This window comes from Amblyomma americanum, chromosome 4 (genome assembly GCF_052857255.1).
Source record: "Amblyomma americanum isolate KBUSLIRL-KWMA chromosome 4, ASM5285725v1, whole genome shotgun sequence".
Classification (NCBI taxonomy): Eukaryota; Metazoa; Arthropoda; class Arachnida; order Ixodida; family Ixodidae; genus Amblyomma; species Amblyomma americanum.
Window position 1 is genome coordinate 80,760,922 of NC_135500.1, and position 144,179 is coordinate 80,905,100.

Below are 144,179 nucleotides of genomic sequence, written 5' to 3' on the forward strand. Positions count from 1 at the left end.
TTTAAAAAAAAAACGAAGCAAGAAAATATAAATGACCGTTTATGCACTTGCAGTGCATATCGTGAACTCGATTACTCAGGTAAAAGTAAATATTCATATTAAACGCAAAAGGTGTGTGAGCACTGTGGCACGGAAAGAATTCTTTCTGTTCACTAAAACACAATGCCCTAGCTCTGCTGGCCGCCGCGTTCAAAGTAGCTAACATAAACTGCATGACATAGCGATACATGCCCGTGCAATGAATAGACGCCAGGATCGCTTGCATGCATTACGCGTTTTCTTTTACATCTAAGTTAAAGCCAAGTGTGTGCGTATTTCTGTTCACAGCAGCCTTGCTGGGCCCTGTATTATTCTTTCTCCTTCCTAGTATTTTCTTTCTTTTTCTCCAGCCTTTTTTCGCCGGCACTTAAGCGGCACCACGCAGCGTAAACCCATTAACACTTTGTTGTCAGGCAAAGCATCCTCTCCCTCTCCCATGCGGACCACCAAAAGGGTTTCAATGAAGCTCTGCGTTGCTTTCAAAAGTGTTCAGGGCAAACAAAGTTCAACTTGATAGCTTCCTAAGCAAAGAAGCTGGGATCAAAGTTGCAGTAAAGGAAAAACTAACGACGACCCCTCGCCCTTGTTCATGAAGCGTAGCAATAAGATTGCGCTTTGCGGCAGTGTTCTGTTCCAGGAGTGCCATCTCAAAAGAGCTTTGTGCTTCCAGAAACGTAGCTGCCGGTACAAAAAAGATCTTAACGACGAACAAATGGCTAAAAGTAGGAATGACCAAACGCGGAAGAACAGCCGCGTTAATGAAGAAAGCGAACATGAGAATACAATTAAGCGGAACCCAAGGTGCCTAGACGCAGAAGAAGCCAAAAGCTAGCGTTACTGAGCTGAGAGCTCTTCCCGAATGATACAGTGAATATTTTTAGAACGCAGCCTTTTGGTGATACAAGCGGGCGCATTCCCTTCGACCATGACTATATGTGAGTGACACGGGAGGAAACAATTACCAGTACGAGGTTAGCGTGGCCGTGTTATGCAAATACGAGGCTAACTTAAGCACTGTTACGCTGCCTTCCTGCATGCAGAGTACGTTTAGACGTTTTCTACTGGGTACATGCTTTAGAGACCTCGAATTACTGCTTCGCAAGTATACAGAGTATTTCTAACCGTAATGTTACAGGACTCTAAGCACTTGAAACTAAGATACCTTGACGAACTAACCGTAATCGGGCTTCCCTTATGACCACGCTTAAAAAATATTGTTTAATGTTTACGTTACCCTGCGTAAATCTCGCATTTAATGGGAGCTGTGTAGGACCATCAGCGTGTCCCACGCGCTTTCGCTTGCGTGCTTCTCGTTTCTCTGAATCCTAGCGCGCACGTAAAATGTTTGTGAAAAGTTAAGATCCCAGGGAAGTTGCTCCTAGGTCGTTTAGTGGCACTCCCATTTTTGAACTGCTGCCTACCGCAGGCGCAGGATCTGAAATCTTGTTGCAGCGAAAACACGCAAATTGAAAATTTTTACAGTGCACAATGAGGCAACGAATGAAATTTTTATCACATTTCATGGGCCATTGCTGTGGGTTTTTGGTTTACCCTATTCTCAGTTATACAAAAGCTCGCACGGCGAGGACATTATTTTTCCGTGGTTTAAGTTTCGATGGTTGTTAGCGCAACCTGCGTGCTCTTAACGAAGCTACTTTTCAAACCCAGTTCATCTGAATTTTGAAGTAGGTCTAAGGGGCAAAACGTCGTTTCGAACGAAAATGAACGCCGTGCCTAAGGTCTTCACGAACTTGAAAACGGGCGGTGCAAGCGTAACAATTTCAGCATTGTTTTCACGATCCTGACTTCGTTTCCGTCGCCCGCCCGCAACCTATCATGAACCGCGGCGTCTCACAAGCTTTTAACCAACTAGGGCGGCGCTGCTTTAGTATTAGGTAGCATGCATTGCCTATCCTATTATGCGTTTCATATGTGTTCGTAGTGAAAGAAAATTTCTTGAAAAATTCGAACAATCACACGACCATTACCGGGGCTTTGTTCGGCTCTCCCGCTTCACTTATTTTCCTCGAGCACAGGTTCCAACTTTTGCGTCATACTCGGTGCTTTCCTAATGAAGTCATTCCTCTCGATGTCGTCCGAACCAGAAACTGCATTATCGCCACCCAACTTCGAGCAGAGGTCTTTTTTTACCAGAACGTAAGTTTTCGTTCAAAGACAAAAGTTGTGCTGTTCGTTGGTTACTTTTCCTGTTTCCCTGAGCTCGCTGGAAATATTTCCTAATGTCTTTAGTTTCGTTCTTGATGCGATTGTGTTCATATGGTTGCCGAGTTTTTCGAGCCCGAATGCTTTTATAGTCCTGCTGCTCTCTTACCTCCTTATTACGCCATTGTTAAATAGTGTTCCGTTTCCTTTCATTATGCTTGGAAATCATATCGTTCATAGCTTTTTCACGGTCGCCGAAACCCGTGTGGGGAAACACGGTGCTTGCAAGACAGGTTCTGTTTTTTTTTTCGTGGCTTTGGCGCTGCATAATGATCTAGTCGCGGCGTCAGCGTCTCCTTCAAACGTAGCGACAGAAAGCAATGACGTCGCGTTTCCTTGCGGAGCACGCAGAGTGTTTTTTATTATTATTTTCTTCGTAAGGTGCAGAGAGACCTTGAAAATTGTTTTCAAAAGTTGGCAGTTGTAATAAAAGCCTTGCCTATGAAATTTCCTAGTATTACTAAATTTAGAGGTAGTCTATATTAAAGCTAAAAAAAGAGAATAAATTTTGTGAGGTATTTTGTTTTCGCTTTTAATTTTTCTGCAAAATATGTTTTTATTAAAATCTATGATCTGAGGACTGTTGAAATTATGCGTGAGAGTAGCAACCAACCCTTTATACAACTGGTACAAAACTGCATTTATTGTGTTTGTTTTCTTTCTCGATGGAATGAAATTGCCAACCATGATTGCCTTTTTAAGTAAGAAAGATACAAATGAACTTAGGCTATTGATTGTGGTGTCAGTTATGTAAATGTCATTTGTTAACATCTGTGAAAAGTTTGTTATGGCTTATAGTTCCGGAGACAGAGTAACACAAGCTTCCAAAAATGTTGATGGCGAGCGGATATCCGGGCACCTTAGGGAAAAGACCGCCAGGAAGAGCCCTAGTGGCTGAATAATGTACTACGAACAAGGCTAAATTTCAAACCTAAACTAAAAATTGTCTTTTTGATCAAAAACTCCACAGCATTAAATTTTGACATGAATCCGAAACGAACACCCCACGTCGAGGTGCACCCACTTTTCCGGTCGACATGACGATGAAAAAGGACCAAACACTCAAAACTAATTTTGTGAATCGCGTTTGCCTAAGTGTAGTATACTTTCTGGAATAAGGAAATTCTCCATTGGATCATCGTAAAATCTTAATATCAATTTTTTCGACAAAACAAAGTTCCACATAACCTTATTAGCATTTCAGTTCGGTAACAATTAACGTTCGTTGCTGAAGAAATTGCTCTTGTTTGCCTTCATAAACTTTCCACTCCACCCTATATCAATTTTCGCTATACAACACAGGTTAGTTCGCTCTGGCCTTGGTACTACCACTCAGCGGACTGGGCAAATTAAACTAAGGCTGCCACGGGGACGTTATACGGAACTTTCATAGTCAGAGCCAGGTCTTTAATAACTGTGTCACATAATTTAACTCCCTTGTTCAAAGCAATTCACTACGTCTTGATTGGCAAATCTGTTACCGAAATGTTTCTTTCTTTCTTATTTATTTTTTTTTATTTATTTTACTCTCAAGACCTGGGGCATTACAGAGGGAAGTAGGTGCATGAAATAAGCACAATACAGAAAAGATAGCGCGAAGCAATTAAGTTAATGACCGGCATATACAATGCTGCCTAATGCGATTCTAAAATGAGGAATGTCGACAATGCTGGCAATTTGTCCAGGACGGTGGTTCCAGTCTTTGGATGTTCGAGGAATGAAGGAGTTGCTGCATGTTTTCGTCCTGCATGGTGCAATTCCAACCTTGTGGAAGTGGTGACGAGCATGTTCGGGCTAAAAGCTGTTGTGAACAAATCTCTCTGCGCTTGTAGGCTTCATTTCGTATGTACCGCAAATCAGGCCCATGAGTGAAGGTATTATAAAATTTGCGTTCATTGAACAGTGCCTGTAAAGACAATAAATATGCAATGCTACGAAAATGAGAAGATATGTATTCTTTAGGTAAACCCCACCACCGCAATCCTGGCTCGGTCTTCATGTGTTAAAAGTAAGAGTCATTTGTCTGCGCAGCAGAGAAGGAATTTTATGCTAAACGCGCTTAGAAATACTTGTCAGCATTTTTGTTTTTCAAATGTGAGGTCTGAAACTGAATGGAGCAAATTTTTCTTTGCACTATAATTCCTGAACTGAATCGAGAAAATATAAGGATTCTATTCCGGTTCCCTCCTATATTTATACCTTTTCACGATTGATTTAGGCGACGTCACGCACTATCCCACCACGCATTATTCTCTCGTCGTTCTTTCCTAAACCCACCGACAACGAAAAAGTGGGGCTGTTGTCGGAAATAGCGAAGAGCATAAAAATAATCAGTATTGAAGAGGATCAAAATATAATTCATATTTTCTATTACCAAGTTTTCCATAGGATTTTCCCTAACACAAGTTATAAGCATTTCCTGGCTGAAGGCCAGTGCATGTGAGTGTCACCTGTGTACAAAGTCGGCAGCTGAGGCAATGTTGTTATGTCAGTCTACCACCTTCATTGTGATACTGCCTTTCGCATCTTGTACTAGCTTCAAATATCAATCAACAGCTATACCGACGAGGTTCTTCGCCACACGTTCTTTTTTTATTCACCTCCATGGAAAGCAGGTTATGCATCCTCAGGCGCGACATGAAAACCTGTCCTTCTGTCTATTCAAAATACTAGCATAGCACCGAAAAACAACACAGAAGAAAATAAAAACGATACCGTAAGGAACGCAAGTCAACATAGATGAAGCCTTCATTGGTGCAAGCGAGAAAAGTATGTGACCCTCTGTGTCAACGTTTTTTTCAAAAAGCTTCGAACGCGTTTCCGAGCGCATAAAACGTTCCAGGCGAGCAAGCAAAATCATTACAACTATGTGAGCCAGATGCATGCTGAGTCACACGCTCAATTAGTTGCCTCGAGTGAAAGTGAAAGTTTCTGGTGTCGAACGCGGTAAGCCCTTGCTGGCTTCTTAGCTTATAATCACATACTGCAACAAATTGACGCTATATATAAATGGCCACTCACAATGGCTACTCGCCGAGATAGCCCGGGCATCGAGCATGTAGAACGATAGGTTAGGCAAGCACAAATCTTGATGATGCTCCATTTAAACCGTGATAAAACACAGTATTTTATATATATGCCACTTTCCAGAATTAGATTTAAATACATCTAGAGGTGAATACAACGCTCCAATTAGATTCACTTTGAAGAGGTATTAAACGGAAGGAAGAGGTCACTGGAGCTGCTATAACGAGATTTAATGTAAGTGCGCCCGACTGATCTTTTATTGGATTCCTCTTAACAGAAGAAAACGCAGTGACTCTGCAGAAAGAAACAAACACGCGCGCTTTCGTTTCCGTCACCTCAAATTTCTTTCCTAGTTAAGAGCCCATGAAATTTATGTCAAGACTAATCACGGATGAAAAAAAAAACTACACACACTACTACGACCACCGAATATACAGAATATAAGACGCGCCACAAGGGTTCGCGGTAATGAGGAGCCGAGAACTGCGCTTGAATTAATTGATACCACGCACTCAAAGAACTTTAAGTAGGACTTAATTTAGAGATAGAAAAATCTACGATTAGCGGCGGAAGCTCAGGGCAAGCTAGCAGTAGTTTGTAGCGCAGAAGCGCATAAATGACTGGGAGCTAATTGACAGCCGCAACACGCTACCTAGGTGCTTAGCTTACTTCTGTGCAGCCTACCTGCGTAGCGCTGTCTTTTCTCAGCAGTAAAAGAGGGAGGCAAGGTAGGAGGGGAGAGGGTCTCGCTGCTAAATATCGGGCACAGACCTTATTTCTGCACGCGTTTTTCCCGTAAGAAGCTTTCGGCGACGCTCCGAAGGTAGAGATCCGCACCGAAGATACGAAGGCAGGTGGAGCCTCAGAGTAAACGGGGAGCGTTTCTCCTCTCAAGAAAAGTTTGTCCGCTAAACCGGATTGAAAACTGAGTCATATGGTAAAGCATGCCAAAATAATTACCTCCGGATAACACAGTCATAAAACGAAAGTGCAGAGAATTTAGCGAAACTGCTGCCTTTTATTATATAATAATAATAATAATAATAATAATAATAATAATAATAATAATAATAATAATAATAATAATAATAATAATAATAATAATAATAATAATAATAATCATTCGAACTTTAATCCACTACCAATATTGGTGTTTGCGCATTAGTGTGTTTCGTGTGCCCCCCCCCCCCCCCTATGTAATACCCTCTTCCAAGAGAACCTTTAGGGTATTTGAATAAATAAATAAATAAATAATAATAATTGATTTTGGGGGAAAGGGGATGGCGCAGTATCTGTCTCATATATCGTTGGACACCTGAACCACGCCATAAGGGAAGCAATAAAGGAAGGAATGAGAGAAGAAAGGAAAAAAGAGGTGCCGTAGTGGAGGGCTCCGGGATAATTTCGACCACCTGGGGATCTTTAACGTGCACTGACATCGCATAGCACACGGGCGCCTTTATTATAAAAGAACATTTCAGTTTTTTTTTCTTCGCTACTGTCCCAACACAGCTTTCGTGCACTGTTTTCTTGTATCAACAAACATGAACTGATTGATATTTATTAGCGATGTACACAATTAAGTACTGTGAAACAATTCGCAAGCATTAGGACGAAGACTAAGATTTCTGAGTTTCAGCAAGTTTGGACACATGCTAGTGCATTTCTGTAAACGATTCTTTTCACCAAGAAGTAACCACTTAGGGAGGAATGCCAACATTCTTTAGATTTATTCGAAAAAGGTTTCATGTGCGCACAACCCAATAGCTGGACGCCTTACGACGGAAGCGGCGGCTACAGCCAATTGGAAAAAAAAGAAGCGCTGAAAATCCTGGTATTGATCCTTCCAGTAAAATACTAAATGGAGAATTTTCCCGGACGAAATTTCCTCGTATGCAGTGACGGCAGCAGCGTTGCTTCAGTACCTTGAGACCAAAAGCTTCCATTTCGCCTCTTGCTTACTTAGGAGGTTATCCAAGCTGGATAGGCAGTACATGTTCAACGTTATACTGCCGTGTAGTCCATGTGGACTTCATGCAATGTACATAGCCAAGGCCGCTCTCCTTGGGCGAAGAGAAAGCGTGCAGTGTCTCTTTGACAACCTCGTCATGGAAAAAAAAGCAATCACGATAATTTATTGATGACTCTGAGCAGCTTATAACCGGTGCTACAAATTGAAAGCTGTTATTCCAGGGCACTCTAGCAGGTGGAATAAATGATTGGAAGCACCTTTATAAGATAAGTATCATCTTATACATCAACAACGAAAACGCCATCGTCTCTGGCCTTCGTCTTAAGTATATCGCTGAGTACCCTTCCTCGCAATCTGTCCCAGCGTATGCCGAACGCACATCAAGGTGTGCCCTGCCCCTTATCCCCTTTTTTGCTCCCATCCGTGGCAGAGTGTGCTCCACACAAGGAGTGACGGCGGCGTTAGGGCGAGCTGCAGGCCTTGCTTACAAGGCTGTTATCGCACGCCCGCCGAGTCCTACCTTATCACGTTAGGCAGAGAGGCTTGTATGCTCGCACGCCATTCTGGAATCCCATAAGCCCTTCGATGCACGCCCTCTGTCCTTCCCCCTATCCGTAACTCTCAGACCTTCGTACCCAGAGGTCATTCCGGATGCCCAATTTAGATGTAATTATTGGAATCTCTCTGTTCACTAACAAAACTTTGCCCAGCCTTTATACATCTGCGCTTCGGGATTAAAGCTGCGTGTAGGACCTCTTAACGGCACCAATCTCTATTGACGCTTGAATGAACAGATGTCCCGGGCGACTAATCGCATGTTACCTAACCATGGCTCAGGTAACAGGTTAATAAATGCTACAAAGCTTAAAACATGCTCTTCGATGCATACTAGGCAAAGTGCTCTAGCCATTGTGAAAGTACGTCTGTCGCAATTAGTGACGAGCTTTGAAGCGTTCTATGAAATGGAACGTACCGTATTTTCATGGTAGAGAAGCTATTTTGTTTCTTTGTGCTCCGTTTGCTCTCACCTGAAATTTGAACTGCGTATCAAATTTTTGCATAAGCAGACTATCTTTGACCAGGTATTTCCAAATTAACCTGTTGGATTAGTGTACGGTCTTCGAAATTCACTGTGTTCTACAATAGTTTCCTTTTATTCTCAGTTGTCTGCATCTTGTTAGAAGGCGCTTAATTGAGAGTATTCTCGCCCATACAAGGACGCACAAGTCCAAAAGAAGAAAACTGATGGGCGACCAGTCTAAGCACGTTGCGATCAAAAGTAGCAGTTATCGGTTGTTAAGAGATATGGCTAAGGAAGGTTGCTTTCGCAATTCTACACATTTGTGAATGCTTTCAGGATAAGTGTTCAAATTGGGGGAATTTTGCTTTTGGAGTTGGTTGAGGGTATGCTTTTCGACTGTAAAGCATTTACATATAGCAGAGCTTTTGCTTATTGCTTCATATACCGAAATGTGCGACCTTATTTGTTTTATGGTGTGCGCCTTTGTTTAGGAAGGCGTGTGTTTGTACGAATGTTTTTTGGAAACGCGCCACTTCCGCTTTCACCGCCAGAAAAATTATCATGATTCTTGTATATTGGTTGAAATGGGCCGATGTGTCAAGTCTTTTTCAAATCTGAGTCGAATATGAATTGTCCCATTCGCTTGGTTTTGCATACTGCAGCCCCTTAGGCCCTATCGAGCTTTGCGAGCGAATTCTGCGGCTATAAACTTTACAGGACGGTTAAGAGTCTGAAAAGCGAAAGTTTAGCGTTAGCTGCGGTCTTACATATGCTCGCTGCTCGTGCGAATAGTCGATCCCCGCTACAACGAACGTCGCTTCAACGAAATATTTCCAATTCCCCGTCAGCTCGCCATAGAAAGTAATGGAACAAATTTTTCATCACAACGAACCATTGTTGGGGCGTGTTTCCGCTTCAACAATATTTTTGCAAAGCGAAGCTGGGTTTAAAAATCTATCTTACAATAAAACAAGCACATCGCCGCCCATCTGTGTACTTCCGAAGGTCCACGCTGCTTTGTTTCACTAAACTTTCGCTGGAACCAATTGATCCACTCATTCAAACGCACATGAGAACCGCCATTGCTTAGTGGTGATGACAGACGGGCTGGCTGCCTCACGACAAGGAACGGGTGCAAGCTCCCGTTTTCTTTCAAACCAGAGCCGCAACCAATCCGTCGCCAAAGGACGCAGCAGCCTGGCAACAACAGAAGCGCGTTAGCCCTAGTTTTTTTAACTCCTGTTAGTGCGCTGCAATCGACACGAGCATGGCGACTTTGTCTAGGAAGCGGAAGTTCCTTTCGTCGGAGGAGCTGAGTGATGAAACCATAATTGAGAGCGTTCGCCACAGCGACGCATCATCGGATGATGACAGCGATGCAAAACCTTTAGCGCCACCATCTGCATTAAAAGTGATGGAAGTATTTCATGTGCTCCGCAGATTTATTGACGCTCAAGATGACGACGTCGTGATGCAACTGCTCACCGAATGCAAAAGTCGCGCCACGGCGCTCGTGGCAAAAAAAAAAGAAAGAAGAAGCTGACCGGCTATTTTGGAAATAAGTTATGTTTTGGGACTATGTTGTCCAACCTGACAGTGATTTGGGCTGTTTTCGCCTCCACGAAATTTCGCTTAAATTTTTCGCGCGCCCCGTCAGTTTCGTCGTAGCGAGGTTCACCTGCATTAGTGGCCCACTGGAAGGTGGGCCACACACACACACACACACACACACACACACACACACACACACACACACACACACACACACACACACACACACACACACACACACACACACACACACACACACACACACACACACACACACACACACACACACACACACACACACACACACATACACACACACACACACACACACACACGCACACGCACACGCGCACACACACACGCGCACACACACACACACACACACACACACACACACACACACACACACACACAGACGCACACACACACACACACAGACGCGCGCACACACACACACAGACGCACACACACACACACGCACACGCACACACACACACACATACAGACGCGCGCACACACACACACACACACACACACACACACGCACACGCACGCACACAGACGCAAACCACGGCTCTTTTGGCGGAAGAGGACCGCACTCCTAAAGCAGTAAAATTCAAATAAGGATGCGGCAACTTATGACGCCATAGCAGTGTCAGAAAGCTAAGTGAGTCGCGTCATAAGACATCATTCAGTTAGCTAAGGCACGTAGGAAAGGAAATGTCCAGGAAGTGTACTAGCCACCAATAAGGATGCGGCAACTTATGACGCCATAGCAGTGTCAGAAAGCTAAGTGAGTCGCGTCATAAGACATCATTCAGTTAGCTAAGGCACGTAGGAAAGGAAATGTCCAGGAAGTGCACTAGCCACCAACCCATTTAAAAAAACGGAAGAGAGCCAGTCCAAAATGTGTCGTTTCATATCAGAGAGGTAGCTACGTAGTCAGAAGGGTGAACCGAGGTTATCTACAGGGTCAGCCGGAAGGGCGCGGCACTTCTGTCGAGTGTTGGGGAATTTATTTATTTATTTATTCACTTCAGATACACGAAACGCCCTTGCAGGGGCATTGCATCAAGTAGGGCGTCTTTTGCCCTTCAAGCTTCTGAAGCACGCTTCCGTCATTTCTTATGCGCTGCGTCCATGCTGCACTACGAGCTTGGCATACTTGAACACGTAGCGGCGGGTCCTGATGCTGTTATACGAGAGCACAAAGAAGTCCTGAAGGTTGCTTTGCCGCCAAAACAATGTCAATGGGCCGTTAACCCCACCACAAACAACCGCCCAAACACACGCAAAGCAATGCCGTGATACGTGTGCGCAGCAGGCTAAATGCCAGACACACCCACCGGACGTCGGAGCTAGAGGACGCCCTGCTGCCACTTGAGGATGCGTATTTTGTCCGGCCTGGTGTGGCGGGCGCATACGAAGCAGTTCAACGAGTAACTGAGCAAGTATCTTTCACGTGATGATTTTGATCCAGCTTAACCTTAGTAATGTCACATGGCTAGAAGTCATCATCCCAATTTTTAGGGCGCTATCACGAGGGCTTACACTCATCCGCTTAGCCGCTGTTTGTGAGGTCCCTCTGCTACATTAAAGAGCTGGGTGATAGCTGCGCCACCTAGGTCACGTGACCTTGTGACGTCATCAAAACCTGCCCACCAAAGTTTGAGAAAAGTGCGCGACGTGGCAGGTGGCAGCTCAATTAATGATTTGTCATGAGAGAATGCTCGGGAAGGCAAACTTGGGTCACACGAGCCCCAACAGTGGCAGCGCCTGTTATCGCAAACAGCGGCGCATCGCTTAACCGCTATACTACAGCGCCAGGAGTGGAATGATTATTCTCACAGATCTATGAATGCTAATATAAACGTTACCAATTCTGCATACATAAGAACTAACCCATCACAACAAACGCGTCATAACTGTAAGGTGAAGCTTAAGTGTCCCCTCCAGTTTTACATCAAGGAAGCCAACAGTCACCGAGACCAAGTAAGATACCGTAATGTTCCTTTTTTTATAATTTATTTACTTTAAGTTATGTTATGTTACTTGGTTTCATTGACAGTTGCCTTCTTTCAGATATATATGCCCTAACGAGCCTCTCATTATCCTGCCCATGTGTGCTTTCCAGTTATAGAACTCTAGCAATAAGGCCCCCAATCTACGATTCCGCCGATCTTTTTAGGATGCCGGCTTGACCTTTAAACCTAGCTTCGACCTGAAATTGAAACGAAGTGAAAATACAAGTGCTAGCGCACCTAATGCGTATGTTGCCTAACCAACCTAAAACTTCAGTTATTTTTTTAATTTTTCAGCACTATTGAGGTTCTAAGTAAACTCTGCCTATGTTTCCTTCATGCACTCAAGCAAAAAGTTGTGTTGTTCAAAGGATTAAAGTCTCAATGCTTCTGGAATGAGCTCAAAGTGAGGCGGGTGGAGTACCTAACCGATAATGAAAACCGCTTAGGCAGAACAGGCGTAGTGGTTATCTCTTCAATGTCCCTTCTGCGCGTTGATGCGATGCTGCACACAGCGTAAAGCCCTTCTGTCTCGCGGAAGCTCACTGTGTTTGATAAAAAAGGAGGAAAAGAAGGAGAAGCCACTCGTGAATGTGGACTGTCTTGCAACCTTCAGGCGGGTTTCTGTTTACGTAAGTACATAGTCGGCGACGAGTCATGCTCAGAGTAACAAGCCTCGCATCGACTACGCTCGCAAATCATTTGATTACTGAAACTCCTCTCGAGCATCCCTCGGGATATTAATTACGATTGGTTTAGATGAACGTTGCGAACCGAGGGACGCCCGGGCTCCTTACTGTCGTGCTGGGACGTACGAAGTTCCGGGTGCTAATCAAGAGTTCTTGTTTTTCATGGGTGCAGGGCGTGTAACCCGGTGCTGTAAACACATATATATGTTGCCCGGTGATTCTGGGTACCTCCTTCGCAATTATCCAACAGCGCACCCTTATCACCTGGTACAGCCAGTAAGGTCATCACTACCGTATTACGACCCGCTGCGGTGGCTGAGGAGGGACGGCGCTCGGCTGCTGACCAGGAAGACGCGGGTTCGATCCCGGCCGTGGAGGCGGAATTTCAATGGAGGCGAAATTCTGGAGGCCCGTGAACTGTCCGATATCAGTGCACATTAAAGAACCCCAGGTGGTCGAAATTTCCGGAGCCCTTCACTACGGCGTCCCTCATAGCCTGAGTCGCTTTGGGACGTTAGACACCAAAGAACCAAACCAAACCAAAGTACGGTTATTACAGCGTAGAAGTGAGAATTAGTGCTCTCTCACAATTTTGTTGCACTTTCTCGATCATTGAAAAACCTGACAACGAAATTGAAACCGTTGCTACAATTTGTTTTGACTGGCGGTAAATCAGAAGCAGTAATGTAAATCTAAAAAATATGACTGTAGAACTAAAGCGCAAGGAAAGCAGTGATTTACTAGATGTCGCGGCGGAGTATATGTTTATCGAATGATATTTGTGCATCTGGTCGGAACGCTGTGAACGTTGTCATTCTCTGCAGTTGCTTGATTTGGAGTTAAATGGCTTCACCGATTTTGATGCCGTCTCGGCGCCCCGCCCAGCTCCAGCGCTGGCCCAGTTGCCCGTCTCTGGTGCCAGTTTGTTCTCTTTGTCCTGCTCGAAAACTGTTTCGTTGCGCACTCTAAAAGTTGGCTCGTTGTGACGACGAAAGGCGGCTGTAATCAGACTACATAATGCAATTAAGAACCTAACGTTAAATAAAAAGATTACTCCTTTAAAGCACACCGGATTTCGTGCGCTACGCTCACCGTGTCAATGCGCCTAGGAATCTGATTCCTGTGGAAGAGCGGGTAAAAGATTCTGTGCTTCCTGCCCTGAAAACAAACGAAAAAGCGATGAAGGGCACACGAGCGTATCAGGCGTGCTCGTCGCATAAGTTTGTCCCACCGGAAAATTCTAGCGGTGCGTGACCACGAAATGGAGCCATGAATTGGGTTTAGAAACCACTTTTTCGGATTGCGTTGCCTTACTTCCGTATTTTTTTAGGATTCCGCTTTCCTTTATTTTTATTCTAGCGCTCTAAAAAAGCATAAAGGAAAGTTTCTTACAGTCAGAAAGTAAATGTGGAGTGTTCAGATTTCAGACGTGGAGCAGTTTAGGAAACGTCCCGGCTTTGTGAACGGTTCCCGTAAAAGGCAAAAAAAAAAGAGCACAGTGAGTTGGCGACAAACTGTTCGATTCGGTCGACACCGCCTGCTTCTAGTGTAGACTAAAAGAAAAAGGACGCAGGAGCAGAAAGTAGGGGCTCTCTAACCGAGCTGTTTATATTCTTCCAAGTGTATTCCAGCGCAAGCATCTTTCTGGCAGCGAAACATTGGTGCGAGTTTAACCCGAAGTAAAGCCGTGATCCAAAGCAAAGGATGGATAAGGAGGTGGAGCTCGCGGCTACGAACGCTACCACGGCGGCGGAAACATTGCAACATGAGCGAATTTTTTGGACCCTGTAGAAAGCTATTAATGCTTCGGTGCATATTTGAGTCGAAATAACTCTGCACAATTTACAAGGGACACAGAAAAAAAAAACACAGGTTGCAGTGTTGCGTCCTGTGGCGGCCATATTTTTTTTTCCTGTGTCGCTTCTCACTTTGTTTAATTTACCTCCATTTCGGTTGTGACAACTCCACACATTAAAAATTTATCTGAGACAAACACTACGCTGTGCCTAAGGACCGGCAGCATTTATTTGGCATGCAAAATAGACAAAACAATCCCTGAATTTACAAAATGAAATATTCATTTCTGATACAATCACGGTGAATCCACCTTGCATGGAGAAATGGCTAAAAGGTAATAAAACAAAAACATCGGACAAGAACACAGAGCCAGCTTATTAGCTTTGTGAACACATATCGATTGCTGTGCTCCTCGATGTCTACAAGGTCTGTACAATCCGCGAGCGAGCTCTTATGCACGTGTTGTGTGTTTAGTCATCCATCTCTCTCCTCCCCGTATCTCCCTCCCATCAGTAGTTGAGACATTTTGCCTCGCATAAATCCTGCAGGGAAGTAGGCATTAAAGCTTGTTCGCGGTAATCCTGCCTATTTATGCATAAGCACATTCTCGCGTGGGAAATAGCTGATATTAGTCACATTTATGGCTTTGTTACTCAGGTGATTAATTTTTCAACGCGTGTCCAGGAGCCAGTTGTGTGAAACCAAATTGATATGCGAATAAGTATGTGACGTAGACAGCTGAGTGCAGAGATGGGAGTTAAGTAAGTGCGCGACTTAGCACTGATTTAGTGAGCTGGTGTAACCCAGCTGGAACGCCTCGCTCTTGTCTGATAGTGCAAATGCTGTCGTCCCCTGGACCCCAGAAACACGAAATCCCGCATCCTACACTCGCGAAAACACTAGCACTGCTGGGAAACCAAAGCGGTCGTGGTTGTGGACTCACGGCAAATATTGGAGTCCCCCGAGAGTGTCAGTACCCGCGTGCATCGAGTCGGTGAGAGCTAATCGCATTATGGGCGCCAATTTGTTGCGTCGAGTCTAAACATGTCGCTAGCGCCGCGAACATCTTCTCATATGCCTGAAATATCAGAAAGAGAGTAAGGAAGAAAGAAAGAAAAAAATAATGAAAGAAAAAGAGAAAGAAGGAAAGAAATAAAGGCAGGAAGGAATGAATGAAGGAAGGAACGAACGAACGAACGAACGAAGGAAAGAAGGAAGGAAGGAAGGAAGGAAGGAAGGAAGGAAGGAAGGAAGGAAGGAAGGAAGGAAGGAAGGAAGTAAGGAAGGAAGGAAGGAAGGAAGGAAGGAAGGAAGGAAGGAAGGAAGGAAGGAAGTTAACAAATGATGGAAGAAATAGTTGGAATGCCACAGAAAAGAAAGCAAGCAAGGAAGAAGGAAACAAAGGAAGAAGTAAGAGAACAGAGGAAGGAATACAGGAAGAAAAAAAAGAAAGAAAGGGAGAAAGAGAGAGAAAGAAAGAAGGAAAGAAAGGAAGGAAGAAAGAACGAAATTACCTAGTGGCTGGGGGTTGAACAGACAATGCCGGCTTAGATATACTACTAAGGAAGACGAGCTACAAGATAGCGAAAAAGAGAAATGAGAAAAGTTAACTTTTGTTTCTTTCGTGAATGCCATGCCCTCATGTTTTCCTTTAAAAATTAGGAAAAAGAGGCATCCGCATCGTATCTACAGTTTGACGCTCAAGCTTGCCCCTTTTGAAACATTTGAAGAGTGCTTTCAACGCCATGGACAAGAGCGGTTCTGTATAAATAAAACGCAGGCAAGCATAGATGGTAACGTAACGAACTCATCATAAAAAACTGCATTTTTTTTAAATCAAGACGACGACAAGGCAAATATAAAAGTAGTCAAATGTCTGTTATGACATTTCTGTGAACACCTTGCTTTGAGCTGAACACAGAGGATAGATTACGTATGGAAAAGGAATACGAACGAAACGCAAACACTTGAGCATAATTTTGCAGCCGTAATACGGAAACAACCAGGCAAGAAGGTCGCATGCTTTCACAAACCATCCATTCATATGCAAGGGGATTACCCTCCTTGATGAAAATTGTCCTGGCCGCATTACATACCCGGCGACAAAATAAAAATGAGTTAAAGCAGCAACATACATCAAAAATATTTTATTTTTTTCTGACTTTATATTGACTACGTAGAACTGCTGTGTGCATGTGTTGGTGGTTGGAAGTTATTCATTGATGTACTTTATGCGTTTTATGTTTTTAGCACTGCACAATTTGCTCAAGACTTGGACAAGGCTCCTGAAGAACCCTAGATTGTTTGAAGGCGTCAGCTGCAGGCAGTTCGAAAATAGGTTGCAGCTACCACCAAGTATAAGGGTTTTTTACGGCAAAAGCAAGGAAGCTTCTATGTGCGAATCGCATCTGCACTGCAATTGACATCTTAATGTGTCGTAGCTGAAAACTCCTGATGTTACGTTCCGGACGTTTGGATGAATTCTGATGACGCCTGATAACGCCGAACGCGGTGATGCAGCTTTTTTATTATATGTAGTTACTGTTGCGACATTGAAGACGGGCATGGATGTTGACTATGTTACGAAAAAATATGTGCAGATGATGTTTACCGCAACTTAAATAGGAAAAAGCAATTGTTTACGTGGAAGGTAAATGTTCATAAACTGATCAGCTCGTGTTTTGATTTCATGTTTTCCAAAAATTCAGTGACAGCTTGCTCTTATCGCAGGAAAGGCAGGGTGGTTAATAATGAACATTTTTTATTTAGCCAGAATTCTGTGAATATCGTTTGCCTGAAAATAATGTTTACTGGCTCCAAAAATATTACCCCCATTTTATTCTGCAGAACTGTGGAATTTTTCGAACAGATTTTCCTCTCATTGCGCGGTACCATCTAAATAATTCTACGGCAAGGAAAGAAAGAATAGAAACCGAAGACCGAGGAAGACATTCAAAATATCCGAAAATCGAACTGTCAGTGCAGTGCATAACAAAAATATCAGCAGCCGAGCTCAAAATGTATTCAATGTTTTGTGCCGGAAATAATTTTCTCTACTCGCGAAGAGTTCGGTTCGTTTAATATAAATTCATTACACCATAGAGTAAACATTAGTCACGTATGTCTTCTTAAGAACTTCGCGTCGCTTGTATGCTTCTGTTGGTGGTTTATATAATGTATCGAGATACCTCAAACCATTCACCTACTTCATCTTTATAAAGTACAGCAAAACATTACAACTGCTAGCAGGTAGAAAGAGCGCTACACCAGAACAGAGGTCACACACAACCTGAAATCAAGTCTGTTGACACGATTAGAGATACTTTCGATGACCATCCTTAACTTTCTTCGTCTTCCAAACTGTTTTCAATGAATTATCTGCAATATGGACACTGAAAAGTTTCCGCGTAGGTCTAAGATTGTATCGACATAAAGCTATAACATGTACTATATGCTTTTGACTTGAAATGTTATGATTTGGGTATGAAGCGTCCTGGTGAAAGGTTGAGTTTACTCTCTTCACTAAACACAATCACACGTGCAGAAGCACGTGAAAGTTTTCCAGGCACCAACAGCTTTCGCTTTATCATCGATGTTTTACTTGTCACTATTGTTCAAGTGCTTTCCTGATGGTCGAGAAGCTCCCTTTTTTTGCACAAGTTGCTTGCCACACGCTGGAAATTCTTCGATGGAGCAACCAGCTATCATCCTATAGCAGCTCTTGTTCGCTCTGTTGTGGTGCTGAAAAGCGTAAGAGCGAATTCTGGAAATAAGTCACTGCCTTCCAGCTCGAAAAAAATTAAATAAAATCTACAAGCCTCTCCTTCTCACGTGGTCTCCGTCTTTCTCTCTTCTTAGATAATGGTTTCCTTTTGATAAACGGCTACCAAGTATCAGGAATGCAAAACCGACGAAAGTTCATATTACACTTCCTGTCTGTAAAGATAATTGCACCTCTGTTCCTTATAACTTCCACTTATGTTTCTAGAAACACGCCAGACCCTTCAAAGTTGCATTCAGCATTTGTTATTCCTTTTAAGCTGCTTCTTTGTCTCGTTTGCATAGGGCTTCAAAGAACACACTGTGTTTCGAACTCTAAGTAATAGATGCCATAAAGTTCGTGGCTTTTAAGAACTGCCTCCTCAGTTTAAGCGACGGGCCTTTTCCCTTTTCATTTTTTCTATAAGTAGGTCGTGGGAGAAAATTGATATCTTATATCGGTCAAGATAACAACAAGCTAGTTGAAGTCCTATTATCTGTGTCTTCAAGCCCCACAAAGGCCGAAATGTGAGTTCAATGTATTATGTAGAGGCAAAAGACCAAAGACAAAGGGAAGAACTATGATCGCGACCGGAAGCCTAACATTTATGGCCGGAAAACTAGGGCCAGCAGGGCTCAACACCGACTTAGTATGGAGCCACATGTGAGAAGAAATAGTACCTTAGAAAATAAATCAAGAAATTCCCACGAAGAGCTTCTTAGAGATCGCTTTCCTTGATCTCAGCCTTAAATGTATGGCTCGCCCGGGATCATGAGGCAAACTGAATCACAGGATAGATGCATATGCACGTGAGCGACGGGTTATGATGTGCATAAAGCATTTTGGAATGGTGAAAGAAATATAACAGGTTTATTTCCGGACCATCGCGAATTGCTAGTAACATGCAGGGCAGCCATTAAGTGATAACACAACAAAGTCGGCACCATACTTGAAGCAATGAAACTAAAGAAGCCGTGCATGAAAAAAACAATTACCCGTTTCTTGGTTCAAAGTTAGTCGCGAAGAGCAAAAACCGTAGGGAAGTTTTTGAGTTCGCCAGCATGCAGTATTATTCTTTTTTTTTTTTACACACGTTGCGCTGCAGGCGTGATAAGTTTCGGAAGGTGCAAACAAAGCTAGGCTGACTGTAAAGCAAGCCGCGATTTGCAGCATCTCTCTAGTAGAGTCTTTTTAGATTGTGGCTTTGGCCAAAAATTATTAGAGAACTGAAACAAATGAAATTGAAAAATAAATGTTCTTTATGTCATTGCTAAAACGTTCGCTGAATGAACAACTGGACTTTGCGAGAAAAAAAAATAAAGAACGTACCACGCTTCATGTAGACGAACATGAAAAAGATCGTTTCTGCGACGAACAACCAGTACCTGAATGTCCAAGCGCAGTTTCTGAATCAAATGCCCGCCGTGACAGCGCGATTAATGAAGCTAAGGAGGTAGACGCATGTTGGCGTTCAGTAAATATGCCGATAAAGAAAATAGTTAGTACCTATCGAAATTCCTGAACAAGCATTCATAGCATTTAGCCTGCTGCGCTTGATGGGAGGTATAACCCTGTTGTGGTGTCGCGCGAGGTTGGTCGGGAAGAGCAACCTCGATCGTACAGGACCACCGGTGACAGCTCCTGCCATTCCAGAGCACTGGCAGGTGACTGTTAAATTAATGATAAGTCGCGCGGGATTTCTCGGGAAGAGTAACCTGGGTCGCACAAACCCCATCGGTGGCAGCCCCTGCCACCGCAGGGCAGTGGCATCGTTTAACCGCTGCACCACTTCCCCCGGAATGGAATCAAGAGTCCCAGGGAACTATGAATGTAACGTTGAGAATGACCTCATGGAGACGGTCGGCTCATACGAATGTAACCTGATGCGGCAGCTGGTGGGGGAGGGCGACGTGGTATGGCGGCGACTGCCTTCACAAAGTTAGCGTGCAGATCAGGAGGGGTGCGGTTGCGTCGCTGCAGAGGCTACGTAGAGCCATGCAGAGGTAGAATTGCTAGCTGCGTCGCATCGACTTACATCGCTCCGCAGCATGCAGCGACTGCGTTCACGAAGTGAGTGGGTGGGCTTACGCTTTCTCACACCTAAGCAGTCTCAAGTGCCTCTGCCGACTTTTCGCTCCTTCATTCCTTCCTTCATGGAGGATTCGAGGTGTCCAACGAGAGCGACAAATTTACTAAGCTTTTTATAGCTAATTTTATTTTTATTTTTTCGCTCTCACGGTCTCCAACCGTTACTACCTGAAAAAAATCCGTAGGTGCAAGGTTGGTAGAATAGTGCGCTTCAGTGCGTGCATCCTAGGCAATGACGGCGTACAAAACCTCTGTAGCGCGCGTCTCCGCCAGCAGTTCTCTTCCTCTTTGCTTGCGCGGTAATAAGGTTGGCGCTAAAGATTTAACACCCACTGAAAAATAACAAATTTATGATATTGCTCTTTTCAGGTCATATTAGCGTTTTGGCTCACTATGACGTAAGAATACGTTAGCAGTGATCAATCTTTAAGCTTTTCTTCTTTCTTGTTTTGCGAAGTAACGAGCAACAGTATCGTCGAGGTTGCTGGCGCAGTTAGCAAAAATAAAAATAGCCTTTCACTTAATTGAGTGATTCAGAAATGGATGGTGAAGAATAAAATAAGCAAAATTAGTAACAAAGGATGATACGACCTAAATTTTTTGCGGTAACAAAACATTGAAGTAGAAAGTACAGTACAGCCCCTCAGGTGCCTCATTCTGTCTTCCTTCTTTTACATTTTCAAAGTATATTTCTTCACGGATCAACTAATGTTGCGCGCCGAGTAGGACAGTTCTGCGCTGTTGCTTTCCTTAAAAGTAACTTACCTCTTCGGTCCTTGCTTTATTGTCCCTGCCAATTACGAGCCAGGAAAACGCACGCTCACCAAGGCAGATTCTCCTAAATAACTATTATAGCAGCGAGGAGCGCACAGAACCATGTACGCACTAATCCTGTTGCAGGAGGAGAGAAAGGGAGGACAACGAATACGAACCTATAACAACAACAAAAAACTCGCAGTAAAGGAACATTGGTACTTTTTTAATCACCCCATGCTGTAGACAAGACATAGGCTAAGTCTATCTTATAGAAGAAGGCATTATTATGGAATATGTTTATTATAATATCCTGCGTTTGTTGTACATCAAAAGTATCATAGTATGCGTTTTGTTTCGTTTTCCATAGCTGGAATCATATAAACTGGCATTACAGAAACACACTTTCGATATACATTTCAAGCACAGATAAACATTGCAGGCACATGAACGCAACGCACAAGTAAAAAAGCACATTGTCCTCGCTATGAGCAGGTGAGGCACAAGGTAGTACTGTATGAGCAGCGGGACCAGGTGGACACAGTTCACGCAGGAAGAGGCAGGAATACGCTTTATAAGCATCATCTCCACTGAGTGTGCGAAGCGAGGTATGACTTATGTTCTGCGTGCTTGCAGACCGCCGCGGCACTGCGTTGCCGCGATTTTTTACGACGGCGCTTGAACCACAGCGCCCAGCCGACGACCCCTAAGCCTAACGTGGCGACTGATGCAACACAGACGAGAATCACCACCGTGTTCACCGCAGGTAGCTTGGTCCGGTCAGGGGCTCCTTTATCTACAACGAAGAGCGAAGACAAGAGTGAGAAGTGCGATCGGCTGTAATGTGCAATAGAAGACTGAACAACCGAAACCTTTAAAGAAATAAAATGAGCTCTGCTGACCCTTGAAACACGTCTTAAAGTAAGGTTCCAAGCGAGGTCTTTAGAGGCACAGCCATATAAGGGAAAAGCCACAATAAAGAGATATTATGCAGGAATATGACGATAGATTGGATGATGAGCACCGTGTGGCTACTAATGCTGCTCTGAAGGTACGTACATATCTTATAACGACGAAAATTAGTTCTTGAAAATTGTTGATCGAACACCAGAAAGATACATCTTCTAACGAACAAGAAGTAGTTCTTCAAAACTGTTGATTGACTACCGGACTACATGTCACTTGGAAGAGAAAATATGTGCGCACTCAAGAATAATGAAAACAGCCAAATACATATACATTACGGTAGAGGAAACATTAGTTTCGGACAGTGAAAAATATGTGGTGCAGGGTAGAGGCCACAGTTTACTGTGTGTAAGCTATGGAAGATACTCACATGTTCCAGTGGGTAACAAATGTCCTGTGAGAACACATTACAATGATGTACGCACCAAATGCACGTATGATTACTGTATTTACTTGATTATAACACGCAGCTTTTTTCCGAGAAAAATATAAAAATGACATGTCCTTTATAATCGGGTTAGGAAATGAAAGTATCCTGTTATCATAGGCATTAAAAAATGGGGCCTTGGTACTTGTGTGTCGATACAGTACAATCTCGTTAACTTAAACCGCGTTAATTAGTCAATCAGGATAATCCGAAGAGCCGGCACGGTCCCAGCCGGCAGCCATGGAAGTCTACGGTGTCGGACGCTCGCTAAGCTTGTCGCACAGACTTATTCGAATAGCTTCATGAATGCAGGCCCTGTTTAGGTACCGCAGCCAGGGCAAGTAGTCATCAAAATTAACCTATTCAAACCTTAAATGAATGTTGCAGATTTTCCAACGAACCACTTACGTGCGAGCTTCAGTATGCGTGACGGGGAACGCACGGTCCCCTCCTCCGAGAATGTTCCGACGTCTAGTCTGATTTTCGCTTTCCAGAGCTTCGTGCCAGCCCTCGGCAACAGCGGCTCTCGGGAGTGCATGAGGCGAGAAACGGAACGCAAGTGCACGCCGTTAAGAACGCTGATTGTCGCCTCTGCGCGTTACTCTCGCTTCCGTACACGTGATTCTTCCAGGGAGCCGAAATTTCGCGCTCGTCACGTGCCATTCACTCTCGTGGGGGATGCAAGAAAATCTGGTTCGCCTTACAATCGGAGACTTGCTTTTTTCTTTTTTACAGTGAAAAAGAGGTGCGCTTAAAATCGAGTAAATAAAGTAAGTTCACGTATCAAGAACACGAAAATATCCTCTCGAGAACAGCTGCTTACGCTTTATACAGCATACTGCTTGGGCTAAATGCAGACTGGAGGACATCCATATTTCCTTTTGATGCAAAATGTAATATCCGCCGAAAAATGTACCTGTTCGTTCCCGGAGCGTCTGGGCCGGCGCCAACGTCCTGACGTAGGTTGAGAATGCTGCCATCTCCTGTTCGAGCCGAGCAACGACCAGATAGTCGTTGGCCGGTTTAAGGCCAGTGAGGAACACCGGATGTCCGTAGCCGTCGCCACCTTCGCCGGCCCTGAAGCTTCGCACAGAGTGATTGCCAGCGGTAGCGTCGTAGAGTTGCACATGGAGACGAGACAGCGCTGCTCCGAGGACATCCCTTCCGGCGTGTCCTCGACGGCGTGACGTGCACATCAGGGAGAAAGACGTGTCCGTGTAGTTGCCAACAGTGCAGTCTAGGCTGGAGAAGCGCTCATCTGCAATTTCGTAGGGAGAAAGACGAAAGAAGGCATGTTTGGGAGAACACTGATTATTGGTAGTGATAGCTACGTGTGAGTGCGCGCTGTCTACTGAAGCCGTTCCCGGCTCCGACATCGCCACCACATGTACGGAAGCACTCTGTTAAATCAGCTGTCACTTTCGACGTTTGATATCAGCAGGCTGCAATATACAAAAAAGGGGCTGAAATATTCTCACGCTTTCTGGTTTTTTCCCTCACTTAACGCTCGCTGCAGGACAGCTCCTTCGACTTGTGCAGGGTACAACAGATTTCCAGGTACTAATCTGTGGTTAGCAGATACGGAGTTTTAGAAGGGCTACTTTATGTGCAGGCTACGATATGGATGATGGCATCTGGGCCAGACCCGAACCGTGATTCCCTGAGACAGTACGCCTACAATGCGGCTGACGTCTAAGGCGTATAATCGTAATAATCATCACGCCAGATACCTTTGCAAAAAAGGAAAGGACTCTCCTGCTGATCTGTAATTAGCCCTGTTCCAAATTTCTTCCGCCCACCTGATTGTCCGTCGTCTCCTTCTACGTCGACGACCTCTTGAATCAACTAGATTATATTGAAGAACCGCCTGTTATCCGCTTTCCACATTTCATGCTCTGCCCGATTACGATTTCTCCTTAGGCTCCAGCTGAAATATTGACTAGAGTCTGTTCTCTAACCTATTCGGCGCTTTCTGTGTCTTATACAGTTACTCCTATTCGATTTTATTTCAATAGGTCGCTGGCTTGCCCTCAAATGGACTACAATAGGCATTTATTGCTCATTTTCTGCCCATCAAGCAAACGTGTGGAAGCCCTTACGTCTCAGCTGAAAGCTGAAGCGGCAGGGTTCCCGCTGCACGCCCACTGAGTTTCTCGCCCAGCAGGACAGCGTCGCGTGGAACAGGTACGTGTCCACCAGCAATTCCAGCCGGTGCGAATCCGCTTCTGACGGCCGCACATGGTCATCTCCGTCGGCGTGCTCTTCTGGCGCAGCTCCAAGCCGCATGTGGCGCCTCTTGCCAGCGTTGTCTTCGGCGACCCAGAAATAGCGCAGGCCCTCACCAGGATCCGCTGTCACGGGGCAGGTCACGTTCAGAGGCTCACCTGGTGCCGCAGCCAAGGTCGTGTCGCGTGCTTCGACGCATCGAGGGGCGTCTGCGGAGAGCAGACCGCGTGTGCCCAGTACTTCTAACTCCGATTGAACATTTTCTTTTTTCAAAAGGTGGGCGTGTTATTTCTGGTAAATTGTAATTTTGATTTTAATGCCGTGACGGCAGCTTGGCTAAAAGGCTTCAGCACCAACGTGCTCGTTAAGTGCTCTAGGTCGGTCAGACACCCACGTTTCTAAGCGGTGGCACCCAAGACAAGCTGATTTCTACGGCAACAATAAGCTTCTACCCATTGAAAAGCTGCTCGGCACGCAGCGGCCTTCGGAATATAATGCCACACCTATCGTATGCGGGGCGCATGACCAAATTTCTATGCTGCCGATCCAATACAAGAATTAAGGGTATAGACGAAGTTCATACCACGTGAAAATATATATAGTTCCGCAGGATTTACAAGGGTTTCGTGTACGGTTTCAATGTGATTTTCACATGATGTGAATCATATAGTATGGAGTCCGTATGTATTTGGACTTATCAGCATCCGTAAAGCCCATGTAGGCCCTGTGCGTTCGATGTGGTCTCTATATCAGCCTTAAGAGAAGAATACATGTTATGAGAATCGTCAAAGGGAACAGTTCACTAGGGGTTGTATGATGTCAGCATTCAATGAAGCCAAGGAAAGCATACGGAAATCTCGCTTCTTGCAAGAAGGGAATATGTTCTTAGGAATACACGCCGAATAGTAACCCACTTTCTGCGTCCGCACTTCGCGACCACACTTGTGCACTTGCACTGGAGAGTAGATGTGCGGATTGACCAAGGATGAGTGATAAGAACAGCAAGGGAGAGAAGACAGGGTCGGTAGAACACAGGGCTTCTTTGCACAATCTGCGACAATCTATTTCTGGTCCACTTCAAGGCTCAATTGCGCGGATGAGCCTCTAACATTTTCGTAGCGGGCGAGGTTAAAGAAGGAACTAACGGCCTAATGACTTTAGATTGAAGATAAGTTTAGGGAAAATAAGCTAATATATTTGGCTGCCCAAGTGCAAAAAGAGACGACTGAAGCAAGAAGCTCAGTCTGTAGAGCACCACGCATGACATGCCAAGGACATGAGTTAGAAACGCATCTGCGGCCTTTGGTTGTTTCTTTTCCTACTCCGTTGAAAACGGTCTCGAATTTAGTGTGGTTGTACAGGTAATTTCCTCCTTTCAAGACTGAGAGCCACGTGGGGCATCTAGAGTCAGCAAAACTACCGAATAACAAGGTATGCGTGATGAATTCATTCTATTGCGAGGGGCCCCCAGCTCAAGAGCATTGCCCGCTAAGGCATTCGGTCTGGAGTTTGGAATAGTTTTGAAGGTATTGTATTACTATCGGGTGGCCAGTAGACTATTCTATCCGGCAGTCGGGAGTGTAGAAACTCTATAGCGAATATAATGAAAATATAATGAAGGAATAAGGTGTAAAGCACAGTTTCCCTTAAACTTTTGGTATCTCCGTGCCTGTAATGGTATACTGACGAAGTGACAGTAAGGGATGGAGCCTGGTACATTCATTTCGATTATTCTCACCATATTGCGTGTTGCAATCGCGATCTTGGAAACTCTGTTGATTCGAAACTAAGGTAATCTACAGAGATACCCCGAAAAATATAGGTCATGAGCCATTCATCAATCACTTCCCGGCTTTTTCGCAGTCTCTGCTCAGATGCCGCACTCGCTGATAGTCCTCTATCGGAATGGGTGTTAAAGAGAAGGGAATAGATTGACAGATATTTGAAGACTTTTTCAACTTGGCAAGTTTGCGAACTGTATTAGTCCGGATTTAAAAGACTTCAGAACTGCTATCCCAACGAGCAGCTTAAAGTGAATATAAGAAATGCAATTAGCGCATTCAGAATAATCAATCGCATAACCGTCAGTGCTTTTCAGTTACCTGGTGTCCGTCAAGCCTAGCATACACTCAGTCAAGGCAGCATTCAAGTGATGTTAATGTTCAAGTGATGTTAAGTGATGTAAAGAAGAAAAAGAATCTCTTGGTAGATAAGCACTGACGACATATACACTTTTCCTTGGAATTCCTTCGGTACTCACGTCTCACACGGAGCTCGAGTGGCGCGCTCTCCGTCGTCTCTCCGTCGGCGCTCGTCACCCGGCACGTGTAGCGGCCGGAGTGAGTGACGTTCACTCCTCGGATGACTAGGTAGCGCGAGGTGACGAGTGCCTCATCCGTGAGTCCCTTCACCGGGTGTCCATCGCGGCGCCAGGAGACCTCGGTGACCTTGGAGGCGGCGAGTATCGAGCACTCCATGTACACGTCAGCCCCTTCGGTGATGTCGCTGGCGTTGAGACCCGCACCCAGCCGCACGCTCACCTCCGTCTTGTCTGCGCGGCGGTGAAGTGCACCGTTTCGTTGAAAACGCTTGGCCTGATTTTGTAGATTCGATCACGCCGGAGGTACGCCCAAGTTACGGGATTCCGAGTCAATTACGGAACCCAAGCATATGACATATTAACAACCGGCACTAATACATAGCGTAACACGCGATGTAGTGCCGCAGCGGCCAAGACGCGCTCACGTCGTTCTCATAACGTCAGTTGTGACTTCACATGAAGCTAATGAAAAAGAAAAGGTGCATATATTCCTCCGAGAAAGACGGTACGTAGGCAGCTATGCACCATTTCTTAAACTCCTCCTTCACATCACATACAATATGCAGCCCAAAGAGACCAATCCACTAATCGCTCTACGAGCACTTCCCACACTCAGTTCTTTTTAATGTATCCTCGTTTGCAGTGGCGAATTGAACTCTGTTTCTAGCGCATTTTTTTTTCTCGCTAATTAACATCTGGCGTCGAATAACCAGTGTGGCATGCAACAAGAGGAGTACACGAGGCGTTGTTTTTCACAACTACTAGCAGAGTGGAGTGTTTGCAAGTCCAGGTTATTGTCAGACAGGTAGAAACTCAATTAGGAAAGGTCGTCAAAATATCAGCAAGTAGAAACTTTGCGGCAATTTATTCAACATACTCCTTCTTCAACGTTGCAGTTTGCCGAGCGGTGTATAAAACACATCTCTTGAGCGCTATAATAACGTTATAGAATTGCAGACTCATCATTACCAAGAGTTCGTAACAAGCATTTCTAGTGCATTTCGCAGCCACCACGTGACGCATGGCTTTATACTTACAAAAGTAACGCGTTGGCAACATCCATGGCGTAACAAAGATAGGAAAAGGCTGGTAATGAGCGACATTCCTGGTAATGAGCGACATTCCTGGAGTTGTAGCTTACGCTCCACCATCTTTGCCCTTAAGCTCTCACTCACGTGACGTGTCCATCTTGATGAAGTGGCTCATCACCCCAAAGTTCTCGGGCAGGTTGCCGTTGGTAGCACGGCATTCCAGCAGCCTTCCGGACTGCACTGTTTGAGGCACGAAGAGCATGCTGATCGTAACGTTGCCCTGCGCCACGCTGCGGCTTAACGCCGGCTCCACGGGTCTCCCGTCCAAAAACCAGGTTATGTTTGCAGGAGGCCGGCTTCCGCTGGCTTCGCACTCGAAGCTTCTCGATGCGGATGGTAGTCGGGATGCTTCTAGCGAAGCCAAAGCCGCAGTCCTGTTTTGATCCCCTGCGCCTACCGGCACGGGACCCAACTCAAACGGTGTAGTCATTGTTGGTGGTGAGAAAAGCTCGGATGCCTCGGTGAATGCCATCGAATGAGATGCATTCAACTTCTGGAGGGGCCAGCTCCATGTAGTCACGGCCGTGGGTGCCACTGCGGGGGTAAAGCAGGTATCGCCGTCACAACTCTCATTGTTTGTATAAAGATCCGCAATGCGGTAAACAAGAGTGCCCGAAATGCAACTACAGTGCTGCTGTTTCAGCGCGCAGCCATTGCTTTGGCAAGCAGATGAGTGTTCCTCCTGGTTGGTGAAAGCTGCGATACAACGACCCTTTTTTCACATTTAAGGCATGCTTGTATTTGAGAGATCGCGGTTTATTTTCATTCGGAAAAGGCTACCTAGCTTCAAAGGTGCAGAAAGAATCAAACGGAACACATTCCGCACTTCTAATCCAAATCACTTCTTGCCAGCTTAAAATCCCGAATTTTGGCTTGCGCACTTATCACTGGTGTAATTTCTTATGAACACGGAATATATCTTGATTTGTTCAAGTACAGACGTGATTGCATTAAGAAAAAAAAAAACAGCCGGCTACGTATGCTTAGTTGCTCCGCCACATTTGTGATGAGGGCCCTACAAATGTAACAAGCAGAAATAAATGATATTATTTTATATGCACACTCAGGTTGTCTGCGAATTCGAGTTAATTTTCGGCACTTCAAGGCTAATAAGCTGCCATGCTCCCACCAGAAACAGAAATTGTAATTTATGCAAAGCTGTGAGGAGAGATAAAAACAGTTTATTAAAGAGAAACTTAGGGATGGCACGATTAGTGAAAATTTTGCCGGTTCCTATGAATAAAGAGAAAGGAAGGATAGTAAAAGAAACTCAAAGGTGAGTGATACTGGCGGGAAGTTATTTCGGGGAGGGAGTGGAAAATACTATTTTTATAGGATAGGCAGGCAAGTATATGTACTGTCTCTAAACCATAATTCCCCCTAATTTTTCGTAAGTGACGGCAAAAGTGAGGTTTTAAACCAAGAGTACTGATATAAAATTTTTGAAGCGACAAACAACTTGACGAAGAAAATACACGAATTTCAAAAATCTTTATCTGCCGATGACAATGGGACGTTCAGTTTACGCAGACTTCACGTGCAATAGAAAGAGCGATAAAAAATAGTTATCAAATTTCCCGTTCAGCTGCTTCGTACGAAGAGTAAATGTAGAGTCATTGTTTATTCACAAACTGCTTTGTGTCAACAAAAGTGCCGCTTGTACTCGCGGGCAAGCAATATTTATATATTTACATTTCCTCACAAAATGTTGCTTTTCCTTATAAATCTCTTGTGAGTAGGGTTAACCCCCCTGGCTTTTCTGAATTAGTGAAGAGGACACACGTGCTTGATAATGAATTGAAAACCAGCAAGACATCGGAACATTATGTATAAAAATTAAACAGGTGACCAAAGTATTTGGGGATGTACAGTGTGCCACAATCTTTCACGAGTTCGCACGAACTGCTCTAACTGCCATCCAGTAGCTTGTATTTTGGTTTCTTTTTTTCTGCAGTTTCAGGAAACACTCTATTTTCACTGTCAATGGCCTGCACTCTCTAACTTCTTGTAATTGTTTGCATCTTGAACATTTAAGAGTTTTTTGTGCACTGCCTCCCCCGCCCCCCTTTTCGCTACATTTTTCGTGTTCCCAGTGGCGTCGTTTGAAATCTCAATTCTGTCTCCCCTCTTCCTAAAATCTCACTCTCCTCTCTGTTCTCTGCATCTGAAGAAGTTGTGCCTTTCCTCGTGGCGGTTATCTGCCTTTTTCATCCCAGTTTTTATTTTGAGTGTTTGTGTTCACGTTTCGAAACTCCATGTGACCGAACTTCTGTCCGAAAGTTAAAGCTGTAGCACTGAATGCTCGCACGAAGTCAGACCATACTTGGCTACAAAACAGAATAGCCGACGAGAAAAATATTTTGTACGCCAACTGTGTTTGCTGCGCGTGAGATTGGAAGCCGCTTTGTATTAATGGCGTAAATATGGCCAACTGGTCTGGGAGAGCACAGCCGGGGTGCGAGACCATGCTGAAAACGAAACCTGACGCCACATACTCCCGCCATTCAAAATTCAGTTTACTCGTATTCTTTTTCGGTCCGCTTTGTAAATCAATACACAGCTCAATGCAGCTTTCCTGTGCTATTAAGAGCAGTCTCGGCAGTATTGCGGGATCAGTTTGGTATCTTAGCTAATATAACAGGCGCAACTGAAAGTTACACTGGAAGCAGACGTATCCACACTCTGGAAAATTATGCGCGTGCCAGCTGCTGTCGAGCTGCTTGCGGGCAATGGCCTCTATTAACATTTGTTTGCCTGGATACAGAGTGAAAGCAGAGAATAAACGCTCCACATCCATGCATGTTTGGGTCTTCAAGGAGCCTTTTTAAAAACTACATCTTCGACGAGGAAGTGGTTCGCGGTTCTGCGATTTAACATAATTTCTACCAAGTATCACGCAGGCACGAATACTTACTTCCTCTTTGTGCGCACTCGAGATAAACACAGCTCACGTTTTTCGAACTCCTCGCGTGCACGTCAATGTACATCGACCTATGGCAACTGCGATTCATTTGGTATTGGTTACACTTACTATATGTACACTGATTTTACATTACGCATTGCAACCCTCCACTTGTGCTTTCATTTTTGTAATCATGTGTTTTGCTCGTGCGAGAGCGTGTCGATCTCGTAGCGTAACCGCGTAAATGGGCTCGAGCAATCCGCGCTTGAGTGCAAGCTCGGTTTATTACTGCTATGAAAGTGCCACGCCCTATTTTGCACAGTAGCCCGTAATTCCACGCTCCGTGACTCCCACGTGCCTGACGAAGTAAACCCTTCCCACATTTTTATCCCGAACGTTGGCCATTATGATGTCTTTTGCAAGTAGCAATTATTTTCGTTCTGATGAATGGCCTTGAAAGCAAGAATGCTGGAGGTAATGTTTAGAAGAGAGCAGAGTGAGTCAGCGAACAAAACGAGTTAATGACATTCTATTTGAAACCAAAACGAAGGAACGACTTTGGGCCGGCCTTACAATCCGAAGGCAAGATAAGTAAGCTCACGAAGTAGATTCCAAGATAGGGCAAGCGCAGTGGGGGGAGTCAGAGAGTGAGGAGTTCGGATAAGGTTAGAAGTTTGCGGGGGTGAGGTTACCGCAGCTGGCACAGGAGAGGAATAATTGCACGGATTTAGGAAAGGGGTTGATAGTAATGATGATTGTCAGCCTTGATGAATTTTCTTGAGGCCTCTGCGTATCCTTTTAGTCCTTGCGTTTAGGCACTACGCTACATTAGTGAAATTTCGGGGGAGTTTGAGCAACCTCCTTGATTCCGTTGTGACATTCCGTGTGTGATACGAGGATCCACGTTCGACGGCGCGGCGTAGACGGGGAACCGTGACAGCGGCATCATCAATTGCCCAGCCATGCTCTTTGAGTGACGACCGGAAAAACCGGTCCCGCCGCCGCCCCGGGGAAACAGGCTTTGTCCTCCCCAATTTCCGGTTGCATTCCAGGACAGGGGAGCTGTCAGCGGGCCAGAGCGCGCCGTACCACAGCCGACGCTATGCGAAACCGCGAAGACGACATTCTTTCCCTCCCCCCCTTTGTCGTGGGCTATCGCCGGGAAGGCACCCACAGCTTCCCAGAAGGGCCGCGACGGACACCTGTCATGGCGGACAGGCAGTACTCGCCAAGAATGTGGAAAGACAGGCGCTAGTGAATTAGCTCCGAAGAGAGAGCCTGTGTATACTCTCACTTGAGAGAGAGTGGCGGCGTTTTTGTTGTTTATTTAGTCTGTATTGTTAACAGACTCTGGGGTCGAGGCTAAGCCCAGCCCAAGGGGTGGTCCCCATCTCGCATGTTATTTTGGATTGGAGAATTGATGCTTTGGGCGGGCCACTGGAAATGACCGCCCTTAGTCCTTTGTTAATCAAGTGCTTAAAAGCGCATGTAAACGGATGCAGTTCAGTCTGAGCTGGGGCTCCATGCTTAGCATGTAATGTGATGCTACTTAGGCACTAACCTGCCCGGTCGATGAGTAAAGTAGTGCAAAGTTTGTTCTGTTGTAAAATTATGCTCTGCTGTCATCATCTACAAGCTCGCCTCCTGTTCATCTTCCAAGCCGAACGACACTAGAGGAAGGGTTTGTGAACCATCCTCGAAGAAACGGAAGAAGAACGCTCAGGACGACATCGTTCGCCAAGAGGGCCTTCAGCGCCGAAGCCCGACGGCGTGCAGCTTCTGCCAGCAACCGCTCGAGCCCAACTCCGGAGCCACTCCATCGCCCCCATGAAGTCGTCGGCACGTAAGCTCGGACGCCCCAGCCTCTGATGTATAATCTTAATCCTGTGTAATTATTGAATATACCTGTTTGTTTAAACTGAGCCATACGGTGTCTCTTTGCCTCTCCGTCCCGTGTGGACCTGCGCATTATGGGGGTCATCACACTGGTGTCAGAAGTGGGGTTCGCCTCGGTCACCGAGGGCGACGCAGCGCAAGGCTCGCTAGGCAGCGACGCGGCGTTCGTCGTAACATCAACGCCGCTGTCACTGCCGCAGCCGACGCTGTGCGCCTGCCTAGACTCCGACGGCGGAGGCTCGCTCGCCTGGATCGCGACGGAAGACGACATTCGGCTCGAGCTGACCGACAACTTGCTGCGCATACGGCGGGACTGGCTCGCCGCCTCGTGCTGGAAGAAGTCCTCGACGTCCAAGGCAGGCATGACGGGCTCCATCCTCTCGGCCGACTTAAGCAGGCCGGCCAACTGCAACGGCATGGCGTTCCAGCAGTTGAGAACACTGCAGTTGACGGGAAGCCTGAAGGAGAAGCCCGAGAGGCCCTCGAGGAACTGCTTCACGATGTCCGGCTGTTCGCGGTCGGCCATGTACGCAGTCTGGCGGTAGTAACAGCGCAGCGTCTTGCGGTCCTGGAGCATGGCCTCGACGTAGCTGACCAGCAGAGATTCGTTGAGGGCGAGCCGCAGCCAAGCCCTACAGCGACCGATGTCCGTGCTGATCTGGTTGAGGGCGCCGATTTGGGCTAAGACGTCCTTGTGCGAGTAAACCATTGCCACCGGCCAGAAGTCCGGCGTCGGAGACCTGTCGGAACCGCTGTTGCTGAACACGCTCGACATTTTCTTGACGATGTTGTCCTTCAGACCATGGATGAAGATGGCCTCCAGACAGAAGCATACCCGGGAGACCGCTTCGCCGCCCGTGACAACGGGCTCCGCGTTGACGAGTTCCTGCTGCAAGTCGCGCACGCAGCTAGCGAGTTGTTTTGTTAGCGTGCGTTTGATGACTATGTCCCGCGCCGCTTCCTCGATGGTCGGGGACGTCGCCTTTTTCCACAGCGGAACCATTTTGACAGTGAGCACGTCGTGTATAGTTAAACGCGAATACTAATGCGACGGCCCTTCCGCATTTCGCTTAACTGTCCTGCGACAACAACGTAGCCCGCATGTAACGTAAGCGTGGTCTATTTATTTTCGTCCAGTTTGGACTAGAAAGGAGAGGCTTGGGTGCTGAGTTTCATGTTTTTCTGTAAAAGAAGATCAGTGCTGCCCCTGGAGACGCCAGTATTGACAGCGGAGGCATATGGTGTTGTGCAGTGGTGTTGAGTGCAGCGAAAAGTGTTTTGTCGGACGCACTGTGCGAGGCGATTCAGAAAGACAAGGGGAGCTGCGTGGACTCAAATGTTCGGAGAACATTCTTCTGGAGGGTGAGCGAGTGTGACATTCCGTGTGTGATACGAGGATCCACGTTCGACGGCGCGGCGTAGACGGGGAACCGTGACAGCGGCATCATCAATTGCCCAGCCATGCTCTTTGAGTGACGACCGGAAAAACCGGTCCCGCCGCCGCCCCGGGGAAACAGGCTTTGTCCTCCCCAATTTCCGGTTGCATTCCAGGACAGGGGAGCTGTCAGCGGGCCAGAGCGCGCCGTACCACAGCCGACGCTATGCGAAACCGCGAAGACGACATTCTTTCCCTCCCCCCCTTTGTCGTGGGCTATCGCCGGGAAGGCACCCACAGCTTCCCAGAAGGGCCGCGACGGACACCTGTCATGGCGGACAGGCAGTACTCGCCAAGAATGTGGAAAGACAGGCGCTAGTGAATTAGCTCCGAAGAGAGAGCCTGTGTATACTCTCACTTGAGAGAGAGTGGTGGCGTTTTTGTTGTTTATTTAGTCTGTATTGTTAACAGACTCTGGGGTCGAGGCTAAGCCCAGCCCAAGGGGTGGTCCCCATCTCGCATGTTATTTTGGATTGGAGAATTGATGCTTTGGGCGGGCCACTGGAAATGACCGCCCTTAGTCCTTTGTTAATCAAGTGCTTAAAAGCGCATGTAAACGGATGCAGTTCAGTCTGAGCTGGGGCTCCATGCTTAGCATGTAATGTGATGCTACTTAGGCACTAACCTGCCCGGTCGATGAGTAAAGTAGTGCAAAGTTTGTTCTGTTGTAAAATTATGCTCTGCTGTCATCATCTACAAGCTCGCCTCCTGTTCATCTTCCAAGCCGAACGACACTAGAGGAAGGGTTTGTGAACCATCCTCGAAGAAACGGAAGAAGAACGCTCAGGACGACATCGTTCGCCAAGAGGGCCTTCAGCGCCGAAGCCCGACGGCGTGCAGCTTCTGCCAGCAACCGCTCGAGCCCAACTCCGGAGCCACTCCATCGCCCCCATGAAGTCGTCGGCACGTAAGCTCGGACGCCCCAGCCTCTGATGTATAATCTTAATCCTGTGTAATTATTGAATATACTTGTTTGTTTAATAATAATAGCAGTACAGGCACCACAGCTCTTGAAGAGAACACAGGGTTCACACTTAAGAACAAATTTAGATATACTTCTGCTTCTCTCATAAAAATACCTCAAGGAAATTATGTTTTCAGAGAAATACTCCGAAGAAAAAGGAACAAAAAAGATTTACCTAAAAATTTTGCATAATTATGGAGAATGTAGTAAAATGTGGCCTTCCACGAGTCTGGTATTCCTACGCGCATGGTGTCATACATGCATCTAAGGACTCATGCAGGAACGCGCAGATTCTTCGGGCACTTACGAAACATGTCGACGAGCACTGTCACTGACGCTGGGAAAGAGACGTCACTGGCTGCTGCGCAGGTCAGGTTCGAGTGGAGGTGGCCGCGACGCAGTGGTCCCAAAGTGACGAGGCTCTTCCAGCCACCCTTGGATGTCGCCACTGTCCCATGGGCCGTTCTGAGTTTCGCGCCGTCATGATACCATGTCAGCGTCAGGTCGTGGTCGCCTGGACGGACGTTGGGCAGGCATACCCAACATTAAGACTACGGGAGTAGTGCGGCCGAGCTCAGAAGACACGAGAATTATACGAAACTGCTACGTCATTGCCGACATGGACTCACAGGACTCACATGGACTCGCGGATAGTCGGTATGCAGACGTAGAAGGAATGTTTAGTTGGTCAGCTTCAGTAGTGCGGCCGAGCTCAGAAGACACGAGAATTATACGAAACTGCTACGTCATTGCCGACATGGACACACAGGACTCACATGGACTTGCGGAAAGTCGGTATGTAGACATAGAAGGAATGTTTAGTTGGTCAGCTTCTAGTAGAGTTGGAAATAAGCAATATCTTGAATATCGACAAGAGTTTACTCACAGTACATTTTTTAAATCCACGACCTACTCCTCAACTTAATCGTCACGCCGGTTGAGACTCTCACTCCGGCGGTGGACCCCCTTGGCAACGTAGTCTGCAATAAACGCTGCCACTTTATGTAAAGCCATGCCATGATAGTGTCCTGACGTTGCCTGTTTGAGGTTAAGCGCCACCATTCCAACCCTTCCTTCAACGTCAGAAACAAAAGCTCTTGCGAAATTCGCGAGAAAACGCGACCCGGTAACCGAGCATTGCGAAGACAAAGAACCATAGAGTCAACCTAGAAAGAACCACCGCCATCGTAACCGGAACCAATGACCGATAAGGACCCCTGGACTTGTTCCCGATGGATCGTTTAATGCGGTAAACTGTGCCTTGGAAAGAAATTTAGAATATCCTTGACGTATATTGTATGGTAGCAGAGGTGCTGTTGAATCAGCATATTCCGCTTTCTACAGCGTCAGATATTGCGTCCACACGGCCCATAGCAGCTACAGGGTATGCTTAGGGGGATAGGCGCGGTCTTTATGTCGCAGTAAGTCAACAGAGAGATTCGAAGAAACTGAGCCACGATGAAATAACAATATACTTTTATACCAGGTGTCACTAGGATAACTTACATGTCTCCACTTCGCAGGTTAGCCTTGCGGCGTCTCCTTCTGCAAAAGGGCCAGCCGCAGTCAGCAGTGTGGCGCCGTCGACGTCCTTGATGACGGGAGGGCACGCCTGCGCTGTTGACGAACGAAAGGCAGAAGAGCGCAGGCATCTTGCGGCACGAAGTAAAGCACGGTGAAACCAACGCTGCCGTGTGAAAGCCACAGCGGTGCCGTTTCAGTTCCATCCATTTTATTTCTGGTCATCAAGACCTTTTTACGCATGTAAAAATATGTCATGTTCATTGGCATTTGTAACGGTTCAGACACAAGCAGCTCATTTATCCATACTGCGATAGTTACCTTCAGATAGAGTCATGCGTGAATGAAAGACTGTTGGCAAGACGTTCGCCTAGAATTATGAGCTTTTCTTGGTCGTGCCTAAATAGTGATCCCGCCAAAAAAACGACGTGTCAATAATAATAATAATTGGTTTTTGGGGGAAAGTAAATGGCGCAGTATCTGTCTCATATACCGTTGGACACCTGAACCGCGCCGTAAGGGAAGGGATAAAGGAGGGAGTGAAAGAAAGGGGTGCCGTAGTGGAGGGCTCCGGAATAATTTGTACCACCTGGGGATCTTTAACGTGCACTGACATCGCACAGCACACGGGTGCCTGTTGCGTTTTGCCTCCATAAAAACGCAGCCGCCGCGGTTGGGTTCGAACCCGGAACTCCGGATCAGTAGCCGAGCACCCTACTGATCCGGAGTTCCCGGGTTCGAACCCGACCGCGGTACCCGCCTCGGTGGGCCAGTGGTTAGCGCACTTGGCTACCGACGTTTGGCAGGCCACATTTCGGGGTTATTAAGTTATTTAGAATTAATGTACACGTGCTTATCCTTCAAACTGGAAAGAGCCCCATGGGACTTGATGTAAGACGCATCACTTTCCTCTTGCATATCTTTAACCGAATTCGCATGGTATCACCGCGACGGCCTAGTTTTTTTAACGTCCGTATCGTACGTGGGAGGTTCGGTACTCGATACGCATGGGCGCTGGCTACCCACTGGTCTTGAGATAAGTAAAAGCCTTCCACTGGTGTGGCGCTAGGCCAAAATTGGGAGGAACGGTGGGGAAAAATGGGCCTTTCGCACAACTCGTTAAGGCCAAACACACGTAGTCATGGTGTTTTTCGGCCAACCTGTCTTTGTGCCATAAGATTTGGAGCATCATTATCACACTCGAATTAGAGCGGATATGTCATTTTCGAAGTGCTATTTCTTTTTACTCAGCCAGACGTGCACGCTGTAGAGCAACGACCTAAAGCTAATATGGACAGAGGAACGAATTGCTTAGTAGATGGCTACAGTAAGAGCACTACGTAACAAACTTCACCGATATTAAACAAAATCGACGATGTGGTGCAATAAACATGCAGTACATGCGGTGCATGCGCAATAGGACGCTTGGGGGTATAAGGGGTGTAGAAAAACATCAAGCATGCCTCTTTATGGCTGTAATGTATTGCTTCAATTCTGTAAATTTCAGCGCTGCTAACAATTTTTTAAAGAAGCGGGGAGTTTGTAAATAAAACGAACGTTCAATGGTAGCACTTATTTTCATTCGAGGAGTGGGCCGCCGGACCGGTTAAGCGCGCCTAAAGAATGGCTTTGGCGTTTCGAATTCGGCAACAGCTGCTCTCTGTATAACTTTCGACGAGCTGAACGGCTTGCAGAGAGCAGGTTAACAGGTTACGCTCACGTTACGTTAGGTTAGATGCAGAAACCTTCTTCCTAAGTGCTATTCCTTTTAAGGAAGTAAACGAGCAACTGCAATCAGGGAGTCATTGCTGTGCATTATATTTTTAAAAAGAAAACTACCGAAATACGTTCTGTTACAGCAGAAAATATTCCTTTTGCTGCACTGTCCCAGGCGACGCTAGCGCTATTCCAACACTACAGGCCCCGTTCGCGCGGCCAATGTTCCCTGATGCTAATTCTGCTCGGAGCCAAACACAATTATTCCATCAAATACCTTTCGTTCGAGTATCGTTTTCTGCTCCAGGGCGTGGTTACAGTAGGGTAAAACATTTCGTGCTTTTGGGTGGCCGCGGAGCCAGGATATTTCACTGTCTGCCGAACAGATGATTAGATGCTAACTAATGCATACCGCATAGCCCGCAAGTGGTTGGGTCTTGAAGCGCGCCGACCTGCGTCGTACTGACATTTTTGCTCACGCGTCTCATCGCCTCATGGCGTTCGTTGTCCGCAACATGTGCTGTTTCAATTATGCAGACGGGTAGGAGGGCCCGATGGTTAACTCTGATTACAGAAGCCTAAATAAGAAAGAAAAACAGTGCATTCTAAAAATATACAAAGCTTTCAATACTCTCTCTGGGCCAGGAGAGGAACGTTTCTTGAAACACGCTGTCAGCTGTTTTGTGTAAAATGAAAAAAGATGTTTCATTAACTCATGTTCCAAAGCACCAAAGTGGAAGTCTCCTTAACTAAGTTTTTATTGGTCCTCCTTTTCCGCATTAAGCTTTCAAAAACAAGACATTGCATTCTTTTGCTATAGGAAAGAAGTGTTCCAGCTCCTGTTTTTGTTCGCCGGCTTTTAATGTCTGCTCGAATAATATTTATTTTATCGCTCCTGATAGAGAACAGCTCTGCTGCAATAACAAAACCTGCGTCATAGTTTTAAGCCTCTTCTTTGCCTGTCTTGCCTTTCAATTACTCGAAGTTTCACGCCTATTCAACATCATGCCTGCACTTGACAAGCCTGCCTCAGAGCTTTATATCCCCAAGATATTTTTCCCCAAGATCTAATCTCTGTTCCTTCTAATTACTTTCGTCAAGGACAAACGCTTTGGTGCTGTGTGTGTGCGTGCATCTGCATATGCTGCTGCGCTTTCTACAACACCACCTAAATTTAGCACCTCTAAGTTTAAATCTCTAGTTTTACAATTTTTTTTCTAAAATTTATAAATGAACGGTAAGAGGTAAGTCACAGGAAGAGGGCCCTCTCTTTTTATTTACGCTCTTCAAAAACATTGCAGTGCGGAAATCTTTTTTTTTTTCAGCATATTTGGCAACTCTAGTCAAGTGAGTAAACGAGGGAGACAGGAAAAAATGTGGACAGCGAAAGACAATGACATTGATGTTTCCGCACAGCAGACGGTTTTGTGTCGCGCAACAGCACGACGTTGGACAGTTGAGTGAGTGTTTAGTAATGCACACAGCTAATACTCAAGCAGAAATCCGATGCGACATTATCATTTATTTTTTCTCGCTCAGATTTATAATAGAGTACAGGCTTAAGTAGCAAGCATTTTAAAAGATGCAGAATTAACCCCTTTGTGTCTAACGTCCTATATGTAGGACACGGCATTGCTGCGCAGTAACTCAGTGAAATTTCCTCATTTCATGGAACCGCGCCGACTCTAATGGTGCAGCGTGTAAAATCTTGCGCCTGCTAACGTAGGTTCAAGGCGGTCTAAACTTTCCCTTTGCAGGAGTTGTGTGGTGCACCTTCAGTTTTGTACATTGTGTGCGTTCAGCAAGATGCGTCAGTCTTCTCTAAACACCATTTTTGAAATTCGACCGCATCGACTGCATCAATATTTTTGAAGAAAAACATTTTTTGCCTAATTTCATGTGGCAACTGCCGCTGTGGCAATTGCCGCGCGCGATCAGAAATATGACGTTAACGTCGATGTCAAACATTTGGAGCTTTCTCGCGCGTAACAGGCAGCGAATTTTTCTGGTATCCTGTACTGTAGGACGGCTGAAAAATCGGTGTTGAGCAAAGCATTTCAACTAATATAAAGGTAATATTTTGAACTCTGGAGGGAGACAAACATTTTATACAAAAAATATTTGATTTGTTTTCAAACTTCCTAGCTTTCGACGTATATGGGTTAGGAGGTAATGTTCGTATCAGCGAGTATCGATGTACAGGCGAAAACTCCGCACTACACAACTTTTTCTTCTGATATTCCCCGCTTCCGGATAAATAATTGCTGGGGCAAATCAAGTGCGAACATCTCTCGGCCCAACCACAGCGGCGTTTCGCACGCCTTTCCGCAGCCGCAATCCCAGAAGCCATAAATTCTCGTTTGACAGTTCCGATTATAGACCTTGCCGTCACTGATATCTAATGAACGCGCCAGTAAAATCTTGCAGCGCTGGGAAAGTCTGGCTGGATGTTATTAAATTACGCTAGCTTTACCGGTATATATTTTGAAAGGCAGGACCTATGGATAGTAAAACCATCCCACACCTTGTCGTCAACGCTGCCTAGTGCGCCGGCGCCGGCCAGGCATTCGTAAACAGTTCTGAAGTATGATCACCTTCGCAAGAATAAACGCGCACATGCCTTCAGTCTGGCTTCCATGCAGCTGCACGGTTTCACTTAAGTTGACAGGATATACACTGGGCACTTGGAGCCCCAGAAAGTGGGCAAGTAAACTTACGTGGAGCATTATTAAAGCGAAAGCTTTACTGGCCGTTGACGCGATTTCGCCGTGGCGGTGCTCCGAGGAGGCACATGACGTCACAACTCACGCCTCGCCGCGGATGTTTCTCTCTCTCTAGCTTCCTAGTTACTAATTCGCAAGCATTGCTAGTAGCACCGAGCCACAGGTGTTCCGCCGCTGCGCAGTGCCGCGCCTTTTCTCAAAATCCAAATTTCAATTTTCCAGTTTTCTCTTTCCTCTTTCTTCGAACCCGACCACGGCGGCTGCGTTTTTATGAAGTAAAAACGCTAAGGCGTCCGTGTGCTGTGCCATGTCAGTGCACGTTAAAGATCCCCAGGTGGTCGAAATTATTCCGGAGCCCTCCACTACGGCATCTCTTCTTCCTTTCTTCTTTCACTCCCTCCTTAATCCCTTCCCTTACGGCGTGGTTCAGGTGTCCAACGATATATCAGACAGATACTGCGCCATTTCCTTTCCCCAAAAACCAATTATTATTATTATTCCTCTTTCTCTCCCTCCTTTATATTTCCTTTACGGCGCGGTTCTGGTGTCCACCAAGATATGTAAGACGGTTGCTGTGCTATTTCCTTTCCTAAAAAACCATAAAAAACAAGTGACCCACCGGCGTCAATAGAGTTCATTGGCGTTTACAACTTTGCAAAGACCGTTCATTTTCATGAAAGGAACGGGGCACAACCGGCTCCGTCGGTCAGTGGAGACCTCAATCTCGCTTTCATGTACGTGGCGTTGGTGTCCAACTGCAAAAGCCGGCTTTGATTGCGTTCCGCACACGGGATAGGCAGCGCACCCTCCCTGCCACCCTGTGAGGTGGCATGCAGTTAGTGGTTGATCGCGAGAGATTGATCAACAAAGGAACGCTGCGGCCTAGCTATTGCTGCAGTGCCGCATGTAAGCCACAACGCTGTAAGCGGTAATGCATTCAGGTCACATCTCTCTCTCACCACCGCCACATTTATAAAAGCACGAATGAGGCGTCCACGTATCCAGGGTGCCAATTATGCGCCCTTCCTTTGCTCAAAGCCATCGCCATCTAGAATATTGTCAACGCCGACATCTTTCGCTTTGTATATCCTGTATTAGCTGAGCTAATCCATGTTAATTTTTTCTTTAAATGTGCTACACTTCACGACGTTTGCGTGTCATCCTTACACAAGGGCCATGCTATCTTCTCTGTATCGTATATACGCAGATAGCCGCGACATACAGTGAATGGAACCGGTTTCTCTAGAGATGTACCATAACAACCTTCTTTAAGGAGCGCTAAGGTGCGCTAGTTTATCTAAAGACTACATGAAACAAACAAAATTCACTTTGGAGAGCATGTCTTGTGGTATAAATAGAGCGTCCTTCTCGAACTCCGCAGAATATTTATTTCGCATCTGGTGTTCGCTGTGGGCGTTTCACGGATTCCTCTCTGTCTGTTGTTGCCAGGAAGAAAGAAAAGGAAAGTGCACAGGTCTGCCCACTGGCTCAAGCCGAGCCACAATCGTTACCACGTGCCGATAGTAAGAGAGTTTAAAGATGGGATAGAAAGACAGGATAGTAAAGGCGCGCGGTATAAAGACCAAGGCCGATCCCGGAGGCAGTGCAATACTGGGCCAACCGGTGGCGGAAGTGAAGCAACCTTCAAACTCTCCGCCACATTTCCAAAAATAAGCCCAATTGGGACCCGTAACAGATATTCTACGGGGTCCCTATTCATACATACATCCTTCATACATACAAATATTCATACACGGATTCCTTCGCTTCTGCTGAGTCCTGTAGGGCCCGTTTCACATCCACTTTCCTCCGTTTTGCTCGCCGCTTCCTGCCTCGTACTGCATTGTCGTTCTCGCGTCTTGCTTTCGTCCAAGGCTTCAGGATTATTTCCATCACCTGAGGAATTTTAACGTGCACTGACATAGCACACCACACGGGCGCCTTTTGTGTTTCGCCTCCTTGAAAACTCCGCCGCCGAGGTCGGGTTCGAACCCTGGTACTGCGGCTCGGTCGGTCCGAACCCCTGTCACAAGTCAGCGTGCAATTAAAGGCGCATATGTCATTTGTCCGAACCACTGTCGCATACCAGTCTCCAACTTGACTGAAACAGGTAAGCTATATAAAAAGACAAATTCTATGTCACCACACTGATGTAGTACGACGAACGGTTGCTGAAAATTTTGGTAAATATATTCGAGAATACTGCCACCACATTGAAGTCAACCAGTGATTACATCGCTGGGATTTCATCTAAATAATATTACTAATAATTGGTTTTTGGGGAAAGGAAATGGCGCAGTATCTGTCTCATATATCGTTGGACATCTGAACCGCGCCGTAAGGGTAGTGACAAGGGAGGGAGTAAAAGAAGAAGGGATGAAGGAGGTGCCGTAGTGGAGGGCTCCGGAATAATTTCGACCACCTGGGGATCTTAACGTGCACTGACATCGCACAGCACACGGGCGCCTTAGCGTTTTTCCTCCATAAAAACGCAGCCGCCGCGGTCGGGTTCGAACCCGGGAACTCCTGATCAGTAGTCGAGCGCCCTAACCACTGAGCCACCGCGGCGGGTGAATTTCATCTGCACTTGCAATATCTGGGGCTCAAACCAGCGTCGTCGTTTCGGCGTAAGCTGTTGTGCCCGCCGCACCTCCCTTTCCATCATTCTTCTTTACTAATCAACTGATTTTTTCTTTGAGGAAAGGAAGCGTTTTTGACAAAAGCAAAAGGGCGCAGTAGGTGTCATATCTCGACATCTCAGTGGATACCTCAACACCGCTAAAACATTTTTTTTTTTAGGAAACATCTTTAAAGCGGAAGCTTTACTGGCCACGAAGTAGCGATTTCGCCCTGGCGGTACTTCGAGGAGGCACATGACGTCACGGCACGCTTCGCAACAGATTTCGCTCTCTCTCGCTCCCTTGTCACTACTGTACATGCGCCGCTATTAGCACCGAGCCACAGGTGTTCCGCCGCTGCTCAGCGCCACGCCTTTATTCAAACATTAATAATAATAAAAATAATTGGTTTTTTGGGGGGAAAGGAAATGGCGCAGTATCTGTCTCATATATCGTTGGACACCTGAACCGTGCCGTAAGGGAAGGGATGAAGGAGGAAGTGAAAGAAGAAAGAGAAATAGGTGCCGTAGTGGAAGGCTCCGGCATAATTTCGAGCACCTGGGGATCTTTAACGTGCGCTTACATCGCACAGCACACGGGCGCCTTAGCGTTTTGCCTCCATAAAAACGCAGCCGCCGCGGTCGGGTTCGAACCCGGGAACTCCGGATACATTCAATTTTCAGTTCTCTCTTTCTTCTTTCCCTCCCTCCTTTATCCCTTCCTTTACGGCGCGGTTCGGGTGTACACCGAGATATGCGAGACGTTTACTGTGCCATTTCCTTTCCTCAAAAACCAAACAAAACAAGTGAGCCGACGGCGTTCATAAAATTCATTTGCGTTGAGAGCTTTGCGCGGCGGCTGCGTTTTTAAGGAGGAAAAACGCTAAGGCGCCCGTGTGCTGTGCGATGTCAGTTCACGTTAAATATCCCCAGGTGGTCGAAACTATTCCGGAGCCCTCCACAACGGCACCTCTTCTTCCTTTCTTCTTTCACTCCCTCCTTTATCCCTTCCCTTACGGCGCGGTTCAGGTGTCCAACGATATATGAGACAGATACTGCGGCATTTCCTTTCCCCAAAAACCAATTATTATTATTAGTGACAACTTTGCAAACGCTGTTAATTTTCACGAAAGGAAACTCGCACAACCGGCTCCGTGGGTCAGTGTAGACCTGAATCTCGCTTTCGTGTACGTGGCGTTGGTGTCCAGCTGCAAAAGCCTGCTTTGATAGCGTTCCGCACACTGGATAGGCAGCGCGCCCACCCTGACACCCTCCCTGCCACCCTGAGAGGCGGCATGCAGTTAATAGTTGATCGCGAGAGATTGATCACCAAATGAACGCTGCGGCCTAGCTATTGCTGCAGTGCCGCATGTAACCAACAACGCTGTAAGCGGTAATGCATTCAGGTCAAATCTCTCTCTCACCACTGCCACATTTATAAAAGCACGAATGAGGCGTCCGAATATCCAGGGTGCCAATTATGCGCCCTTCCTTTGCTCAAAGCCAACGCCACCTAGAACTTTGTCAGTGCCAACGCCAATGAACACAGTGAACGCTGACATCTTTCGCTTTGTATATCCTGGATTAGCTTAGCTAATCTACATGTTTTTTTATCTTCCGGCTTCAAGGCTTGCGTAGCTAAAGAAACCGACTCTCTTAACGACACTTCGTGCCTATTAGCTGCGTAGGCAGCATTTGTCAAAGAAATTGCCTGAATTTCCCCGACGGCATGGAGGGTGTCTGGTCAGAGTTGCATGTAAAACAAAAGATAGTGTAATCCGGCGGCTGTTCTCGTAGAGGCTCGCCAAGTTTCTCTGATCGCGGCGTCTGCGTGTTCTAGTTTGTTCCTTAATTACAAATGGCAAGAATCAACTTTTCCTTTGAAAGACCTCATTCCTGCTTGCTTCGACTCGCGCTGGGAACGAAGAAAACTGGCAAGCATAACGACTTCGAACAATGTCCTTTAGAAATTACTCCATTTCTTTCACACAGCCTCTGGTGCATAAACCTATTGTGAGAGTATGTGGCGGTAACACCTGGGCGTGCTACCCTTTAAATAACGCTGTTATGAGCTGATAAAAAAGTATGCACTGCGCGTTTTGCTATCACCCTGTCCGCACTTCTTAATCAATTAGAATTGTAGGCGCTCAATTTTCATACATTTTCCTGTGGATGCCTGAACTCTGTTGTTTGCATGCTTTCTAACCGGTCGCTGGTCCTAGCTTTCATGGAGGCGAAACACAAAAGGCGTAATAATAATAACTGGTTTTTTGGGGGGAAAGGAAATCGCGCAGTATCTGTGTCATTTATCGTTGGACACCTGAACCGCGCCGTAAGGAAAGGGATAAAGGAGGGAGTGAAAGAAGAAAGGAAAGTGCGTCCGTGTCCGTGTCCTATCTCCGCTTCTGTGTGCTGTGCGATGTCAGTGCACGTTAAAGAACCCCAGATGGGCGAAATTTCCGGAGCCTTTCACTACGGCACTTCATTCTCTCTCTCTTCTTTCACTCCCATATTTCTCGCTTCCATCACGGTGTTGTTAAGGGGCGCACCTAGAAGTGAGACAGTTGCTGCGCCTTTCCTTTCCAAAAAAACTTTTTGTTTGCACTATTTTATTGTTGGAACTTTATTTTACGCTGTGCAGTTTACATGTTCCGTTAATCACCATCAGAAACAGGACGCGCTGTTTGGTAGTAAACATGCGATATTCTCGAAGACTACCTTATCATGACTATTATTATCACAACAGTCACTAAAACTAGCACCATTAAGTGATATAGTTCCCTTCAGGACAAATGTTACTCTCGATTCTTTCCAGCACTCTCGACAGAGTCTCAGCCGCAGCCTGCGTACTGAACAAACTCCTCAGCTTGTCCTGGTAAGCCCTGCTTAAGTGTCCCATCTCTTTAGAAAACACAGTGTAATTTGGTATCTTTTGTTATAAATCTATCACTGTACCTAGGGCCATTCGTTTTAGGGTTTTACTTTACTGGGGATTTGCTGGGGCAGAAATGTAACGATATTTGTTAAACTAAAATTTTTATACTCATAGGGTTGTCACGCAAAAGTTCCATATTTTTGGTGCTATCTGGTCACATTTTACAGCACATTACAATTAACTATAATTCCTCGTTTTTGTAAGCGACCTAAAATCATCTCTTTTTTTTAGGGGTGTTCAGCCAGCAGTATTGAAATGGCCGGTAGCAGTAAAAAACTATTCCCTAGTCCAATATCTTGTTTTTTCTCCCAATAAATACAATAATTTAAAGGCATTTATTATCATCTGATGCGCAGTACATCTTTTTCTGTGAGGTCCATTACCAGTTTTGCTTGTACAGTGCTAAAATATTATTTAAAAAGCATACAGTTGCTCTCATATGCCGAAGAACCTTGCAGGAGGACGTCGTTCAGGTGGGAAGCGCTTAATACATTGATGCCCGTAAGACGTCTGCTCTATACCCGTGTTTCGCCTCCTGTCTTCAAAACGTAATGCGCGCCAGAAATTATGTGACACAACAAATAAGGCGCCTTAAAGGAAGTTTAAAACTACGACTTTGTTGAAAACGTTTCCTCTTGAAAAAACGCAATACGCATGATGAGTTTTCTGTGGTGTTTTTAGGTTTGGGCACAGAAAAATGAAGTTCTTTAGAAGGCTCCGAATAGAACTCTGGGTCAAAGGGATTGTTGAAAGATCTTTTCGGGGTACAAAAATTGGGTAAAATCTAGGGTTTAGTCGAAAACGGCCGTCTGTGTGGATATTCTGCCTCGCTTTTCTAATATGATTCGCGCTGGTGCTGTTCTCAATCTCCATCCACCTGAGCCTGATTAATATAGCCGGCAGCTCCCGCGGATGACCAGTCGAATAGGAAGCTTCGCGCATCGACTATAATAATACGTGGATTTTAAAGACAGCTCCCAACAGTGATGGCGGCTAGGTCAAAGCCAGTGTGTTGTGGGCTGTCGTGTCATTGACTGAAGTCGGGAGTTTGTCAGCCACGCTCAGGTGCCCTCGACTGCAAATAATCATTCGCTGTGTTTGTCCCGTATACGAACAGCTGCCATTATGGAGACCATAATTATAGCCAGAATAAGTTTATGGCAACAGTACTGTTTCTGTAACCATAACTGTCAATAAAATGATGATTCCACAGAAACATAGACCGCCTTCTATCTCTTTCCCTGGCTCTCATTTACTACCCCTCCATTTTGTAAGCCTCTCAAGCGGTTGCCTCAAAAACTGAGCGACGCATTTCAAGAAATGGTTTAAGCAAATTTTCCTCTCAGATCCTTCACCTTCATAGAAAATGATCAATACAATCGATCTTAGCACGTCTGTGCAACGGCCCCACCGAGGGGTCAAGCCACAAGCCGGGCCAGCTTGTCCTTCAAGATGCCGGCGCAGTGGCTGTTTGAAACAGGGACTGTCCTCTTACTTTAGTTTCCTTTAGAGTGTCTACTGGTCTGTTTTTTCCGCACAACGTCACGTAGTGCTGCATGTTTTCTGTGCCGCGTCTTGTCTAACGGGAATCCGACCGACAACCTGAGAACTGCTGTCAGTTTTCATCTTTGTCTAGTTTCTCAAGTGATGTTTGAGGTCTACGATGAGCGATTTGAGGAAACGAGATGTAAATTTCATCTCTTAAACAGATGATTTGGGGGGGGGGGGGGGGAGGTGGGGGGGGGGAGAGAAAAGCTTTGAGGTCGGCCTTGAGTTTAGCGCGGGTGTCAGTTTGCAGTATTCACTGAACTGCTTATTTTCTTTCGATGTCGGAGGCAGGCATTGATCTCATCAGCCAAAGTGCACATGTTAAGGTGCATGTGCATACGCGTGGGAGCTCCGTATGCCTGCGCCTCTTTTTTCTCCGTGTGCATCGATCTCTGTGTATTTAAGTGTCATGTTTGACCCTTCATGTCCTCCTCATCCTTACTGCCAGCTACACCCTTCATCTGTATGCTTGTCTGCGTGTGCGTGCGTGCGTGTTGCGTGATTTCACAAGCAGCATGCGGCATTGTGCAAAGCACCCTCGGCGTCATGTATTGGCAGGTGCACAGTAGACGGTTATTTTCGAATTTGAGGACAGTTCGACACATTCTGAGTTCGAAAAAGTCGTCCGAAAAGCCTCTTACACTCATAACAGTCATCTGGTTTTGGCACTCATGAGCTACGCTAGTTCTAGTGTAGGTAGCACTGCACTGATTAACCGGTAGCGACAATAATGTGGTCAAGAAATGTGTTATAATTTGATAACCTGTATAAACGTGGAAAACATCACCATTTCCACGTATATGCTATTGCCTGCATACGTCCGACTAAAGGGAAGATGTTTCTTGTATGTAGAGGCACAGATTCGAGAAGAAAAGTTTATATATATGTATATATATATATATATCGACGTGCACCACGTGAACTACAGATTACTTTGGCCCTTTCGGCTATCTCACTGTTGTGTAGTTTTCTCGGCTTTGTTCTTCGCATTCCGTGTAATCACGAAAATGCTAAAAAATTCTGACGAATGCTAAAGAAGCAAAAGAAGTCAAAAGCAAATGAAAAGTCACGAAATACGGCCTCTGATACCTTCAATATCTGAACTAAAAGGCAGGCACTTCGCACGCATTTGCTTCTGGCTAACCAGCATAACCTACCACGTGAGCAGCGTCACTGAGCTCTAATTACACCCAGAGCTCGAAATTACTTCCACACTCGGGTGTAATATACGAGTGACGGCTGCTGTTCCAAGGCCTCGTCTTGCCCACAGCTCTACTCCAGGCTTGCTAAGGACGAGTAGAAGATGCTTGTTAGGAAGAAAATGGCTGACGTAAGCTTTGCGAGCACCCTTGGCTCAGCAGGAGCTGCATGGTCATAACGAGTCGCGATGCCATTCACGGTGGATGACTCATCGTGCAGACAGCGGCGCCCAAAGTTTCGAGTGCCCACTTCGACGCGGTAACTCACTCTGCCCGTTGGCTCATCTGTCCATTCGAACGCGATTGATCCGATAGGCGAAGGAGCGATATTGTTTGGTATCAATAACAGCACCCTTCCCTCAAAATCCGGCTCTCTTCACCACTGCACCTTCTATCATCGCAAGCTTTCATTAGGCGCGCTGTAGCAGACTGGCGTTGAAGGGAGTCGAGAGATTCAAGCAGCAGACACGGAAATTCGCCAAGATGGTAAATGGCCAAAGATATATAAAACTTGACATTTATTAATATAAAAGTAAATAAATTTTTATTCAAACGTACAGCGTTTGTAGTCCGGGGTGCTTAAAACTCAAAGAAATCAGTTTTGCCGGCCATTTCAAAGTGATAAGAAAGAAAAAGTACCCGATGATTATCAGTGCACAAAGGCAAACCTGAGAACAATAAACAAAGGAAAGGGGATATATAACTTTTAGGTGACAAAGAGTTTTCCTTACGCGATTTTTTTTATTCAGGTTTATTTATTGATGCGAGAAACTAAGAATAATGACTGCCATTGTGAACAGGCTCTCTGCTTTGGGCGCTCTACAACTTTAAATTCTTCCGATAACAAGAACCTGATCCGAAATGATTATTATTTTACCTTCGCCTGATTTTGTAATATCCCAGTGCCTCGAAACTTCGAAAAGACTACATTTCAAACACATGTAAGCTGGACTCACGAAGCCGAAAGCCGTGGAAACCAGCGACAGATGTGGTTGCAACTTTTTGTTTTGCAATGAAAGACTTCCCCCTCTCTTCTTCGTAGGAAGAACCATCCTCTGCTGACTCGGGTTATTTGTGCGGCACTACCAAGTCCCCAAAGTTCGCCAACTTCAGGTGGCTACGGCTTCAACTTTCACCATTGTGGTGTCACAGGAAACTACTCGAAGTTGCAGAGATACACATGAAGAGTAAACTACAGCGTGGATATTGCACTCGGTCGCTGTTTACTGAGCGTCCCGGACTGAAGCGCGAGGGGTGGCAAATGAAAAAGACGCAAAGAGTTGTCAAACGAATCTCCTTTATTTTCCTTCAATTCGCCGGGCAGAAGCGATTCACTTCCTGAAAAATTGACCGTCATCTCTGCTCCGAATATAATTCTATCTCTTAGAGGACGCAATAAAAGGGAGAATAAAAATGAAGCTTATATAAAAGCGGAGTGAATATCTATGCTCTGGCATTTTTATTTTCTTGTAGGCGAAACCAGGAACTGCACAATTTCTCATCTTATCTTCTCGCGTGTTTCATCGTTCGCGCTGTGGAGCACTTATAGATCCAGACTTTATAAATTCACATCCAGCTGCGAGTTTTCACGTACTGTTTGAGAACAGATTCCGCTTTGAAATTTCGCTCAAGACAGCAATTCTGCGAACAAGATGACCGAATGGACAAGTGTGTTTTTTATATTAACCGCTCGGTGTTGCATATGCTTACACTTCTGCTGGTTCCCAACCTTATGCTTAATCGTTATGAGCTCAATCACTGAACCTTGCTGCATGTTCAATTCTTAGTTGCCGTTTGGCGGGAACAGAAGTGAAAATAGAGCTGTGAGGTGGCGAGTTAGAAAAGAATTCAGTGAAGTAGAAGTTTCGGCTTTTTGAAGACAATATATATCAGAAGCCAGTGCTTCGCGATTGACTCCTTCCTCCAATCGAACTCTTGGCTGCGGGGACTTAATATAAAAAGTTACCTACCATCTAATGCTACGTAAATCACAAGCCTCGCGAGCTTCTGTAAGAAGTTTGTACAAAGGTTCTGATTATATATTTTATTCGAACAATTTTTTATTGAACAGAACACTGAATGAAATTATGGACAACTACTTTTTTTTCATTTCAACCGTCGGAAACAGACAAGTGTAATTGTGTTTCGGAAATTTGTTACCTGTGCGATTAATAGCAGTGATAAAAAAATTAATTACAAACACGACATGACCATAATACTCAGACTCGGCTTAGTTGCTTTTTTTTTTATTGCAAAATACTGTTTCAATATTTTTTCACTTAGATCGATTTACAGGTCAAACAGTGTGCAAAGATCGTATCTTCCGTCTTGGCATTTTGTGCATACATCAAAACGAACATCCCAATTTCTTCACTGGCCCCGCAGTCCTGAGTTCAGTCCTGAGTCTGAAGCAGCACAAATGTGCTCCTCATATTAATTTTAAGCTACCCACACTCTTTTTTTCTTGTATTTCACTTTTTTAGTGGACGGAAGGAAAGCGGTTGTATTATTTATTTAGCCAAAATATGCTCAGAGTGACTTCAAAAAGGGGCCAGGAGACTAATATTTGTTATTTAAAGGTTCGAAAGGATTTTTATGCGTTATGCAAACATTTTAGGCCGCGATGTGTTGCCATTGCGCGGTTGCTTTTAAGAGCGTCATAGTGAGAAAGCCAGAACACCTCTTCCTACGCTGCAATATATATATATATATATATATATATATGTATATATATATATATATATATATATATATATATATATATATATATATATATATATATATATATATATATATATATATATATATATATATATATATATATATATATATATGCTGCTACTGCAGCAGATACATCAAGGTTTGAACATTGATCATTGATCTTGAACTTTCTCACTCGAACCACGTTGGCCGAATGGGTACCACCTTTAGCAGGCAGCGAGGTTGTCCGAAATTGGGGCTTGGAACGCGAGGGGCGCAGCGGGGTTTACGGAGCTTCTCCGAAGCGAACACCCCTAAAGAAAGTCGGGCGCCAGGCCGGGGGCCGCTTGTACCCATTTTTACCGGTGGGTGTCCGGCGGTGGGTTTCAAGCCAACCACCTCCCGCAGCCGAGGCGGGCACCCAACCCACTAGACCACGGCTGCGGTGGTCTACTCTCTCTCTCTCTCTCCCTATATATATATATATATATATATATATATATATATATATATATATATATATATATATATATATATATATATATATATATATATATATATATTCTTCTGTCGAAGCGATTTTTGAAAACGTTTGATAGAACCATTTGCAGCGCTGCAAGGGCCTCTTGAAAGCTCGAATGGCAGCTATGAAAAAGAAACATGAGTACTGTTTGTGTTTTGTAGAAATATGCTTTTCGTTTCTTTCTGTATGCTCAGTGTTCTAAACTTTTTGTTTGATGTTTTCTCGACAGCTTTTTTTTTCTGGCATTGTCGGTACGGCAATTTTTTCGGGGTCTTGGGGTAGAATGTATTACAGTATTACGTGAGAGACGCACGGCGGGCTGTGTCACTTCGCTTCGCCCATGTCTGCGTCTTCGCTGAGCACATTTTAAAACAACGCATTTGCACTGCTGGCTTTCTTTAGTGAACGATAAAGTTTATTCTTTTTGGCTGCCTAGACAGGCGACAGTGCCTAAGAGGTGAGATTGTGACAAAGCATAGAACAGCGAGATGGCACAAAAGTACACTGTTAAATAGAACACAGAGGGAGCAATCGGATAAACATGACATATCAGAAATGTTCTTTTTTGGAATACGAAACGTTTTTGACTGCAAAAAAAGTTAACGCAGATCACCGCGACATGGCGACATATGCACTTCACTTAAATTTAAAGCAGTACATTTTATCTCGAGTTTAAGATTGATGTGCAGGTTGTCAATCAATTGGGCCCGAAGGTTAACGCATTGACGCGTGTTGAAGAGTGTAATCCAAACATTTCCTAAGGAGTCCTAAGGCCTGTTTTTGGTAGTAACTACGAGGTAGGTTTCAAAGAGAAAGAACGGGTTTACACTTGTGTAATCAGATTGGAATAAAGAGGAACTGCAATGCCCCATTTGTTTATTAGCGCTTTGTGAAATTTGTGCCACTCATGAAATTCGCATTCCTGAAATTTAAAATTTTACAACTTTCTGTAGTTTGCACAGTGCACCTGCTAATAAGTGGTAACAACAGGTAAAAGTTTATGTAAAAATATAATGTGCCGCCAAATCGTAAAATGCCAGGATTTTAGCGATGCTCTAGTATAATATATCGTCAAATTTACTTTATCCGCGACCTGAATTATGACGGAACCGCGCCCACCGCAAGAGGAAAAAAGAAAATCGAACTTTTCAGGAGACCCAATATGTTTTCCCGCCTTCTAAACTAATCCGATCCGTGCTTGGGGAAGACCGTAAACGAGAATTTTGAGAAAGAAGCTAAAGAACTAAAATACAGACTGTTGCAACGCTAAATGTGTACTCTGCGAAAGCTGCTTGTTATCGATTGCCAGTGCTGCAGACGACGCAGATTTGTAATTCCTATCAAATCCGAAAAGCACATCGTATAAATTTAGCATTCAAAAAGCAAGACAGCGATATGGCATCTCTGTGTCAAATTCCGGCTCGAATAAGCGAGCGGTATAGCCGAGAGAAGCATTTTACGCTGCGCGTCTAGCGTTGCAAAATCAATAAAACTCGGCCCATTTGGCCTTCTCATAGAGATTCCCAAGTGCCCTCTAAGCGAGCGCATTGTTTGATCCCCTGCAAGGAACGGTTGGTGCCGCCGATTAGGCGCATTCCTTAGTAAGCGAAGTTGACTGCTTCCCTTGGTGAAGCTGTGAAGAATTTTATACCAGTTTGTTGGAGTTTCTTTAGAGAAACAACTACTCAGAGCTCCTAAGTTGCATGCGTGTTCACATGAGCAACATCTTTTGTGTGTCCTTGTTCACTCGCGAATATCAAAGCTTTATTGGGAACGCTCTTGCCGTGGCTTTCCTTATTGCCTTAATTTCGTTAACTAAGGCCATCCAGTGTGGGGCTGACACCTTTATGGCAGGTCATGTGGAGCCATGACTTTCCAAGCACTTTGCCGGTGATCGTTGTATTTTGAATATAGACGCTTACCTCGCAAGCTTGTATGGAGGGTTCTTTAAACTCGTATCTCTTTTGGATCCTTTTTCGCCCTAAATGTTCTGTTGTATCGGCCACTGTGTCATAGTGCGGGCTACACACTGCGCAAGCGTGAAGTTTTCTTTCTGCCTCCCCAACTCCCCTTCACATTCCCCTCTCTCCTGGATTACTATATAGGAAATCTCTGTTGAAAATAAACGCTGGTTTTTACTTGTCTCGTTCCCAGGCGTGTACGCTCGTTCCGTTCCCGTTACATTATCAATGTCGCCGGGTAATATAACCGCTCCACTTCGCTCGCTAACAGAAATACAGATCCAGTTCGTGCAGACATCGTTCTGTAGTAAGTACAACTCCTGAAATATAGCGCATTTTGCGCAAATGATTTTCACTCGCCCTTGGGAACGATTCTGTGAGCTTGTTATTGTACTTTCTGCAGAATTTTATGCACACAAGCATCTGCGACATGAAAATGTTTTAGCCGCTGCAGGCTCCTTGGTTAAGCTACTGAGCTGCTGGCCCGAAAGACGCGGGTTCGATTCCTGCCCCGGTGTTCACATTTCTATGGAAGCGAAATGATAGATACCCGCATACTGTGCGATGTTGGGGCTAATTAAAAGACCCGATGTGGTCGAAATTATCCGGAGCCCTCCATTACGGCGTTCCTCATAGCCTGAGTCACTTTGGGACGTTAAATGCTTAAATCAAAGCAAACCACGAGAATATTTCTGTGAGGATGATGTTGCTTGATTGCTTGTTTGCTTCCTCGGTCGGTCGGTCGGTCGGTCGGTCGGTCTGTCGGTCGGTCGGTCGGTCGGTCGTTCGGTCGGTCGGTCGGTCGGTCGGTCGGTCGGTCGGTCGGTCGGTCGGTCGGTCGGTCGGTCGGTCGGTCGGTCGGTCGGTCGGTCGGTCGGTCGGTCGGTCGGTCGGTCGGTCGGTCGGTCGGTCGGTCGGTCGGTCGGTCGGTCGGTCGGTCGGTCGGTCGGTCGGTCGGTCGGTCGGTCGGGCAAAGACAGGGATCCTGTTAACTTGGAGATCGAAGACGGGACAACCGCTTTATGTGCACAATCGTATACAAAGCCTCTAATGTTTCAATTCCGTACTGACTGAGAGCGAGATGAAAAGAAATTATAATGGAAGTCGCTGCCTTTCTTGAAGTAAACTTTGCACAGAAGAGCGCACACTCCTGTCCCTTTGTCCAAGCAAAGAAGCGCCAATGGAAAGAACAACTGCAAAGGACACAGGCAGACCCAACTGGTGAAATGGTTGATGTAATGAACAAATTATTGCATGTCGTCGTTTTCATCGCCAGTTCTCACGCAGAAACCGAAAAACAGATACCTTTGGCTGTGTGATTTTCTTTTGTTAATTCTCACCTCACTCAGTGTGAGGTGCTTGTATGTTACCATATGGATAATATCTAACAGTTCACATTGTTTATCGAGCTCACATCGTGAACAAACACATCCTATTTACTGGCATATTACGCGCGTCCTTATGTAAAACGATGAGCTACTACTATAGGAGGTGCATTTATTACACGTGCTAAAATTTGCTCTATGGTCTATAACATTTTATTTTTTCACTACGATAGACTAAACGAGTGCAAGCATGCGGCTGAGTCATAACTGGATGGAGTATTATGGCGCATGCCCGTGGCCCATGAACAATATCGCGATGAACTGTCGCACCAGATTGTCAGAGGAGCCCAGTGGTAGGCGATACTTTGGCCTTCACTCGCCTTCTGGACCAGTAGTAGAGGTTTGATACTTTGTTAAGCGTATGTGACACATGCTGAACTTCAATGTAAGGCTCACGCGAGTGCCCCTTAGATCCACCACCACAATTTGTCATCTTAGTAAGTTTATGTTGCACAAGCATGCGTTCTAGAATGTGCTTATCTGATTGCTCGTGCTCTTCTTAAAAACTGCGCTAGAAGCCCTTCCTATTTTCTATGCTTGAGAGCAAGCACTAGTTTGGACACGCTGTAAGCAAAGCAGACGCCAGGAACGGCACTGAAACCTTCCATTGGGAGATATTTGGTAGAATGCGTGTACGCCTATCCGTTTTATTACAAGTCACTTTCTCGCTGTGAGAAAATAGAACGTTCAAAGTGAGTGCGCTTTCCGCGTTTAGGTAAGTAGATGTTTGGAATCTTTTGCCCTAGCCTCAGTGTGATTCTTTATGAATTATTCCGATTTTTTCTATTGACAACTCGTAGGTCGGTTGGAATTTCTTTAACTTTAATGTTATACCCAGAGAGCAATGCGCTTAGGGGTCGAGAACACTTCGCGATACCAGCACACAAAAAAGTGAATAGTGACGCACCTTCAGAGCGGTAATTGACTCCTAGGAAACATATGCTTGTGGTTACATCTAAAGCAATCTGCCAATTCAGTCGAAAGATGTTCCCAAAATTATCGCACAATGGAAATCACGGTTGGCTGTGAGGAATTGGTGGTGTGTGTGGTGACATAGAACATTACCTCTTTTGCGGTACTTTGTACAACGCGGAACGGGCTGTGTTATTCGGATCCCTCAAGAAGGCAGGAGTTCCTCACAGTTCTCTTCAGGACATTATTTTCCCGCGCGGGAGCCAGTCGAGTAGAAGGGATGCTTCTCGCCTTCTTCTACTTTACCTGCAGGACACGGATTTGGCCTCCACATGGTGACCTCAGGAGTGTCTATTTGGGTTTTTGCGGACAGTGTTTCTGTGATTTCTATTTAAGTGTCGCTACGGTGGAGCAATTGCCGGCAGCAACTGCAAGGCTAATCCCACCGGTAGTTTACAACCACTCAACTCAACTCAACTCTTGATTTAACAATCACTCTGTGCTCTGCTCTCCAGGCAATGCCGAAATACGATCACTGGTATGCACTGGCCCACTTTGATTCCCGGCCGCTGAAGGGGAGGAGGGTTATTGGAAGGTGGCAGGAGCGATCGTCAGATTTGAAGGCATGTCTAGCGCTCTTACGTGTATAGTGGGCGATGAGTCTCCGGGATAGTCAGCCACTTTCTCAAGCACGAAAGCTCTACTTTTTTCGTGAATCTATTCATTCCTAAGTCTACATTATTTCTCCTTTCCCGTTTATCTCCCTCTCCTTCGCCCCATGTCAGCAAACCAGCCGCTAATTTCTTGTGGTAATCCTCCTCATCTTTGGTTTTCACATCATCTCCCTATTTCACGAATCGTGCGCTATCTTTCTTCTTCGACTTGATGCGAATAAGGGACGTGCTCCGGGAAGCAGTTGGCAGGCGTCGAAAAGATCACACTTGCTGGTACAGAATATTAGCAGAATAGTAACAGTGGATTTTTTTTTTTTTATCAGGGCTACATAGTTGACTTTAGCTGGCATGTAAGTGGCATCAGCTGCTTTAAGTACTCACATATTAGTTCGACCACATGCGGAGTAAGGAATCTGTGCGTCAATTCATGAAATTGTTGAGCTCACCGAGACTAAGAGGGCAGGCTTTCTACTGCTGCTGATTGGTTCGGGCGTTCAGTCTAAGCCGAGGGGCCTACATTTCGATGGAAAAGGAAAATGAAACCCGGGCGTATGCCGAGATTTCGGTGGCGTTAGAAAGCGGCATCCGGACGAAATTAATCCGGCACTCTCCACTACAACATATGCCTTTGGGATTAGACGGTGAAAATGAAATATTTATGGTGAGAATTTTTAGGCCGATTTCAGCTATATATCCGGCGTAAGGCACATTCGCTGGCTTCCATGAAGCCTCTTTAGCATAACTGGTCTTCCTGTGAAAAGCTGCGTCTTGGCACTTCTTCCGTGACCAGAATGTCTGAAGATAGCCGGGAACCATTTCGGATCGGGAGCACGTAGAAAGAACGCAGGGGCGCCGTCAGGGCACGGGTCGAAACAACTTCGCTTGGGGCATACGCGCTCTGATCTATCCCAGTGAGCCTGGGAGGCGATCGATTCCCTGCGAAGAGAGCAATGCAAGCACCTTGTGGCGCTTCCTTTCCCGACGTGTGTTCACGTGGGACGAGCAGTCGGCGTGCTCATATGATTTCGATACCTGCGCATTGCTCCGCAAGGAAGGGCACAACCTTCAGCGAGACGAGACAGCGGGTGTGCCTTGTCAGTAATGTATGTATAGTAAGATTTGTGTACCCGGAGCGCTTTAGTTAAATTTGTATATTTATTTATCTAATTTACAATAATGCCGCTCTCAGCTTAGAGCTTAGCACACGGGCATGAACAATGATTTCTCCTTCGCAAAAATGTGCACATGCCAGTGACAGAAATAATAGAAAAACGATACAATTCATCAAAATACAAGCGCAAACGAAATACTGAAATACAATAGAGACTAATGTAGAATAAAATGAACAGTGGTGCATGTCACAGACGAAAGCAAAACGGAAATTTTAAATAACAAGCAAATGTATCTCAGTTCTGCATATCGTTAGTGTTTCTTAAAAGAGAATCGGAAATAAGCATTACAGGACTTTAATAATCATAATAATAGCGCGGTTACTTGCTTGGCTGCTCTGCCTTTCGGTCTATGCTGGTTCTTTTTATTGAATTTCAGTATCATCACCCCCTCGTCAATTTACATGAGCAGATTGCGACGCAAGCTAGTCATTCAACACGAAAATTACGGGTGCCTAAAAATCTGAGCACAAACAAAAATAAGCGGCGAGCTTCGTAAAATGTTATGACAAGTAAAATTAACCTACAGCAGTAACTTTTGTTCTTTCCGTCATTTTCGTTTCTTTGTGTTTTAATTTTTCTGCAATAGTTACGATGTCTCCTGGCTTCAGTTTGAATGATGTATTCCCCGGGGAAATACTCGTAATAAGCCTTACACTTTAATAGCATAAATAGTAATAACGCATCCCTGGACAGTTTTTAATCATACGCGGATATGGGAAGAGAAGAAAATCGGAAGGTACGATGTCTACTAAATTGAAATACACACAAATTTAGTACAATAATCCCATCTGAGCCCACTAAGAAAAGATAAGAGGATGTTTTATATCTTGACAACAAACATTTTTGCAGAATTTTCTGGCTTGAACTTGCCTTAACGGCTGCTTTCCTTTGTAACTTCCGCGCTCCGAGTAGTACCACACCGTCACCTGTCATAGGTGCAGTGCATAAGCCGCCTTTGCGTGATGACCGGTATTCTGCTATATGACAAGAAACACTGTTGTTACGAAAGGCAGAAAGATATTTTTGTCAGTTTGCCGCACTCGCTAGGAAAAATGAATTCATAGGAACCCCGTTCATACAGACCCCAGAGTACTAGTCCTTTGCCACGAGAAAGTTGTCATAGCGATATCGGTACCACACTGCCACATTGAACATCGCAGACAACTGGTTAAAGTAATGCGAGAGCGCCATCACTGCTGTCAATACAGACCCCTCTATTGATTACCAATGGTAACCAGGACACAGCGACATTGCAAGCAATCACCGGGCAGATGAGGCCGCATGAACTGCCGTCATTATGAAGACAGAGTGTGGATCCAAATTTGGAGAGTCGAAGCTGTGGGCATTTATTTGACCACTCGCACGGGAGATCACGCTTGCCTTGTATAATTCTAGCAACGTTTCTAACAGGCGTCTACAATTCCTGGACCCTAAGCTGTAGCACCGACTTGCACCATACATATTACAACGTGAAGCTACTTTTCTGGGTAATCTATGCCTTGGTGTCATATTCAAAAACCTCAACGTTTTTGTTATCGGTATAGCTGATAGCCCCACATACGCTCTCTGCAGGTAGAATGAGACCATAACCCACACTCTTTGTTCATGACCTGCATCCAGGGCCGAAAGGCAGCCTCTATGCCGTACGCTGGAGCCTCTTGATATATGCACGCTCTCTAAGCCTAGTGACCATGGCTATCGTCGGTGGTGAAGACCTAGCAAAGCACAGCTAAGTTTCTAGAAAGCGTTGAGTCTTCATGATAAACTATGACTTTGCCGCACGCTTATTACTTACGACTTCGGCATCCTCTTAATTCCCCTTTCTCATTCAGCTTTATGTCCCAGCATTCCTCCTCTTAGCCCTGGAGAGCAAACTGGTTTCTTGTCTCACTCAGCTTCCATGCTTTTTTTCACTCCTTGTCTTCTTTTCCTCTTCCTCCTTCTGCAGTGATACAGGCTCTCGAGAGCCTGCCTGCATGGGGCACGCGAAGCTGCCTCATGTGGTCCACAAGTTAAGGTTGGAATGAGGAGGGATGGAGGGAATCTCTCGAGAGCGCCTACTTTCCTACCCATTTCAAGAGCATTGCCAAATATTCAGCTCAGCAAGCGCGCACTCTAAACCACCACAAAGAGGGCACATGAAGAGAAAATGGAACGGACCAATTGAGCAGTAAGCTGTATTTTAACGAGCACCGAAACTCACATATAATGCAGAGAACGAAACAGACGGAAATGAGGACAAAAGATGAAGTTAAGTATGAAGACAGGGCGTGGAAACCCGAGCCAGGAGTAAAACTGAAATCAAGAAGCTAGCACGTACTGTCTTCACGAAAAGTGTACAGCCCAAGGGGTCCGCTTCAGAGCCCTCCAGCGTGGCTCCACTCGCATACTCCGTGACCCTAATCACATGAAGGTGGAAGGAACTTAAATCGTCAACACTCCTAAGCTTACGACTGTTAGATGTATTTAAGAGCCCGGCTACACAACTTGGAAGTAAACCCTTCGGCTGTATATTTTCGACAAAAACTGTACAAATGGAGTAATGAAGAAAAATAAAAATAAAGCGTCATCACAATCGCCCAATATGGGAGGACCTCCTTTGAATAAATGGAAAGATGGAAAACGAAACGTTGAAAGACTGAAAACCAAAAATGTAAGGCTTGTACTTGTCGGTACTTCACTAAAACTGCACTTGAGACGTTGCAAGGGCGAGGTTGCTCATACTTGTCCACTTCACTGAAGCATAATGCCCTCGAAGGCATTCGGCAATGTATCTCCTAATCTGGCCTAAATTCGATAAGCTGGAAGAAATATTTTCCTACAGCGTTTAGTATAAAGGCTGTCCACTAGAACGGACAGTAATGCATTTACAGCTTGTCACGCGTGCTACTCGATAAAGATACGCATCACTTGCAAATTAATATGATAGGGTGGTTTATACTTTTTTCTTTGTTTTGGGCGTTGGGGATTTTATATGCTTTTGAGTTCTGAGTTTGAGTTTTCTGGCCTTTGATTTTTCAAACCTTATCTTTTTAATTGACAAGTAAAAGCATGTATACCACTTCTCGCAGCTTTGATGCTTGTTCTTTTATTGCGTTTAACTTTTACTTCGTCTCGTTGTTTCACCTTCTGTACTCCAGCGCATTTCGAACATTTTACATTCAAACAATCTAGCCCCGTATGAAAACTTTTTCCAGGCACTGTGCTATCACCGCCCGGTAAATGAAAATGCTCTGCTGTGCTCGTTGTTGCTTCGTTGGGTCATATATCATTGGTCGTTTCTCATGATGACTTAGATCAAGGGGCGGACGCTATGCTGGTAAGCGAAGAAACACTCTCATGGTGCCAGTTACCTTAAAAAAAATTGTGGCTCCAATTTAGGCTGTGAAGATGGTTAGACAGCGAAAATGAAAAGCGACGCCCAATGACCCATTGGGCCGTCACTTTAAAATTCACAAACGTGGCTCTACAAAGAGAGAAACCAGAGACAAGAGGAATGTACAGAAATGTGCAGAACTGTACCCTTTATTACTTCGCAACGGCATTCGCGACTGTTTTATGACAAGTATGATATACAGAGATTTTAATTTCTAACTGTAGAGATATTATTTGCTAAGGTTAACTCAATACTTGAACCATGAATGGTGGTTGGTTGAGTTTATTTATTTATTTTAGTTATTTATTTATTTATTTGAAATACCTCCAGCGCCCGAAGGCACCATTACAGGGGGAAAATACATATTGTTGGCGAGAGGCCGTTGTGTAAAAAAAAAAAACGAGAAAAGAACAGAATGGCGCCACGATAACAAACAAAGAAAGAAAAATGAACGGAATGAACGAGCAAATTAAACGAATGCACCGCGCAAGCAGCTACACATCTGACAACAAATCCCGAAAAAAGGTTTCACTGTGACATTCAGCAATTTTTTGTGGAGGTCAATTATATTCGCTGACAGTGTGTGGAAAAAATGAATAGCTAAAGACATTCAAAAAACATTTCAAGCTTCGAAATCGCAGGCTTGACCGCCACGCTCTTCGATCTAACTTCCCAACGACAGAAAATGGTCTTTCTAAGGCCCTTGGGTTTTGCCTTTTCCGATCCCGTTTTTGGCAGAACAAGTGAAAGGTATGTGAGGCTAAGGACAAGGAGAAGGTGCAGGCCTGTTTCTGTCACACACGTGTGGAGTTATGTTGCGCTTTTTTTCCTCTTCATGTTTCCTTACCGTCTTTCTATTTCTATTAACATGTTTGCTTGGGAAGAACCCTACATTGCCTGAGGCCAATTTTTCTTCCGTTTCTCGTTGCGGCCCTGGTTAACTCGCTATTCTTCTCTTCAGCCTTTTCACGTACCTTTGACACTGAAGCTATTCATGTCTCGCAACACACTCGGCTCCCGGTGTTCGTTTCTCGCTTCCCATGTCTTTACAGCACTTCAAGGCTCTCGTCTGTGTCTCCAGCCCAGCTGCAGTTAGCGAAACGATTTCAGTCTCAGCTTTGCGACCAACAATTGAATGCCCTTGAGCCAGACCCTGTTTCTAACGAAATAAGGCGCATAATTCAGAGCCATACGTTGTATTTTAGCCACTTTGGCCAGTCTGGAAAGACGGCAAAATATGTTTGCAGCAGCAGTCGTCGCGTCTTTTCAATATCTTTTTTAGTGTTCGGATTCCTATTAAAGGAACAAGAAAATGTGTTGAGGTAAATTTAGGGAAAAATACTAGCTTTAGTTCGCTTCTTGAATTTGCGGCGCTTGCTGCAAGTCTGACATTATGCGGTATGTATGCAGTCGGCGTTGGCGTGGTACGCTCTACAGAAAGCATATAGCCTTACTCATTGCTGAATATTATTAGAAAGCTTCGGCGTATCGGATAGTGTGTACACGTATACCGGATTGACGGATGCCTTTTGTGTACGCCCAGAGGCAGGTGACGCCATTTACGGTTTAGTAGTTACGCGTGCACAGTGGCTACGAAGGTAGTCGTAGCGATGGAAAGTTTTTTTTTTGTGGGAGGACTAAATATACCTGCCACCTGCTTTCAGTAATGATCCACCACAGTAATGGTTACCCTTTGACATACTAATTCGCTTGTCACAAAAACACCAGCCGCTCTAGCACATTTATCCCTTCCTGGCCAAAGAGGCCTTAGAGCACAGCCCCTCGTTTAAAAGTGCAGCTAGCTACTATAACATTGAAAATTGGTTTTTCAGTAGAGTAAATGGCGCAGTAATTGTCTCACATGTCGGTTCGGTGGATAGAAACCTCGCTCATCTAGTCAATAGGTGAACGTGGTTTCTGGGTTGCGACAGACTACAAAAGCCAGGGTTTCTATCCCAGTGAAATCCTCCTTTATAGTGCTCGTAAAAACAACAAGAAAACCTAAACATCGTGCGAATTAGTTGGTGCTGTACTAAGATATTGTACCGCGCCACAGCGTTCATCCACCACTTTTTGTAGAGAAAGAGGGTAAAACGAGGCTAAAACAAGCTTACCGGCTACGAACAGCTCAATGTGAGCCTCAGTGACAGTTGTTGGGTCGTAGGAAGTGACGTTGTCTCGGTAGGTGACGTTGCAGACGTAACTTCCGCTGTCCTCACGCTTGAGCCTGTTAAGCAGGAGTGCCGGCGGGTCGCTGAGAAGCGAGAAGAAAGCCCTGCCCGACCACGACGGCTGCTTCCAGTGGCTGCCGTCCACCAGACCGGCGGTGCCTTCCAGTGCACCAGTGGCAGAGGACAGGTTTGGCGCCTCTAATGCATAGACTTTTTTCATCTGTAGGTGGCGGGGTGCAGCGCCGTGTGCGTTGGAACCACCGGCAGCGACCTGGAACCAGACTGCCGATGCGGCCTCTCGCGACTCCATGTCGATGGGGCAGGGGAGCGACGTCTGCTCGCCTTCCAACGCGTTCAGGCGAATAGGGTTGGTGACCTTTCCGTCGCCTGTAACAAATTGAAAGCCTGCACTCGTTTCCAGACTTTCTGAGAGCATCTGGGAAATTTCAGGAATACAAAAGTAAATATGCTTGAAGGTGTCAATGCAGACAACTGATGCACCCTGCCCTCTCTCAACATTCAACTCTTGACTTAAGCTTGAGAAACATTAAAATATAAAAATTAAGGCACACGACATTCTAGACAGTAATAAGCGTGACGCACCCAAATGAATCAGAAAAAAATTTGCTCTGGCGTTGTTGGCGTTGCTAAATTGATAGTTCGTTTGCAACGATTTCACACTTCAGCGCTTCACCGGTTGGTTCATCTGCTTTAGACAGGATTCAAGGCAAAAAGTGCGTCTTCGAACAAAAATACGCTCTTCTAGATTGTGGGTACACAAAGGCCATCAAATAACAAACAATCTGTCTATAAAGTTTCATCGCCATCTCTCCAATAGATATGAAGAAATATATCGTAGTGTTGATGCCGAAGCAGGCGAGATCACCAGTCCCTAAAATATTCCCCTTCAATACGCCCCGCGACGGCAAAAATGTTTTGAATCCTTAGAGCCTGCGTAAAGAGGGCAGCTGAAAGGCATTTAAAACGCAAGCAATGACAGCATATTCATAACCTTGCAAGCTGTGAATGGCATGGAAAACGAAACTGAGGCTTAGATTAGTGAAGAAGAACGATGTGAGCATTCAAGACTCTTCCGTGAGAATAAGATGTGCCCTTGTTTTTTTTTTTAAGAATATGGCATCGTTTGAAGGCATATTGCTCAAGTTCTCGAATCGGTCAGTGCGCTCACTATCTCCATGGTCACAATACGCTATACGCCTACTGCCGGTATCGACTTGAAAATACACTGCATAATCACTGTAAGCTTCGCCCACAGCCTACACAAATATCGCAGGAAAAATACTTGCGGACACAGGTACGTCACCAAACCCTTCAAAGTACAATTGTGTTGCTTGTACGCTTCCGTACTTCTTATTTTACGTCACTGTGGTGGCTTTTTCTAAGTACAAAGTCTGAAAAACATCACACGGGTTTTACGTAACAGCCTTTACTTACGTTATTTTACAAAGTCTGAAAAACATCACACGGGTTTTACGTAACAGCCTTTACTTACGTTATTTTCGGCTATTCAAAGATGTTTTGCATTATTCAATTTTATCACATGTTTCTTGCTTATTAGCTGCCGTCAGTGCAATGTCTTGTCGTCCTCTATAACCTCAAACAGGGTGAGTTTATCTCAGGACTTTTTTGTTCCTTAATAATGCTGCAATCCTATGGAAGGATTTCACCACGTAGGTATTACATCCAAAGAGGAAATACACAAGTTCGGGTATGTGAACGCAGCTAGGTGTTTCAGCAACATGCAATAAAAAAAGGTCACCACCGCCTGTAAGACGTTGAAATAACGAGCGTTAGCTGCTTTGTTTACTAGAATTGATATGAATGAGATTAAAGGAATGTACATCCATGTCCTCCTACAAACACACTGTGGTGGTGACCGTATAGGCGAAACGAGCGCATCTGAGAGGAGCTCCCGAAGGAGACGGATCATTACGGATGGATGGATGGAACATAAAAGCGTCCCCTTTGAAGCGGGGTGGATTGCCACCATGCTAGACTATGTGTGCACGCACGACGCCTAGCGCCATCTATCAGAGAAATTACGATGCACCACCACGTGGGTGTTCACGTGAAAAACCACGTTACTGGTCACGTGACCAACCGCGTGAAAAACAACGTGACCAGCCACGGCGCCGCACCGCCGGCAGCTTCTCCGCACCCCGTGACCGACCACGCGGACAACCACTAATGCCATCTGGACCAGATTTTTGAGCCGTCAAATCAGAAATGGCAGATTTAATTTGGTCCAAACTGATAGGCCCCTCTACTACAGCACGCTGCTCATCGTCAAGTCGGGGCAAGGCTTCGAATAAGTGGCCGTAATCTGATGTCACAGTTGTGCCCGCACAACCATCAAACAGCTTCTGATAACAGTCAAAGAAAGCCTCAATAATACCAGGACCATCGCTGTATGTGCAACCTTCATAAGGAATTTCCAATATTTCTTTAGCTAGAGGAGCCTGCCTTTCATCCCTCAGAGCCCGATGAGATGATTGCACATCCAGAAACCTACGAGTCCTAGATCTTATCAAGGCCCTTTTGTATCTTTCAGCTTGAAACTGCTGAAGCTCTCGTTTTACGGCAGTGATATCAACAAAACTGGTTGCAAACTACGACCTCTCAAAGCTTTCGTCACATGGCCTCCCGTCCTTATACGTGTGATTATTCTGATCCTGGTGCATGCAGAAGTGACGGTGTCACTGGCAGCTGCAGCTGACCTGCTCTTTTTCACGGGATTACAGTATTGGCTTAAGTATAATTTCCTTCTCTTGGCGGCTCAAGGACCAAAGAAGCACCCGGGGAACACAGAGTAAGCAGACACGCTAATAATATCACTAGCTTTCAGGTTTTGGGGCGGTTCTCAAGACAGCCCTTGAAGCCACCTCCGGCTTTTTATCTCCTTGGATAGAGAGAATACGTTGCGAAACCGCTTCCACTGGACTGTTTTCGATAAAGAAAATGACCAGGAGCACACGCGCACGCAGCTGAAGAAATATGTGCCGACATGGTTCAGAGGACGAACGCGCATTCGTGATGTGCTGGTGGCGTGACACGTAGTTGCGTGATCACTCAGAAATAGACGCTGGATACGATCTGGCGCCCCGATCTACGTTGAGTGCGAACAATATGGCTCGATCTCTACCATGTGCAGATGTGTGTTATCCCTGTATAAAAAAGCAGCGCTCGCTAAGCTTCAGAAAAATTAATGGTAAGTAGAAAACGAAAATGACTGCGCCGACAAATTCTTAAATTGAGTGGCCGTGATGCTCGGCGCGATGCTCATGAAGTCACTCAATGCCGGACAGCAAAAGCCGGAATCTAGACGAAGGTTACGGAAAGCTTCACAACTGCATTTAAAATAAACATGCAAGGTGATATGGTTCCAGCGGGATCTTCCTGCTACTCGCACCATGCAAACAATCGCTACAGAAAATCCAAAGAGGAAGCACTCGGACGAGGTCTTTCACCACATCTTAGGCTTCCTAGATCGGGATTAAGAGTGGGTAGTCCTCCTTGTAAGAGGTGGCGATAGTAACTTTATTAAATCAAAAAAGTGAGTCTTCAATGTCATCGACTACTCTGCAAGCGCAAATAGGCCCCGACAAGATGCCGGGAGATACCCCAGTAAATTGGACGAAACGTCAATTAGGGAACCATATTTGGGCTTCAATGCGAATCTCCACCGTCGTACTTTTAAATTCCCAAGTCTATGATTGTTATGGTCCTGTGAACAATCGTAAGAGCCAGAGAAAACTTTATGAAACAGATTATGAAAACCTACTCTTTTCTCCAGTATCTCATGTGCAGTGTCGTTATACAAAGTCGCACGTTTCTCACCCGGAAAGCTGTCGCCAATTCCGCAGTCCTTAGTTTAAAAGCTAGAACAAAGCAGAAGCCATGAGCATCTCTCCTGCAGGAGCGTAAATTACAGATTTCGCTATTATTCACACCAAGAAATGTGAAAAGAAAAACGATCTCGCAGTGGTTTCGGAAAGTATTTTTTTATTGATGAGTGTCTGAATTCGCACACTGCTCCCTTTGCCAGAATGTGGGATCACAACCACTCAAACCGTAAACTTTGAGGGGTAGGCACAGTACGCTCACTCCCCCCCGGGCCTTTTCGCTTTAAGCTCCGCATGGTCATTCTCTGAATATTCAGAACACATATAGTATGTCTCATAAAAGTACGCTAGCGATACCCATTTGTATCCTACTCTATTCTCTCCCCCGATCGCTACTTTCTTTCTTTCCTTCTTTCTTTCTTTCTTTCTTCCCCCTTCACTGTTGTCTCCATGTTCTTTTGCTGATGCTAGTCGCAGCTCAGGTGCTTCAGGTTTCGAAGGCAGATGCTGCGGCTAGTCACATCTTTTTACTTCCTTTTTTTATGCGATTCAATAAACCATTAATAATAATAACGTCCAGCTTACGGCTGGCACCAGCAAGTCTCAAGGGTGAAACTGGCATCGCTAATTTTACGAAGGAGCAGTCCTTGAGTAGCTGGACTCAGCATCGTTGAGTTTGGCTATTACGACTGCGAAAGTCCCTAGTGCGAGCCAATCACGGTCGATTCTTGTGGGAGTACAATCTTCAGTGTTAAGCCTCTGCTTTGCTTTCGCCCGCAGTAGTCTCAAATACGCGGCCCAGCTTCTAGGGGCACATGAACCACAAACGCCGAGCAGTGGCATTTTTATGAAGGCAATTCTTTACTCCCTATCGCTAAGACCCATAGGACTGCGACCTGCTTTCGTCGCCTAAAGTTTCTACGGCTTAACGCCAAGCTATATTAGAGTGATTGCTAAATTCACTCAGAACACTTTAAAAGGGTAAACTACGCTGGAAACATGAGTTGGAATCTTTAAACTTTGAGCCCTGAATAGAAGGCCAGCATTGTAAAGTGACAGTCATAATGAACTTATTCTGAATTCGTCTAAAACACATGTAAACATAAGGCCGCACTAGCACAGTAGAGCAATGGTAAATAAATGCATTGCCGCCCGCCCACTGCCGTTATAGAGCACGACCCCTCGCAAGCTGGGGACGACAGTTCACTTTCGGTCAGTGATGGCGCCTGAGGACGTCGGCCGGTACGGTGTTAGCAAAGCCGCGTTGTGAATGTAAGAGGGATTGGTTCCTGGCTTGAAGAAACCCGATTTCACCAGAGGGTGAAATTGAGATTTGAGCGGTTCGCAAAATGAGCCTTGTCTTGTCTATACGCAGCGGCGAATGAAGGTCAACGAGCCATTTAGGCATAGTTTTCAGTCCTTCTTTTAAAATCCTAAAACAGTCACTGTCGTTCAGGGTCGATAGGAGCACAGAGAAAGCATGCTGTGTTTGCACTGAAAACTGTTCTTGAGAATAGCAACAGCCCTTCTACTTACAAAAGTAAACCACATTCAAATACCACAGGGTAGTGAATTAGTGAGCACTCTTTTTCACCTACAGCAGTACCTTGTTAACTTTCAGGTTTCATACCCATTCACACTACGATAACGTGTGAGTACCCTATCTCCATTACGTTGGCGTTGTATGAGTGTGAATATGGTTCCGCATTTTGAAGTAGGCTTCGTTTCCTGCATCACTTTTTCGCCATTTCCAGCAATTCAGGACTCAAACTTTCACCATTAATTGCCAGTGCGCTGCGTTGCGAACAGTATTGTACGCAGTGTTGGCGGTAACTCGTTCAAAGTAACGGCGTTACTGGTAACACGTTACTTTTTTCGGTAACTTAGTAACGTATTCGTTACCATTTGGGAACTGCAATAGGTAACGTACTTACGTTAACATTTTTTGGTAACATGGTGTTTCACGTGATTATTTACTTTTGTTCCAGTTGTCCCCCCCTCCGCCTCCTTTCTTTTGAAAAAACAAAGCGCAGAGCTCCTAAAGTGATGTTGCAAATAAACAAACAGGTGGTCTCGATGGTGGTCTCGATGACCTTTGTTGCGGCTAGCATGCATGCAAGAACCCAACTAAAAAAATTGATGATGGCCTAGCTCTGTTAGCCCGCCGCGGTGGCTCAGTGGTTAGGGCGCTCGGCTACTGATCCGGAGTTCCCGGGTTCGAACCCGACCGCGGCGGCTGCGTATTTATGGAGGCAAAACGCTAAGGCGCCCGTGTGCTGTGCAATGTCAGTGCACGTTAAAGATCCTTATGTGGTCGAAATTATTCCAGAGCCCTCCACTACGGCACCTCTTTCTTCGATGAAAAGAGGGAGTGAAAACTCCCTCCTTTATCCCTTCCCTTACGGCACGGTCCAGGTGTCCAACGATATATGAGACAGATACTGCGCCATTTCCTTTCCCCCAAAACCAATCATTATTGCATTATTATTATTATTATTACCAGCTCTGTTAGGCAAGAATATACGTAGCGAAAACGCGGTGACATCTGGTTCGGAAGAGTTATATATGAAATTTTCGCATTCACTACATGCGTTTTTATTCACGCTTAATGAATGTTCAGCGCATGCGTGCTGAACGGCTGTGTGTTGAAATGTTCATAGCTGGAAACATCGCATCGGCCGTTGACCGAGGTCTCCCGACATCTAAAGTTGCCACGGACTCGTACAAAGTTGTCCTGTCTCGACTACCTACCGGTAATTTTGTCCTCAACACCGTCTTTCTGCATGCTGACCTGAAGGGTCGTCCATACCGTGCTGTCGACTTCCGAGACACGCTCGCGCAGATTGTGGACCTCCGTGACATTCTGTGTATTGGCCAGTACCAAATGAGCCACGTTTGGATGGTTACCTGCGAGAGCAGTTCCTCAAAACCGAAGCTTATTGACAAAGCAGAGTTGCAAGTCAAAGGTCTAAACTGTATCGTGTTTGACCCGGACACAAAAAACGTGAAGCTTAAGCCTCTTTGTCTCTCCCGCTATATCCAGCACCGCAGGATTGTGGAAGCTTTGGAGCAGTTTGGAACTGTACAAACTATCGATGGTGAGAAGTGGCGGCCCCGCTGAATGGAGCCTATGGAAACAGCAAACCATGAAATCTCCCTCAAGCTTAAAAACGGAATGTCAGCAAGTATGCAATTCCTCACACGCTCAACATTTTCGAGGTACAGGCTTTTGTTGTGATCCCGGGCAGGCCTCCGCTGTGTGTTCGTTGTAACCGTGTGGGCCACGTACGGCGTAAGTGTCGCACGCCTCGATGCACCCAGTGCCGACGCTTTGGGCACAGAGTAGACAACTGTGTCATGAGTTATGTTGACAGGTTACGCCAGGGCAACCGGACACATGAGGATGAAGCGGTGTCAGAACACATTAAGGATGTGTCGGATGTTTTTGAAGCGTAGGTTGAACTGAGTAATGAGCTCCAGACAGAAGGTGGACCAAAGGCTTCTGCACCGAATAACGGCAAGGGTCCGCCTACAAGCATATACGGACAAATATGATTCCCCGTCTCCAGACTCAAAGCCACCGGAGCCGGGTATGTCCGGGTCTGCTACTTTGAGTTCAGTGCTTGCTGCTCAGGAGCCGCCTGTCATCGAAAGTGCACGACAGAAGAACACCCCTGCTGTACAGTCAATGGAGGCACTTCAGCCAGTGATTGTGCGACATGCCTTCTGCGCCCGCGATGCCCCTTCATTGCCAGAGTGCAGCAGTGTGTCGCCTGAAGTGTCAGCTTCTACTGTGTTTGCTGCCCCGTCGGCTGCCAGCGTGGTTGCGAGCGACGTGGTCCACTCGGCTTCATGGGCCAAAGCCTTGGCTGTCTCAGAAGAGGCGATGGAGAACAGCGCACCTTTGAAGGGTCCTGAAGATGATGAGGTGTGTGTCGACGGCGATGAGCAGAAGGCACCTGGCGTGGTGGCAGTGGGAAAGGTCACCTCAAAACGAAGCGTGATGTCTGCCCTACAGGCCGCCGATTTGCAGGCCGGCCACCCCAGTACAGGGTATGGCCTTCAATAAGACAAGCACCAAAAATGGCGGGCGTCACAGCATTTCAGGCCGCTACTCTTAACATTAGGGGTTTGCGTAATCGTCGAAGGCATCAGTTACGGCATCATTTAAGCAAATGGGGTGTTAGTGTGGCAGCTATCCAGGAAACCAAGCTGTCCTCTGATGAGGAGACTGAAGCTGCTGTCGAGCCTTTTTTGTCAGAATTCAATGTTATTCTTAGTCACTCGAGAGGTCTATCAGTTGGGTGCAAGCTATTCCTGGCCAACACACTGGGGGATTACTGCCGTGTCGTATAGCACATATGATGACGGGCGACTTATCTGCTTTGACCTCGCAATTTAGGATGTGCAGTGGCCAATTGTTTGTGTTTATGCCCCTGTAAAGCAGCGTAATAAAAGGCTATTTTTCCTGTCATTAGTCGACCATTTGTCCACGGATCGAAAATTTTGCTGTTGGGAGATTTCAATTGTGTTGGTAGGGATGAAGAGCGAGCAGCGTTAAGTAAGCGATATGACGCTAGTGCTGCTTTACTTACTGATTTGGCATGCGAATACAACCTGGTAGATGTTGGGCAAGATAAAGGACATAACAGTCATTTCACTAATTTTCAGTGCTCCTCTAGTGCTCGGCTTGACAGGATTTACATTTCAGCAAACATGTTATCCAGCGTTTTTGGATACTGGGTGCTGCCCATATTCTTCAGTGATCACTGCATGGTGACTCTTCAGATAGTAATGTACAGTCCGCGCATACTCGATCCTTCCTCGATGGGAACTGTGGAAGCTGAATAGCTGCCTGCTCTCAGATGAAATCTTCAAACTTGCTGTATCTACGTGCTTGAAGGACACATGGTCACGCAGTGACCTCTCAGTTTTGCAAAAATGAGACTTATTTAAACAAGAAACAAAAAACATTGCTATTAAAGCCTCAGCAAGAATCGCGTTTTTGAAGAGACATCACCTTCGAGAGCTCGGCCGTACTTTGGTTCAGCTACATGAGTTAGAGAGGATTTGCCCATGTGTCTATGTAGAAAACTCGGGTTGTGCTTAGATCAGGAATGAATGAGTCATCAGCAAAGACGATGGTTTAAAGACAACTATTAAATATTCTCACTATTAGGAAAGGGTTAATTGCAGGGGTATGGAATAGGCCTTCCTTGCTGTGGACGTGTGCAGGCTGGTAACGATTATGATTGACTATTCCTGAAATGTTCTCGACTAAAGGGGTGTATAGTCCACTCCCCATCTTGGGTGAGTTCACGCTGTCTCGTGGCTGCGGGCACACATTCAGGGTTCAGGTTGGAGCTATGATGTCATCTTCATCGTTGAAGCGAGAACAAAGGCCGCATGTCGGGTCCCAGAGGAGACGCAAGGCCCTCTGTTTAGGTAGGTGGAGTTCCTCGACGGCTGTATTAACTCAAACTTCATCGACCTTAGCGGCTACTTCGGGCCACTTCTGCACTCAGCTATATACTATCTTGCCGCAACAGTAACTTCTAGAACATCGCGAAATCTCTCTGCTCTCACGTTTTACGGTCTGGCCAATCCCGACCGCCTATCCGTTTACGAAAGGATCCATACCGCACGATAATGCAGCCAATCTTCACGCCGTTAACGTTTTCGACCAGCCGTATTATGGAATTCGCCAGGAGGTCCCGCATCAAAGTATCTGGTTCAATAGACGCCGACTTAACCGCCTTCTCCTTCTTCAGTGTTGGTTCGCGCCAAACGCACCTGTACTGTAAACGTTCCAGCTTGCTGTCGCTGACACTGAATGTAGTATACAGCGCTGGCACCTGTTCCCTGTCAACATTCCAGGGTGTTGATGTGTTTCTATGTACTTCTTAAGACAATCGTCGAAATGTTCCAATCAATACTTTAACCCTTTGAAAGTGCCGCTGTCGGGGAGAAACACACCGTGCGCATTCACTCAGCATGAAGAACCTAATGAGGTGCAGTGTATTCAGCACAGCGTCATCCGGCGCCGAACATGGAAACCGGTGATCATCAAACATGGCGCTCTTCTCCCGTGACGAGATTCTTCAAACATATGGCCAATCACATTCCAGCTAATTCGATCCAAATGCGTCCATGCCATAATTCTTAACGGTGCACTAAAAAGTAATCTTAAACCTGTCCTTTTACCGCTTGAACTCGATCTACACTCTCCGAGCCTTCTTAGAATCATGGTCCTGTGCAGCCGATTTTCCCATTAAATCGAATTATACGTACTGGTTCCCGCCTTCTTTTTTTTTTTTCAACTCATCTCCGAAAACAGGAGTAAGCCAACGCACGCAGTTCCTTTCAGCTAGTCGCGTGGCCGTGGTAACTTCGCTTTTATTTTAAGTTTTTTTTTATATTTCCATGAATAACTAGTTTCAGTCGATAGCCGCAAGTTAGGCATAAGAAATTAAAAATACGCGTGGACTCTTTGATTTACGTATCACTCCGCCGTTGACAGAGCGGCAAGCCGCAAGCACTTCACGCGTTGGTTGACTCCTCTTTTCGGAGGTGAATTTTAAAAAAATGCGGGAGCAGCTACGTTTAATTCGATTTAATAGGGAAATCGGCCGCAAAGAGCAATAATTTGGAGTTTCTAAGAATGCTTGGAGCGTGCAGATTGAGTTGCCGCGGTAAAAAGACGAGCTCATAATCCTCTTTAGTGCACCTTTAAGCCATTGGGCGTGTTATCCGCGCCCGTAGGGACCGTGGACGCATATAGGGATAGCAACGGAGCTTGCGTTAACCACGCGTTAATTGCGAACACATCGCCGCTAGCGCATCAGATCCGCCATGCAGGCCCCTTTTTCCCCCGTCGCAAAGGCTCAAGTGGTAGAAGCAGAGCAGATGCACGTTATATCGGACCGTTCATCGAAAACCTCCACCACCGTCATTAATTGCACTGACGCCAAAATGATATGTCAGAACCACAGCTAAACCATTTTCTTGCTGTGTGTATAGTCCGCCTCACAGTGTATTAGCAGATAAGTTGAAACGGGAGCTGCAATCGTCACTTGCGGAATTATCGAATGCAAGGTCAAACTTTCAAGCGCATCTTGTACTTCATTGAACGATTGTAGATGACTCGCGCCCGTCACAATGAGGCCATCATGATGATACTATGTAGATGTCGGGAGTGGCGACTGATTAAAACCTGTTCTAGCGTGCAAATAAAGTTCTGAATTTCCTTCCTGACCAGTCGTAAATCTTTCAATGAAGGCTAGTGAATGAGTTTATTTTCATCGAGGCCCCTAACATGAACGGTAAAGAAAAAAATGGAGCCATGTCAGAGGGAGAGAGGCTTATAGTGTATGTTTGAAAACCTGTATCAACGTACGAAGGACAGCCACCGAAGCCTATAAATTCTAAGCTTGCAATGCACTTCAATTATTTCGGTGAGATCTGTCTTTTTTTTTGCCACAATCTGGCCGGCTCTGAAGCAGGAACTGGTGCGCTTAACAAGATTTTTCTTTTCGGTATTGTCCTCAAACACAGAATAACCTGAAAGCTAGACAGACTTCCCTTAAAACGTTAAATAAAGCAAATGCCTCGAAAACCTGTGCCAAATCGTGTCTAGATTCCCAAGATAAACATTACGTGAGCCAAATCTGCAGCAAATGCTTGTGTTTTTTTTTTCCTTTTAGGATTGGACAACATGTAGGGTATGCAGGAATCACGAGTTTAATACTAATCTATGCGAGTTTACAGCCAAAGTCAGCTTTCTCAAAGGAGAAATTGGTCGCGTTCAAACTAGAATGAAGCATTCACTACACATGATTAGCCGAGATCAGTGCTTATATTCCCCTACGCCGACAGCAAGCTGGCGTTTTTAACTCTTCATATAAGTTTGCATGATTTGCACAGACCAGTGTGAATCTTTATTTCTGAAGTAAAACATGCAAGGTTGCGGTCGTATGGAATGAGAGCTGTTATTTAAAACAAAAATCTTCCCGTTGTCATTGCGATAGCATTCATTCATACGTAAAAAAAAGTGAAGCCCTAGAGAAAATACCTAGTACAGTCAGCATGACGCAAAGTTACCGGCAGGTTTAATTAATATAATCTAGCGTCTCTTGCATTCCTCTAACTTTTGTGTATTCGGTTCAAAACTATGTGTTTTCTTTAGCGCGCGCTTTCTCCATATTGTTTACATTCCCCTCAACTTTTGAGGCACACAGCAGCGCAAAGCCGTTAACACCTCAACTTGGGGCATCGCAGTCTCCATCTTTTTTACGCAGACTTCCCAGTGAATAAAAAGCAACTACAGCGATTTGCTTCCAAACGGCAAGGGCAAACACGGAAGCCCCGAGCATGGCGGTAGTAAAGAAAACAACAGCAACAGCCGCACGCTCATTTATGAAGAAAAACGCTATGCGCATTCTAGGAGTACAATCTTGTAAAAGTTTCATGTTTGAATGAAATGAAGCTCAAGCTCATAAAGGTACCTCGTGTATTGTGTACATAGCGCTAAATGTGGAAACTATTAAAAGACTGAGGATTCAACCAACCGTTTTCTAAAAGGGAAAGGGAGGATGCTACCGAGCGAGCCTCAACGTGCGCACATAGGCAGAAAAGCCTGCCGGTTAGCGTTCCTCAGCTTCTAGCACTTCGCAAATGGGAGAGAGCTGAGTTTAGTAAAGAGCACTTTTATGAGACAAGGCAGCGATGTGCACTGAAGCATGTCGATTTATGATTGGCAGGAGAGAAAAAAAGCAAAAGTTTGGGGTTAGCGTGCAAACATGAAACACAAGTGCAAGTATGCTGGACCTGCGTGCGGGCTGTTAAACTATCCTCGGGCTTACATAGTGCGTCTAGATTCTTTTCGCCGCGTACACCTTTCACAGAGGCGCTGGGGGTTCCTTCTTTGCAAGCCAAGAGGCACCGTAGTTGTAATCGTAATAGGGCATGTAGTACAATAGGGCATGTAGTGTAGTACAGGGCATGTAGTAATGTTTTCGTCATGGTTGCCATTGAACTGTTTCTACATGCTTCATCTTCTTTTTATGATTTATGATTGCTTTCCAGATTACACGCGCGACTGATCCTTATAAGCTCTGCTGTGTTTCAATAAATGTTCAGTTGTCAGTACCGCCCTGTGTTGTCGCCTGCCTCAGTCCCGTCCTGTTTTGCGGTTTTGCTCTTCATGATGTCATACCAACTGGCCTACACCAAAGTCCTTCTAAGTTACATGTAGTACGAGCTATACCCAACAATTCTGGACAAAAGCATTTTTGAGCAGGAAGCCTTTTATGGACGCAATTTTGTTACATAAATTAAGATTTCGCTACAAAACTCAATACATACGGAGATCACCCGACGGCAGACTTGGATTTATTCTTCTATTAACGTTTCTGCTATCGTCAAAAGCATTCCCCATGGATTTTTTATAGAAGTCTAACTGCTCGATGTGATCCAAGGCGACACTTTAAAAGAAAGATTTTCCTACATATCAAAAGAATATGGACCATTACTTTCAATATTTTCATAGCAGTATCTTACAATTTTCCAATTTTCATAATTTTCTTCAAAGAATGTTGGGAATGACTTCTGTTAAAAAAAAAATTCTGAGACGAACTAGCTGTAGGCTGTCCTTCTCATCAACCTCGAAACGGTTTAGCCCAAACATGGAAATATGAAAGTTTTTGGCGGAAAGTTAATTCTCCAACAACTTCCTGCAGTTTGGGGTGCCATTCACGACATGCCCCGCTGCTGGTGACAACTCCTATGAAGAGGGTTGGGTAGCTGGAACGAAGGGCACTGCCAAGTGTTATTCCAATACCTAATCTTTTGTTCCTTTTTTTTCTAGTAAAGCGCAGTTCAAGCTGAGCAGGTAGAATTTCAAGTACAGCACAGTTGAAATACTGGTGCTTTATGGAGAACTCAGCACACGGCGTAATATATTGGGCGGCCAATGTTCCTTGTCTGTGCACTGCCGAGGCGACTCATGACTGTAAAGGTAATACTGCCAAATTAAGAACGCTTACGGCCATACAAAGCGGTTAATTCATAACGAAGCAGGTGCTCTTTTCTTTGGACAGCGCCTAAAGAAAACAAGCACACCTGTTAAGAAAGAAAAAAGGAGAGACATCACGTGCACTAATTTGATTACGACAGTTAATGGTTAAAAATTGGCGGTGGTTTAGCTCTGGTTAAACCTGGAATTACGCCATAGCTACAGCTGGCCGAGTGCAACTTGCTGAGTTGAAATGCAAAGTCAGTCTTTCGCCGCTCCGTTTCGCTGGGCTTTCCTTCATCTTCGTCCCACTTGACACGGCGCATGCGCACAGCTGTGGAAGCTCGGTTTCGCTGCTCAGCACCACGTGGCTGGTCACGTGGCCAACCCGGTGACGAATCACGTGATCAGCAACGGCGCCGCGCCTCCGGCTGCTGCTCCGCACCACATGACCTACCACGTGACAGCGTGGCGGCGCCGCCATCGCCACGGCACCGCCACGCTGAAGGCTCGAAATGCTACCGTAATGTAGCTATCGTTACAAAAATTAGGAAAAGAGCAACTAATTAGCAGCCCGAAGTGATGCCTGCTATAGAAATTTATTGTGGTAAAGCAGATTTTCAGTTACATGCTTCCACCTTCCCGTAAAAAAAAAATCATATTTGACAGGTTCTTTCCAAGAAATCCAGAAAAGAAGCGGCGATAAAAACTCCTGCCTTCCCCGCCCCCTGATAATCCGCTCTTCAGAAGCACTAAAATGTCATCAGCAAAAAATTTGCACAGATGATATTAGTAATGGATGAAACTGCAGAAGCCGTTCAATTCAGGGCAGTGGGTAGTCGTTTTCTCGTCTTCGTTGTTAAACAAGAAAGGTCGCGCTGCAGGGGCAAGCCACCCGGTATCTGTGCTCTTTTAGCTTAAGAGCGATTTTTTTACCACAATTTTCGTGCTCTGATTGAAGCAACTCATTCTCAAGGCCACCTCATCTCAGAGCTGACGTGATTCCCAGGGGCCAAAATTTGTTTCCAATGGAAATGAACTCCGTGTCTAAACACAACTGAAAAACAGTGCACATGAACACACGGGGTATTTCTGCGGAAAGCATGGTGTTGTTGTCCACAAATTTTGGTTCGATTGGTTTTTCAGCATTGTTTTGATGCCGCCTATTTCGTTCTATACTTCCCGTGAATTGCCGCAAGCTGCCACGCGCCACGAGCCTTCGTGCTTCCAATCCAGTGCTGCTTAAAAATGAGGCAGCTGAAGTGCATTGCATTGCTTTATTTCTGAAAGAAAACGTCAGAGAGAAGCAAAACGAAAACGAAGATTTATTTTTTCACGCGCAGACGTCAATAATTCTTTCATTTCTCGTGCTTTCGTAATGACGCCGTTTCTTACGGCATCGTCCAAATTGGCGAATACATTTCCTTAACGCAGCTGCGAGAAGTTGCTGTTTTCATTTTACTACAGTTAGTGTGTTCGCACAGCGTCCCACAGATAGGAATTCGTTGTTTACTTTTCGCTGTTTCTCTTAGCAGGAGGCCGTATAAACTTCTACATTCATGCCGCTTCCTTACATCCTTATTATCAAGTCCCTCCGTGGGGCGCCGTCTCCTCTCATTATACTTGGAAATTATTCCGGTCGCAAATTTTTGATGGCGATCGAAACAACAAAACCTGCGTGCCACCTACGAGGTTCCACACGACGCTGGAACGATATATTATACTTTTTCTCGCCGTTAGGCACTTATTCATGATAAAGTACCGATCTCGCAGCAGCCATCAAGCACAGGCCCACAGAATCACCATCTCGCGTTTACTTGCGCAGTGCTGAAAGTTGGACAGCCTTCCTTTTTTTTTCAGTAGTTAACTGCGGTAAGGTTCTGTGAACTTCAAGCTGCTCGTCATTTCTACTGGCGCTTCATAGCAACGAACAGTAGTAATTCCATACCTGCATAACACTTCGCATCGCCTAAAGAAGATTGCGAAACGCAGTGACGTCAGAGTGGTGCTCTCTGCTCCTGAAAAGCTGGAAAAGCTGGTCAAAATGACTAATCCTTTCCAAAAGCCTAAAGAGCCATGCACTATCAAACACCGTGATCCTTTTGTGGCATGTGCTTCAGGTGTGGTTTACGAAATTCCCCTTTCATGCGGCTCTACGTACTTAGGTAAAACTGGCCGACGCCCAAATGAAAGACTGCTTGAGTACAGGAGGAAAGTAGGCAATCACAAGGACGGAAATCTGTCTGTACATTGCTATGAATGCCCTGAAAAGAACAAAAAAGCCATGTAAACCGTTCTTCAGCGCGTGCAAGATAGTAGCCAAGCATAAATAATAGGATGTAAGAGAAATAATAGAAGCAGATTTGATTAGGAAAGCGGGTGTGCCCTGCGTCAGCGCACCATCTGTTGCACTGACAGCCAAAGAAATAAATTTTCTGAGTGTGGCCAATTGAGGTCGGTAGCGCGGTCAGATGACGTCAAGCAGAAAAGTCGATATAATGTGCACTTCTGTCAATAAAGTCCTCAGTTGGAAGCAAGCGCTCGTCGTGTCTCAGTCTCTTTCGTCGTGTGTTTGTGTTTTTGTGCGCTTGATCATGTTTGTAATGCACCAATTCGCCCAAAAGCCCGTACTCCTTCATAGCATTGGCGGGTGCGCGATGCGCTTTTTATTCTTTGAGGTCAATGGGCGAATTAAACGTGGCGGCAGTGATGAGTGCACGTCTAATTGTTGTCATGAACGCACGGCCCTTGAAAACTATGTCGCATAAACTCGGAAGTGGCCTACGTGCGATTGTCTACTTCATGCATGGTGTGCTAATATGCAAGAAGGTTTCTTCCCAGAGACAAATGGAAAGTTTCCAGGCTTTGTGCTCTTCTGCGTGGTGTGGAGTAGGAAGGCTTGGTTTTGTGGAAATGAAAGGCACAGGCACTGTTTCACTCTATGCGTATACCTAAATTACGCCGTTAGAGAAAGTACACAGGGAATGAACGAAAATAAGGGGAAAATAAAGAAAGAAATGCAAGTGCGTAACACGCATTGGAAAACTGAGCGCTACAAGTTTACTATAGCCCCCTTCCCTTCCAATGAAGTTGTTACCTACCTACGTACCCTTCCCTACCAACCACCGCCTCCTCCCTGTGAGCTTCCTTACCAGAGGTGGGTATTAATCAGTGGTCGACATGCAGCAGGCGCTTAGTGAAGATGTTACTGCGCAGTCACATCCTCAAGAATATTCACACAATGGTCAACATGAGTAACGTTCTCATGAGTCAGCAAGCGACGTACTGGGAAGCTGATGCAGTCGCCACTTACAACACTGTGGACCCCTGAGAAAGTCAACTACAGCACTTTCCAAAAAGCGTTTGTACAGGCGTCGCCTTACTGCTCTCTGTACTGCATTGTGCACCATCTGTAGCCCCGATTGGACGTCGTAGCGCCAGGTGCTCATAGGAGTCAGGTACCCAATGTGGAGACACTCAGGGCGCGTTTTTCTGTAAACTTCTATAGGCTCTCTAACGGTTTGATGGAGAATATGCACTGCTCTACCACCTGTATATATTAGACGCACCCTGTACGGGTGCACTGTCCAGAGCAAATATATTGCACTTCTGATCCTACTAAATATTAATTTTACTGATCATCGGAGATAATATAAGACGTGGGGAGGGGGGAGGGGAGGATTTGTAGTTTAATATCAGGCTTAACCCCCATGTGCCAACGAAACAAGTCCAAAAATACTTTAGTCAAATGCCATAGCCCAAAGAACATCCCCCCTTGCAAAACTGACTTGTGCACCCGCCCCTGCCTGAAATTTTTAGCTGCTTGGATTCTTAAATATTCAAAGGATTTTTAGCTTTGCTTTTTGACAACAGAACCCTTCGGGCTTTCCGCCCACGATTATGAAGAGGAAAGCTGGCGAACAAATCGAAATGTTATATACCAGTTGGCAAGAAAAAATAAACTTGAAGGCACACTTAAGCTAATGTTTGACGCGATAGCTTAAGTGGGTTAATGCCCATATATGAGGAATTGGCCATTCCCGACTTTACATTCATATATCCCTGGAAGCCTTCATACTAGTCATGGCGCAGCGGTTAAGCGATGCGCCAGTACCCTGCTGAAGCAGGTGCTGCCACCTGTGGGGCGATTGTGCAACCCAAGTTGCTCTTGTTGAGTAACCTCTCGCTGCCAGTCATCAACTTAACTGCCACCTGTCATGATGGTCAGTTTCCTCACACTCTGGTGAGCAGGTTGTGATGATGGCACAAGATCACGTCACCTAGGCGGCCCACCTAGGCTCCTAAAGCGGCCGGTTGCTCCGAATGCTCCAGCTGCGAGGCTCCCGACCGTCGCCGATACCGGCGCCAGAAATTTTTTTCGACCTGAGGCTACCAACGCTCACGCGCTAGGCGACGCAGTTTGTGAGCGAAATATACTAGTAGCTCATTAAAAGGCCCCCTCAAGACAACCGCTTCGAAAGCAACGCAGTTGTGTAGTGGGAATAAAACATTTAGCGCCTTAACCTACAGGCCCTAAACTTGAAATTACTTACAATTATCTCAAGCATATAGCTGAAAGCTCAGTGACTACACGTCGTGCAGGCTTTCAAATATTTAAAACAGGACGCCACATTCCTACATTGAATCTGATCAGTAGGAATCATTAATAACGCTTGGCGTTGCTCATTGCTCAATGGTGTCTTTGTTAACTGGAGCCTATTCATTTATCTCCCATAGCGATTGTTGCTTTTATGTCTTAACACTCTCTGCCCACTCGGGTATTTATATTGCGCGAATGCTGTCACCAATAATTTAACTTGGTTCGCTGAGGCTAATCCCGGCCCTTCGAAAGGCAATGCATTTTGCGACGAGAACAACAAAACCGAAGGAGTAAAGCAATCGTAAAGCTTCTCGACTTGCTCTCTAGTGTGAACGTGATACACTGCGTGCAAAAGCCGCAATTACGGAAAAACTGCGTTGTGCAATACTACGTAACAGCGAGATTACAGCGACGGAGATTTGCCTTCAGAGCTTTACTAATGACCTAGCAGCCGCGTACTGGCAGTAGGATGGGGGAAATCACCGGAACAAAGCGGCCCAAAGGGACAAGATCGCAAAGAATGGCTCTGCTCGCAGTGACATCTACGACTTTCATTTGTTCTCGCGCCCATAATTCTACTGTCCGTCGTGGCAGCTTTCTAGCTATGGCGGTAGTCTGGTAAGCCCGGCGTCGCACCTTCTATGCCAACCAGAATGGCCAATTTTGGATCCAAGCTAAATATAAAAGCGTCCATGTACCGAGGTTGGCGCACTTCTGAGAGAACTCTAGGAGCGCGAATACAAACTCAAGCCCTCCAGTACATGTCTCGATACAGGAATTTGGGTTATTAGGTTAAACATTGTTTAAATAAATTTACTGTTCTCTTTCGCGAATCAAGCTGGCCAACCAAGAAAGTGCACGAGACATGACGCAGCGAGACGCATGTGAGCAAAGTAGAGCAAAATTAGATTTACTGCATTTCGTAGTCTGTATTGCAACGCCCGGGCTCTTCGGTCTTGTTAAAGAAAGCGTGCTATCTCTTGGCTGCTCTCAATACAAATGGACCGATGGCCTTCGCGCCTTGTCAGCGACTCGGCGCAATTTTCCAGTGGACACATTACAAGACACCGTGCCCGGAATCGCAGCCGTGTTTTCTGGTCTTTTACGTGTTCATATTTCTCGAGATTCGATGTATAGTGACAGACATATTCCTGCAGAAGGCGAGCAAGGTTGTCTGTGCGTGTTTACTTCATTTCGTATGCAGTGCGAATCTGGCCCACGTGTGAAGAATTTGAGTTCAATAAACAGTGCCCCTGAAAACACAGAATGTGCAATGTGACGACATTGAAAAGGTGTGTGTCCTTGAGGAACGCACCGTCCTTCTTGAACTCCTGCACGCACTTCGAGGGGTTTCAGGCGAACATTAGCTATAACAGCAATAGTCAGTAGCTCACTAAAAGAGAAAGCTTTCTAGGGGGGAAGCATCTTTGCGTATATTTCTAACATTTTGGCCATTGCATTCTACGTGTGAAGCAGAACAAAGAAAGTTCTACTTGTACTCAATTTTCAGCACTGAACATCAATAAAGCGGCACACGTACTCGTCAGCATACATTTTCGAAGTCATACCACCGCCGACGATAGTGGTAAAAATACAACAGTGCTATTCCGATCAGACAATGCTCTCGCTTTTTCATTTTCATTATTTTTCAATGTTACGCCACGCCCTGTGTTGTTGACCCTTCGTCATTACTGAAGGCTCGCACACAACGTGGAAGTGGATTCGTTTTAGCCGATCGCAAGGAGGAAAAGGATAATGACATAGTGGAGAATATAAGAAAGGATCGCACAAAATTTCCCAATTGGGTTGTGCCTAATGAAGACATAGGCTTTATCTCGGTGCGGTGAGCACGGCCGTGCTCTTGTCCTCTGTTGCTAGTTTTATACAGCACTCAGCAGAGGAAGCGAGAAAACTGTTGACGCAAAACAGGGTGCGTTACTGCCGCATCCCGTTCTTTGGCAGCAAACCTCAAGGTGAAAGTGTGGGATAACAGTATCTTAGTGGTCATCACTTGTGGTAAAAATATGAAGCGTAAGGAAAAGGACTGAACTTGAAATGTGGAAAAAACTGTGAGCTTTAGCAAGGAAAATTATAGGTTTAACGTTGGTGATTTCGTAAAGGAAATAACGCTAGTTAATGATATTCTTTTGGAAATAAAGAAAAAATGAGCTTGGGCAGGGCGTTGAATGCGGAGGCTTGATAACCGACGGTCGTTAAGGGCAACGGCCTGATTTCGAGAGAAGGCAATCGTAGCATGGGGCAACAGAAAGTCAGCTCGGTAGATGAGACTAGGACGTTTACACGGATGAGGTAGTCACAGTGGGCACAGGATAGGAATAATTGGGAGGATATAAGGGAGGCCTTTGTCCTTCAGCGGGCGCAATTATGTTGATGATGATGAATTGAAGGCCTCATACGGAAGCTTTGTTTAGGTGTGGGTACTTTTAAAACGTTGTGGTGGGAACGGGGGGTGGGGGGGGGGGGGGGAGTGGGTTTTACATGTCTAGCTAGTGCTTTAGTACATTTCTCATAGTTCCACGAAGAGAACGTAAGTTATCACGCCATCTCAGCATGGCTCTTGGGGAAGACACACTTTCATGCATCTCACTCAATTTTACTTTACCAGAAGCTTTCTTTTGTGATCCAGAAGCTTTACATGCGCCTTAAATTTATTAAACCCTGAGCATATTTTTGTGAACAACGCGCGTTTTATTTCGGTGGATGACACATTATGGGCTTTCCAGCCCGTGTGCTAATAGTTTGAAAATCAGTTTAATATCGAGAAATTGATGATAAACCCTAATGGTTTACATCCGCGATTACAAAAAAGATTGAAAGTTGGTTTTGGGGAAAGGAAATGGCGCAGTATCTGTCTCACATATCGGCGGACACCTGAACCACGCCATAAGGGAAGGAATAAAGGAGGAAGTGAAAGAAGAAAGGAAGAAAGAGGTGCCGAAGTGGAGGGCTCCAGTATAATTTCAACAACCTGGGGATCTTTAACGTTCACTGACATCGCCCAGCAAACGGGCGCCTCAGCGTTTCGCCTCCATCCAAACGCAGCCGCCGCGGTCGGGTTTGAACCCGGGAACTCCGGATCAGTAGCCGAGCGCCCTAACCACTGAGCCACCTGATTTGAATACCCAAGATATGTTTTTGCTGGATTAACTTAGGGAGCAACGCTTTATAACGTAGATTTCTTCGGGTCGCTAAGGCACAGTTCCCAGTTCAAGGATAGCGCCAGAGGCAGTAACGGCAAATGGTTAGAGTCGTATGAGACGAGCTGATTTGCATCACCCTGCGCAGTTAGATGCCAGAGAGCACATGGTCTTCAAGGTACAGGTCCGAGACAGATCACGCTACATCAATATAGCGACAAAATACATAGCCTCTCCGGTGTACTTCGCTTAAACACGTCAAGCTCACAGCGCGATTCCTATGATGCCAGAATTTACCGCAGGTTGATGCAGCGCAAGCACTGAGTCAACTTGAAATTCATGGCGCGCCTGTCTAATTTCAGGACTTGAACGCGCCCCACACATACTGACAAGCTATACAGCGGGCACTGTATACTTAGGAAGAAGTCTTTGTTTTGAGTAGGATATATGATTAGGGCACATTCTTAGGGTCAATGTCAAGGACTTCGCATACCTGGCGTCTCGGAACTGATAACTCCACTACTTCAGTGTTTAATGACAAATTCTATCCAGGCATGCCGGGAAGTGGACGCTATTGAGAATGTTCTCCTTGTGGTCGATAGTACTGCGCGCAACTTGGCTTCGTTCATGACCATCAAAGGTCATGAGCTCCCATGGTGTCAAAAGGCAAGCAGATGTGCGAAAAATACGGATATCTAACCTAAGCAAATGAGAAGACCGAAAAGTGTTATTCTTTCCATAATATTGCCTTTTGTCTTTCAGCCTGCATAAAGGAGAGACACGAAAAAAGATAGACTGCCTCGATCGTAAAAAGGCTACACTTTGCGGCGGCTATTAATAACACCGCAGTCCGTACGACGACACTCCAAAGAAGCCTATCAAAAATATGCGTAAAATGAAGGGCATCAAACGTGGGTGCATAGCCGTGCACAGTGCTGAAAAGCTTGAATTATGAAGCGATGTTGTCCTTCTCTTTCTTTCCTTAAAAGAGGTGTGTGAGAAGGGCTGTTAAAATGTAGAATGCACTGTCTGAACTTTAGTCGCAGAAATAAAGGGCTGCTTGACTGCTCAGTAGAGCATAATTTCCACTGGAGGAAACCAGTCGCCCTTTAAAATCTTCCTTCGCATAGGCCCCCGTTAGATCCACCTATGCACCGCGTTTTTTTCTTTTCGTTCTTTTTTCTTGTGCAGCGGCAGTTTTTTATACATTTGCCTTCTGTTTCGTTATGACTGTTGTGGAAGGGCAAGTTTTAGTGTTTTTTATGATATACTGTCAATATATACAAGGTTAAGGAAAGGGGGTGCCGCAGCACCGTTGTGCTTAGATTTGCACTAACAACGGCTTCCACGCGCACTTTCATCTGATTAGTTGAGAAGACTGTAGAAGCGGCTTTTGGCACATCCCTAATACTCTGGACTGTATTATGGTAGTTTTCGCTTTTTATGCGCACTAAAGGCGGGTGTAAGCCGCTGCAGCGGCGTGTTTCGTCACCAGAATATTTTTAGCCGACGGAATATCAGGGACTTGGCCGAAGGCTTGCAAACCTCTACAGGTAGTTTGGGCGTTTCTTCAATTTTAAAGCGCCACAAAGATTCGACACATGGCCATGATCCGACATTGATGGTGTGCACAATTATCTATATTCTCTCTGCTTTGCCAACCATCGTGTCCTTTCTTCTCACCTCCCCCTTCCCCAATACAGGGTAGCGCCGTAGACAGTTCTCACACTGGCCGACCTCTGGATCTTTCCTTCTTAATGTGCGTCTTTCCCTTTTGCCTAAATTAAACAGGGACTGCTGGAAAACAGTAACTGATTCACTATCACAATTTTGGCATAGTCTCTGCTCTCGTAAGCTTCTTTCTTTTGATAATTTGAATTTTCTTCCAATTAGCAGTGACATTCTGCAATCTCATTAGCTATCGAATGGAAGCACCAAGAAAAAATGTAGATGGCGACCAATTTAACAAACTTGGAAAAAATTATTAGAAAAACATTTTCACACTCACCAGTCCGGGCTTCGCCAACGATTCCTGGATGCTCGCAAATCCAAACAATTGCAAGAAAAACAAGTCTCCAATGGGGAGTATAGATTATACAACTTGAGCGCATTGCTCCTTCAGTATATCCACCGAACTATGCTGCTCGAAGTATATATAATCCACCGGACTTTTTCTAGCTGTTTTTCTTGGCACAGGGAAAGTTCCCACAGGGAGTGACGAGAATGGAGCGGAGAGGCGCTCGGCTCTTCGATCGCTGCCACGGGCCTGACTGCCGCGTGCGTTGGTTGCAGAGGCTGCGTGCGGTGACGCTCGGTGCATGCAGCGCCACACCACGGACACGAAGATAGGGAGAGCCGCAGGTGAAAAGGGAAAGTTCGGGAAGGAAGGGGCAGACGTTCTTTCCCTCAACATCTGTGGTCACTGGGTGAGTTGGCAATGCATGGTGAAATAAGAACGCTAAGAGCGAGGCACGTCAAAAGAGAAGGAATTGTTTCTCTGTCCTTTAGCCAGTACATTGTCTTCATCATCGTCGTAGTAGGATGAAGTAAATCACAAGGACACTGCGGTAGGAAGGAGAGAGAGAGAGTAAAATGAGGAAAAATACAGAGCCAGCAATTCTGGACAAAAGCTTTTATCAACGGGAAGGATTTTACGAACGCAATTTTTTCACATATTCCAAGATTTTACTATAATCATCAATATTTCGGCGGATCTCACCACGGCAGGATTACATTTCTTGCATCTTAACGTTTTGGTATCGTCAAGAATGTTCGACAGCAGTTTTCTATCGCAGTCATAACTGCTAGGTGTGAGAGATGAAAAAAACTTTAAGAGAAAGATTCTGTTGTGCATCGGAAGAATGAACGATTACCTTTAGAATTTCTGTAACAGTGCCTTAGACATTTTGAATATTCAAATTTTTTTCACAAAATTCTGGGCATGCGTAATAATATTTTCCACCTAGGTTCCAATACCATGCACTCACACCACTCAGAGCACGGGTGTCGTCACTGGAATGTGTATGAGTGTTCACGCATTTTAGGAATACAAAAATGTCTAATCCCTGCGCCAACTTATGCGGATATATTCGTGCTCCCAACTATTTCTTGTTTTATTTTTCGTACGTTAGTCCGGATGGCGTACTAATGAGTCCCTTACCAAATGTTTTCGTAAAGACAATAATTTCTTTTCTATTTCTTAAACGATCATTACATTCTAGTCTAGGAACATTCAACCCGATTGACACACGACAAAAGTAACCTTAAATCACTTAAGTCTCCTACTCAACGAGAGAATGAGCCAAAATACATGCGGTGTGTGTTGGCAGCGGTTATCGCGAAGTGTTATATTTAGATAGAAAGAATAAAGGCCTTCTGAGAAAGAAATTTGTTGTGCACCAATAAGCGCGCTTTGAGTTTGATCAATAACCTTCGGTACGTACTTGTTCTTTTCAAAAGCCCCGTCCTATTGCGCGAGTTATTTTATAGGGTAGACATGTTGTTATTGATGCGACTGCAGGAAGAATAAAAAGGAAAGGGCACAGAGCCTGCCCACTGGATCAAGCTGAGCCACAATCGCTGCCACGTGCAGACAGTAGGAGAGTTGAAAAAGATAGGGAAGATTGAAAGGACGCGCGTCGCAACAACCGCGTCATTTGCAGCGCCGACGATGGTTTAGCAACATATACCCTCGGTGACAAGGAGCCCTCGCCACATGGGTGAGAGCCCCTAGATCCCAGCCCCGAAAGTCCAATAGATGGTTGCTGCATTTATAGAAATGAAGACATCTGGCGGCGTCGATAAACGAGCGCAAGCACGCATGAACGCACACGCTGTGTCGACATGTTGGTGTTCGCTGCTGTATCGTGAGTTTACTCCGTGCATTCCCCTGCATATCAATCCCTAAGCTGTGTAGAGAACCGCTCGCATCAGGATATGAAAATCCTCGCATGATGACAGTAGAAGTCATCGTCTTTAAAGGCCTGCGAGGCTTTGTTCTGCTTCTTAAGGCGTCGTGTCGACGCGATAGTTTGTTTCTTTTACCTGCATCCTTTATCGATATTCTTGCATTTTCCTCTTCCCGGCCTTTCCTCTTCTCTCATGCAGGGAAACAGATCTTAAGAGTCCTCTTGTTAAGCCCGCCGCGGTGGCACAGTGCTTAAGGCGCTCGTCCACTGAGCAGGAGTGTCAGTGCACGTTAAAGATCTCCGGTGGTCGAAATTATTTCCAGAGTCCTCCACTACGGCACCTCTTCCTTCCTTTCTTCCTTCACTCCTTCCCTTAGGGCGCAGTTGCGGTGTCCACGGAGATATGTGAGACAGCTACTGCGTCATTTTCTTTCCTCAAAACCCATTTTACGATTTCCTCTTGTAAAGGAGCACAACAGGAAATTTTGAACGCAAACAAACGGTGTGATTTGTCTCACGGTCGTATGAAGGTGCCATCTAGCAAGTTTCATTGGCAGGCGTAGAGTGGAACATAATTTAATTTTGAATGCTGTCCTCGGAGTCACTCTGCATTTCCACCCACATCAAGTGGCGTCAAGATGCACTTGCCCCAATTACAGTGGCGTCCTAGAACCCAGTAGTAGTTCAGAGCAACATCCAGAGCGTGATCGTGACGTCGACGTCACCAGAGATGTGGTAGTCAAGGTTGACCGGACGACTGTGACGTCAAGCTGCACTTCAGCGCTGGCGTGACCGAGAACTAAACTCCGTGCAGAGAATCATTTGTAATTAGTTATTCACGCAGCGCACTGGTGTTTTGAGCTCATTCTCTTTCAAGACAAAAAGGCCGACATCCTGAAACCTTGTGCGTGTACTCCCTTTAACCCTCTTGACATTTTTACTCTTGACCCACACCCTTCTCTTCTTGTCTCCTGGTTTGTATGAAGTAAACTGTTGCAGCATTTCTCAAGTTCATACAAAAGCGTGACGTCTGGTTCAGGTTAACGAAACAAGTTTTTACAGGGTGTAATGTCACACTTGTTGGTGCATGTACAGGTTGTCAGTTGAACGGGAACAAGGATAACCACAAGAAGAAGGACAAACAGTGTTTGGATTTACGTCTGCCTTTCTGTTTCTGCAGACCTCACAGTACGAACGCCGATTGCTACCGTCTGACAATCTTTGGGTGTGGCAGACCTTGTAGTACAGTGGGCTCCATCAGCGCCTGTCAAGACCTCCACCCGTAAACACAGGAAACATGTCAGCTGTCATCAAGCCCATCTTAAGCGATGAATAAAAGACTGCCAAAAAATTTTTTCTCAGACTTGCATTCCATTTTACACAATTCATTAGCGCCTTCCATTGTGCAATAGTGTGCCTGGTGGAATACAAAAAGAAAAAATGTTCCTTCAGTCCGGTCATACCAATGAGGGAAGTTCTATCAAACTTTGGCTTCGAGCAGGATTGAATGATTTTACTGTCACTAAATTTCATCAGTCTGCCTCTTTCGAGTGCCCTATTAATCTAAACTTTTCTTGCTTTAAGCACGCGCCTACGCCTACATTACATTACTCCCTCGTATTGTCCGGTTATACGGCAGCAGAAGGAAGGCTTCTGGTTAATATCCGGGACCATTAAGTTCTCATGATTTCACAAATACTATACAGAATGATGGCGATTAATTTTCAGCCCTCAGTAGAGGCTTTAATATAAGCTGAGAATGAGAGATAAAATATCACGTTGCTTTTAGCGTCGTTGCACACTTCTTTTCTATAAAACCCGTCAAAATTTGTCTGCATTATTAGGAGTTATGGGATATAGTGTTGTGGTTTTGTAGAGAACACGGGTGAAGCTGCCACCGCTGATGACGACGACGAAAAAAATTTCACAGAAGACGACACTTAAGCTCTCGCGATAAAATACATTGTTCACAGAAATTCAGGCACGTGCGCTTCTGTAAAATTCGGCGACGTTTTATGCTTCTGGTAGTTATTGTTACTTTACTTATTACAATTTTCTATGGTATATAACGACATCGCGCGGCAACGGAACGAACGAAATTCCTAAAAAATGCTAGTTACTCTGAAAAAAAAATTAAACCTGTTCTTAACGGATGTTTAACTTTCTTTTTGTATTGTCTTATTTTAGAATAGTCACCAGTAAGTAGCGACAATTATGAAATTTTAGGCGTCGTTTTCATCTGCACCCGAACGTTTCAGTTGCTCGCAAAACCTATATTTTTACTTAATTTCCTGTTCACTTTTTTCTTTACTTTTGTACTTGTGTCGATGAATGCAATACTGGGCAGGATATCTGTCTGCCCGGCTGGCACTTTTCTTTTTTTTTCAGCCACTGGACGCATAGTTTTGCAATCAGTATTCACATTTGACCTGATTGCATTAATCAATTTTTTCTCACCCCGAAAATTCTGAGCAAGATATATTAAAAATATTCGACGTTATCCTTCAGCTCAACCTTTGCCGAGATGCACAGCTGCAAAATGCGTGTTCTTATTTTTAGTCTTTCTCCTATTGTTCTTTCTGTGTACTGCTAGCAGATCGATGTGTCGAGGGAGACAGAGCAAATAATGAGAAGACGTCTGCCACCTTCAGGGGAAAGCGCGCAACCACTTCCTTCAGGGAGTTTGCAGACGTAAACAGGGCTACCGCCAGGGGGCGTCGAGGAGTACGGACGCGTTCACGTCGGCTCCGCGAAATCAGTGATTTCATGGCGGATTTTTCCTACGTTGACCGTAAATGTCCTTGAAACCTGTTTCCTAAGGTGCAAGCAACCCGAGGATACGAAATTTGTGCCTGTAAGTGCATCTTTAAAGCCTATATCGTCACTCCAAGTTCGCCAGCGCTACACGCTACTAGGCCTACTTCGACCGGGAAGGCGGCGACCGGCGAGCTCCCGCCATCGCCGACCGCGCCCGGCTCCACGATGACGATGGAAGTGGCGGTGGTGGGAACCGACATCGACCCCAAAGAAACCGAAAAAGAAGAATGGATTATGCGACTGAAGAAGCGAGCGGAAAAATTGGAGAACAACGAACGCCACCTAGGACACCAACATGGTGCCGGAGACGCGGCGGCAGCAAACGCCGCCACTGCTGCGACGACCGACGGCAGCGACACGAGAGCCTACAGAGAGGCGGGACGGAAACTCGCTGAACGTTCAATAGCCTCAGACCTCCCGAGACTTCCAGCGACCGGATGGAAAGTAGTTCTGCGTCCCAAAGAAGGACTCACAATGCTGAAGAGCACCACCGAGATGAGAATTGCGGCGGCCATCAGGGAGAACGCCGGAATCAAGGACGAGGAGGCACTGAAGGACAGACTAGCTATAAACGCCAAGCAAGGAACGATTACCTACCACTCGCCTAGCTACGAAAACGCGAGGAAGGTGGAGAAACTTGAAACTGTCAAGATCGGAGACAAGGAACGCGGTGTGACCACCTACATGAACGCACCAGAGAGTTGCGGCAGAGGAGTCATCCATGGAATTGATGTGGAATACACACACAAGTATGTACTAGAAGGACTGAACATTAACGGATTCAACCCTCTAGTCATAGATGCACGAAGAATGGGGAAGACTAAATCTTTCCTAATCACCTTTGAAGAAGAGAAAGTACCACGCAGAGTAGTCTTGAGCGGAATCACTTTCAAGTGCTTTCTATACAAGAAACGCTATGAGGTCTGTTACAAGTGCGGAGGACTTGGCCACCGCTCGGACGTCTGCGACAGTGAGGTGACCAAGTGCCGTGGCTTTGGCATGACATCGCCCCCCGAGGGGCACCAATGTACACCGCAGTGCCAACTATGTGGCAAAGAACACTACACCGGGGACAAGAGGTGCAAAAATCTCTTTCGCACCCCTTATATTGTCAAGAAACGCCAATGGGAAGCCAAACAGGAGGCTGAAGAAGCGAAGCAAGAAGACCGAAGGAACAGCCGCTCCCGTTATAGATCCGGCAGCAGAACGAGGTTTCGGTCAGAGTCGTTCCCCCGGCTACAAACCGGACAGCAACAGCCACGCAAGGAGGAAGCTGCAAAGGTGAGCTGGCCAGCTAAAGTTTCCCAGGACTCCGAGACAGTTAAAGAATTAAAAGAACTTATTAAACAGCAGGCAGATCAGATTAAGACTTTAACTGATTATATTAAGAAGCAAGAAGAGCGGATCAAAATGCTAGAAACGACAGCTAAACAACCCGAGGAAAACAAACCGCAACAGGAAAAGGTAATGGCGCCTATGCAAGTGGAGCAGGATAGAGAGGTTGAGACAGAGAAGGTTGAAAAACCCCCTTCAAAAAAGAAACGTACCAAAGAGTCGGATCTTGAGACCAAATTCGAACAACTAAACGACAAAGAACAACAGGACATGAAACTACTGAACGGAACACTAATGCAATTCATGAAACAAGTCACAGAAACAATCAGAGTAGAATTTGCAAAGCGAGACGCTGCTCTCACGGCGGAATTTGAGAAAAGGGACCAATGGATATACGCGGAATTCCAAGCAACCAAAAATGCCTTGGCCAAAGAACAATAATACTATCTGGCAGTGGAACTGTAGGGGCTTTCTGCGTATACGGGCCGTTTTACAATCGTTCCTTGCAAACGGAGACAAACCGGAAATTATAGCTTTACAAGAGTGCGGGAAAAACGCGAAGCTGCCCGGTTACAAATCGTACCCGGGCCGAGGGGACAACACGCAGGTTGCCACCCTTGTCAAACGCAACGTTACCGCGCTGCAGCACGAGACATGGCAAGTCCAATTAGATCACACTCTAATCGAAATGATACCGCGTAAGCGGAGAGAGAAAAGCCTATTCGTCTTAAACGTATACAGCTCTCCGAAACAGAGAAAGGATTGCGGCTTCGACAGGCTATTCGCAAAAACGAAACAGATAGCGGGCAAAAACCCCATCGTCATTGTCGGGGACTTTAACGCTCATCATCCCGCATGGGGATACAAATATACGCAAATCAAGGGCAGAGAACTCTGGGACAGCATTCTCCACAATGAGCTCATCTTGATCACTGACCCCATCAAACCAACAAGACAGGGCAATAGCGTGAGTAGGGACACTACACCTGACTTAACACTCACCGGAGGCCAAATCACGGCAAGGTGGTGTAACACGGGGGAGGACCTAGGAAGCGACCACAAAATTATTGAGATTGTGGTAGAAGACGGACCGCCCACACCGAGACCCAAAAAGGTCGCAGCGGTAAATTGGGATCTATTCAGGGCGAACCTTCCTACCCGAGACGCAATCAGGGACATAGAACCTTGGGGCACAGACCTTCTCGCAGCAGTTAAAGAAGCCACCGAAGAGGTGGAAGCAGACGAAACGCAAGAGGAGGTAGACAGGCGTATGATAGGCCTGTGGCACAAGAAAAGGGAGCTAGAAGAAAACCTTGCTCAAAACAAGGGGAACAGAAACATACGTAAGCTCCTAGCCAAACAGAATAGAGATATCGAGGAGCACGCGCTGAACTTAACCAGACAAAACTGGGGTAGTATCTGCGAGCAGATGGACCGCAGAATCAGCAAAGCCAACACGTGGAAAATGCTCAGACATCTCTTAGACCCGGACAAGACAAAGTATGAGGCACGACAACAACTACAGAAACTCGTATATAAATACGAAGGCACTAGCGATCAACTAATCTCTGAAGTGAGGGACAGGTACTTGAGGTGCACACCACCCACACCCCTCCCCGAGCACAAGGGCGCAAAGAATCCTCTTCTAGATGGGCCCATCACCATCGGAGAGGTTAGGGCGGAGTTGAACAGACTCAGAACTAAAACTGCGGCAGGTCCAGACAGAATCAGCAATCGCATGCTGAGGAATTTGGATGATGCATCAATTAGAAACCTAACAGCGTACATGCAGGAATGTTGGGACAAGGGCCGAATACCACCTTCGTGGAAAGAGGCCAACCTAGTCCTTATTCCAAAACAAGGTAAGAAACTAAGTCTCGAAAACCTGAGGCCCATTTCGCTTACCTCATGTGTAGGTAAGCTAATGGAGCACGTTATTCAAACGAGGCTAAACAGATTCCTAGAAGAACAAAAGCTTTACCCCGACACAATGATCGGATTCAGGACACATCTTTCTGCATGCGATGTTATGCTTCAACTTAAAGAACAAGTGCTAGACAACGAAACAGCTGATACCAGAGTAATAGTCGGCCTTGACGTGGCCAAAGCTTTTGACAACGTTGACCACGCAGCCATACTAGAACGCTTAGAAACTCTAAATGTAGGGGGAAAGGTATACAACTACGTGAAGGACTTTCTTTCAAACAGAACAGTTACTATCAGCCTAGGAGGGAAGGAAGAGAAAGGCATAAGGCTGGGCAACAAAGGTACTCCCCAAGGCTCGGTCCTATCACCGACACTCTTCAATATTGCAATGATTGGCTTACCACAGAAATTGACGCGTATAGAAGGGCTCAACCACACAATATACGCGGACGACCTCACCCTCTGGGTTACCAGAGGCAGTGACGCGCACATCGAAGGTACCCTCCAAAGAGCGATCGAGGAAATTGTGTCGTACCTAAAACAAGTAGGACTCAAATGTTCTGCCGAGAAATCTGAAGCGCTCTTCCTCGGCCCACAAAAGAGACGAACAAAGCCCCATGAACATGGGATAACGCTAACGGTAAACGGGGACAAAATACCATCAGTGGAGATGATTAGAGTACTGGGTCTTAGGATACAGACAAATGGTAAGAACACCGAAACGATACGAAAACTCGAATCGAGTGTAAGCCAGACGTGTAGGCTACTCAAAAGAATAGCAAATAAACACGCGGGTATGAAGGAGACGAACCTCTTAAGACTAGTTCAGTCATTTGTAATCAGCAGAATCACATACGTGGCACCATACCTACGGCTAGCCAAAGCAGAAAAAAACAAGATTGAAATCCTAATTAGGAAAGGCGTCAAAACCGCTCTGGGGCTCCCCCCGTACACATCCACCCAGAAAATTCTGAACATGGGGATTTCAAACACCCTAGACGAGCTCATTGAGGCTACCAGAGTAGCGCAACAACAACGACTTCTACGCAGCCATTCGGGGCTAAAAATACTAGAAAAGCTAGGCTTCGAACCTCGAGCGCGGCTCAAACACACGGAGAATATCCCAACAGACATAAGGAACAAAATCAGAATCCCACCACTCCCAAGGAATATGCATCCGGTACACCATGAGGGTAGGCGAAAGGACAGAGCGAGAGCTCTGCAGAAAAAATTAGCCAATAGACAGGACGTGGTTTACACGGACGCGGTGGAATATGAAGGCATAACGGGTTTCGTAGCCCTGGCGACCAGGGAGGGCGGAGACCGAGTCTCGTGCTGCAGCACCCAACAGAGTGATGCAACAGCGGCTGAGGAGGTAGCCATTGCGCTGGCTTTAACTCAACGGAATGTTAGGGTGATTATAACAGATTCCAAATCAGCTATCCGCAACTACAACGCAGGCAGGGTATCTGTCGAAGCAGTCAAAATTCTCACAGCCGGCCCGACACCGGCAGAACTAATTAACCTTGTTTGGACTCCGGCCCACGAGGGCCTCCGGGGAAACGAGACAGCGCACGCCTTGGCCCGAGGACTCACACACCGGGACCCCAATGCGGTCTCGTCGAGTAGAGAGTCCCTTCAGACGAGCGAGGAGCTGAACACGTACCAAGATATTCTTAACCATTACAGATTAGGAAGACAGACATTACCTGGAGCATGCAAGGGCCTCAGCAAAAAGGAAGAGGTTATATGGAGAAAGTTACAGGCGGGAGTTTTTCCGAACCCACTCGCACTAAGCAGATGGCATCCGGCGATCCAAGACCCCAGGTGTAAACAGTGTAATGAAATAGCAGACATGATCCACATGGTGTGGACATGCCCTAGCCACAACTAACCAGACAGGAATATAGAGTCCTGGGAGGCTTTAATGGTCAGCCAGAAAGAAGAACAACAAAAAGAAGTCATCCGTCTGGCCCTGGACACCGCTGAATCCCAAGGGATCCCAGCCTGCTGAAAGGGGAGGAAGATGACGGCGGTCAAGACTCGTCTTTTTCGCCCTCTGATTCCTTGACGGGTGCAAATAAAGTTATTTCATCATCATCAGACGTAAACAAGTCTATTCCGCAATCACAACCTGATAGGAAGATGAGACCTTCGATGCTTCTTTTCAGAGATCATTTTATGGATTGTGTAAAAAAGTTTGCATTTGCACGTAAGTATTTCTATCAGGTGGAATTAATTTGGTCGACGTGCATTTCTGGACGTGCTACATTATTTCATATTCGCTGCTTGCCGTTGTGTAATATGTTTCTTGGGGTTACTCTCTAAAATCGATCGGTGACGCCGCTGCGTTGCGAACTCTAGTTGTTTCGTTGTGTGTGTCGAGTTTTCCGTCATTTCCGCCTGGTATGTATACTAGCTGTTGCATATTTGTGTCCGCTTCTGTGATGCATCCATCTCTCCTTTTATTCTGACATAATTTAAAGAACGTTAAGTAGAAAGGAAACATCTTTAGCACGTAGGCTCTTTATGAGTGCTCCTTGTTCTCGATGTCATTAGTCATGAAAAAGGCTACAGTGCTGCACATCTTGCTGTCATTTTCTCATTAGTATTTGGGACCTTCTAAGCCCAATCATTATTTCATTATGCCTCGTGGAGGTAGTACGAAGGGTTGATCTCTACACTATATGAAAACAAAATGCCGTTGAGCTCGAAACGAATATTGCGTGTTTGCTCATTTAAAATCCGGTTAAAATACTTTTATTGCTCTGTAAAATACGAAATTCAGCTTTCTATGCTTGGAGCTTAGCAAAGCTGTGGAACGTCTCTTCGACTTCTATCGTTTCATGACATAACAGTTAGAGCAAGCGTCATTCCACAAACCAACGGTTGAGAAAGTATAGGGAAGAGATCAAATTGCTGACGGCACGAAATAAAAACAGATGGAAAGGAAGCATCAATTCGCTAGAGAACAATTCTCGATGATGACTTGCCATTGGCATAGTCCAGACAAAGAGAAGTCATCTTATTGAAGCGATGGCTAGTGGACTGAGACTTCCTTCACACTTGCTGACTTCCCTGTGCTTTATGACCAGCGTAATGCAAAAGGCTTACTGACGGTCCTTCCTCTACTTTTCGTTCACACACGAAATAAGTGAATGCAACACAGGTACATTGTGAAGCGATAGGCAACAGCGCTAAGATTTTAACCTCATATTTGGCGCATGATATTGCCATAGCTGCTCATGTGCCACAAAAATAAACGAACAAAACATACATCTCTGTCAACTTCTGAGGTCAAAGTTAATGAAAACGTGGCCGGACTATAAGAAAGCGATTCGCGAGTGCCTTGCATGACGTATTGCCTGCGCACTGACACCACCCGATTACGGTGTATTTACACGCAAAGGGTAACGCCGTACCTTAAATGGTGGTTAGAAACAGCGGAACAGCATACGCACACAGTTGCCTAGAAAGAATGCGACACACGCGGAAAAACAAAAAAAAATCGAAAAACGAAGAAAGCTCATTTACAGCGGCCCCGGAAACAAGCTTTTCTGCATTCTTTCCAAAGTTCCATTCATGTGTCTGCCAGTCCGTAATAGTTGAACAGCTCGCATAACACGTTCCCGCATACCATGTCTAGGGAATTCTGGTCGAAGGAATATCGAAATTTGACAGTGAGGACAAGTCATAGTTACGCACTAGGACAACTCTACGTTTATTTTTAGCTGCGTTACACTTCTGCGTAAGGTTTTTTAGCTTTACTTAGCCATTTTACCTATTTCACGTTTCTTTCCACACAAAGTGGGTGAACAGGATCGATATATATTTACATTTTAGTGATTACGCAGTTTTTCGTGCTTAGATAGCAAGTAAAACTTTAAAACCATTAGCCAGTGAAGTAGCTTTGCAAAAATCGCTCCCCTGGGTAATTAGGTTTTAGAGCTCTATAATAAGCTGCTCATTACCGAGCAGTCGACACGCCGAATGCGTTGGAATAAAGGCCCCTTACCTTATCATTATTTCAGTCGGGGCGTGTACCCAAAAATATTTCATTAGCGGCCCTCATTGTTTTGTCCCAAAATTGTCTTAATAACTTCAGTTGTAGGATGTAAAGCCAATTCTAAAATCTTTCTATATATGGTCAGCCAAGCGAATACCTGGCTTTTATTCTTGTGTTCTGAAAGAAAAAAATAAAATACATGCTATATATATTAGGACCTCTAAAAGTTTTGGTATGTTTTTGGTTTCACGGGGAGTGTTATAGTTGGTAACTGCGAATTCAATTATATTTTAAGTTCGTGAATTTTTTCTGACTTAACGATCAGTTAAACGGGATCTTTCAGATTTCTAGAAAATGTATAAGGCCCAAGTTCAAAGCGGAGGGAATTTATGGTGTAAAATGCCGGCAAGATTTTTAATTCCAAATATCGGCTAAAAATATTCAGTGTGAGCTATTAGGTACTACTTATTACGTATCCACCGACATTTAATTGAACAATCTAAATGTTCCGAAAAGTTAACAAGTGGTAGCACAAACGAAATTTTATTTATTACTGAAGTGACGAAGCACAGGCTTGGAGCAGTAGGATGTGAATGTGCCATCCTTTGCGATGGCTTAGAGAAACCCTCCAGGTTATGCAAGTTGCTAGCCATTGTAGAAGACAGACGAATAACACCTGCATATCGACACTCTACGCCTGTCATTTTTTCTTGTGAACTTCACTATTTCTATGGAGTAAGATAGAGGGAATCTGCTTTCGCATTTCTTGAAATCGTGTTATCTGCCTCGAAGCCCATGGCATCTAATCGGTCAATCACTCTCTGCAGACATATTTCTCTGCGCAATGATTACAACGTGCACAACTATTTTCTTTACTCACGCCAAAATAGCCATGGTGCAAGGAATAATTCTCGGGGCGTTAGACATCTCAAATTAAGGTTTCTGTACAAAGGTGTGCGGTTCATAAGCTTTCAAATCTAATGGCAGTGTTGTCGTTAATGTTCTATGCGAAAACTGCATTATTATGTCTTATGCTCGTTGTGTTTAGAGAGGGGATGAGCCCCACCGCACTGCGGCTTTCATCAGCCGCACTTGAAATCGGGAAACCTGCTCGGGCATGCCAAACATGTCAGTGGTGTGATGCGAGGCGGACGATTAACTATTCACACGATCAGCGGATCGTTAATGCTTCAGACACTGCAAAAGTGAAGAATGAGATACGCTTTGACATCTTGTTAATATCTTTAGAATAGCGCCTGAACGCTTACAATCGCTGAGCACAACCTCTTTTTGGGCCCTAATAAGGCATCTCTTACCCGCCCGCGGCGGCCGGGATTCGACAGAGGCGAAACGCTAGAGAGCCCGTGTGCTCTGCGATGTCTGTGCACGTTAAAGATTCCCAGGTGGATGAAATTATTATCCGGAGTCCTCCACTACGGCACCCTCTTTCTCTTCTTTCACTCCCACATTCATCCTATCTCTTGAGGCGCGATTCGGTTTCCGCCGAGAAGCCAGACAATTACATCACCATTTTTTATACTAAAGGAGCATAAAAACCAAGTTTATCGGCACTGTTAGCTGACGGCAACAACAACACCAGTAAGAGTGATGCCATCTGGTTTCAGTAAAGTGAGCCATCCTTTTCAACATACCGAAGTATTCCGTTTTGCTTAGAAAATCCAGGACCATCCATCAAATTGAAATAAACAGTACAAATTTATCGCCCATTCATGTTTTCATAGGCTAGGCAAGACGAAGGCAGTGCTTTGTACGCCAGTCACCACTGGCAGAAGAAAGGCAGTAAAAACGACGAGTTCACTGCGATGCGTGGGCCCCTACTTCGAAACGCGTCTGCATGCTTGCTTAACTACTACTTTTGAGAATCTGCCATTTCATCTCGCGTGACCTTCGGAGTCGCTTTTCGCTGCATCTTCAGTCGTTTAGGCCCATCGGGTGTCGGAGAGAGGGTTCCTTTCCAGAAAGACGCAACTTCAAAAATATCAGCTGGTCTCAGACATCCCTAATCGGTGAGAGCATGATGTCTGCATTGATTATAAAGGGAGGACATACATTCAGACCTTCCATACAAATTTTGACATCAGAGTTGTAAGGTGTCTAAGCCCCGAACGCTAGGCTAAGTAAACTGGAGCGATATCGCAGAAGTGGTTCCCGGAAGCCACAGAACACCCAGGTCCTTCCTGCTTGCGTTCACGCAGTTGCATATATACAAACACATATAGCCCTGTCTGCCTGCTTCCCGACATCAGATCGCGTTGCCCATCAAGTGCACGGCCAACTTTTGTCGCGTTCGTGTGACGGCTCCTCTAGAATGTATCTGAGATGCGCAGGGCGCCATGTTAGGTATCACATGCGTAAAAGTGGGGTGTCTAGAGATAAACATTCTTGTTCTGGCTTGCTTCTGATTGCTTCCAATCTATCTACACATGATACGATCTGTTACACAAGTTTCGATGAAAGCTAGCAGGTAGGTTCACAACAAAGATAGCGGCCGGGTCCTTTTTCAATACAATTCTTTATTTTTCCAGAAATAATGGATCCTGGAAAGGGTTAAGAGCTAAAAGCTGTCTCGACAGCTTGACTAGGCCCATGACCCCTTCTACAAGGCAGTAGTGGTTTACAGCAACAGGTAGTGTTCATATTAATTGACATCAAGAAATGCAAAGAACAATGAGTTATACAATAGCAGAAATTCAATTAAATTATTAACTAAACAACTTATGATTTCAAAATGTGTCTACAATAACTGTACTTACAGTTTTGAACACAGCAAAATACCAACAAAAGAAGTTAAGAAGACAGAAATATAAAGAAAAATAGAATACATACATGTTCATGAAAAACAGCACTTGCAAAATGAAAAGGTAAACACGCATAGCCATTCATTCTTTGAATAGAAAATACATTCTCAGTTCTTTTACACCGCAACTCATCACACATATATGCTCATTTAGAATAAATTGCAGACTATGCTGTAGTGACTGAAATTTATAATTATTTCGAAATTTCTGGCGGACCCAGACATCATCATTACGCGTGGATAGTGTAACATGTCTTCTTTTTAGAGATTCTAGATTCAATAAAAAATCCTGAAAAGCTACAGTGGAAAAGTAAAAAGAGCGGAGCTGCGATACGGATACATATATTCAGCACTATCTGTGTTGTAGCTTATAAAAGCACTTCGCGTGGGAGACAGGTAATCAAGGTTTGCAATATGTCGCATGATCCTCCTTTGAAGTGCAACTATCTTTGCAATGTTTCCTTTTGTCGTTGTAGCCCATACTAGACCGCAGTAGTCGATATGTGAAGCAAACAGTGCGTGACAAATTGGATTTTGGCCTGTGTTGGAAGAAGATGTTTGGACAATCTTATTTTTAGCTCTAAATATTACTAGTTACGTCTTAGGATTTATCCTAGTGCAATTTAAATTGGACCAGTGGTGTAATTTGTCAAGTATTTGATTACGTTTAATAATTAAATCGTCTACATTAGGACTCGAAATGATTATGCTGCTGCGTCTGCATATATGATAAATTTTACGTTTGAATCAATGTTCATGATATCATTTACATACATATTAAAAAGCAAAGGCCCTAATACACTGCCTTATGGTGCACCGTTTTGCACGGGTAAAAAACGGGATTTCTGATTATCTACGCACACTGCCTGCTTCCTGTTTTCTAAGTACGACTTTGTTAAAGCAAGAGGTGTTCCGTGGATTCTACTAAGTGTAAGCTTGTAAATTAAAATATTTTGGTTCAGGCAGTCAAACGCCTTTCTAAAATCGATAAAGAGGCCGAGAGTGGAAAGGTTTCCTTAAATATTTTGCACAATAATCTCCTTAAGCGTTAGCAGTGCGGTTTCTGTTGATCGCCCTTTCCGGAAGCCGAATCGGCCGTCACATATAATATTCTTACAATAGAAAAATTTAGACATGCGAGTGAATATCACCTTCTCTAATCCTTTAGAAAAGACAGGAATGACAGAGACTGGCCTATAATTGCTTGTGTCGTCTCTGTCACCGCTCTTGAATATTACGCTCACCCTACTTTTCTTCATTTCAACAGGATAGACGCCTGTTTCTAGAATCAGGTTAAAAATATGACCAATCACAGGAGCTATGAATTCTATAACATACTTAACTGGTTTTATTTGAAGGTTATCTGTGTCTAAGGCCTTACTATTGTTTAAGTTCATGAATGTCCTGTAAACATCTAATTCGTCGATAGGCTCAAGAAAAAGACTGTCGGCGCATGTCTTTATCGGCGCTTCTGAATTGGGTATCTGATTCACTGTAATTCCAACATTCGTGAAATGACTATTGAAATAGTCAGCAAGTGCGTTCCCTGACAGCTCACTTCCTTTATGGTTTATTCTTCCGACTGAAGCGTTCTTTCTGCCGCGGCCCATAACGTCACTTATCAGCTTCCAAACTACGTTGGGCTGTTTAGTTCAGAAAATATTAGCTGATAATATGCTCGCTTGGCGTGTCTAAGCTCAGCGTTTAGTTTGTTTCCTGCGCTTTTGAATGTAATCAAAATTTCTGGCGACCGAGTACGTAGAAAAGCTTGGTAGAGCTTATTCTTGTTTTTTATCATTTTAATAGGTCGGGTGTGACCCACGTTTTTGTTATTTTTTTGGTTTTAATTTCTTTGAGAGGAAAATGTAAGGTGTATATTGTTATAAATTCGAAAATAAACTTTGTGTACGCAACATCTGCGTCTTTTATTTTGTATAAGTGGGACCAATCGTGAATACTCATGTCATGCTTGAATGTTTCCAGAGCGCTATTTGATATGTATTGAATGTAAATTGGCGTTTCAGAACACCTGCAACATTTCGGATCTGTGTAAAAGAACATAAACACAGGACAGTGATCACTGACATCTGAGGTAATGGTACCAGCTTGGTGGACGATAGTTTCAATATTTGTAATGAGCAGATCAATACAGGATGAAGTAGTCTGTGTAACACGTGTAGGTGTGTTGATTAAATTCATGAAACCAGTCGACTGAAGGGTAATCAGAAAACGTTGAGTTTAGGTGCTATCCCCTGCGACATCTACATTGAAATCACCTCCGCAGATGAGGCAAAAATTGTTTGCGCTAACGTAATCTAAAAATGTTTATCAGAATATACCAGGCGTTTCATCGAAATTGAACCAGGAATTACAAAATTGGACATTTTGAGGCACGCAGGCAGCTTCTGCAGCACAGTAATACCTGCGTAGGCAGCCGTCAAAAAACATAAGAATTAAGTTAGCTATTTAGCCTGTTAACTCATTCCTGATAAATAACTTTTTAGCTATTGCATTTAAACACCCCTTTGCACTCAGAGATTTCTAACTAGTCATTATTTCATTATCAATACCCATGCCCACTCGAAGAGCATGCAGGCACAGCAACCCCTCCAGTGCAAGTAAATAGTCGAAATCACCAATATCGTCAAGCCACAGCGCAGAGAGCAATCGCGTTTTCAAAATTATAAAAAGTTCTATGGCGGTTACTAACAACCGGCTACAAATCTCCAATTGCAACCAGGCGACTAATTCTCATGGTTGAAAAGTTAATTATTAGAAATTATTTAAAAGGCTAACTAGTTATTATTATTCACCTCTTTTCTTATAATCGCCAACACAGGATTATTGTGCTGCAGAACCACCTTCACACCTCAAAAAGCCTATTTTGAAAAATTCTGGTTCATCTTCACTGAAACACTTCGCAATTAGAAAAAAGCGGAGATATATAACATTGTCGGCTATAAGATGAGTGCACATTTACGGCAAGCGTCATTTTAAAAGCCGGAGTGCGGAAGCAAGTAAGAAGTTTGGGGCTTTCTCAAGCTCTTCTGGCCTAGAGCTCAAATCCACGCCCACAGCCACATCAAACAGGTCGACCTGCAGTCTGCAATGAAAGCACCACCAGAAAGTGCTACGTGACGAGCTACAACCGATCATTAGCTTGAGGCTCAAGTGGCGCAATCGCAAGCCGTTTGAAAAAACCGCCAGAATGTTGAACGGATATCAGAGAATACACCTTCGTTCGGCATATTAGCTCGCGCTAATAAAAACAAGAAACTCCCCTACGAGACACGCACATAAAGAGAACACTATCGACTGTCTTGTTCATGCGAAAATAGATCGGGAAGAAAGCGGATGTTTCTAAGCAAAATAAATGTTTATTACCGTGGTGAGCAGAGACGTCGAAATTTAAACAATCGCCGCATCATCACCCTTGCTTCGTGTAAAGCACTTCATTGGCTTGAGATCTAGCATCTTCCATCGACTACGTTGGGTGTGAAGTGATGTCGTTGATCTTCTTTCTAATGATTGCTGGTAATCTGCTTATATCAAGCCTGGCATCGATGACTGCAAGTAGGCACAAGTTCTGCTGCGTCGGGGCCAAGTGCAATACGTGGAGATCGGTCCGCTTCCGTGCGCCTTCCAATCCTCCTGGTTGAGTGCCGGACCAACCCCACCAAAGACAAACACTCTTTCACCAGCACTTAAGCAGCCGTGTGACCACCTCGGCGATGGGCCTGAGCCACGTGGCCTTACTTCGGTCCGGCACGACGACTCGGGGTCGTACTTGTGCATGTCTGCACAGTATGTGCCCTGCAATAGACTGAGCCCTCCGAAAATGTACAGCTCTGCGCTGTACACGAAAACTGCCTGCCCTTCCCGAGCGACGGGGGGAACGCCTTGTGCGCGTGGGGGCACCCAGGTCGAAGTGGTCGTTTCTAGGTAGTACTATACCGACTTGTCGCGAATGCCGACAGAAGTCGCTTACAACCCCACCCCGCACGTAGATGCGGGTCCCACTGGCAGACGTGGTGAAGTAGGTGCGCCGACCCGAGCCTCTACACTCGTGGGAAAACGATGCCAATCCATGGTGTCTATAGGTCAAGGGCCCGCATATCTAACCAATGGTTCGAGAGACTAAATATGTACTTTCGGTTACCTACAACGCAAGCTGTCCTGCTGTAAAGTGATGTCGGCACCTCACCGGACACCTGCAGACGGCTCCATGTCAGGGTGTTGAGGTGGAAGCGGTAAAGGAGGCTGTTCAATGCCCAGATGTACGGGCCGCCCCACAGGTATGCGCACTGGCCGTACGCTACAACGGTGTGGCGGAAAATGTCAGTCGGCTCGTCGTTGGGGAGGTCCGTTTGCTCTGTATCCCACTGGTATGACGCGATATCAGAGATGAACACGTCGACGGGGTTCCGTAAGATGGGAGTCCCGGCCTCTCTGGAGCTGTCGAACGAGTGTGCCTTGCTGTTGATCGAGACAACCATTTCGGAAACGCCCTCTGGAACGCCGTGCTGCCACACTGTCCACATCATATCTGACACAGGCGGATAGCACCCTCAGAAGCGGGGATCGGTGGTTCTAGCGACGGTGGCGGCATCCTGCGGCGTCTTTCTGAAGCAGCAAGACCATGGCAGGACTCCGTGGCGCTTGCGGACGCGGTGCATCGAGGGGTGGCTATGTGCGTAAGAAAAGCGAATATATTTGGTATTCTGCGATGTGCAAATGATTGATAGTTGGGATAACAAAATATGCTGCCGCTGTCATAAAAAAAAGCGCAAAAAGCCGTCACAGAGTGTGCAGAAGATGGTACGGCTGGTTTATGGGCGTTTAACGCCCCAAACGATTAAGTGTATAAGGGACGCCGTAGTGAAGGGCTCCGGAAATTTCCTTTCAGCCATCAACTGTGTGTTGCTCAGTTAAGTACTTTCTTGACGCTGAGAGCCACGTGATTAATGTTTTCTAGTTGAGGACTCCTTTAATATGAGGCGTCATTGCGAGTACAGTTGACAGGAACTATAATTTAGGCAACCTTTAAAAAAGGGGGGCATGTGCAGTGTGCTGTTGCACAGGTTGAGCTGCGCGACGCGGAGCTGCCCATGAGAGAGGGGAGGCGGAGGCCCAGGACTCGGGCTGCGACTAGACTGAAGTCTGCGATAAATAATTAGAGTCGTTCCCAGAACAGGGAACGGACAGCGTCAGGCTACTCCCAGCCCAAGTCCTCCGGCTTCAGGCTTCTCCTCTCCCCCGTGGGCAGCGCCGTGCCGCGCAGCTAAAGCGGCGTAACAATCTATTCCTGAGATCCTGCGGGCGATGTTTTAAAAAAATATTTTTCTCTTTAGTCTCGCACATGCGTCATTGTGATCTCATTGTGTAGCAATTGTTTGCTAGTTTTCATGCATCTTCAGTCCATTCACACTACGAGCAACAGCCTGTCTGTTCACCCACGAAGTAAGGTATATATGACAGAGGTGATAAGAAAGGATCAATTTTGTTACATCGAAGAGAGCTTGGCCGACGATCTTATTGGTGGTGCTCGGATTTCGTTTTTGCAGAGCAGAGCAAATATAGCACCCATTAAGCTTTAAACAAATATAGGTACGTGGAACTGTTGTCCTCACCTTGCGAGACCTTTTGGTATTTAAGGTGCCATAAAGGCTCCACAATTTGACTTGAAGCAAACTTACTTTCTGATCACTTTTCGCAAATACTGCACTCATTAATTGGCTGGAACGTTAGCTGCACACTTTGAGTTAAATCAACACGCGTAGTTCATCTGGGGATGCTTTATTAGACATTTAATAAGCACATGCGTAATAAAGCACATGAATCGCAGGAGGTGAGCGCATCGACTGCATCACCGGCTGTCGCGCACTTACGCGGTCGCAACGTATAATGATCCTCCGCGCGCCCATTGGCTGTGTGTGGCCCGGGGAACGACGGGAGCGTCACGGAATTGCGACGAGTGATGTGTGTGACGGATGCGTTGCAGTGGAAACACTAGAACACCTGCTCCTTCGCTGTAGCTCGTTCGCTGATGCTCGTCGCGATATGCTCGCGGCTTATAGGGCTCAGGGCATACTACCAAACTCCATCAAGACGCTATTGTGGCCGCAGGGCAGTGCGCGCACTCGTGAGCGAACTTTGGTGAGCCTCTGTGCATTCCTCGAACACACGGGCTTGACGTCCCGTCTGTTGTTCGTCAGGTAGTTACACGCAGTGACCGAACGCTCCGCGAGTGCTACCTTGGACGATTAACAATTGGGCGCCGCATTACAGTTCTAGTCAACACAGTGCTGTTGCGCGTGTGCGTAAATAGTTTGTGAATATTACCGCTCCCCCTATCCTCTCTTCCTGTCCCCTCGCCACTCTCATTTCATTTCTCCAATCTGCCTGCTATCCTTTATTTTCGATACCCCAGCTAGCTCAGGTGCTTCAGTATCGATGGCAGATGCCGGGGCTAGGAAAAATCTTTTCCTTCCTTTTTATTATTTTTTAATAAAACCACTTACTGCTACTACTACGTCGCACAGCATAAGGGCGCCTTTTGCTTTTCGCCTCCATCGAAACGCTGCCGCCACGGTCGGGTTGGAACCCGGGTACTCCCGATCAGTAGCCAGCGCGCTAACCACTGAGCCACAAAGGCGGGTCGTTTTAAAATATTAAATCTTTTTTTACTGCGTTCCCTTTAAGCCGGCTATTCGGTATTTTCACATAATGTATATTACCCCCTACACCTATTTTCTCTTAGCATCGCTCCCCCATTTATTTTCCTCTCCCTGTCCTCTCCCTGTTCTTTTATTCCCGCTAGTCGCAGCTCAGGTGCTTAAGGTTTCGATGGATACCGCGGCTGGCAACATCTTTTCCTTCCATTGTTATTTTATTAATAAATAGCCACTAACAAGAACTTTCAGCTGGCCTTTTCACATTTTGTGCCCTTTAGGCCGGAACCTACGGGAATAACCGGATGCAATTCAATTATAAATCCTACCTTAAAAGGCCAACGTAGCATTCTTGTTCCAAGCGGTGCCCTCAACCGGGAGCGCGTAGCGTTCATTGTAAGAGGCCCGCCCCTCTGCCACCGGTTATCACACTGTCCGATATTATATAGCTCTATTCTGGGATCTTCCGGCTGTGTCCGAGAGGCGTAGCCACTGAGCCACAGCGGACACCAATTTGCGGACCAGGGGAATTGCGAAGACCGCGGTAAAGTACGGCACGCAAATAATGGAGGGCGATAGTGCGAGATGTAGGATTGAGGAAAACATGGAAAGCGCTATTGGGCTGTTCATGCCCCCCTGAAGAAGAAGAGGTTCAAAGCGCTGCAGACGGAGCCCTAATTTAAATGGAAGCCATGAGTGTTGCACCACTCCCACGTGCGTTAATCTTCCATTATTTATTGAAGCGAAAAGCACTACGCCAGCTTTTCGAGCCGTCAATCGGGACGCAAGTTTGACCTTGAATGTAGCTAGAGGTCAGACCATGAGCATAACCGGTGGCAGTCAGGTAAGACGCCAAGGTGGTCCATAAGGTCAAGGTCAAAGATCAAGGTCAAAGTCGAGATAGTTGTAATAGCCGCTGAGGTCGCTGCAGCAGCTGACGTCATATGAACGACGACAAGCAAGAAGTCGAGGGGTATATAAGCGCGTGTGTGCTCTCACTGCCAGGGGGGGACTCCCGGGTGGTGTTCACCACAATCTTATCTGATACCTAATTTAATATCTGCTACGGATCCTTGGACCCAAGATATTAAACTTATTTTTGTAATATGGCGGAGTGCTTAGCTTGAGAGAGACAGTGTTTTTTTTTTAACTTGCGTCTCATGTGATTACCCGTACCACCTCGGATAATGTTCTGGTATAACGGCGAGGCATCTAAAAAGCAACGGAGAAGCACTACAGTCTACCCGGAATTGCCCAACCTGTGAGTCAGCTCAGAAGCGGCAAGGAAATGTGTCCGAACAAACGCGAGGATGTAACGAATGTCGAGCTCAGGCTTACTGAGTTAAATGAAAAGTTCGCTTTATTTCTTCCTCTTGTGGCTAAGGTCGACGCCCTTGCACAGCTAGTTGATAAAGTGTTTATGGTTTATGGAGGGTTTAACGTCCCAAAGCGACTCATGCTATGAGAGACGCGGTAGTGAAGGGCTCCGGAGAAATTTCGACCACCTGGGGTTCTTTAACGTGCACTGACATCGCACAACACAGGGGCCTCTAGAATTTCGCCTTCATCGAAATTCGACCGTCGCGGCCGTGATCGAACTCGCGTGTTTCGGGCCAGCAGTCGAGCGCCATAACCACTCAGCCACCGCGGCGGCCTAGTTGATAAAGTGAATGGCATTGAAGAAGCAGTAGAAATGATGTCCGACAAGTATGATACGATCCTAAGTATGCTTGACAAGCAGGCCTCCGACGTTGCGGTTTTGCAGAAGAAAGTTGAGGCTATTGAGCACGGAAATGCGCCAGACACAACAGAACTTAAACAGCAGCTCAATGAGCTACAGCAGTATAGTCGAAGGCGTAATATGGAGTTTCATGGCTTCAAGGTGGAGGCAAATGAAAACCTGCTTGACAAGAAGTACGGCCTGGCCAGCAAGCTCGAGGTTGGCGAACAGTGATCTTGACGCTCTGCATCGTCTTCCGCAACGAAAAGGGAAAGAATCTAGGGCACTTGTCCGATTTGTTTGAACACATCTGAAAGAAACGTGGATGAAGTGTCGCTCACGCCTGCAAACTGACGCCCCAGAGATAAACTTCCTTGATAATCTCACACCCATGAATAAAAGGCTACTGTGGCTGGCACGTGAAGAAGGTAAAGAAAAAGGCTATGAGTTCGTGTGACTGAAAAACGGACATGTCCTTGTGCAAAAGGCTGCAGGCCAGAACGCCATTCGCATCCGAAATGACAATGACCTGAGTAAAATAGAGTGATAGCATTGCTGTACCACTCTTGGTGCGAACCGTTCACGAAATTCCATTCATAACACGAGACTGTGTTTATCACGATTCTAGCTCTTTCGATGTTTTAAAGTCGGCCGCAAAAGCCCGGTCCACATTTTCCTTTTATCACGCAAACGTGCCTAGCTAAAAAATAAGGATGAGGAGGTCAAAACTTTTTTATCGTCTTTAAACAACAGTTTTGACGTCATGGCATTCAGTGAAATATGGTATTCAGATACTACAGACATCGTCCACTTCGAAGGATACAGGTGCGAAGCAATGTCTAGGAAAAATAAGAAAAGCGGTGGAGTTGCACTGTATATTAAAAATAATCTTTCATATAAGGCTATGCCTGAGTACACTTTTTCAAGTCCGCACTATCGAACGCTTTTTATAAAATCAAGTGGTTTTGTGTTCGGTGTTCTTTATCGACCCCGTTTCTGTGTCTATGCAAGAATTTTGTTCTTTTCTCGATAATATAGTAGATATTCTGTCTTCGGATAACAAACTAATTGTAATTATGGGCGATTTTAACATAAATTGGTTGGAACAATCACCGGCAACAAGTTATTTTCTCGACATCATATCTTTATATGGTTTCTCTAACAATATTGATGTGCCTTCACGTGATACTAGCTCGAGTGAGACCCTAATTGATTTATGCTTGACTAATTGCAACGAACAGGACCCGACGTCAGGTGCCTTTTTAGGCGATTTTAGTGACCACCTGTCAACCTTTCGTTTTATTCTAAGATCGCGTGCACAAATCACTACACCTAAACCCCCGGATATTATGGTTCAGCCTATACCACAGGAAAAAATTGAACACTTCCGAAACATGGTTTCCAATGTAAATTGGAAAGACTGTCTTTGCGAAATCGACCCTAATGTAGTATAGAATATGTTTATAGAAAAAATAATGTAGTTGTACAATTGCGCTTTTCCTATAGCAATCTTAACCAAGTGCAAAAAAGCACGAAAACCTTGGATTACTTTTGATTTAGTAAAGCGCATAAGAGCCCGAAGCCATCTGTTTGGCAGATTTATAAAAACGAAAGATCTGTCCATTCTAAAGCAGTATAAAGAAGTTAGGAATAAATTAGGCTCAGACATCAAGAAATCTCCAAACCATTACTACAGTGGAAGGTTTTAAGAAATTTACTATGATCCGCAGAAAACTTGGCGTACTGTAAAGGAACATCTGCAAAAATCGCAAACACAAATCACTGTAGAAATGGAAATAGGGTGGGAGGTCCTAAGAGGTGAAACTCTTGCAAATCTAATGAACGAACGCTTTTTCACTTTTGGAAATTTTGATGGGGCTGACACTGGACATTTTGAGAAATACTTAGTGCATAGGCTAACAGATACCATGCCTTTGTCTCCAACTGCCCCTGCAGAAATCTGCAGCCTAATGTATAGTATAAAAAACAACTGCTCCTCTGATTATGATGGTATCAGAGCAGCACCAATAAAAGCAATTTCTTTCTTAATATGTGGTGTGCTCTGCCATATAGCAAATCTTACTTTAACAACAGGCATTTTTCCAGAGAAAATTAAAATAGCGAGAGTGGTTGTTCTTTACAAAGGCGGCACGGTGAACGATTTTGGAAATTACCGGCCAATTGCAGTACTTCCGCTGTTTTCAAAAATTTTTGAAAAGGCTATAATTCTCGGAGTGCTAGTGATCTACAGAAACATAACTTGATATATGGCAGTCAATATGGGTTCCCAAAACATAAATCAACTGAATTTGCATTGCTTAGTATAAAAGAAACACTTATTCAGAACATAGAAACTCATATTTATACACTGGGCATATTCTTAGTCTTCAACAAAGCGTTCGACTCCATTAAACATGACACACTTATAAAAACTCCCGTTTTATGGAATAAGAGATATTTCCCTTACTCTACTAAAAAGTTATCTCTCAAATTGTTCCCAATATATCATTGCCAACAACGTTAAATCTGAACTAAGAAATATAAAATATGGTGTACCGCAAGGCTTCATAATGGGTCGTATGTTATTCCTTCTCTATATTAACGACATTTTATCCATACCACGCACGCCAGAAATCATCTGTATGAGGACGACAACAGCGTTTTCTTTTCTACATCTAATTTATCAACTGCAGTTATTACTATAAACCTATGGCTGACGAATTTGTCACAGTGGCTTGCAGCCAACCAACTAGCAATTAATGTTAATAAAACCAAATATATTTTATTCTCTTCTAGCAACCGACCAATTCACTTCGCTAATTCGATAATTGTTCAGTCTCGACCTTAGAGCGCGTTACGGAAGTAAAAGTCTTAGGCGTACAATTCTACGAAAAGCTCCGCTGGACACCACATATTCAGCGCATTAAGCGTGCCATAGCACAATGCATTGGAATGCTGAACAGGCTTCGCCCATTTCAACCGCTCCGGCTAAGGCGCCAGCTTTATTTCAGTGCAGTTCATTCCAGGTAGCCCTATTGTTTATATCGTTTACTTATCTGGGGAGTCACTGGGAAAACTAATCCGGAAAGCCCTTTTTTATTGCAAAAGAAATCTATTCCCTTCATGGAAAATTTATCAAGATATGACTCCACATCTTCCTACTTCAGCAAGAACTGAATACTACCTATACAAACATAATATTATGAGCCACTGTCGCAGGTGGCATTCTTGGAAGTCATAGCCAATCGGCAACAATTTTTTTCTAAATACACGACCGATCAAAGACGATATCAGTTTAGACACACAAATATACAAAAACCAAGAAACAGAATAAACTATGGTACGCAGTCTTTGAACTGCCAAATCCCAAACCTTTTGATCTTCTATCCCTAGTTATTTGATATTGAGGAGAAATCTTCCTTTCTCTTTGCTTTTCGTAAACGGGCGAAAAGTTACTGTCCTTAAAATCCACTATAATTTTTTTTCTGCTTACATCTCTCTGTCGATCGCACATTTGTTTCATTTTCTATGTACACAGTTAGTTTCTATACTTATGTTCGATCTGTGTCTGCTATTGCACTGCTCTGTTCTGTCATTTTTTCTTTGCCCCGCCGCGGTGGCTCAGTGGTTAGGGCGCTCGACTACTGATCCGGAGTTCCCTGGTTCGAACCCGACCGCGGCGGCTGCGTTTTTATGGAGGAAAAACGCCAAGGCGCCCGTGTGCTGTGCGATGTCAGTGCACGTTAAAGATCCCCAGGTTGTCGAAATTATTCCGGAGCCCTCCACTACGGCACCTATTCTTCCTTTCTTCTTTCACTCCCTCCTTTATCCTTTCCCTTACGGCGCGGTTCAGGTGTCCAAAGATATATGAGACAGATACTGCGCCATTTCCTTTCCCCAAAAAACCAATTATTATTATTATTTTTTTTGTTTTTTCTGGGTATACTAATAGTTTCTATAAATATGTTTGATCTGCCTTCTCTTGCGTTTTCCTTTTCTGGGATTTTTTTAGGCTTGTCTTCTAAATAATAAAAATAGAATGAATGTTTATATAAGGAAGTTGTGTTGTACAAACTTTCACATCGTGATCATTATATTGTTTCTGTATACAGGTGCTCCTTGCTGTTGTGTTCGAGTGGTGCTTAGGGCCAAGTCAGGTGGATTGATTTTCGCCTTTTGCCCTCTGCACCAAGACAATGTGTGGTCTGAAAGCATTCTGGCATGGGTCGGCCCGGTATTGCACTGCCTTCGGGATCGGTCCAGGGCACATTAGCGTGCGCCTTTTTTTTCTATCTTTCCTTTCCAATCCTTCAACTCTCCTACTTTCAGCTCAAGGCAGCGAGCGTGGCTCGGCTTGAGCCAAAGATACATGAGATAGATACTGCCCCATTTCCTTTCCACAAAAACGAAATATTATTATTTCCTTTCCCGAAAACCCAATTTGGAAATTTGACTGAGCCATCACCGCGGTGGCTCAGTGGTTAGGGCACTCGACTACTGCTCCGGAATTCACGGGTTCGAACCCGATCGCGGCGCCTGCGTTTCGATGGAGGTGAAACGCTAAGGCGCCCGTGTGCTCTGCGACGTCACTGCACATTAAAGATCCCCAGGTGGTCGAAATTATTCCGGAGCAGTTCACTAGGGCACCTCTAATTCCTCCCTTCACTCGCTCCTCTATCCCTTCCCTAAAGGCGATGTTCAGGTGTCCAACGATATATGAGACAGATACTGAACCATTTCCTTTCCCAAAAAAACCAACCAACCCATAATAAATATTTTCTCCTCCTCTTCCTCCTCCTCACGGTTTTTGTAGAAAGAGAATGGCGCGTCAACTTTCTCACAACTTGATGAGTACATCAACCGCGACTTACGGGAAGAGGTAAAGAGTCTTGGAAAGCACACAATTGAAGGTGAATATATCGTCGAATCGAATCCTTGTCGTAAGCTAGCGTCTATCTTGACTGAAAAATGTACGCTATATGCAAGAGAAATCGCATGTCCCACCCGGAACGCTGTACGTCAAACGGTTAGTCTCAATTTTCATACGGATGTAGTCGGTAAAGCCGGCGCCACAATGAGCTCAGCCAGAGTGGGATATATATATATGAAATGACATGTACAGACTATCTTAGGTGCCGGTGCTTGTCTTGCTGTGTGCGTACTATTTGCATTACTTTCAAAGATATGGATGCCATAGGAGAGGTAAAGGAAATGGCGCATTGTCTGGCTCACATCGCGGCGGACACCTGAACCGCACCGTAAGGGAAGGGATAAAGGATGGACTGAAAAAAGAGAAGAAAGAGGTACCGTAGTGGAGGTCTCCGGAATAATTTCGACCGTTGAGGAATCTATAATGTGCACTGACATCGCGCAGCACACGGGCGCCTTGTTCGTTTCGCCTACATCGAAACGCGGCCGCCGCAGTCGGGTTCAAACCCGGGAACTCCGGATCAGTAGTCGAGCGCCCTAACCACTGAGCCACCGCGGCGGGTTACCGGAATAATTTCGACCGTTGAGGAATCTTTAACGTGCACTGACATCGCGCAGCACACGGGCGCCTTGTTCGTTTCACCACCACTGAAGCGCGGCCGCCGCGGTCGGGTTCAAACCCGGATACTACGGATCAGTAGCCGAGCGCTCTAACCAGTGAGAAACCGCGGCGAGTTACCGGAATAATTTCGACCGTTGAGGAATCTATAATGTGCACTGACATCGCGCAGCACACGGGCGCCTTTTTCGTTTCACCACCACTGAAGCGCGGCCGCCGCGGTCGGGTTCAAACCCGGATTCTCCGGATCAGTAGCCGAGCGCTCTAACCACTGAGCCACCGCGGCGGGTTATCGGAATAATTTCGACCGTTGAGAAATCTTTAACGTGCACTGACATCGCGCAGCACACGGGCGCCTTGTTCGTTTCGCCTACATCGAAACGCAGCCGCCGCGGTCGGGTTCAAACCCGAATACTCCGGATCAGTAGCCGAGCGCGCTAACCACTGAGCCACCGCGGCGGGCATAGGTGAGAAATGAGGTATAGCGTTAGGGTCATAATTAAGAACTTTATTCTACACCTACTTTTAAAGCCTTTTCATCCTCGAGAATATTTTTTTTATTTCATGAAAACAAAGCTGCCTCGATACAAGGTATCAACTTGCTTACGGTCACTAAAATATTGAAGCAGGTACTGAAAAGAGATGGGCAACACACCTAAAAATAGAGGAAAGGCGAGGTTGAAGCGTGAGATGCTTCTGCGGCAAGCCAGAAAACACATTATTCTGGAAATAAAATGGCACTTGAAGTTTACCATTGGAATTTAAAAGTGTAATACACTAAGTGCTCAGAGCTATATCGCTAGTAGTTCAAATATGGAGCGCTGGCTGACGATGAGTGAGGAAAGATGATCTGCATGTTTTATACAGTGACGAAAAAATAAATAGCCAACGATGCTCGGGTGCATTTCCAGTTAGGAATAGGAAGTTACGTGCTCGCTCACCCGCTTACTGTTCCTTAACCCAATTACTCAACAAACAGCCTTGAGCCTTCCTTTCTAAATAAACAGCTCATTCATTCATTCATTCATTCATTCATTCATTCATTCATTCATTCATTCATTCATTCATTCATTCAAATTTTTGTTTCTTTTACTGCTTCAGCCTTCATCGCATCTTTTTAGGCCATGTTTTTTGTTGGCTCTCATTGCCAGCTTTTTAGGTTGTGTTCCTTGTTGCCTTATTTAACCCATTCGTTCACGTCAATTTTATTTGTTATATTCTTTGAGCTCTTAAGACTTTTGGCCTTTCGTGTTTTTTAACAGCCTTTTGAATCTTTTTGTTTTTAACATTTATCCCCGTCACCTTCGAGCGTACAAAATTTTCGCCGCGTGTACACATGCTTTTTGCCAAGAGTCCCTCTCCCACTCACTGCTATTTCGTGGTTCCACTTGTTCTTAGGGGCTCTAGCTGATATGTAGCCGACCTGAATGCCCCATGGTTCTCTGTGTTTTTTTTTTGCCTCTATGCTTTGTAGGCTGTGGAAATGTGCTCCTGCGCGTCACTCCTTTTGCCTGAATAGCACATGCACACGAGCATCATTGGCTATTAATTTTTTGGGTGACTGTAGAATGCGCGGAGCATATGCCTTTGATATTAAAGTTGATAGTTAAGCGCAACGATGTGTCTCGTCCTCTCTTCCTCCGACGTCCGAAAGCGCTGCATATTGGAGTACGACAAATCAACTTTCCCAGCAATAAACCATGATCATAAGTAGCAACAAAAAACAAACTAATAACATAGACGATAAAAACAACCCACATCAATGAGAGGAGGAAACAGTTGCCATGTAGACCTTTCTCGGGCAAAAGTTTTGAAAATTGAAATATTATAAGACACTCTTATGGAAATATTTATGGAACTGGTCCATTATTGTGATATGTAGCAAAATCTTTCTTGTAAAGGGTTTCCGTCGACCGCACCGAACAGTTAAGACTGCCATAGAAAACCAATTGGGAACGCTTTTCACGATAGCAAAAATGTGAATAGAAAAAAAATACAATAATGCCGTCGACTGATATGCGGATATATTGATTGTTATAGTGAAATATTACATTAAGTGAATAAAATACGTTCATAAACGGTTTCCCGCTCAAAAATGCTTTTGCCCAGAATTGCTGGGTATGGATATTTCGGCGATAAGAGCGGTTTCACCGAAAGAAAAAAAAACTTGCGCCTTAATTTAAAAAGAAAAAAGACGGAATTCCTCATTTGTTCCAACAATTTTCGTGCATCCCATATTGCTGTTACCGTTCATACCGTCTTCCCTCAAGTATTAGTAGTAAGTGGTTTATATTAAAACAATAATAAAAAGAAGGAATAGATTTTCGCTAGCCTCGGCATATGCCATCGATACTGATGCACCTGAGCTGGGGCAGCGAAAATAAAGGATAGCGGGCAGAATGGAGAAATGAAATGTCCACTTTCGCGATGTCCGAGGCATCTCTGCTGTGCGTGCAACGTGAGTCACGCGCACCACGCACACTGTCCGCGTTACCTTAAGCTGCGAGCCTAAACGACGCCTCTTAATATGCGATGATGCCTCCTGCATGTCTGTTCATCCAAGCATCGATAGAGCCGACGTGGTGCTCTGATCCCGCAGCACGGGACATAAGGGAAGGTTAGTTAGTGGACATCACGGTCCACTAATTACGTTCAATTTGGGCACGCGGAATGACCCTTAGGAGCAGCTCGGCTGAGGGTTAAGGTGAGTGAGAGGACGCAAGAGGAGGAAGAGGAGGGTGTTAAGGCTTGCTAGGATGGCAGGCCAGCCGCAGGCCTCCGGCTGATGAGAAAATGCAGGGTTCGGCGAGCATGCGAAACCCGCCTTTAAGCACGGCACCTCTCTGATCAGCCAAAAACGAAGCGAAAAAAAAAAGAGGTCCAGTGATAGGACGCCATAAAGATGCTCTCAGTGCACGTGGCGACATATTACCAGCAGCCTATTGAGTGAGACAACAAGATGAATGCTGGAAGAGGTGGAGATTGTGTAGTTAATTCGGGGAAAAATTAGTGTATTCCAAAGCGTATCCTAGCTCTATAAGTGCCTGGAATGTCTGGAGTGACGGCCCGGAATCGGAGTTTAGTGCCTTTACCACTGATCCCGCATCAGCCAGTACCGCGAAAACAAAAATGAGATTCCCCTTTTTATTGTTGCTAATATTTGAGAAAAATAACTGTCCTTTGAGTACCCTCGGTCAGCACCTATGAGAAGAGCCATTCGAACGCTCACAGAGTTTAGGCTCACACAGATCACATGAAAAAGCGGCAAACTGTTGGAGACTGCGCTCTTCATAGCCCACCTGATGACATAGTCATTGACCAATAAGTGAATGCAGTAGTCCTAGGCTATAGCAAAAGACTTTCTCAAAAATCTTACAGTTCAAGCTAGAGAACGTAGTGGGCCTATAGCCCTTTACATATTACAGTAGGTTATCAACGCAGCCGAACACACCTCATGTCATTGTTGCTGTTGTTGCCTCAGAAGCGATGGCTCATACCCACGGTGGGAGATTGGTCAGGGTTTGGTGCAGATCCAAACAGGAGAAAGAATAATCTAAGCTTTTCTCAAGCGGCTCATTAATAAAAATTAAGGAATCTGGAAAAAGGAATAACATTTTGGAAGATTTTGAGATGATTCGAATGAAAATCGAGGATAAAAAGAGGTGAGGGTTTAAATAAATTAATTGAAACTGCAGAACCACTCTCACGCTGTGCAGTGCACACGGTCTTCTTCGTCCACTATTTTTGCTTCGGAGCTTACGCCCATTCTTTTACCCTATAATAGGTCTAGCGACGACATAACCCTGACAGTAGGAAGGAAGGAAGGCCTCAAACGTTGCTGGCACATACCCACTACGGGGGAGTGGCCAAGACACAGGCGGTTAATTACTGGATAGTGTTTGTTCCACTTCTTCTTCTTCTTCTTCACCCCACCTTTCACCAACTTCATTTTTTTTCATGCCTCCCGCTAGGCTTTGGGCGCACTAAGAGAACAACTGCCGCATGTATTGTCCGTCTTTAAAGCGTCGTAGACGCTAGCTCTTCTTCCTCTTAAAACATTGCACAGCCGCTTGCTGTGACCTCCACATCGTCTTTTTTCTATGGCGCCGTGACCACGGAAGTTAAAGTCTTAATGGCATCTTCTCGGGCAACCTTCCAAACTTTCTGCTGCTACGCAAACAACCCGAATCAGGATAATACAGTGGCTGCAGCAAACGAAAAACTGGTAATACTCCTCGTGCAAAGAGAAACGCACCGACGGCAGCTGTTGCTGGCTTAGCTTGTGTAAAGAAGAAGTGGACCAGGGAGAGAGGGTGTTCGCATCCGTTTCAAGTTGTTGGTTACCTTCATTTAGAGTCACCGAGCCATTACAACGTTGTAAGTCTTAACATATATTTTCCATTTCGACTTCGTGCTATTGGCAGCCAGGAAAATTGAGGGACTGGCGAGAGCACGGTTTCGGGCTAGTCACTTCTCGTTAGTGTTCGTTTTTCCCCAGTTACTTGCGGAATTGTTGGGTGAAAGATGCAGGAGAAGAATGGCCGATGGTTGATTTTAAAGCGTTTAAATCGAGTTTAAAGCGAGTTTAAAAAGTTAAAGCGACAGAGTGGAGTAAAATCTTGGAAACCTCTTTGAGGATACCATCGACTACTCAAAATAAAATCGGCGGAAAAGCGAGTTTGTCTATGCCGAAGGCAATGTGAAAAAGTTTGAGCTTATCTGGGACAGGGAAAAGCCAGCGCTCCTCCGTGCTCGTAACATTTTCACATCTTTTTTTTCATATTTTGTGCCTCTGATTTATCCTCTCATTTATTTCTATTTTTTGCGGTAGATATTGTCCCTGGCAATGACATTCGCTTTCGGCTACCGAAGTTCGGTCGCACTTTCCGGTCGTTCTTGAAAATTGCTTTATTTTATGCACGTGAGGCCTCTGCTGGCGTGCTGCTTCTGTCGTCATCTGTTTCACTTTGTTGCATCCACTATCTCTCACTGCACTGGCACTAATTCCTTCTTCTTTCTTGACTCGGTAAGGGCGAACCGGGAAATGAAAGCCAGGATGTCCACTATTCTGTATCCTCAGCATATGTCTCTGTACTCTGCGAGTCCGTCCTCTTCTCCTGTTGGCATTGTAGCAGCCGTGTCTTGCATGCTATGTTAGCCCTAAAAGAAGAGGCAATGGAGAAGAGAGTCAGATACTGAGGAACGGGCGTACCTCATGAGGCCAGGCAGCATCACTACTTAAGCGATGATCAGAGCCTTCACGCAGAGGCGAAATTAGCTAACACGAAGTCGGCCCTCGGAATTTTTTGTTCCTCCGCCTAGAGCTGTGCACGGGCCGCAATTCTGAGCCCGCGTCCGGCCCTGGCCCTACACTACCACAGGCGGCCCGGCCCGGCCCGACGCTAAAGAAGCCTGAGTTCGCCCGGCCCGGCCCGGCTCGGCCTTAGGCCGGGTTAAGGCCCGGCCCGGGCCCAGCCCGACCTGCAATAAAGTGACGCCGACGCAAAAAAAAAATATCAGGAAAATCAGTTTATTTCAATGACCTTATAATGTTGAACTCTTTCATTCCATATGACAAAATCGTGAAAATATACAGATGCAGCGCGCGCACAGAATTGCTATTCCAACTTATTGTGCAGAAACAAGTCCATTGATGAAGGGCTAAGGCAAGTGCGGTGTCCCTGCATTATGAATCCGGCAGCGCTGAAGTTTCGTTCACTGCTTGAACTGATAGCCGGATTGGCTAATAGCCTCTTAGCGAGAAGAGCAATTTTTAGGTACGTGGCTTCCTTGCTTTTATAAAACTGCACTAGTTCAGAAGTTCCGGGTGTGCGTCATCGGAGCTTTGTGAAGCCTCGTCCTGAGAATGCCACCAAACACCCGATCGTCCCCTTTTTTGAAAAAGTTGAAAAAGTTGAAGAAGTTCCCCCGTTTCTAAGGTGCTGCTGAAAGAAAACAGTGGCCTTTCTAGCATGGGCAGTGATGACTTGTACTTCCTGTCGACTTCGGTCAACGACCAGTCTTCAAGCAGCATCACTCCCATTGAGAAAAGCCCCCTAATACGCCACCGCTTGGCTGATTTGTATGTGTGGCAAAGGCGACACCGCGTGCGTCGTACACACACTTGTCTTCCCTTCCCAAACGCTTCCCTTCTAAGCCTTTTTACTGGGAGACGCCTGCAAGCGGCGGCTTTTCCGCAGCGTCGGTACTTGGTAGAACCGAAAACGCATTCCGAGCCTCCGCTAGCTTTCGTTTGCCTTTTGTTAGCGTTTGTACTTTTCTCCCGTCCCTGCAGATTCCATTTTTGATGAATAAATACATCGCACTTCCTGCTGTACCTACATGCGAGACGACAAGGATACTTTCGCATAAGGTACGCCGTCGAGATCGAGGAGCCCGACCAGCCCGTCCGAGACATAGAAAGCCTGGCCCGGGCCCGGCCAAAGCAAGAGTGAGAGAATCTCCAAATGGCCCGAGCCCGGCCCGCGGTCCGGGCCGGGTCCGAGCTTTCAAGCCGGCCCGAGCCAGTGCACAGCTCTGCCTCCGCCCCCCCGACGCTTTGTTCATGAAATGCACCGCGCCAGGGACTGCGATTCGCGTGCTTTTATTCGACCAAGTACTCTCGGAAGCTTGCTTACGCCAGTCGTTTTGCTATTAACACGCATGTTCCTACTAGTCTCGAGGTACCGGCCGTAATGCGGAGAGCAATATACTAAGACGTCCGACGTCCACCCGTCATTTGAAGCTCCTTCATTTTTCCTTTGTGTGCACGTCACTATGTTCTACATGTTGTAAAGATTAATTTTCATTATTTTATTTCGTTTCTTTATTCCTGTACCACTTGCTTGTGACACCACAGCCAATGAACAACATGCGTCGTTGCCTATCAACCCGATACAGCCGCCGATGGGCTTAGCGGTTACGGCATTCGGCTGCTGACCCGAACGACTCGGGCTTGATCTCGGCCGCGGAGGTCGACTTTCGATGGAGCCGAAATTCTAGAGGCCCGTGTGCTGTGCGATGTCAGTGCACGGTAAAGCACCCCAGGTGGTAGAGATTTCCGGAGGCCTTCACTACGGTGTCCCTCATAGCCTGAGTCGCTTTGGGACGTTAAACCCACGAAATCAAATCTATCAACCAATACGTCACAGACTGCAGCTGCCAGTCATAAGGGTACAAATGATATAACCCGTGATGCTGGTGTTCGTACTGTCGCAAGCCTTGTTGGAGGAGGGATCTGTTGTTACTCACCCGAATGTCATTAATACTGTGGGGCCACAGCGCAACTTTGTAACAGTAACGAGGGATCTGTTGTTACTCACCCGAATGTCATTAATACTGTGGGGCCACAGCGCAACTTTGTAACAAAGCGTTTTGCATGAAGAGAGCTTCTCTGGTAGAGTTAATATGGACTATAGCCACCAATAAAAGGCTACCAAGTCTCGCATTGCTGTTTCAATTCACAGCAGCGTTTTGCTGCCAGAGCACAACACCGATGCTCACGAGTTCTCATCTTCCCATTTATTTGCACAAAAAGTATGCAGAAACTCTGTACACAGTCGACCGATAGTCTACTAGTTTTTTGTTGTTGTTTTTTTTTGGGTGGGGGGGGGGGGGGAATGTGAACGACCACCACACTCACCTTTTATTCTTTAACGAATTTCATGTTGGTTGTTTCATGCTTTCAGTGAAAAATGTTCACGGACAAGATGCCAGGGTACTCTGCACTGTCTCGGAACCGTGTCGCGTGTGGTTTACCGCAAGGAAAAAAAGTATTTTTTTTTTCGCATGTTTTGACGAACGGAAGAATAAAAACACAAGGGTGTCTTCAAAGCACAATTATAAAAGAAAACACAGATAAGTATCATATTAAGTATCGTCTGGGTACTAAGATAATGGTCGTCGTGCAATTTTCCTGAAGAAATCGTACCTGCGGCCAGATACTCCTACGGAGCCGCAGCCATTCTTGCAATCCCTGTACTTCCTTACTAAATGATGCAAATGGCCCAACACTTCTCAGGAAACCGCAGTATGAGCTATATAACCAAGTGGATGAAAGTCTATGGGATATCGGCTATTTCTTTTTGACAGATAACAAAAATGCTTTGTCGCTAACTCTCTCGTGGCTAAAAAAAAGTTGATTTGCATTTTCCTTTCGTTTTAGGAATAGCCTAAACAGTCAGCGTATTCAGTGGAATACTGAGCACTTTTTTTGTTCACAGCGTTAATTAAATAAAAAGACCTTTCAATGTATGAAATAACATAATAATCGTGAGCATGTTTTTACACGGACCTCTTTATATTTCCTACAGCTCTGCACACTGTGTGCTTTCTAGTGCTAAATCAATGCTGGTCAATGCCAGGGCTGATCGCGACGAAATTCAAACATGCATAATTTGCATATAAGAGATTCATCGCGTCAGCCAATACTTTTGGTCACTCATCATCGCAACTGACGAGCCATGTTTGTGCGGCCCCTGGCAAGTGTGAAACTGCATAAATGTGGAAAGAGTCGTGTATTTTGAGCCTGCCTGTAGTTGACGTAAAGCGTACAGTCCACTAAGCCAGGCTGTTTTAATGAATTGAAGTACACACGCATCTCGACGAGTACATTTTACCTGATGGGATCAATTCCTGCTTTCCTGGTTTCACGGGTTAATGACATCCTAGTCGAAATCAAGAGAAAGAAATGGGCTTGGGCAGGGCATGTAATGCGAAGGCAAGATAACTGCTGGTCTTTAAGGGTAACGGAGTGGGTTCCAAGAGAAAGTAAGCGTAGCAGGGGGCGGCAGAAGGTTAGGTGGGCGGATGAGATTAAGAAGTTTGCAGGCAAAGGGTGGATGCAGTTGGCAAAGGATATGGTTAATTGGAGAGACATGGGAGAGGCCTTTGCCCTGCAGTGGGTGTAGTAAGGCTGATGATGATGACTACGATGATGATGATGATGATGATGATGATGATGATGATGATGATGATGATGGTGGTGGTGGTTGGAATTAAATGGGCATTTTTCTGCAAAAAGACGTCTGCCGAAAACGCCCGGCCGAACTCTAAGCCCAGCAGCCTCACTATAAAGACATGTTCCAGTTTTCTGTGCAATCTTGGACTCCTGGCGGAGCTCTAACGAGACTTGAGAAACTACACGCACATGAACCCCACTTGAACTTTCAAAGAGTACATTGGGTTCCAATTAGACGCTGCACGGTAGTAAAACACCCTTAGTGGCGTAATGTAGTGAAACGAACTACTGCAGACGCTAGAGAAAACTGAAGTGACTTGTAAGCGCTTGTATCGAAGAGCCATAGCTCCGATGGGTTGCTGTTGCGAAACATATCAAACAGGCCCAGCTTACGGTTTAGGACGACGCTAACGTAAGGCCACTGCAGAGACGTCCTTCAAATGGATTTCATTGATCGCACTCTAAGAAGCGGTTCGGTGGGGGGGGGGGTGGGGGGGGGAGGGGGGGGCGTTTAGGAAGATAATTAGATTAAGACGTTGTTGGCAATGCTACGGCAAATGGGACCGTTGCCACAATCTTTGAGAATGTGTAAGAGTTGGAGAGAAGAGCAAGAAGATTAAAAGGATGGCGGGAAGGCTTCGTATGTTAGCTATATTGATATTAATGGCGCAAAAGCAACTGAGGCTATGATGCGCCAAACACACGGTTAGAGCTTTTGTTAAAGATTACGCTTTTTATATCTAAAGCTTGTTTAAAACATTGGCTTCTCTGAGAAACTTAAAAATGCTTAAAAAATCAACCTGTGCTTGATCACCCAAAAGTAACATGGGGTGTAGTGGTATTCATTCATTGTAGAATGTTGTGAAATATATTTTCCTCAGTTGTTCCAGTTTTGTGCATAAAATTAAAATGTGGTTTACCGTGAGTTTATCGCCACACATTACGCAGAGAGGTTTGTCTTTTTTGTCAGTAAGAAGTTGTGTGTAAGGTGTGTGTGTCCAATGCGTAGTCGACACAAAATAACTTCTGTAAAGCGTTCCTGATGTTTACATGATCTCCATTCTCCCAAAACGGGCTTTATAGAATGTATTTTTCTTGTTTGTCTCTTCGTCCCATGCAACTTGCCACTTATTCTTGAGTTTACTGTGCAGTAACTTACAAAAATCTCTCTGTGGTATGTTAACTGGTTTTATATGACCAATTCGAGCTTGTGCTGCGCAAGCATATGCTCTCTTATTACCTAAAATTCCAACATGACTAGGGACCCAGCAGAGTATATTGTTATGGTTTTGATTTGTGATTTTAACTATGTTATGCATGATTTTTCCTATTATGGGTTCAACAGCATTTCTAGAGTGCAGCGCTTTGAGCATACTCAGTGAATCGGTGTAAATGATGCTATTTTTATGTTTTCTTTTACTATTTGTTCTACGGCTACAAACATGGCATGACACTCTGCAGTAAATACCGATGCATGCTGTGACAATTGTATCATTTTTCCGTTTTCTTCCTTGAATTACTGTATTTCCAACATGACTTTCTGTTTTTGGCCCATCAGTGTAAAATTCAGTGTAGGTGTCATATTTTTCTTCTAGTGCAAATAACACTTGCAGTATGTGGTCGTGTGGCATTTGCTCTTTGTTTACGTGTGTCAGTGTGAAGCCACACACCGAAGGGAGGCTGTACCATGGTAGCAGATATTCATGTCTGTGCAATATTCGGTAGGACGTCCTGCACTGCTAACTCTTCACATTTATCTTCAAAGCGCATTATTAGTGGCCTGATAAAATGTGGTTTATTATTGAATAATCTTCTAGATGGGCACTTGGTAACAATAGGATAGCAGAGATGTTTTTGAAGAGAACGGGTTTTTAGGATGTACTTGCATGTTAGTGTGACTCTTCTATCCTCTAGTGTGGGCTCATTAGATTCAACATAAAGACTATTTACCGGGGGTGTTCTATATGCTCCAGTTGATAGGCGCAGACCAAGATTATGAACAGGGTCCAGTCGTTTCAAGTAGGATGCTCTTGCTGAACCATATACTATACACCCGTAGTCCAAATTGGAGCGCACCAAAGAGCGATATATTTGTAATGGGCATGATCTATCGGACCCCCACCGTTTTCGCGAGAGTACCTTTAATACATTGAGGGCTTGGGAGGCTTTCTTTTTAAGGTTGTTAATCCGTGGTAGAAATGTGAGTTTCTTGTCAAAAGTGACGCCTAAAAATTTATGTTCTTGTTTGATTGGCAGTGTGGTTTGATTCAAACACAGGTTGGGATCGACAAGTAGGCCTCGTCGCAATGAGAAGAGAACAGCTACTGTTTTTTTTAGGAAAGAACTTGAATTCATTTTTCTCTGCTCAAGCAGCCAGTTTATTTAGTGTGATTTGTATTTGTCTCTCGCAGAACAGTATGCTGGAGGAAGTGTATGCTATCTGTAGGTCAGTGGGTTGGGCGCCCGTCTCGGCTGCGGGAGGTGGTTGGTTCGAAACCCACCGCCGGACACCCATCGGTAAAAATGGGTACAAGCGGCCCCCGGCATGGCGCTCGGCTTTCTTTAGGGGTGTTCGCTTGGGAGAAGCTCTGTAAACCCCGTTGCGCCCCTCGCGGGCGAAGCCCCAGCCTCGGACAACCTCGCAGCCTGCTAAAGGTGGTTCCCCTTCGGCCAACGTGGCTCGAACTTCGATCACCTGCAGCAGCAGTCATAAAAAAAGGTCCCCAAATGGGCTTCTACCGCACGAGGCGGATTTAAGGTTGTTGACGGCGGAACTTATCGCTGATCCGTCAGAGGAACTGTGGTCAAGACCCTTTTCCCAAGCACCTCACCCAGAAGAGCCGAGGAACAGGCCGGGTGAAATCTTGTACCCATTAAAACCGCTGGGTTCCTGGCGGCACTGGGGATCGAACCCAGCACCTCCCGAATGCGAGGCGGATGCTCTACCTTAAGGCTTGGGTATTACTTTGGCTAAAGGATTCATTTTTACTATGTAGAGTGTCGTACTTAAAATGCATCTCTGGGGTACGCCATTCTCCTGGGTGAATGTCATTGACTGAGTTGCTCCTAGACGCACTGTGAATGTGCGGTTAGTCAGGAAGCCGTTCAAGCGGTTCAGCATCCTGCCGCGGATCCTTAGCTCTGCTAGGTCATGGAGGATGCCGAACTTCCACGTGGTATAATAGGCCTCCTCCAAATCGAAGAAGACCCCGATACAGTGCTGTTTGTAGATGAACGCCCCCCGGATGGTGTTTTCTAGGCGGAAAAGGTGATCAGTGGTCGAGCATGCTTTCTTAAATCCACATTGATGTAAATCTAAGAGTCGACGAGATTCAAGTGTGAAGGTCAGTCTAATGTTTACTATGCTTTCGAAAGATTTAGCGATGCAGCTGGTGAGGGCTATCGGTCTGTAATTGTTAGGACTTGTTGGTTGTTTTCCGGGTTTCAGAAAAGGTACTATTATTGCTTTCTTCCACTCCTTAGGTATATTCCAAGTTGTCCATATTTTGTTAAAGAATTTCAATAATGCCTGCACGGCAGCCTCAGAGAGATGGGCAAGCATAGTATAATGCACATTATCGGGGCCTGGTGCTGTCTTTTTACCAGAAGATAATACCCTAATCAATTCCTGGAGTGTGATGGGTTGGTTGTAGTCCTCGTGCATACCTGCTGCAAATGGAAGTTCTTGTTTTTCTGCTATCGCTTTGTACTTCTGGAACGTGTTTGTGTAATTGGACGAACTGGAAAATTCAGCAAAATGCTCACCTAGTATGTTCGCCTGTTCTTCTAATGATGTTTGTGTCCCGAGTGTAGTCAATAGAGGAAGTGTGAAAGGGGTATGGTCACTACTGAATCTACGAACCTTTTCCCACATTTTTTTTAGGTTATTGAGCTGTTTATTGAGGACACATATTTCTGCCACGAGGATTTCTCGGCATTTCTTGGAACGAATCGCGCTCTGGCCTTGGCCCTCTTAAAGGCAATCAAGTTCTCCGCTGTGGGATACCGACGCAGAGAGCCCCAAGCTTTATTTTGTTGTCTTTTTGCCAATGTGCATTCTTGTGTCCACTATACTTTGTTTTTTTGTGTACGAGTCCTGTTGTTTGTGGTATGGCTAGTGTAGCGGCCGATAATATGCATGTAGTAAGCTTTTAATTAATTTCGTCTATGCTGAGGTCTTCACAAAACTCTTTCTCTAGTGTGACACTTGCTGTAAAACGTGACCAGTCGGCGAGGTGACGTTTCCAGCGCCGTGGTCTTGTGGGGATGACTGGAGTAGACGATGAGAGGCTGATGATAGTAGGTAGGTGATCACTTCCCAGAGGGTCATTTAAAACTTACCATTTAAAATCGTTAAAAAGCGATGGTGATAATAATAATAATAATAATTGGTTTTTGGGGAAACGAAATGGCGCAGTATCTGTCTCATATATTGTTGGACACCTGAACCGCGCCGTAAGGGAAGGGATAAAGGAGGAAGTGAAAGAAGAAAGGAAGAAGAGGTGCCGTAGTGGAGGGCTCCGGAATAATTTCGACCACCTGGGGATCTTTAACGTGCACTGACATCGCACAGCACACGGGCGCCTTAGCGTTTCTCCTCCATAAAAACGCAGCCGCCGCGGGTTCTGACCCGGGAACTCCGGATCAGTAGTCTAGCGCCCTAACCACTGAGCCACCGCGGCGGGTACGCGATGGTGATGCGAAAGCTAAATCGAGGAAGCTCATTTTTGCCGAGCTTGGGCAACAATAAGTGGCTTTTCTCGTATTTAAAAGACAGATATTATTTAAGAGGATAAAATCTTCGATTATTTGTCCCCTTGAGTCACATCGTTCGCTCCCCCAAAAGAGGGAGTGAGCATTGAAATGGCCAACTACCAGATATGGCTGCAGCAGTTGATCAATCAGGCCTTCTAAATCTTCGATTGTTAATGGGATGTGCGGGGGAAGACATACAGAACATACTGTTATTGTTTTGTAGGTAACGACGCTAACTGCAATTTCCTCAAGTTTTGTGTAAAGTTTGATTTCTTGAGCAGAGACGCCGCTTTGAATGACAACTGCGACGCCGCCCTAGAGTCTATTTGACTGCTCGCGATCGTGTCGATAAGTTTTATAGTGTTTTAAGATATTCACGTGTTGCGGACCAAGATTGGTTTCTCGAAGACATTAGGCTACGGGCAGCATTAACCCTAAAATATCTGCTATGTCACTGTAGTTTGTGAACAGGCCTCTACAGTTCCACTGAACTAAAAAAGTCATGTTTGTGTTTTGGGGTGGGAACGTTATGGCGTTTACTTATGCTCTGGACCCGTTATGAGGGGTCTGTCTTTTTATCGCTCCAGAGAGCTGTTCCGCCGCTGTAAAGCAGGCGGAGTGGGAGTTGTCTCCATCGCCTCAAAAGAGGTGCTGGAGGACCACCGAGGATACGCGGTTGTGTTAGTCTCAGGCCTCCCCCTACGGGGGGGGGATGTCCTGCGGGATGCCGACCCATGACCGGAGCTCCCTGCTTTGAGGGTGGCAGAGCAGCCTTCGCTGTCCCTGCCTTGGGAGTGGATGGCCCTGCCATCGGCTCGGTGGAAGCTGTCTCGGCAGGTACCGGAGCGCTGTGTGGTGCTACGCCCCTGCGCGCCACATCAGCGAAGTTGGGTTTCGCTGTGAAGGCGAATGTATTGAGGGCAAATCGCCTCCTCGCTTCTTTAAATGAAATATTTTCTTTGTTATTTATGCTGATTATTTCCTTTTCCTTTTTCCAGGACGGGCACGCCCTGGAGTACGCAGCGTGGTCCCATTCACAGTTTGCGCAGCGTGGGGCTGCGTCACATTCATCAGAATGGTGATCCTTAGAGGCACATTTTGCGCAAGTTTTGCGACCGCGGCAACTCTGTAAGCCGTGGCCGAACTTCTGACAATTGAAGCATCGGCGGGTATTGGGTATATAATGCCTGACATTGACGTTCAGATATCCAACTTCGATAGTTTCGGGCAAGGTGCTGGTGTTAAATGTAAGAACCATGTGTTTAGTATCTATTTCTCTGTTGTCCTTGCGGATTTTGATTCTGTGAACGTCAATTACATTTTGGTCAGGTAGTCCTTGAAGCATTTCGGCTTCTGTTAGATGGATAAAATCAGTTTCAGAGATTACGCCTCAGACTGTGTTGAGAGAATGGTGGGCGGTCACGGAGACAAAGATGTCCCCTATAGGCACAATGTTTGAGAGCTTGGAACACTGAATGTTGTCACGCAGTTCAAGCAGTAAGTCACCGCTGGCCATTTTTGAGACCTTGTAGCCGGGGCGCAAGGTATCGGTTAAACATTTAGACACGAAAAATGGGGATATTATACGAGCTTGCTTTTCTTCACATTGACTGCGTATGACATGGAACTTAGAGAATAGGTTTCTTTTATTCAGAAAAAATCTTCTGCCTCATTCCGCCCTCATTTCAGAGAGCGATCAGGTTTTTAAAGTAGGGGAGTCATAAAAAATTTAGTTTTTCGGTCATGTTGCCAGCCACCCACCATGGAGCCCAACTAGGGGACGGGACAGGAACTTGCCAGGAAGGCCTGCCCAGGCCAGCTGTACACCTTAACTCTAACCAAATATGACGCAACTCAGGGTGGTTAGCCACACAAGGTTAACCCCCGCCGCCAGGAAAAGTGGAAAACCGAAGAAGTGATTAGCAGACAGTATAGTTGTTAGAAAGGTGTAGGAAAGTGAAAGATAGAGGGGAGGATAGTAAAAGGCGACTGCCGATCTCCCCCGGTCGAGTCAGGCCGGAGGTGCCGTCTACAGGAAGCTGGGACCAAACTGGTGTGCTGCCTCCGCCGAGGGGCCTTAAAGGTCCAAACCCTCGGCATCGGCTCAACCACCAGGATCCCCTTTTCCCCGGACACGGCGATGCCACGCACGGCGAAGCGCGGGTGCTCGGGTCCGTGGTGACGCACTGTTCCCCATCATTCCCTTTCGGGGATGTCCCTGCAAATGCTCGGGAACCCGTGGTGTCGCCACTCACCAACGCCTGCAAGCTGCAGACGCCCCCCTGCGGGGAGGCTTCGTATGGTTTAGGTGAAATTCTTCTTTAAGTGTCAATGTCGAATCAATCATTTGCAACTTGGCGATAAATTTATTCTACAGACATCTTTATATGATATTTTATGAAAGCGGCATATATGAGTTAAGAACCCTGGAACTGATTCTATAAGACAGTAATTTAAGTATGATCTACAACCGCTCAGATTTTATTCTTGAAAAGCAGAGAAGTTCTTAGCCGGCGAAATCATGCAGTTAAAATATTTATTGCCCACCATAGCTTATTCATGCTGAAGGAGCCATTCCTTGTCGCCTCACTGCAGGAGGCCTAATATATGCATACGCAATCAAAGAGTGCAGCAGCGGTGACACAGGAAACATAGTTCTAAGCCGCACTCCTGTTTTTCACAGGCACGACAACTTGGCAGGTCCATCGTCTCTTCAATTGACCGTGGTCATCCCCAGAGGCTGCAATCACACGCTGTGATTCAACTGCTGCGCAGAAGATCTGCTCGGAAGCAACACTTCGTCGAGCTTCATTGCACCGCAAGGACCGACTGACGTCACAGTGCCAAGGCTGACAGCTACATACGCCGAGGAAGAAGTGGCCTGCTTTCACTCTGGCAGCAGCGGTGACACAGGAAACATCGTTCTAAGCCGCACTCCAGTTTTTCACTGGTTGGTGTCTTTCCGTGTACTCTAAGTAGTTTTCTGTCATTCCTTCGTGTGCCTGCTGCTGCCAAAAGTGTGTATTTTGCTCTGAATGATGAGTGATGATGACTGCTTAACGTGTGTAGCGTGCATTGTAGAGGTCGACAGTGAACATTACCTAAAATGTAATGAGTGTGAATACGTCTACCACTTAGGAAAGTGTTGCGGCACCTCAGAAACGCAATATATTGCAACGAGAAAAGTGACACGACAGACATGGCGATGTCAGACATGTCGTGTTAGCAAATCAAGAGGTAATGCGAAAGGAAAGCACAAGGCTGACGCAGCTGAGAGCAGTGTTGCGCAGCAGAATGAGGACAGGTCTGACATCAGCTATGTCTTATACGACATTCAAGAGAAGCTCAGCGCTCTCATGTCATTGAAAGACACTGTTGAAAACATTGAAGCATCTGTACAGCTAATGTCGCATAAAAATGACAAAATTCTCGCTGACACCGCGCGTCATGACATTGAGATAAAGGACATCAAGAACAGAGTCCAGGCGCTAGAAGCAAAGACAGACATTGCATTGCCGTCCGTACAGGAGCAACTGAATGATTTGGAATGGCGAAACCGCAAGCTCAACCTAGACATACACGGTATCAAGGGAACAAAAAATGAGGACCTGCTAGAAAAAGTAAATGATGTAGCGCAGTCACTGGAAATCACACCCCTCTCGAAAGCAGATATTGTAACAGTTCATCGACTGCCGCCTAAGCCAGATAAGACGCCCGGTGTCATCGTACGGTTTGCTGCACAAGACACGCGGGACGAATGGTTTCAGAAAAGGCATGCGCTAAAGACATCTGGAACTTCAGTTTACATTCAAGACAACTTGACTAAGCATTGCAGGGCTCTTCTTTGGGACGCGAAACAATGGGCGAAAAGCCACAACTTCCAGTATGCATGGCACAGGAATGCAAAGATCTTTGTCAGGCGGAAAGATGGCGAGAATGCGTGGCGCGTCAAGACAGTAGGTGACCTGGCAACGATAGAACTGTAGTTTCCATAGTTGTTGTTTGGTTAAGCGGATTCTTTTTTTCTTGAATGTCAGGTTAATGTTACATAGATCCAGATAATATATACAACTTTCTTGGCGCAGGTTTCCAAACTTCGTTTAAGGTATTTCACGTGAACACGCAGTCGGCAAGAAATAAAAGTACTTTACTAGACACATATTTCAGTCAGTCAAGAATTCAATATCAGGTTATAATGTTCTCTGAAACTTGGTACAAATGTGATATGGACGCCTACAGACTTCCTGGTTACAATACATGCAACTTGAACAGAACATACAGTCGTGGAGGGGGTGTATCCTTATTATTACATGACACCATAAAGTATAAGCTGCTGCCATCTTTTACACTTTGCACTAGAGATATAGAAGTACTATCAGTACTATGCGACAAAACCATACTGGTAACAATATACAGGCCACCAGAAGGAAATTATTCACCTTTTTTGCGTTTCTCGAACGTCTTTTTACATATGTTAATGAGAATAGACTTCATGTTGTCTGTGGCGGTGATTTTAATCTTAACGTTCTTTCAAATTCATCAGCTGTGAAAGAGCTCAGTCTTCTGCTCAAGACACATTACATAAAAAATACCATTAAACTACCCACAAGAGTTACATGCAGTTCTGCAACGCTAAATGATTTATTTCTAACTAATTACGAATTAAACCAAACTGTGTCAGGAGTTATGGCTTACGGCTTCAGTGATCATCTTCCAATATTTATATGTGTTAAGTTAGGTAGAAAACGAATAAACACCGCGCGATCTGTTTTATATCAGAAAATTTTGCCTTCAAGTTTGATAATATTTCGTCAGGATCTACAGAACGTCAATTGGTCGTATGTGGTAAATGCTGTAAACGCAGGTGACGCATTTGATTTGTTCCGTGACAAATTAAGTACACTTTATAATCAATACTTTCCTGTTATAGAATATCGTACCTCTAAAAGAATTCGAAAACCTTGGATAACGACTCAATTGTTAACCAAGATTACCATGAAGAATCAACTGTTTAGCAAATTCTTAGTCACCCGTGAAGTCAGCGACTTGCGCGAGTTCAAAAAATAGCGCAACAATCTTAATAAAGCACTGAAGGTTGCTAAAGTAAGTTACCTTAAAAATTCATTTCAAAGTACCGCCAGTGACGTTAAAGTTACGTGGAACAAACTAAACAGTCTCTTAAATCAGTCAGCATCTTCAAGTTCTGTAGACGATCTTGTCATAAATGGTCGAACAATATCCGGTTCTGACATAGCGAATGTATTCAATGAATACTTTACTAATTTGCCGACACCGACGTTGACCGGTGCTGCAAGTTCTTTTATAAAACCTAACCACACAAACAGTATGTATCTCCATCCAGTAACTGAGAACGAAGTAATCACCGCGTTTATGTCCCTCAAAAACAGTTGCAGCTGTGATGCGTATAACATGCAAATCAAGCCTATCAAATTTGTACTAGACATCATAGCCCCCATTCTTACTGATATATTTAATATGTGCTTCAGAGATGGTGTCTTTCCTGCATCAATGCAGTTAGCGAAAGTAACTGTCATCCATAAAAAAGGTGAAAAAAATAATCTCAATAACTACCGTCCTATTTCTATCTTGCCAGTCTTCTCGAAAGGACTTGAAAAATTAATTCATAAACGGCTTACATCATACTGTGAAAAGATGAATATACTAAGCGACGATCAGTACGGTTTTCGCAAGTACCGATCAACTCAGTTAGCTCTTCTTAAGCAGAAAGAATATATAATTAAAAATCTGGAGGCTAAGAAATTTGTACTAAGCATATTCATTGATTTCACTAAAGCATTTGACTACATGAATCGCAATCTTCTTACTGACAAATTACAATATTATGGTATATACGGCCCACCTTTAGACTTACTGAAGTCTTATTTGAGTAATCGCTCCCAGTACGTAAGCATAAACGATCACCCATCATGTCCGTTGCCAATTAACTCTGGAGTTCCTCAAGGCAGTATATTGGGTCCACTTTTATTTAACATATATCTTAATGACATTTCAGCAATTGATGCACGAGCAGAATTTGTAATATATGCAGACGACACCACCATATTACTCTCATCAGACACGTGCACAGAACTTCTTGATACCGGTAACTCAATTCTACATAAAGTTAGTAACTCGGCAAGGAAAAATGGTCTAGTAATTAATGAAACAAAAACTAAAGTCATCATTTATCGCGCAAAGTCTCGATCTGTTCCGCAAAACACACTTACCCTCAATAATTGCACAGTAGAGATAGTACCTAGTTTTAAAACGCTAGGCGTATTATTTACAGAAACCTTGTCTTGCGACGCCCATGTGGACCACATAGCTTCCAAGTTAGGAAACATGGTAGCTATTTTTCATCGCCATAGAGACTACCTTCCTCAGAAAATAGCATTATTCCTATACAATTCTCTGTTCATGTCGCACGTAAATTATTGCATTCTTGTATGGGGTACTACCACACTAAGCAACTAGTTAAAACTGTCCCGGCTCCAAAATAAGGCAATCCGTGTTATGACCCGGTCTGCCTATGACCATCCGATTGCACCCTTGCTTCATAACCTGAATTTGCTAAGCGTTAATGATATACATAGATACCAGCTTTGTAAATGTTTGATTCGTGGCAAACTACAGCACAATAATTATCTTATTAACCTTGGTGAGTTGGAAATCAAAGAGCCATCGGGTTATAATACGCGAAATCCCTTATACTGGAAAGTAGAGCATTATCGAACTAATTATGCAACACAATCTTTAAAATATCAGATACCAACTCTTCTCAAAAATTTTCTTCAAGAAAATATAGACATTCTTAACATTCACCTCAAACATTTAAAACAACTTTTTTTTCCTTCATGATAATTCACGACACTATTTTTGTAATGTCCTTATTAGTTTTATATCTTAAGCAATGTGCAGCTGTACCATATTTTTGTGTCCTTATCGCTATTTTTAATGCTCAGCGAGCAAGAACCTAACCGTTTTTTCCTTTATTTTCCTATGTCAAATGATGTGCTAGACATTTTTATGTGCCTTCATTGCTTCACGTCATAATATGCTGTGCTACTCATGCTCCTTCCGTACCCATATTTTTTCATTGTGTGCATTGTCGACTTGGCCTATCACTGCATTTTGTGTTTGCTCCTAACCGAAATTTGTTTTTCTTTTGCGCAAATACTTGAATCTATTGTACATTTGTAACTATTGTCTTCATTATTCTTTGTTACTAGTTTCTGATCGGTGTTCGGTCTGTGTTCACTACTGTTTTGCGTTTGAGGGGATAAGGCCTAAGTCAAGCTGCGTACGCAGCTTTTTGCCTTATCTCCTCCATTATATGTAATGAAAGACCAATAAATAAATAAATAAATAAAATACGATTGTTTTATTAGCAACCACTTTCCATGAAATAGAACCTCTCACGTCCTACACTGCCTGGTGTCTGCCATCTCCCGAGGCAATTTTTTAAGTACGCGCTTTGGTTCCAGCAAACACACCTTCGTTCTTGAAAGTAAAATCTAATACACGAAAAAAAAACAGACTCTCCAGCCTTGTGGTGTTGCAGAGGACTGCGCACAACACCCACACTTCTGCCTGCCGACAAAACGGCGGCTCGTCAGGGTCGCCAGGGCACACTTTTTTTTTAAATTCCACCTGCCACACGTAATCATTTTGATGTCAGGAGAGGAGAACAACCAAGAGGCAGCCATCATTATGATAACGGCGCGTGCAAATTGGCATGTTCAAAAAATTTTCACCCACGGCCAGCACGCCTTCGGTGCGGCCATTTACTACATTAAGCGAGCAAAGTATTCTCTTGCATCCGCACAAGCTTGCAATAGGCAATGAGTGGTGATCCCGGGCAGGGCTTGCCCGTGGCATCAATTGCCTGCAGCTTATGAGTGTGTTAAACAGGAGAGAGAGCGAGAGAGAGAGTGAAATAGTGCCGATGCCGGGCGACAGCCATAGATGTTCACCCATCAGTTTGTCGCCTTTCCTCCTCCTCCCACACGTAGGTTAAGAAGAGCAAAGCCTCGACATTTAAGGGCCTCCGGGATCATTTCGCATTCTTTCTTTTTTTTTAAAGCGACGTTTATTTCTCCGTGCCTGGGGAGGTAATTACGCCACGTCGATAGCATCGGCTGAACTACCGCTTACAGCAGGACCGTCAGGCAGCGCTGAGGGGAAAGCTTATATTTTAGCTCGGAGCCGCTTTTAAGCAGGGCTCTAAGAAGCCCGCTTATATCCTCGACGTTAAGGAGAACGTTACAGAGAGTGTACTATACGGCTTGAGCTCGCACAATGAGACTTCATGTTCTGAACGTAATTTTGCACTTACACAGCACAATCGCTTTACAGCGAATCCAGTTTCAATAGATCTTTTTTATATATCACACAAATTTGCTATGTTTGGTTGATTATTTTATATTCGCAAATGACTGCATTTTATTACCTCTGGATTCCGTTACAACATTTATTCGGACAGAACGGACTCAATCTAATCCCAGCTATAACATCTAAAACTAGAAGTTTTAGATGTTATAGCTGTTATAGATGTTATCACTCCTTATTTTGCTCGTACGAACGCTTTTAAGTACAGTTTCTTTCCGCGTGTAATGGAATGCTGGAAATCTTCACCTGGTTGTACGCGCTCTCTTCTTTTAAAACTGTTTTTAGAGGCTATTGAATAGTATTGCCTTTTTTTGCATATGCTTTTTTTTTTCTCTCCTCAAATTGCCTCTGCTGTTCGCCATTGTTGTGCTCCTTGTTTCTCTACGTTCTTTTGTTTACACCCACCCCTGCAATAGCCCAATAGGGCTGCAGTATGTACAGATAAATAAATAAATAAATAAATAAATAAATAAATAAATCAGGTGACCAATACCTAGTTCGGGCTACAGCGGACTTCTTTGCAGCGAATGCTTATTTTCAGGTACTCTTCCGTGTGTCTTGGCTACGCACGCCTCAGCGGCAGCAACTGCCACTGCGGCGATCATTCCGTTACTATCGCGAATTTCCGCCGATAAATGGACTCAAAATAAAACTTCCCCGCTGTAGAATTTACGGGCGTTAGTAAAAAAAAAAAGCCGCACAAAACATAAACTGATATGAACGTATCGGCTAAACTGTCTTTTCATAACGCATAGGCAGCCCCTGCATTAATGCTATATGCAAGGCTCATCAATGCAGAACATCTAATTTCAACGCGCATAGCTGCCTTTCTAATATTTTGAGCTATATTTTTCTAATTTATATACGCTTTGATTTTAATTACTCTCTTCCTGCAGTCAAGGGCACTACGGCACAAGTCATCGCCCGCAACATAGATTTTACACGTAAAAACCTATCAGTCAACATTCACACAGGTAAGGCATGCACCAACTCCCACGTGCTATATTAATGACCATTTTTAACGTTTTGCACGAAGTTCTTACAACAGGCTTACAACCTTTTTGCTGCATTCTAACGCACGCTCAGCACAGTACGCCGTACGAACCTATTCTCTACATGCGTGCCGCGGGCTCTGATGTGTAGGAGAGAGCTAATAAAAACATTATTTCTTCATGACTCATGTTTTTCGAACAAAACGTTAAAAAAGCACTTAATTGCTACTATTGTTGCGATTGGTATCGGTCTGGACGCCTCTCACGCTCTCACGAATGACGCACCGCTGTCGCCGGTGGTGCCGGTTATTAAGTCAAGTTTTTCAGTGTGACATACATGTGAATCATATTGATTCACTCAAGCTTGGTGTGAGATAGACTGCTCTGCCAACAATATTTGTTTCGCCTGCAACCGGAGAAGCCCTGAGCACTGCTGTCCAGCCTTCTGACAGGGTAGTCAGCGCCCGCTCTATTTTTACAATGCTCGCCAGATAAGGCAGACCAGACCGATCAAGGTCCTTCTTTCCTGCTCTCCCTCGTCAGGCAGCCTTCGTGCCTGCTCCCTAGCTGTGGGGGAGGGTACCTTCTTCGCAGTGTCCTAAGACAGAACGCGGATGAAATGAAATGAAGCAGCTGCAAAGGACACCATGCAGCTTTTAGAGTCTATGCTTGTGCCGCGTCGCGCCAAGTAACTGAACTGAGGCGTCCGAAAGGATCCCATCGCGAAGGAAACGATGTGAATGGGATTGAAAAAAATAGGATGCGCCGCGGTGTTTCAACACCTTTCAGCAGAGTACCACGGCCAACAATTCTACGCGCACCTGCGTCTAACCTTTTCGAGTACTGCCGCTTGAAGAGTCCACCGAACCACGCGTATCTGTCTCCCATGAAGAGCTTCATTGTCTCATCTGCATCCCATTCGTTTTCGCTCACTTTAACGCGTTGCGTATAAGAGTATCAGCGATGTGTAATTTTTTATTCTTAATTTTTTTGTTGGCAATATCAGGAGAGCAGCATGAACATCGTAAATGAAATACAACGGCGCAAGACAACAGGAACAGAAACACGCAAAACACAGGACAGGGGCCAACTACCAAATAATTTTATTATCTAGAAAGAACCGCTTATAACAACAGGAGAGGCGCAAAAATATAAAAGCCACAGACGGCGAGGGAAAGGAGAAGCAGATCAAAAAACTGGCATAAAACCAGACAGGAAGGCAATATCTTCGCCCGTTAAGGACACAGACGGCTTACTCACGCACACGGGGCCCCGCTGCTTAATCAGGTATGCCTCTGTTATTTCTCTTTCCAGCCTATCTTTCGACAGAGCAATGAATCTGGTTCTGATGAAAGCAGGACAACGTTTTCGCGTACTGCAGTGTGACGCCACGTGGTTACCATGTACAGCCTTCACCTGCGTTCTTGGCTGTCTCGCCCTATCATTGAAGCATTGTCCAGTTTTTCCGATATATTCCAGGCCGCAGCTAAGAGGGATGACATGGATGACATCAGCGGCGCATTCTGTGAACATAGTTCCATGCTTTTCGCGACAATCTTTGTGGCGTTGGTCTTTGTGTAATTTTAAAATCTGCGATAACTTGCAGTGTGCAGACAGAACTAGATTGACCTTATAGCGGTTTGCCACCCTCTCGATATTATGTGATAGACAATGGATACAAGAATTTACCACGACTGGTCTCTGTTCTTTGTTGTTTTCTGTCTGGGTTTTCTTTGAAGCAGGTTTGAGCTTTTTCGAAATTGTCTCACAGACATTCCTGGCTAAATGACCTGGGTAACCCGCTCTTTGCAATATTTTCATCTGCGCGTCGAAACTGCGCACTGTTTCATGCTCGCATGTTTTATTCAGAGCTGCCAGCTGGACACACTACCTCTAGATCACGCGGGCGCGGTCTTACTGTTTTAATAAAGCGGGGTTTTCTAAGTATTTCGCGTGGTATTTCAAATAATGCGTAGCTTAAGACTGTGCGCTAATGAGTATGTGTGTGATTAAAGAGCCACTTATTAATAGAGTAGGCTTTAAGCAAATAGCAAAGTGATGGTCGGTAAGGGTCAGCGTACGCGAACGACTGTATTTTTTCGTCACTTGACATTGGTGTGTCATGCGATCTGGGAACCTTTGTGGAGCGCGTGGTAACGTAATATGCTAATCTAATCAAATGGAGTCGCCAAGGAGCCCAAGTAAATCCTTCTCCTCATACCCTTAAAACGAAGCTTAAGTGTCCCTCCTTTTTTTTTTTTCCGTGGAGCTTGCGTTTGTATTGAGAACGCTTTCCATGTCTCGGGGGCCCTAGAGTGCATACACGTTGAATCATCCGACAGTTTAAACGCACTTTACCAATTAGCACAACAGAAAAAAAAAGCTATTGCCTCGGGATTTTGCGCTCGAAGGCGAGAACAAAAAAAGATTTTCTTTTTTCATAAACTATGGAATTGATGAGCGGCTTTTTGTTATGTTTTATATTTCTTCCGAATTATTCGACATTCAGTTGATTCGGAAATTTTCTCCGGTCCCTTGAGGTCTCATTTTACATGATTTATTGTATACCACTAGCCGACCGAATAATCGATACATTGAAAACATCCAGCGTTTTCTCAAATCTGAACGAAGATGCTCCTTACATATGTTCGTGTCATGGGCTCTTATCACTCAGTCTCTCAGAATGTTTCGTTTCCAGCGTTAAGTGATCGCCAAGAAAACATAGTCTTCTCCCGGTAGTCCTGAAAGAAGGCTAGGAGTAGACGCGTTCAAAGTTAATAACCAGAGTCCTGATGTCGCAAATCGAAGCTTTCAGCACACACCCAGCTTGCTGGTACGGAAACTCCGCCAGAAACTAGTACTCTAGTCTCCACCGGCCAGCAGTCGCGTCTAGAAAGGTTCCAGCTCGCCCTTTAAGGCGGAAAGTGCCCTACTCGGACCAAATGCCAATAACAGCTTTACCCGGTTCCCCCTGGTATCGGCGTTAAAGGCGGCAACGACACCCTCGCTTTCGCGTCTGTTAGGGCTTTCTCTGTGGCTGGCCTGCCAGTTCCAGGCTCAGCTGGTTTCTTGCGACACATGTAATAGACCAGGAACAACGGAGCGCCTACTGTTACTGAAATTGGTGAGCTCTATCCTATTTTCATTTCCTGCTCCACTGTGCGAACTTCTACGGCAAGCACCCGAATTTGGGGCGTAGACGTAGTCTTAACTCCCTCAAACGCTGTCTTTTTGTCGCCTATTCCCTCTTCATGACCATCTGTTACAGCTAGGTGAATTCGGGTACCGTAGGTTCAGCTATTCGCGCTAGCAGAAATCTGTCTGTTTTTTTTTTGTTCGCGTCAGTTATTGTGTCTGGCTGCTTTTCATGCCTCGAAATTGTTTACTGCTCTTTTAAAACCATAAATGGGGATTTTTTTATGGCCAAAACATTTATTATTCTGGACGTGGCTCAACTCGCGACCATGAATAATTGTAAGAAAACGACCGCGAAGTTGTTTCCAGCTTCCTATTGCCGCGAGATCTGTAGGGGACCTCGAACCTTTGCATCTAGGCCTCGCCGATGTCTGCATTTCGCTGCACTGCGAGATCCCGTTGCGCGAGATGCGGACATCGCAGATACAGTAGTTTGCTAAATGATCAAACTCCTCAAACCCTATACCATCCTCAAATCCATTGCTACTGGATCGGTGCTACTCTAAGGGTTATGTTGTCCTTTTGGACCTTTTTTATTTTGTTTTAACGTCGATACATAAGGTGTGGTCGTCAAAGCAGCAGCTATAAAGGACATGCTAGGGATATTTATAGGCGTCATAACAGGCCAGATAAGAGCACACATAGTTTCTTACCAAAGTTATGTTGGAGTCTAGATCATTGAGACTCGCTGTCCACAGAGGCAAGGACTCTTTCAATAGACTGCGCGAGCATATGTTAACGATAGACGACCTAAGGATGGTTACAGTGGCGGAAGTAAAGGTTTTATTTTTTCGTTTTTTGCAAATATTTAAGCCAAAAAGAGTGAGATCCTTAAATGTTTGAGCCTATTTTTTCACTTCAGCCACGATAATACATACGAGAAAAGCACTGCAAGAATGGCGCAGACACCTAACTTCACGCTTCACCTGTGTACAGTGCCCTAAGAAGCATTTCGTTCTTCTTTTTGATCTGAAAAAGGCTAAATATCCACTTGACACTTATTCTTCACGATATTTTCCGCCGTATATTTCCAGTAGCACGGAACGCTTCACATCAGCGAAATCACCGGTAAAGCTTCCGAAAACTTCTAAGAGTCAGCAACAGACGTCATTATGAGCTACACAATTGCAGTTTTAATTTTCCAATGAACATAAAGTACTCATAAATTCAAATATGCAGCAGCAGC

General features: G+C 45.2%; 2 protein-coding genes and 1 pseudogene across 2 annotated transcripts; all 3 read right to left on the bottom strand.

Moving 5' to 3' along the window:
• Positions 1-21,259: 21,259 nt before the first annotated feature.
• LOC144129609 (uncharacterized) lies at positions 21,260-107,240 on the bottom strand. The gene is made up of 9 exons (XM_077663731.1): positions 106,949-107,240; positions 64,245-64,688; positions 36,675-36,785; positions 35,476-35,682; positions 28,056-28,505; positions 26,821-27,111; positions 24,434-24,769; positions 23,251-23,592; positions 21,260-21,737 (listed from the first exon to the last, which is right to left on the bottom strand). Exons 1-9 carry the CDS (start codon positions 107,238-107,240, stop codon positions 21,523-21,525), a joined length of 2,688 nt encoding a protein of 895 aa, XP_077519857.1. The 3' UTR covers positions 21,260-21,522.
• LOC144127675 (pleckstrin homology domain-containing family M member 1-like) lies at positions 30,601-33,865 on the bottom strand. Its single transcript, XM_077660612.1, has 2 exons — positions 32,860-33,865; positions 30,601-30,725 (listed from the first exon to the last, which is right to left on the bottom strand). The coding sequence occupies exons 1-2, from the start codon at positions 33,770-33,772 to the stop codon at positions 30,601-30,603; spliced, it is 1,038 nt and encodes a 345-aa protein (XP_077516738.1). The 5' UTR covers positions 33,773-33,865.
• On the bottom strand, positions 42,254-42,347 carry LOC144130763 (U6 spliceosomal RNA; annotated as a pseudogene).
• Positions 107,241-144,179: the final 36,939 nt, after the last annotated feature.

Coding starts and splice junctions, on each gene's coding strand:
- LOC144127675 (XM_077660612.1), bottom strand. CDS start 33,772: ATGGTTCCGCTGTGGAAAAAGGCGACGTCCCCGACCATCGAGGAAGCG. Junction 30,726..32,859: donor GAACCCCACTTCTGACACCA/GTGTGATGACCC, acceptor CTCTGTATCCAG/GCAAACAAATGTTAATAGAG.
- LOC144129609 (XM_077663731.1), bottom strand. CDS start 107,240: ATGGTTGTCTCGATCAACAGCAAGGCACACTCGTTCGACAGCTCCAGA. Junction 64,689..106,948: donor GAGCCGTCTGCAGGTGTCCG/GTGAGGTGCCGA, acceptor AATTTGTTACAG/GCGACGGAAAGGTCACCAAC. Junction 24,770..26,820: donor ACTCGAGCTCCGTGTGAGAC/GTGAGTACCGAA, acceptor TGCTCTCCGCAG/ACGCCCCTCGATGCGTCGAA.